Source organism: Oenanthe melanoleuca, chromosome 11 (genome assembly GCF_029582105.1).
Source record: "Oenanthe melanoleuca isolate GR-GAL-2019-014 chromosome 11, OMel1.0, whole genome shotgun sequence".
NCBI lineage: Eukaryota > Metazoa > Chordata > Aves > Passeriformes > Muscicapidae > Oenanthe > Oenanthe melanoleuca.
Window position 1 is genome coordinate 6,707,406 of NC_079345.1, and position 102,333 is coordinate 6,809,738.

Here is a 102,333-nt window from a genome sequence, read left to right on the forward strand (position 1 = left end):
CGGTGACACCCGCAGAGACAAAGAACCCTGCTTCAATCCAGCCGGAATCCACTCACACCACCAAACACCGCGGGTGTTTCACCCCGTGTGTAGAAAGACACACCGCAGAAGGTCCCATGTCCTGGAAAACGTCACCGTACATGTCACAGCCCCTTAGCTATGTCCCCACGCGTCCTGAGCACCAGCATTTGTCACCACACATGGCTCACACCTTTGGCTGTGCTTCCACTTGTGTCGTGTAGCTGAAGGATATCACCGTGTCACCACACAGCCTACAGGCACTGGGGGCTCTAGGAAGCCAGGGCTGGGATTTGGGGGGGCTGAAAAGGTGCTTGGTGACATCTCCGCTGCTTGGTGACACCACACGAGAAACAGTCCATGCAAAGCACTGCCCAAACCCCAATGTCACCGTCACCCCAATGCTCCTTCAGGGAGGTGCCTGCAGGGCCGGGGGCAGCAGTGTGACAGCAAGGGTGGGTGTGCTGACCCCAGGAAAGCTCTCTGGTGCTCCAAAACTGGCACACCGAGCCGTGTCTGTCTTGCCGTTGGGTCTAAGGGTTTGGGACAGTCCTGCAGCCGTGTCCTGCTGTGGAAAGGGACAACATCCTCGTTTCTGTCCCCAGAACAAGCAGCTGGCTCCCTGCACTCTGACAGCTTCCTAAAGCACCTGTCCAGGCTGGAAGGAGGGGATGGTGGGCAATGAGACTGGTGGATCCCAGCACCAGGAGCCTTTGGAGCGTGCTGTGAAAACCCCTCGCTGTGGTTACGAAACTCCAGTGACCTACTTTACACTCCCTGCTTTTGTTCTTAATTCCCAGATATGGCCGCTCTCCAGATTTTGCCCATCAAGGCAAATTAATTGGAGTAGATCCTAATTTGCTCTCTGCTATTCTTTGGGCAGAAGATTAAATGCTCTGCAGACATTATCTCCCTCTCTCTTCTCTAAGAGACAAACCTAAATTATTAAAAAAAAAAAAAAAAAAAAAAAAAAAAAGGAAAAAAAAAGGGATAAAGGCTAGCTGAGTCCAGCTGAGTTGATGCTTGAATTCACTTTTTGCAATCGCAGAAGGGGGCCAGGGAGGTCCTCGTGTCCCTGGGCAGCTGGAACCAGATGGTGACACTATTCGAGGTGGCTGTGTGAGTGAGACAGCACACGTGCCACAATGAAATGAGGGCCGGCCTCCCACCATGCTGCCCAATGCTTCTGCCACATGAGGTCTGAATCCTTCTGAATCCTTCATTCCTTCACCCAGGGAAATTCCTCCTGATGAAGGTGCAGCTGGGGAACGACTCGTCATCTGTGGGGATGTACTTGGGTTTCTCTAACTGGATAGACTGGCGTGGAGGCATCAGCTGAGAGGGGATGTCTCCTTGCCCTTCCATAGCCCCAGTGCCACTGTTCCAGTCTGGCATCCCCAATCAGGCCCCAGTTTCGCCACCTCCAGCTTCACTGGCACCCCAGGGGGAGCAGGAGGACTGAAAGACAAACATAGCCTGGAGGACATTGTCACAGGGCTGGCCACTATCTGAATTTGCATGGGGATTTCTGCTGAGCCAAATGTCCAACTTTCCATAAGGAAACACCAAAAGACAACCTCAATCCCCACGGATCAGAGGCAGTGGGGACAGCTGAGCCGGAGTCACCTCTGCTGTGGGGGCTGTGTTCAGTCCCCCGCCTGGCACCCCATCTGCGCTCAGCTTTGGGGCTGTTTTATTCTCCAGAGAGGCATATGGAAAGTTGGATTTCTTTTTTAAGCAGCTTTAATTGAACATCCTCCTGTTACGACCTCTGCTCAGCCTTGCTGGGACAACCTTGAGCTCTGATCTGGCATGAGGCTTGGGCTGGCTGCTGCACAGGGCAGGGATGCAGCTCAGAGGAAATCAGGAGATACAAAACTCTAGGGGAACCCATCCTTGCAGAGGGGTGAAGGTTCTCAGGAGGGAGCAGCCAGGCTGCAGGACCAGGGGAGTGGTGGCTGTCCCTGGAAGTGTTCAAGGATGGGGGTCTGGTGGAAGGTGTCCCTGCCCATGGTAAGGGATTTAGAACTGGTGACCGTTAAAGGTCCCTTCCAACACAAACCATTCCAGGACTGCGTGATTCTTCACAGACGTTCCTGCCTCAAGTGCTGAATCCTTTCCATGAGGCTGGAGGCAGGCTGTAGGTCTTGGACATCAGAGCTGGGATGGGATTTCTGAAGGGGTCAGCATGGAAGAGCAGGGGGAGGCTCCTCTCCAGGCTCCTCCCCAGGGAGAGCAGCATCTTGGAAGGGAGGAGGCAAAAAAAGAAACGACAAGGAGACAACAGCCCGTTTAGCAGGAAAACTGCTGTTAGACACTGCCCAAGCACAGCACTGCTTTATGAGCGTGTCAGAAACCTGTTACCAGTCTCCTCTTGGAGGAGGGAGAAAAAACTCCAATGGTTTTTGGCTGGAGCAGTGCTGGTGGGAGTCCAGGGCACACAGAGCCTGGCAGGATGAGGGGCTGCAGAGCTTCTCAGTGCTCAGAGCTTCACAGCTGGTGGCCCCAGCAGCAAGGTGCTTATCCTGGTCAGAAAACTTCCTGCTGTAGCTGCAGGAAAGGCTCTAGATGGAATAACGGGCATCAGGAATCTACAGGCTATGACCCCAAAGCCAAACTGGGTGCCTGACCTGGCAGGCAGTGGATCACATGGATGAGCAGACAGCTCCCTGCCTCATCCCTGGGTGTTTTGCCAGGCGGATGTTGGCTCTGTGTGGATGGCTGGTGCGAAGTTCTCTTGGCTCCAGTGGGCCTCAGAGCACCACCACAGCATAAATAATACAAGAGCTGCTCTGATTGAAGTTCTCAGAAGAAGGCCACAGTTCTGGCCCAAGGGTTTGATGTCTGTTGGCTCTTTGACATTTTTCAGCGGTGATGGACTCGGAAGTGCCTCATTCAACGTTCCCATGTGGCTGCTCAGGAAACAAAGCTGTGAGGAAGTGACTAATGGAAGATGCATCCCCTGAGGGAAACTCATCCTTGCAGAGCACTTACTCCTGTGTGAGCATCCCTGGCCAAGGTGAGGCAACCCACTGCTCTACACCATCAGCCAGGATGACAGAGATGAACATGGTGGTGGAACCAAGCTGGGATGGCCTTGAGAAACAGCCTAAAATAACAGGATCAACCTTAACAGAGACACGTGCAAGCTTTCATATGTCAGATATAGGTTAAGACACCTCTCAGGGACAGTGCAGGGAATGTGTGGCTGTGGAAACATCTCCAGAAAGAAAGAGGGGGGATTAGAGGGCTGAAAACCTACAGCAGCACCATTACCGTGTGGGAAAACAAGAACTGGGAAGTTTCCCTTGCAGAGAACTGCACAACTCACCAGATTTGTTGATTCCAGCCCAGGCAGCCCCTTCTCAACCCTCACACATTTCCATGCTTTGTCAGGAATTACACAGACAAGAAGCTGATGACAATAACGTGCATCAGCAGGTACAACTTTTACTACACTATGACTTAATAATCATTTTAAAACAGCCGAAGATCCCAGGAGCGTTGAAATAAACACGGCTATTTTTAAAAGCATGGTAGGAGTGTGAAAATAGCCCCGCTCCACCTGAGCCGCCTCGGGAATGACGTGACAGCCAGGCTGGAAAACAAGCCCGACAGCATTGCGCTCGTGTGTCCCCAAGGGAAAGGAGTGCCGTCAGCATCCCTGCAGGTGCCATCCCTCTTCCCCCGGCTTTCAGGTCATCCAGGGCCGGCAAGTAGAGTGTTTTGTTTGAGGATGAGGAAAGGATATGAGGAAGAAAGTCCACAGGCAGTTACCAAGCAAACTTTGCGGGTTTTGTGGCACTTAGTAGCTGGGGCAAAGAAAGGAGAAAGGAATGTGCCTCGTTATTCTGCTGTGCAGAATAGCAAGAGCTATCCCACAGGGACCGGGTTTTCCCTGCCAAGGAAAAGCACCAATGCTTCCGGGCAATTCTCTTGCAAAGGGAATGTTTTTCCAGAGTCCCGCAGCCCAGTGGGGAGCCCTCGGAGCTGGTCCACGGGCTGCGGGCTCCAAGGCACTGCTGGAGAGCTGTCAGAGCTGGATCTGGCTCCAAAGAGGAGGCACTGCGGCCACTCTTCCGAGGCAGGAGCATGGGGAGCAGGAACATTGCCCCTGCCCGGGGCCACCAGCCTGGCCACCGGCTCAGCCCACGGGACTGACTTGCAAAATGCAGAATATGTCAATATTACCTTAAGGCAGGATGTTCTTTGATGTAAGACCTCTGTGCACTTTCAAACCTAATCAGCAACAAAGGAGACCTAATCAGTGGAGTAGGTAGCAGCCAGCTCCCTCAGTCAAGCACATCTTGGAACTAACAAGATTTAGGGATGTAATAAACCAAGATGTTGATGTTTGCCTATGTAAACATTTCTAACTTGGCAAAACACTCCGTGTCCGTGTATCCTAGAGCTGAGCTATCTGCATTGTAACACTAAAAATCACGCCTGCTGGTCAAAAAGACCCTGTCGAGGTGAAGACCCTTCCCATGAGCGTGAGAAGTTAGCTGGAGTTCCATGATTTCTATGTAAATTATTAACCAACCTTAATAGTGGAGCTGTGCTTGAAAAATGACTAAACCTGAATTTCTCTGTGTAAATAATGGCACAGAAAGTCTGGTGAGGTGTGCTGGGTTTGTGGAATAACACCGAGCACCCGGGCTGGGGCAGCTCTGAAACAAACAATCACTTTCTCTCTGAAGTGTGTCATTATCAGCTCCGTGCACACCAAGGAACGAACCCGATTTTGTGGGTAACAGCAGGGCCAGAGTAGTGAGGGGGCCCCTGGGGTGAGGAGTTCCAGGAGCCTGAGGGCTGAGGGCTCCTGGGGCTGAGGGTCCCACGTTAAAAACTACAGTGTAATTTTGGCTTTCACATTTATGTATTAGATTTTGGACACTGGCATTGAATATTCGGATATAGTACAATGTATAATTCTATGTCGCTGTTCATTAGTATAACACAATTTATTAGTTTAAGTATGCTCCATATAATTTATAGAAATAGTGGTGTGATAAATTTATTATATCGTAGGCCTTAGAAAAACACGAAATGTTAACTGAAGGAAGGGTGGGAAACAATTATGTTGGTTCCCACATCTTCTGAATGACCTCTCCAAGAGATAACTCACAAAAGCAGAGCACCAAAGAATTGTAGAAGGATTTGTTAAGCCCTTATCGGAGGATGTAGAACAACAGGATGGAGACACAAGAAGAACAAAAACATATATCACAGGATGTCAGAAAAGTCAGAGTGTAAAGAAAACAAACCAGGAGTTCCTGAAACGTCAAAAACTCACAAGAACGTCTGAATAATGTATGAAGCACATGAACAGGTATGTACCTCAGTAATGTAACAGCATATAGATCACACTGTCCGAATATACCCGTGTGCTTTTTGGCCAAACATCAAGGGCACCTCAGTGCTGGTTTATTTTTTTGTGCTTGTTTTATCCCTTATTAAACTTAAAAAAATTTCCAAACTCCAAATCTCTTTTTATACACCCAGAGTCCTGAGGGGCCCCGGGGGATGCAGTGAGGCCCCGCAGCCCCTCACGCTCCCGGGGCTGCGGGCGGTCCCGGGGCGGATCCGGGCTCTGGGTCTGAGGGGTCCCACAGCCCTGAGGGGTCCCAGGCGGGGCTGAGGCGCCGGGGGGATGCAGTGAGGTCTCGGGGGTGCAGTGAGGCCCCGGGGAATGCAGTGAGGCGCCGGGGGCGATGTGATGAGGCCCCGGGGGATGCAGTGAGGTCTCGGGGGTGCAGTGAGGCGCCGGGGGCGATGTGATGAGCCGCCTCAGCCCCTCACGCTCCCGCAGCCACGGGCGCTCCTGGCGGCTCCGGCAGGGGGCGGTAAAGCGCCCCCGCCCTCCCCGCGCCTCGGCCCCGCCCCCCGCCCCTCCGCCAATCGCCGCGCGCGGTGTCCCCGCCCCTCGGCCGTCCCCGGCGCGCGGTGATGACGCCATGAGGCGGTGCCGCGCCGCGGCCGGAGCGGGCCGAGGTGAGTCCGGGATCGGCACCCCCGGGACCGCCCGGCCCGGCACCGGTTCCGGCTCCCCTCCCTTCCCTTCCCCTCCCTCCGGGGGCGGCGGGGGTGAGCCCGGGAGGCGCGGGCGCGGCGGGCCCCGGTGCCTCAGCCCTGCTGCTGCCCGGGGCGCTGGGCCGCGGGGACGGGCGGGCCGGGGCGGGAGCTCTGCCCGCTCCCGGAGTGTCCCCTCAGTGGGGCAGGCCCGCTGCTTCCCAGGCCTGGAGCCGAACCTGCCGCGGGACGAGCTCCCGGCACCGGCCCGGCCCTGGGTCCCCTTTCCAGTGTAGCGACAAACGGCCTGGGTTGGGATGAGTTCTGAAAACAAACAGTTTTGGGAATCCCGGCTGGTTTGGCTGATTCTGGCCAGCCCCTGGCTCCGGCACAGCTGCCTGCAGCAGCTGCAGCCCCGGGTTTCCCCTCCGAAATCCACCAGCAGCTCGCAATGGAAATGGCAGCTTATGTCAGGTTTATGTCAGGCACTGAGAGGCACGTTTGAGATGTGTTACTGAGATGGCAGGCGAGGAGCTGAATCTCCGAGAGGAAAAGCATAAATCCCATGTTCCTTCCCACCACTTCCAGCTGTAGCTCAGGCAGTTTGTCACACAGATAGTTTGCCACCCGTCAAGTATGTGATTTCCCACTGGGAGAGCTGGTAATGCTCGTAATTTATCTTAATTCCTTCCCCCACGTTCTTGGTGATTACTATACAGGAGCATGTCTTACACTAATGTGGAGTTAAGCATTTTGTTGCTGACTCTGGTGTGCAGCTCTGGGATTCTATAGCCTTCACTGGAACATTTAAGTGTACAAGGAGGAGCCACTGACATGCTGGAGTTGCTGCCAGATCTCAGTTAATGCCATTAGTGGATTTATAGATAATATTTTCAAGTGTTTGATCCTTTTGTTTGGTTTTATTTATAGGTGGAATGTTTTACACGATGTGTAAAACCTTCTCTGCATGTTGAATTGCTCTGTAATAATCTTGTTTATGGATGCTCTCATTCCATTTCTCTGTTGCCTTAAAGTGCTTTAAGATTCAATTATGCTGGAAAAACTGTCCGTGGGAGGCATTATTCAGGACTAGCCAGGGCTCTGAATTTTTTTATCATGGTGCCTTAATCTGAATGAAGCCCCAGCTCCAGGGCAGTGCTTGGTCAAAGTCAGCTAAGCTTTCTGTGAAGTTGTTTTTTATTTCTACTGCCTGCACCCTACTGCAGGCATGTCTGTGCGTGGCTGGCTTGTTTGACTTCAAGGTGCTGCCAGGAGGGAACTCTTCCCTTGAGAAGTTCTATGATGAAGTTCAGTTATAAAACTGAATCTTTACTAAAGCCTGGTTTTCTTTCCAGGTTGGATGGAGAGTCTGAACTACTTCCAGGTGTTCCTTTAAAACATTTCTTATTTCTCCACTTGCTTCTCCCTGTGGAAGACCGGCTGGGGTTCCTTTTCTGCTGTTCATGCTGAGCAGTTGCTTGGAGAGGTGGTGTGTGAGTGGACATACACGTGGTGATGGTAAGACCTAAAAGCACATTTTCAAGGCTGGTGGTTTTCTGAAGCCTCCTGTGAAGGCTCAGGCAGGTGTTGATGGACTCTGAGTGAAAAAGGGCAAATGTGAAACTGCCCAGTGACTGCCAGAATCACAGGTGGCTTCCCCATCTCCTGACCGGTCATATTGCTTTAATCAGCACATAAAGACTTGCCCAAGTGCAGCTGGTTTGGATTTGTTGGGATGCAGTGTGATAAGCAAGAGCTCCTAGTCTGGAACAGCTGGTAGGAATTCCACCCAAGACACACTTCTTACAGGCAGCTCTGTATGGAAAGCCAGAAGGACCACTTGATGCCTAAAGACGTAAAATATAGCAAAATTGAGATTGTTGAAAGATGTGAAAGCCCACCTTGATTTCTCAGGGTTTGGAGGATGAGGGATTTGCTGACTAAAAGCTGCTCTGGGCAAGTGAACATTTCCCTTTTAGCTGCAGCAATTTAATTGGTAAAATGCACCTTAAAACCAGTGTGCCTCTGGCTCCATATTCCCTGCCTCTTCTATTTCACTGATCCCCAGCAGCAAGGTAGTGAGAGGTTTAAGACAGTGTACAAATTCAGTATAAAGAAAATCTTGGGAAGTTGTGTTAAGTGAACGAGTTGCTGAGGTACTCTATGGACATTCTGATGAGCAAACTGGGAGCTATAGGGTTTGGATTGGCAACTGTCTGAGGAAGTTGAGCAGATGTAACAAAACTAAAGGAAATGCTTGACTTTTTCCTTTATTTGATTTTTACTAAGCAATTGTGTCTGGACAAAAAGACCTCCAGAAGTCTGATGCAGCCTCAACTGCTCTGTGACTGATTCAGTGCTCAGCAGGGAGCAGAAAACAAACGATCCTTAATAAAGAGAGATACTGTGTGATTTCCATGGACACTTCAGTTCTGACCATAACTGGGTGTTTGTAGGCACTGCCTTCACTCACTTGTGATGAAAGCAGCAGAGCATTGTGCATGTTCTGTAGTAGAGAGGAGTGAAAATCCCATATCCTCAGTTTGTGATAGCATGGCCCCATTTGAATTTTTACTACCTTAATTCCTCTTTATTTGTTTCTTCTCATTCTTTTTCTAAGATTCAGATGTGGGAATCGCCCCGGATGTGGTTGCTGCTGGTGCTCCCCTGGGAACATGCCTTGATAGGGAATTAACACCAGTCAGTGATGGGCTGTGGGACAAGCAAAGTGCTTCCCGAGCCCCCCAAAGATGTGCAGCTAGACCTGGTTAAAAAAGTCGAGCCTTACACAGGCCACAGCGACATCTACAAGCATTTCATCAAAGATGACTGCGGGGCTGTCATCAAAGCTGGCTCTCCCTCCCCTCCTCATCACACCAACCCCTATCCCGGGAACCCCGTGCCCGCCCAGCAGCCCGAGCCCCGCAAGAACAAAGTGGCCAAGTACCGCGCCAAGTTCGACCCGCGGGTGACGGCCAAGTACGACATCAAGGCGCTGATCGGGAGGGGCAGCTTCAGCCGCGTGGTGCGCGTGGAGCACAAGGCCACCAAGCAGCCCTACGCCATCAAGATGATCGAGACCAGGTACCGCGAGGGGCGGGAGGTGTGCGAGTCGGAGCTGAGCGTGCTGCGGCGCGTGCGCCACACCAACATCATCCAGCTGATCGAGGTGTTCGAGACGCAGGAGCGCGTCTACATGGTCATGGAGCTGGCCACCGGCGGCGAGCTCTTCGACCGCATCATCGCCAAGGGCTCCTTCACCGAGCGGGACGCCACGCGCGTGCTGCAGATGGTGCTGGACGGGGTGAGGTACCTGCACACGCTGGGCATCACCCACCGCGACTTGAAGCCGGAGAACCTGCTGTATTACCACCCGGGCACCGACTCCAAGATCATGATCACGGACTTCGGGCTGGCCAGCGCGCGGAAGAAGGGAGATGACTGCCTGATGAAAACCACCTGTGGCACCCCCGAGTACATTGCTCCCGAGATCCTGGTCAGGAAGCCCTACACGAACTCGGTGGACATGTGGGCTCTGGGGGTGATCTCGTACATTCTCCTCAGCGGCACCATGCCCTTCGAGGACGACAACCGCACCCGCCTGTACCGGCAGATCCTCAAGGGAAAGTACAGTTACTCAGGCGAGGTGAGTGTGCTGGGGGAAGCCAAGCAAGAAGCTCTACCTGGGTGTGTGTCTTTGTGATGACCAAAAGCTGGCTGTCATGTGGGTGGTAACATTTTCAGGGGTGAAAAATCTATGAGTGTGGCTTTTAAAATCCTTTCCCATTTTCTGTCTGCTCCCAGTGCAGCATAGCAAGCTCCTTTAAAAAGTGTGTGCAGAGAAAGAGGAAGCTTGCTGTAGAACAGAACTGGGATGCTTGTGGGTTTCTAACTGTGGTAAGCTGCTGTTAGAGGCTTTGCAGGTGAAACTTGCGCTGAGATGTTTGAAATGTGGCACATGTATCACTAGTCTGATTTCTCACACAAATCCAAGTGTAGTATGGAAAATAGCTTTGCTGAAAGACAGGGTTATGGCAGGCAAGGGGCACTTGCTTCTTCCATGTGGAGATGGGATTATTTTAGAAATTGATCTGCATTGCTTCCTGTGCTCGGTATGTGAGGAAATGAAGGATTGAAAGATACTTTTCATAGATAAGTATGGAAAGAAGAATCTTGGGGGAATGATTTTTAGGCATTCTGCAAATGATAGTGGGGCCTCAAGGTGCTTCTTGCTCTTCAGAAGAAACAATTTGAAGTTAAACACTTCTAAATAACATCTTCACACTTCTGATCAAAACTCAGTTGATATTAGGAATGAGTGTTGCTACTGTCATGTCCTTGCCATGCCATGCCCTTGACTATTGTGTGCAGTTCTGTGTTCTCTGGACAAAAATGCAGAGCTGAAAAGCATGTGTAAAGGCAGTGTGAAATAACCAAAGGCATGGCCTGGCTTCTGTTTGAAGAATGAGTGAACAGACTAGGGCCCTTCCTTCAAAAAAATTAACATTTGAAGGGGATTTGATCAAACTCAGTGCAGCCACAGGCAATCAGGAGAGACTGAAATGAGTGTTTTGAAGGTTCCCTAGGATAGTTTACTCTGATGTCCACTGGTCCTTGTGCCAGAATGGACTGGTTTTGAGAAATACTGTGAATTGCAATTAGGCCTCTGGAGACTTGTTAGTTGTACATGCAGAGGTAGCACATGTGCCACAGAGAAAGCATTAAAATCTCTATTTTGAAAGTGTCAGTGAACAAGCCTGAGGCATTTTACTTGTTATGCCACCACAAATTACACACTTTAGGAAGCTGTTATGGATACTGTGTGTGACATGAGTGGTTGTTTTGGAAAGCTGTGTGTGCTTTACTGCTTGAAAAGCAAATATGGGTCAGCTAGCAGCCTGTATCTGTTGCCTGGATGCTTTGTAACTGTAGAGCCAAGGAAAATGAATGCTTTAATTTACCATTGTAATTAAGTCTATGCCCCTAAATTGCATAGTGCTTGACTATGGGCAGGTATTGGCAGGAGATTCAGTAAAGAGGCTGCTCATTTTGTGAATAAATTCTATGAGAAAACAAAGTGAGCCAGAGGTTTAAAGGTGTCTGCTGTGATTCCCACAATCTTGCCAGCACTCTTTAAGCCATCTTCTGGGTTTTCGAATGCTTCTGAGTTTTTGATGTTCACAGACAATGGCTCTTCTTTTTTTTGTGTTACACTGGAAGAAGTAGGAAGATGTCAGAAATGAGGGTATTGATAAGTTTGTCAGACTAATGGGCATGGCAGGAGCTCTGAGTCCTGGTTTCTTTGGAGTAGGAGTGGGCAGAATACTCAAGTGCACTGCTGAAAGCATCTGTCTTGGATGGATGCAGGAGCAGAGGTTTCATGGGAACAACTGCTTTTCTTCTCTGTAGTCTGAAAGTTAAGGATCTGAAACAGAAGAGGAAATGTTGAAAGAAGCCTGTGAACTGGAGTGCCCAGAGCTGACAGCTTGAGCTGTGTGGCTCAGACAAGTTCCAGTGGGGAAGGAGGGAGCTGTCTTCAAGCTGCACCATGGCAGCAGCGGTGCCCTGAGTCTCAGTGCAGAGTCCTGCTTTTTTGAAAAGTCTGACCCCAAAACCTGGTCACAGAGGACAAAGCTGTATTGAAAGAGGAACAAAAGCCAAGATGCATGCTGACCTGAGAAGCAACTCCATTTTCTTGGAAAAACAAGTGATGTCAAGTCCAGCTACTGTAATTGCTTTCTGACTGGGACCATCTTACCCCAGCTCCTGTTCCTGGAGTGTGAGGTCTGTTTGAAGAGGCCATTAGCAGATCAATAGGAGAGGTCTCCCACAATAGGTTATTCAGGTACTGCTGACATCACTACTCTGATTATCTCTTGTATCTCCTTCTATACTTTTTGAACTGCTTTGAGTAATGGCTAGGATGAGGAAGGAAGGACAGCTGGCTTTGTAATTGGGTGTGCTTTTTTTCCTGAGTATCCTGAGAAAGGGTTAGGTGGGCTATTGACACTGCTTTGAATGAAGCCTGCTGCAGAATCTTTTTTTTCACTTGTTTTGTTAGAAGTTACTAAAAAGAATGTTTGGACATAATTATTTAATTTAATTTTTAATTGAAATCTTGGAGTTAAAACTGATTTCTGGGATCTCTCTGTAGCTTAGAAAGTTGACTGAGGAATAAAGCTGGAATTCCATTCTTAGTTTCCTTTGAATTTAAAAGTGCAGAATTGAAGATTGGACCATCATTATCCTGCTAGGACAGGCTTGCTCTGGTCCTGTTTCAAAGCTTCTCCTTTTGCTGAATACCAGTACTTTTATGTTGCTTTACACACCTGGGAAACTTGATGGAATAAGTGGAAGATAATGTATGCTGTGGTTAAATTGGGAGACTTAGCTAAGGTGTACGGATTGTTCTGATTTTGATACCTGATCTGGGCAGATCACTTCTGTCGTGTTCTGTTCTCCTGTTCATAGAGGTGGTATGCTCACAGTGGGTGAGGTTGGTGTGTGCTGCTGTAAGAACATGTCTTTATCAAATAACCAAAAAGCTTGTTCTAAATAATGATGCTAGTGGATGCATTCATAGGAGAGACATGCTTGATATATGAAGTTGAGCATTGCAAGTCTGTAGGAGCTCTGCAAGGGACTTAGTAGCCTGTGGAGAGATGATCTGGTTTTGTGTGGCTTAGATTTCCCAATATTTTTTGATCAAAATCCTCAGCAAAATCTCTTGAAGGAACCTTGCAGCTGTATTGTGATAGTGGCCTTCACATGGATCAGCAGTTTGCTGATAAGCACAGATGAGAAATACATGGTCAGTTCCATAGGGAAGCACAAAACCAGTGAAGATTGAAGAATCTGTGCTCTTCTTTCTAAAAGCCAGCAAGGAAAAAGTTCCCTAACCTGCACAGTCTCTAATGATTCAGAGTATTCAGAGGGTGAAAATGAGGGCTGGGGACCTTGGAAAAAAAGGAAAAAACTTGGAAGTTTTCCTGAGTTTGAAGAGCAACTGGATGGATTCATGGAAGACACATTGATGGAGAAAATGACCAAGGTCAGAGGAGAAGCCTGACTTGCAAATTGTATGTGCATTGCATTTCTACTTTCCTCTCCTTGAACATTCAGAATCTTAATCATCTTCTGCCCTAACTTGGAATTTAAAGCACCAAGTTAAATGCAGGTGTTGAGTAAGCTCTGCAGATCCTGTATGGATAGATTCAGGCTGGAAGAGTGCCCTTAGTTACAGGAAAACCAAGTTACTCTGGATGAGTAGCATGAATGGTGTTCCCATAACAACGAACTCAGTCTGTGTGAGTAAAAAGATAAACCACTTTCTCCCTGAGCAGTTTTTCCTGCCTGCAGCTGCTAGCAGAAGCAGAAAGCAGGGAGAGAGCAGGCAGTGCATTAACAAACAAACTACCTGTGCCACCTAGCAAAAAGCAAGATAAAAATAAAGCCATTCCAAGGCAGCTGATGCATCCTTATAAATGAGTCCTTACCCAAGCACGTCTACAGAGCATTTCCAAAGTACCTTGTAATTATCTTCATTGTGGGGGCTGGTTAAAAGTCTGTGGAGGATTTGTAATCCCTCAAATCCCTTGTGACACATAGTGGAGGAGACAGGTGACAGGCTTGTCAATTTTAGGATTAATTTCCTGCATTTATTCAGTGTTTTGAGAGAGAACATGGTAGAGCTTGAACCCAGACTGCTTCTGACTCAGTTGGGAGCTGGTTGCTGAATCCCCCATCCTGCCCCAGAGGGACTGATCAGTCATTGTATTATGAATTATGATGACTGTGGTTGTATTTCCTATCAAATGACAAACTTAATCTAAAACAGGCACAAGCAACAAAAAGAAGCTGTAATTATTCTCAGTAACCTGCTTCCTCTAAAAGTTGCAGATAGAAATGTATAGTGGTGACTCAACTTTCTACATGCTTGTATTTTATTGTAGAAACTGGTCTCCTATAAGAGGAAAAAAGTTACATCAGAGAAAATCTCTCTATAATCCTTATCACTTTCAGGAGAATTCAGTTAGTATAGGACAAACATTCTGAAACTTTGGATGGGTCTTCATACATAAGTTTTGCAATGCAGTAAGTTTTGCTTTGATGCTCTGGCAGTTTGGCTGGCTGCCAGTCCTGTAGTGATTTCTCTATGTTTGTACTTTTGGTCACTTAAAATGAATTACATATGTCTATGTAATTTTAAAAAACTAGGTCTTTTGTTGTTTTGATGATAGAAGTACACTTTATGAAAATATACCAGTTTAGAAAAAAATCAATTATTTCATACTGTATTAGCTTTATTTTCTATTTTATATTTAGTTTGCCCCAGAAATTTGTCCAGGTTTTTTCCTTTTTTCCTTCCAGTTCATACCCTTAATGTTACATATCATTAAGTTTTGTGTAATATGTTATGCGCTAATTAAATTGGTTGAAGGGTAGCAACTGCCCTAAAAGAGGGGAAACCCTGTGATCTTCTTGCAGTACATCTCCTGTTTAAGTTGGGCTTCTCTGAATTTGAACTGGAGTATGTCTTAGGGAAAACATTCAAAGCTAGTTTAAAATATAGCCAGAAGCAGAGAAGCACCACTGCCCTCTAATGCTCTCTTGATCCTATATATTTTTTAACACAGGAGATAAAGTCCCATATGTACAAGAGGCCAGAAAAGCTGGTAGGTGTCCCCCTTTATGGAAGATTTATCTTTGCGAAGTGTAGAGCTGTGGTTTGCTCCAAGTGGAGCTCAGTGCAGACATCTGACTGTTCTGAAGCTCTCTGGGCTCGGTGCCTGGGAGGGTCTGGATGCAGCAGCATCCCTCCCTTGTGGGGTCCCCAGAAGGCCACTCTGACACGTGGTGTGGCCTCCATGGCTGTGCCAAGATGGTCTTTAGAGCCATTAGATGCTTTTGCAGGGCAGTCATCACCTTGGCCTCTGATGTCTGTGCCAGAAGAGAGAAGAGATTTCAAAGCAGCAGGGTGGCCAATTTTCCGTTCTTTTCTCTGGAGTTTGAATGGCCCAAGCTGTTGAATATAATGTAACAAAGAAAACAGGGACGGGGCAGCTGAAGGCAAGATTTTGAAACACATTTGCAGTACTTATTGGCATGAGCATATAAGTCTCTGGGACTGTGTTTTAGCCTTCTTGGGGAGAAGAAGGAGCTTTTTACTTAGAGCAGCTGCTATTTTTTCCTGTGAGCCACATTAGATGGTAGAAGTGTTTTACAATAGTCCTGTTCTTAGAGTAAAGCAGGCATTTTTTTTCCTAAAAACTAGAGCTGGCTTTTTTCCTCCGTGTAGGGAAGAATTGTTTTTTATATAAATTGTTGAGCCCTTTGCCTGGAAAAAGTAAAAACCCATCAATTTACAGAGGAATGTGCTTTTGCATTTCACATGGCTGTGTGAAAGCAATGATTTTGAAGTAGAACAACGAGAGTGTTGGCGAGCTGCAGTCGCAGGGCTCTGCTGAAAAGGGCACTCTGCTCTCCTTTGAAGAGCTGGAGCACTTGAACAGGATGAAAGCTCCTCTCCAAACCAGGCACAGAACACTGAGGCCAGCCCAATAAATGGACTTCTCTTGGCTTCTGCTCTTTCTTTTCTTTTAATGCACCAGATCAGTGGGTGTGAGGATAGGTATGTTTGTGTAGCTCCATCTCCAAGAGCTGAAGTGTTTGTCCAGATCTCTCCCTCTGCAGGAAGGGACATCTTTGGAAACGTGATATCCTCAATTAAAACCTGGAAAATCCCCCATCCTCCTGCATGTAGCAGTGACTATGCTCCTGAAAAAACTCAGCATGCTGCATTGTTAAACACTTTATTTACAGGTAAAGAAACACTTTTCCAGTGAAAACGCTTTGAAACCGATGCATGCATTTGAAAATCAAGTCCCTCTTGCTCTGGCTGAGTCTTAAGATTCTTTTTGAAGGTTGTTTCCTCCAACAGAATTGGTGTCACAAGGACCTTTTTCAAAATCCTTTTGCCTTTTTACTGTGTACTTCAGCTTATGTTTCAACACAACAGTGAAGAGAGCCTCCAATGCTAGGACAGGGTAAGCAAGGAGAGGGGTGATCTTTCTCTGCCTACATCTGCCATTTCCATACTGCTGCAGTCTGCAGCACTCAGTGTTAACAGTTTGTATTTCACAGAATTGTGCATGTCATCAGGACAGGGTGGAAACTGTCTAAGCCTCAAAGCCTCTAGAAACAAAGAAAGCAGGGAAGGAATCTCCATGGGGAAGAGTAATGTGGGGTTTTTCCCCAATTATTTAATTCACAGCCCTTTTTCCTTTGGGCTGCTGTCCACATCAGGAGTACCTGCAGGTTCAAGGCACAATGAGTGACAGCAGCTGAGCATTTTGGTTAAGATTTTTGGGGTGAAAGACTGTATTTGGGGAAGTGGTGTACATGTAATATAAGGATGGAGGAAGGGAAGAGCCACATCTGGGGGGAAGGGATTTATAATAGTGTTGTGGTTTGACATATATTTTCATTCCTTCATCTGGGGGCCCTATAAAATCCTGTTAATGGTGGAATAGTATTTCTGCAGAATTAGGGATGTAGGGATAAAGGCACATTGGTAGGGTAGAAAAAGAATAATAAGCTGCCTCTGTACAGAATACACATCATTAACAGAAAGGATTTGAACTATCAGCTACCATTGGTGTCTTTGACTCCTCTACATTTGCCTAAAAATAGCCTAGGCCATTTCCTCTTTTACCTTTGGCTGATTGAGTCTTTGGTTTTCCAGTTGTGGCTCAGATGTTTTGTTTTTTCTGATTCCTTAGTGGAGGTGTATTTTGAGGCAAGACATGCTATTGTACACTCATTGACTAAGGACCAAGGTTCAGAGAGTGAGAATATGTGTTAAATCTGCAGTGAGAAGAGCTGTGACCTGCAGGAAACCTATCCCTAAATACAGCACTGTGCCCTCCTCCCCTCCCTTGGGAATGGTTACCCTGGGGTTGGAGACTGTGTTGAAATCCAGCTGCTCCTGGTAGTGGGCTTGAGCCAGGTGCAGCCCTTGAGCAGGGTGTGAGCACTCCTCTGGTTCTCTCACTGCTGTGGCACACATGGGAGTTTATCACAGCTTGTGGGGTGAGTGGATTGGGGTGACATCTTGCACTGCTTCAGCTGGATTTCCTGGACCTGTGGCCCCAGATGATTGTATGGAAGCACAACACCAGGACAGCATTGCAATTCTAGGGGCACAGGGAGGACTGGCTGGCACCCATAAAACATTTTTAAAGTGAGCTTTCAGAGTGGAGCTGTAAAAGTGTGGCACTCTGGAGAAAGTTACAGCATCTTCCTGACTCGGTTCTGAGCCCCAGGCTGAGGCTTTGAGGTTTTGCAGAGCTGGCACCTGCCTGTGGTTCTGGCTGCTGCCCCTGCTGCAGATTAAAAGCCACTTTTGTTTAATCAAGACTGAGCTCTATGGGGAAGGGCTGTGAACATGTACCTTGCTGCAAATCACTTTGTGGCCTGTAATTGACCCTGGCTTAGAGAGGAGCAATTGAACCTGATATATTTGGTACAATCTGGTGTTGAAAGGTGTTTCAGATTTCCTCTGACTGGAATTTGGGACTTCCCTAGCATTTGCAGTGTGCTCTTGCCCTGGGATGTGATGAAGGAGGAGTTAAGCAGTGTGCCTGGCCTGGGTAGAAAGTCAAGGTTTTAGTATCACATAGTTGAAATCTCTTTTCAGTTGCAAAAGCTGTTTTGGGGAATTTATGTTCATGTTGAGCCAGAGGGCTGAAAAGGTGCTTCCTAAACCCAGAGATTTTCTTGGCAGTCTCTTTACCTAATCCCTGAAATCCCTAAATCTGACAAGATTGCAATTGCAGAGTTGAGGCTGTAGGCAAAGGGAACTGGAGTAGTTGTTTGGAGCTGAAAGGTTCAAACTGGCAGTGGTGCATCCGTGTTCCCTGGTTTGGGGCCTGAGCTGCTCCTCCTGTCTCTGGTCTCACCACCCCCTGCTCTGCCCCCCCTGCTGCCCTCACTGAGTGATAAGGTAGAAAAAGCAGGCATGTTTTCCAATACTTTTGTTATTTCAAATGGATGTTTTTATAGATTTTCTTGAAAACTGAGCTTTTACTAATGCACCAGATTAGTGCTGATTGGTAACATGAGAGCCATTCACACAAGTCAAGGAGAGGCAGAATGTTCTGGAGGTGGCTGTTAAGAGATCCCTGCTGTTCCTGCAGGGTTCCCCAAAGTGCTGGTGTGGACCCATGCCTGGCTGTGTGTTTACAGGTCATGGACTTCATAATCATGGTACTCCCTACACATCCAGTGCTCCAGGCACTTCAAGTGATTAACCAGAGTCTGGTTACAAAAGGAAGAATTGAGCTTTCTGATAAAAGTATTTGTGTGTTTCCTACCTTTGTCTGTGTTTGAAGAGTAAATGTTTCTAAGAAACATTTTAATAGTCTGATAATTTTGAGAATTGTTATTGTGGCTCACATGTGAGAAAAATTTCTCATTACAGCTGGGATGACTTAGAAGATTTTATATACTGTTTTATCAGTGCTGATAGGAGTGCCTGGGTTGCAGTTTCTTACTCTACATTTAGCTCTTCCTATTTGTTTTCATTTGCTTTTAGCTTCACAAGCTTCAGGAATTCTTGGTGGCATTCTTCAGCTACTGTTTGTTTTGCTTGAGAGGCCGATATTGCAAAACTATGGGAAGCTTGACACTTGGCTGAGAATGTGAAATAATTTCATGGCAAAGTCCTCTTCCAAAGTTATAGGAGTTGCCATACCTCCAGTGTTTGACACTAGAGCTTGGCAAGGATGGAGAGATTGGAGAGACATTGGAGAGATCTTCAGCTATTTCATGGAAGTGTTCCATGGTCTCTGAAAACTTCCTTTTTGGAAATGAACTGTGAAGCAGGGAGAGCCTGGGGATCAAATCTTTTATTTTCCCAGATCTATCATGTTAAAAGTGGCATTTACGTACTGGTGGCTCATCAATAAAGTGGAACATGGCAGTGATGGTGATTCTCTAGAAATGGCTGAAGGTCCAGAGATATTTGGGGGTTTATTGACCAACCCAGGTGAGGGAAGTGCAGGTATGTTCATTATATTTGCAGATGGCATTGAATTGAAAGGGCTGCAAAAGGTATTGAGTTCCAGATAGCCCTATCAACTCTGAGCAATTCAGTAGCAGGTGTAGTTTGGGTTTTGTTTTTTTTTAAGAGTAAGTTAGTGCACAAAAATAGGTGAAGAACAGAAAATTAGGAGGTGTTGGCTTCTCATAAAGGGATCTGAGTGTGATATGAATCACAAACTATTATGTGAAAGCAGTATCATTCTTGTTGGAAAAGGTGAATGTACTGAGATGTATGAGCAGAAAGGCAGCATGTGGTGTGATCCTGCTGTGTGGAGTGGCTGCTGCAGATGCCAAGCTGAAGCTCTGACACTTCTGGGCAGCAGACTTCAAAAACACTGCAGGCCAAGCAGAGAGACTTGACAGAAGATCAACAAAAACAATTGTGAGTCAAAAAACCACTGTCTCCGGAAGACTAAAACATTTTTGGCTGTTTGGCCTAGGGAATGTGTTGTCATAGCAGTTTGCAAATATGTAAAAGGCTGCTTCAAAGAGGAAGAAGAATAATCTCTTTTCCAGATTATGTCAAACAAGAGCCTTAAATGGCACTTAGAAAGATTCACAGTGAACTTTTTACAACGCTGGTGTCTCCCACTCCAAAAAATGTTTACCCAGAGGATTTTCGAAGCTGTCTTGCAGAGCAAGTGAGGCAGTCATCTGTCAGGAGTGATACATCTGTAGTGGATCCTTGGGGGACCATGGGATGGATTGGATGAACTTTGGGTGTCTCTTGCAGCCCTGCCTTCACCCTGATTTCCCAAGGAAGCAAAGTTTATGGAACTGTGCTGTCTTTCAGTCTTCCAGAATTAACTATTTAAATTCTAAGTTTGGTGTCAACCCAGTTTGAGCAACATGAAGGACTCAAAATTGCTATGAATTTTATAAAGTCAGTGGCTCAGCAGGAGAGAGAACTAAAGCACATCCTTCCTGCAGGAAAGGTAATTGATTATCAATCCAAATTTACCCAAAGCTGATCAGCACATGTTTATTTCTGAAGCATTCATGGCATGCTTCACCCTGTTAAGCATGTGGGATGGAGCCTGGACAGCCTTCCATATATGTTGGAAGGAGGGATGTGCTGCTGCTCTGGAGGGGATATGACAGTGCTGGCTGGGGACAGGGAGGAGACAAGCACTTGAGTAATAGAAACCTTGGTTACAAGAGACCTTTAGAGAGCTCTAATCCCATTCAGCTTGAGACAGGAGTGTTGCCAGCACTAGGTCATGTTGTCTGTGACTTTGTCTTCCTGAGTCTTGAAGGGCTTCAGGGATGAAGATCCTCCACCTCCCCAGTGACCTTTTCCAGGGCTGCACCACCCTTCCCCTGGTATTTCCTGATACAGACCTTCCAAGGCACAGCTTCTCCCTGCTGCCCCTTGTTTGAATCTGTTGTGTGACTCTGTAATCCTTGTAACTGCTTTTAAATAAATGTAGTATGCTATTAGATTGCCCTTGGGCTTCTCTTTGTCAGGCTGAACAAGTGCAGCTCCTTTCACCTTTTCTTGAAGGCCACGTGTCAAAGACCCCTGGCTGTCTTGGCAGCTCTGACCTGGATCTTCTCCACAGTCTTTTTAAACCTGGGAATGGCCAGGCTCAACAGTAGGCAGTATGATTCCATATAGCAAACTGAAATGTTTTAATCCTCTTTTGGAAAGAGAAGTGCCCCAACAATGTAGGTAAGAGCAAGGTAGGATTTTAACAGGGAAAAAGATCACATTGGTGTAAGATTGTAGCTGCAGAATTAGGAATGTGTTATGTTAGGGATTTTTGGTTTGTCCTTTTTCCTTCTTGTGTATGTGCAGTTTGGTCCAGTGTCAATGACATACTTTGTTTTTCAGCAGGATCTCTGTCTCCATCTCTGAATAGCTGGGATGCTGAAAGAAATCTGAGAAGAACATATGGAGAAATGTGTTGGAATGGGATCTAGAACAGTTATCCTGCTTTGAATTCTGACAAAAATGTCCCACATAGTGCCAGGAAAGACAATTATAAACCAGTGATCCAGGACTGAACTATGGTAAACCTAGCAAGGCTGCTTAGAGTGTCCCCTGATGTTTTGTTTACTTTAAAATGGGTTATATCCACCTCGCCTACCCAAAACCCTGCTGAGAGAAAACCAGGAATGGCATTGAGCCACACTGGCTTAACTTGGGAAGCACTAAACCTGGGCTTTCAGGAAATGCTCAGATGAAAGGGCATTTCACCTCCTCTGAAACTATGGCAGGGTTGGATTCTGGTTAAAACTGAAAGAGTGACTATAAGGAAGAAATGAGAGTCAAGCCAGACAGTGGGGCAGCTGAGGCTTGGGCATTGCTGGTGTTTGCAGCACAGCTCCTCATCTTGGTCCTTGTGGGTCTCTTCCAGCTCAGGATGTTTTATGGTTCTGTGGTTCATCTGTGTGCTGAGGAGGTTAAAGGAGCTGTCCAGAGCAGCAGAGGAGAGCTGGTGCCAACTGGGGAGCAGGGCAGGGTTGGACTGGCAGCTAAGATGGTCTTAGGATTTACTCCCCCTTATTCATTCCCTTGTAAGAGCCCAGGGCTTGTGCACCAACAGCTTGGAGCTTGTAGGAGGGGGTTGTGTGTATGTGGGAGGTTATAAGCTTATCTGTTCATCCCTCCACCACTGCACTAATCAGCATGATGAAAGATATTCTTCCTCCCTGGGGAAGATCTTTCCTCCCTGTCAGGAACTACCATTTCTTAATTAAACTCTTACTCTGAATTTGTACGTAGAAACACGTATTGACTTCAGCTCCAGTTCACAGCCAATACTCTCTTAAAGTAATAGCTCAGAATGAGAGAACATTCAGCTCAGATTTGAGTTTTTTGAGAATAAAAGCTTTGAACATGTAAGGATACCCAGATGCTGGAAACAATCTGGGGAAGGTATTTTCCAGTTTAGTTATTGCAAATACTGCTGTGAGCTGGTGCTATAGCAATATTTCTGGAAATTTCTGACTCGTTCCATTTTCATGGCAATCCCCAGCACTGTATGCTTGGTAATCTCATCTTTTCACCTACATCCTTCCAAATACAGGTCTCTTAACCCTGAGCTTCCTTAATAGACAATTTTTCAGTCAAGGTAGTGGTTAAAATCCCGTGCACAGCTGTAACTTGCTGACACATTTTTAAGAGTCGTAAAGTGATCCAAGCTGAAATGTGGTATTACCCCATTTTAACAGCTATTCCCTAAGCATTGCACTTAGAAGAGCTGCCCCTGGCTGGAGAGAAAAGCCTTGTGTTTATTGTTTTTGTAGCTGCTGTAATTTTAGAGCATGATTCCAGCTGAATACTCAGTGCCTGTCCAGTGAAAATGGGCTGGCTATTTCCATTCGAAAAGCTGGGTTATAGAAGTTCACCGCACCAGATGGCTGCGCATACTTATAATGCTCTGGATTATTAAAGGGCTGTTGTATTTTCCTCTTTCATCCTTCCTTTATTCCTCCTCCCCACATCAACAAATTAATGCTGAATGCCTGGGAATCTGCCCTGTGCAGTCTTTAGCACATTGCATCTTTTCACTGGAAACTTCTTGTTCCAGCTCTTTTGAACCAGTTGGTTTTGATCACCTCATTGCAGTTGTTTGGGGGTTGAGTGGTGCCTGGGATGGTGCAAACCTGGTGTTATTGGAGCCCCAGCACAGCCCTGGGCTGGTTTGCCACATCATGTGTCACAATTGCTGTCCCCAGCCTGCTCTTTTGGAGTTGACACTTTCTGCTTTCTGATGTCATGTGGGAATCTCCTAAATTAGACGAAACTGCTGCATCATGCATAAATGGGTAATGCAATGAAGGGAGTTCTTGGGGACCTACTTAGAAACATCAGATTGGAAAAGACCTCTTAGGGCATCAAGTCCAATTAATTTCCTTTTCAAAACTAACAGCATGTCACTTATCTGCCACCAGAAACATCAGAATTTTAAGGTACAGTTATTCTGAAATATGACAGAAGCTGGAGAGATGTGCCCTACCTTCAGCATCACACATGTATGTTAGATTGAGTGATTTTTGAGAAAAGAAATAAGTCATTAATTAGTTTGCAGTGCAGGCTTTCACAGCAGCTCCCATGGCAGGCAGAGTAAAATTCAAGGACTCAGCTCTGGTATCCAAAATCTGCTCATTTTTGATCAGCAGATCAAAAGAAAGCTGCTCTGCCTCCAGAGCATTGGCTCCCACCCCTGCCTGGGTCCATCACGGGAGTGAGATGTGCAGCAGTCACACAGGTCAGGGCTTGGTTTCCAACACGTGTTGGGCTCACATCAGCTGCAGGGGAGAGAGGTGGGTTGGTTGTTTAAACCAGAGAACAACACATTGTTTGGTTGTTTGTTCCCCACATGCCAGCGTGGCCAGAGCCTCAATAGCTTTTCTGCTGATGTGAATAACAAGCAGGGGTGGTGAAGGGATTTAATCACACAGAGCAGAGCGCTGCACGCAATCGCCCAGCCTAAGTGACACTCAGAGGAGGATCTCTTTCTTCTCCTCCTCCTCCAGCCTCAGAGCCTGAGTCTGAACAAAACATAACGCACTTGAGAGCTCTTTAAGGCATTGTAAGGGAGGCTGCTTTCCCCTGAGTTTGTTATCTAGCAGGACTGGAGTTGCGCATGGGTAAAGTGCCCTGTGTTTTATGCAGTTTAGAAGTCCAGGAGATGCTTTTGTAGGGAATGCTGGTGTACCCTCAGAAGCAGCAGCAGCTGCATTCCTGAGGGACCAGAGCAAAGTGTCTCCACCAAGGGAGTCTCTCCCATTGTCATTGAGGCTGGAAGACAGGCTGTGGGATGGGTTTCATACTTGGTTAAAGTGCTGCTAATTCTGGACTCCGTTCCAGTCGCTCTCTTGGGTTGATGTAGCTACTTCTGCAGCCATCTGATGAGTCATGCCAAGGAATGGCTGGGCTGAAAATCCCAGCTGAAAAATTTACAGAAACTCCTCAGTTTGGCTCACTTTGTTTGCACAAACCAAGCTATCTGTGCCAGCACAATGGGGAATGCAGCATCAAATGGGAATGACAACAGAGATGTGTTCATCTCCTGTGATGTGGAGCATTGCTAATGGTGATAAGGGCACCATGTGAAGGCAGTTCCCTCTGACCAAGTGGAAAACCAGTCTGTTTGTTGGGGCAGGCTTATTCCAAATAAATCTATTTTATCTTGTGAAATGTCAAAGTAGATATCTGAAGGTTTTCTGTAGGAGAACCTTGCAGGAGCCTGTGTGCTGCTGTAGGGCTTCTCAGTCTTTTTGGTGCTTTGAGACTTCTGCTGTGCTCAGGCAGAGTCGTCCTAGGAATCAGTGTGACTGGAATACAGTATTGTTGGCCTAAGAGCAATCTTTTGCAGCTGTGATAACATGCTTTGTGCTTCATGTTATTGTAAAGACTGACTGGCAAGGGAAATCCAGGCCTTTCACTCACCTTCCTCATAAACATTGTCCTTTTTTTCCTGCAAACATGTAACTTTGGTAGGAATCAGGAAACTAATATGTATCCTTCCTTCAGCGGGTACTGTTGAGACTGAAAGCAGAGCTTGAAGTCAGATGATTGTTCCTTCTTTTATTTGCACACAACTAACCAGAAGATCTTTCTGCAGCTTTGGGCAGCTCTTCTGCTTCCCCCACTTTTTTTTTTTTTTTTTCCTTTTCAATCTCCTCTGGATTGCTTCAGTCCTGTCCTGCACTTGTGTCCCCCCAAACACACCAGTGTCAGCCTTCCTCAGCTCCTACACAACCCTTTGCTGCTGCCTTGCAGAATTAATTTGGAGGGTTATTAGGATTTTGCTAAGTTAAAACTACTGTTTTGTCAACTGATGCAAGTTTTCTGGAGAGTGGATGCATTTCTCCAGGGACTGGGGTTGCAAATTGCATTGGTAGAATGTAGCCTTATGTATCACTAAAGAAAAAGCTTCAGTGAAATGGGAAAGATGTGTGTGGTGCAGCAAATCAAACCTCCAGCTGTGTAAACAGATCAATAAACTGATTTGTGTTTGCTGACCAGAAGAAAAATCTAATTGCAGGTACTCCACATTCAACATTTGTGGTGAAACTAGAGTAATTGGAATAATGAGAAATCCAATGTGCTTTTGTTTGGAGTTTATTCTTCTTTAGGGTTCATTAAACGGGATGGGCCTCCCAAGATTTAGGCTGGTTATGTATCACAGTTCCTAGGTCCTCAGACTTCATAGATTTCTTCAAATTCCATATCATCACATTTTCCATCTTTTAATAAGACTTGAAAAGATGGAAGTGATATTATTCCTAGTGTTTAGAGGCTCATTTGACTCACCAGAATCTCATTTGATTGAAGTTTGAATGTATCTGGACAGCAAAATAGCTCCTGGGTTGCCTCAAATTCCAGGTTTCTGCAATTACTTACACCTAGAAGATAAAATAATGCTTTCCTGCATGTCCTGAAGATGTATTTCCAATTACTGCTGAGCCAGTTGTCAAATACTTTTCACTCTAGTATCTCTTGCATTTCTTTGGACTTAGGTAAAAAGAGGGTGAAGGTGCTGACATGATTGTATTTCTGTGAGGGACCATATTGAGAAAGGCAAAAGGTTTTAGGGTAAGAGGGGAAGAAATGCCCAGGAAAAGCCATGAGATTGGAGTTGTGTGGATGTGTTTTCTCCATCTGAGGGGGACAAAAGCTCTTTCAGGGTGGGTATCTTAAGTAATTTCAATTGCCAGTAACAGAAATGAAAATGGTAGTGAAGATTTCTTAAAAAGTTACTACACAGAGAGAAAATTTTCACCTGCATTTACCTTCACTTTGAGATAAAGTTGGTGAATTTAATAGATGTATCATTAACTTGGATGTCCCATTAGGATTGTTTGGAAGTGGAAAATGAGTCCTCTGTGAAGGAAGCAGAATGGGGTGAGCTGTGGCTCCTGGGAGGTGGGGAGGGAAAGAAGGAATTGGGGTTGATGGAGTGTAGCCAGGTAATGATGAGTTTGTGATTTTAGCTGAATGAATAGCTGAAAGGGAGTAATAAGAAAACTACAAAAAATGGGTCTTTAAAAGCTTTTCAAGGCAAGCTTGGAAGAATGGAGGTAAAACCTCTTGTTGCCTGGGTTTCATTTAGATCTGCCCACCAGTGAAGATAGAACCCAGAGGTCTGCAGCTGGAGATGCTGAGTGTGAAGGGAAAGTGAAGTGTTGCCTGTTGGCTTCTGGTACCACCTGGGATCAGCTGAGCTTATGCCAATGAAGATTAAATCCTGCAGGTTGATTCCCCTTGCTGTTATTTAACAAATGAAGTACCTTATCCAAAGTCTGTTGGGAGTCTGTAGGCTTGCAGTGTGATTTATATTCCCCCATGGCTGGGCAGATTCAGCTTTTTGGTTCTGTTGTTGTGAATACCATGAAGGCTGAGCTCCTCAGTGATCCATCTGCAAAACAGACTGGTGTGTTCAGCTACAATTGAACCTTTATTGTAGTTTGCCTGATTAATTTGAAAAGGATTTTTGCTATTTTATTTACCTTCTTTATAAACAAGCACTTTCATGAGTCTGTGATCAAAATTTGTCCCTGTTCTGTTCTAACAAGCACCTGTTTTTTTCTTGTCATTCATTGCCAAGGTACATTTCATCAGCTAAGAAAAAGTCATTTAAGGCAGGTTGTGACAAAGTAATTTTATTTAAATATTACATTATATTCTTTATAAAGCAGTAGACAGGGGAAGAGGAAATGACATCAAGTTGTGCCAGGGGAGATTTAGATCAGATATTAGGAAAAAGTTCTTCACTGAAGGCATGGTCAGGCACTAGAACAGGCTGTCCAGGGCAGTGGTGGAATTACCATCCCTGGAAGTGTTCAAAAGGCATGTGGATGTGGGAAATGGTTTAGTGGTGGACACAGCAGTGCTGGGTTAATGGTTGGACTCCATGATCTTCAAGGCGTTTTCCAACCTTAATGATTCTACAACAGAAAAGCTTTAATGTTTAGAAATATTTTTTTGTTAATGGATTTAATTTTTGAAATGTAGAGTGGAGTGGATTTTGACTTTGTTTCAAGCACAAGTGGTACCTGATCTGCAGGAGAAGGCTGTGCTTCCTCCCTGAGCACTATTTCCATTTCTATTCTGAATATGTTCAGGAACATTTATAGGTTTTTATTCATGTAGCAGTATTTCCTTTATATCAAGTAGTTAATATTTTCAGACTCTTCTCTTGCATAATTACTGGCAGTGATCATGTACCCCACTTCAGCTGAGTAAGCCAGACTGTTTTAGTCCTTGTAAAATAAGGGTATGCTACCCTGATCCCCCTCACAGCCAGTTCCTCAGCTGAAGCTCAAGTTCACCTTTCCTGGCCATGCACTGACAGGCTGTGGGCTGGGAGCAGTGCTGTACCTCTTACACCATCCTCCTTTTCATTAAAAAATCCTCCCAGGGATCTGTTCGCTTGCTGCTGCCTTGAGTCTTTTGAAAAGAAAATTTCTTTCTGTAGCAATGAATTAAGCCTCAAAAAAACCAGGCCATACCTTTTTTAGACCTTTTGCACAAGAAAAGGGCATTATTTCTGGTTGTACAGGCAGTGAACCCTGAATTTTAAAATAGCTGGGTGCCTGTCTTCCTCACCCAATGAAGAGAATGAGAGACACAGAATTACAGACTTTCAGTTTTTTAACTAGACATGGGTGGGTCCACTTAGTTATGTGTATGCCACCATTATTATATGGAAATCTTCATTGAAGGAATCTGCTCATGCTTTTCTTAATGCAGTTTGGGATGATCTCCACTGACTTGAAAAATTCAGTACTGGTGATTTCAGGACAGGTGAGACCCCCAAAGTACCCAGTGGTTGCAGAAACCTGCTCTTGCCTGGCTCCATTCACCACTTGGGGTTTTCTGCTGGCCATGCTGCCTCCTTCTCTCTATCCTTATTCTGTCACATTTTTCTTTCCAGCTTTGTCCACATCCACAGCCCAGCCTTCACCTCATGCTGAAGGAAATTTCTCACTTCCCACCTTAGTGCAAATACAGTATTTTGTCAGAAATGAAACAATTCAACATTTGTGGCTGTAGGTGTTTGACTCATAAGTTGTTATGGCCATTCTTGGGTGTGCTGGGAGGTTATTTATTATAGGACTAATTAATTATTTTGGGCTTGTTTCTTTAAAACTAGCATATTGTAAAACAAATTCCTTCCTCTTTCCATGGTAAACATTATTGACAATTTCTTACATCTAACATTTCTATATATTTAGAACATTTTATGGGGTTGTTTCCATCTGGGCTGAGCTGCTGTTCCAGGGCTAACCAGTAGCAACATCTAAATTTCTGTGTGAGAGTGAGACCAAGTTCCACAGCAGAAAATTCTGTCTAGTTTTGGTTCTAGGAACAATGCAGAGGTCAGTGCTTCCTCTCTAGATGTGTGCCTCAAGATGAAGAGTCAGAAGAGCCCTGTGGGTCTGGGGTTAGAATCCATCCTCTGTGAGCAATGGGGCTCCTGTTCCTGCAGGAATGGCTTTGTTGGATAGAAAGCACTTGGACAGGGAAGGGTCTCCAGTGAGATACAGTTACTTTGCTTCTAGTTGTAGGATTTTGGAAGGTGGTGTGAGAAGATGAGGTAGGAAGGAGCAGCAGCTGGAGCAGGACACAGGTCTGGGAGTGTGTGTGTGTCATGGTGCAGCAACTGGAGCGAGCTCAGATGTGTGGGTGGGTGTGTGACTGAGTGTGTGACTGCTAGAGAACATGGAGCTGGAGAAAGGGAAAGGGCCTGGAAGCTAGGGGTGTCCATGTGTGTGTGTCTCTAAGGACAAGGACAGAACTCCAGGAGGATCTGGGGCAGATGGACCAGGGAAGTCCCAGCCACTGCTGGAGAGGTGGTTGGATCTGGGGGCTGACTGACACCCTTGAGTGTGCACAAGGGTGTGTAAGTGTCTGCAGGCTTAGAGTCAGCTACCCAGTGCCTGAGCCCAGCTGCTAGAAGGATCCACTCTGCACCTGTGTACCTCCAGGTATTTTCCACTTGTTCAGCCTCTTCCCCTAATGTGAAGTAGTTGTGTCTCATTCTCCTTGGGCAGATACTGCCAGTTACAGCTTGGAAGATTTGAGGATAAAAGAGAGAAGGGAAGCAGCAGAATGCCCCAAAGCACCTTGCAGACATGGGAGGAATTCATTAATCAGCAAAGCTGTGCCAGGATGTTTCATTCCACACCTGTTTTGTGTTTCAGCCCTGGCCCAGTGTGTCCAACCTGGCCAAGGATTTCATCGACCGCCTGCTGACGGTGGACCCCAGCGACAGGATGACAGCCCTTCAGGCCCTGAAGCACCCCTGGGTGGTCAGCATGGCAGCCTCCTCCTCCATGAAGAACCTGCACCGCTCCATCTCTCAAAACCTCCTCAAGAGGGCATCCTCCCGCTGCCAGAGCACCAAGTCAGCACAGTCCACCCGCTCCAGCCGCTCCACCAAGTCCAACAAGTCGCGGCGCGTGCGGGAGCGGGAGCTGCGCGAGCTCAACCTGCGCTACCAGCAGCAGTACACGGGCTGAGCCCCTGCCCTGCCAGAGGTCTCCTCACCCCGTGAGGAACAGCCAGGTTCCTCCCTCCCTCCCCCCATCCAAGAGAAGGTGTCCCCCTCACCCTGAGCCGAGGAAAGGGAACCTTGTGGTGGCTGCCACACCCTGCGAGCTGTGCCGTAAATGGGGGAGTCCTTGTGGGCTCAGAGCCTCAAGGAATGCACGAATTAAGGAGCCACGTGGGGAGAAGAGCTCTTTCTGTAGCCCAGGAGCTTGGTTGTTCATAGTTATTTATTGATTCCAGAGCGTTTAGTTTCTCTCACTTGCGTATGGGAAAAAGAAGAAATAACTTGGTGTGTCCGTGCCTGCACGTCCGTGTGTGCACGTACACGTGTGGGGGTGTATATGTGTTTAAAAGTTATGTATACACAGATTTTGAGCTGGTTTAGTCAGACTCTGTGGTGCCTTTGCAGCAAAGCTGGAATGAGTCATGTGCAGTTAGAAGTGGGATAGCTCTGACTCACTGCTGTGCTGCCCACCAGCTCCTTGCCAAAGAGATGCCAGACAGCAGTTTTCCACCAGGGCTGGGAAGCTGCAAGGTTTCCGCCAAGGGCTGCCATCCTCCTGATGACATCAAGGGCTCACTTGCCTGATGACATCAAGGATTTACCCCTGGAATTGTCCTTTCCCTGATTGCAGCAAGACCAGTGCCTGTCATGGAGGATTGGTTGTTCTTGTGGCTCTGTTGTGTCTCTGATGTGTTACACACCTTGCACCTTTCAGAAGAAGATTGAGAAGGTTGAGCTTTTTTTGTGCTAAGGGGAAAAAAGAGTGGGGAAGTTTTGGGGATGTGCTTCCCACCCCAGAGCTGGGATGGGCTATAACCACTGTAAGCACAGAGTTACCAACCACGTCACTGCACCAGGATTTTGGTGGTTCCAGGCTGCTCCCTGCCTGCAGATTTGACAGGGCTCTCCTGCTTTGTGTGCCTGTGCTGCCCCAGCACTGCCATTCCTGCTTTGGACAGTGATGGTGGGAGCTGTTGGGGTGGCCACAAATGACTCCATAGCATCAGGGTAGGGGCTTGAGTAGGGGAAGCCCAGTCTGGGAGTGTCAGCAGTGACAATACCATTGAGACATTGTACAAAGGCTCTAGAGCTGTGAGAAGTGACTTAAGTTCACCAGGAAAAAGCTGCCTTTCAGTGTCCTTGTGCTGTGCAGGTGATGAGGTGGCCTCTTATGAAGGACACTCAGGGGAGGCGGGGGCTGCAGAGCTGAGCTTTGTGCAAGCCTGCTGAGATATCTTCCTAGCTAGTTAGAGCAGCAGAGTGGGGCTAATGGCACAGACACAGGATGGATTTGGCTTCTCATGGTAGCAGAGACAAGATCAGCAGTGAAGGAAAATGCTGGGGTTTGAAACTTTTCTTCTGAAGCCACAGGATCTGTGCTGTGCATTTGGGAAGGGATTGCTTGGCTCTGGGCTGGAGGTGCAGGCAGTCCAAGCTCAAGGGGCTGGTGAGCTTGGCCTTTTCCTAGGATTGATGCCTGTGCCACTGTGTTCCAGTGTCAGCAGAGCTGAAGTGGTCAGTCACATCTCCAGGGAGCTCTCACAGTCACTCCTAGTCAGCAAACAGCAAAGCAGCTTTAGTGAGAGAAGATTTGAGGTTTCTGTGCTAAGCCGAAGAAAAGGGGAACTTCTGGGGGTGAGCTTCCCACCCTAAAGGTGGGATGGGCTGTAAATACATGTAACCAGCCTGATGTGCCCAAGCATGTGGTGGGGAATACAGCAGAAGAAACTCAAGGAGTGAATTTGAAATCCTTTGTGTGGTTTTGCATGTTAGTTTGAAAATCTCACATCCTTTGCAGGCTGCCCTTCTCTGAGTAACCCATCCTACCATGTCACATACAGTCTTTCTTCTATCAGCATTAACAGATACTGCAGAATTCCCCAAATTTGTTTGGTTTTTTTTTTTTTCAACTCTGTGGACTGCAAACAAAAATGTTTTTGGCATCTTTTACCTCCTCACATTTTTCCCTAATTTGTTACCACGAGCTATAAACTCGATGTGATTTCTGATAAAGCAGGCAGCTTGCCACATTTTGCCTCATGAGCAGTTCAGTGTCCCTCATGGTACTGCAAACAGCTCTCCAGAAGCAGGAGCCCCTCTAAGGCCAGTATCAAGTGGACTGTGGGGGCCCTGCAGGCCAGGTGGTGGCAGGAGGCTCCCTCGGAGCACTTCTGGTTCTGAGCCATTACTTGAAGATGCTTTGGTGTGTTTGGAGCATCACTGCAGGCACTGTGATTGCTTTTACCTCCTGTCTGCTCCCATGGCTCTCCCCAGATTATCCTGCATGTCTATCCATAAAACAGGGATTTCACCTGTGTGAAGGGATCAGACTGATGAACTGAGCCAAGACCTCTAGAACTGAGACCCTTCCCCTTAACCACTAAACCATCAAAATGCACAGGCATCATGTAGGTGTCTGCCCATGCTGTTCCTTTTTCCTTCTCTTGTGGGATGAGGAATACATAAAGCTCTGGGCTAACCAGGCTTGTTTCTCCACCTTCCAAAGCAGAACAAGAATCTTCTCATCTGTGGCATTTCTTGCTTGATTGGTCTTTTCCACAGCTGTTTTTTCACCAGGAAAAGTTTGGAGCGATTGTGGTTACTTTGGGCTGGAATATGTTTTGGGAGGTGGCAGGTTGCTGTGTAGGTTCCTGATAGTGTCAGGTTTTGGAGGTGATGCTCTGTGACTGGGGGTGAATGGGCAGAAGAAAGGATCCATCACATACATGAGAGTACTGGATAGCTGCAGCTGCCTCTCTGAGCTGTCTGTGGTCCTCAGGCACTCCACTCTTGGGAATTGTGGGAGGAGGACCAAGGCCATCCCATAAAGAGCTTTGGCTTTTCCAAAAAAGAACTCTTAATTCTTTTCACACATGCAATGTTTTCTTATTAGCGTGGAAAAATCAGTGTAAACTTGGGAAAACCTTTACAGGCTTTCCTTCCATCGTTCAATTTTAGCACTCTTGGCTCACTCCCTCTTGTTTTTCGAAATCCAATATTTGTAGGAACTTTGCAGCAGGCAATAATGTGGGCAGAGGGGAGATGAGCAGAGCTGTCCAAGTCACCCTGCAGTCCTCAGTGATCTTTCACTCAGTCTGGAAAACTGTGATGGTCCAAATGCCATGTTGGAAGGTCCAGCTTAAGAAAATTCCTCAGGTGCTTTTATTCTTGCAAGTGGGACACATTTTCAGTTGGGTCTGGTGTGGAGGGGGACAGGCAAAGTGCTGGAATTCTGAGCCATAGTCCAGGTATCCTCAATCTGTCCTCTAAGAAACTCTTCACTGTGAATTACCTTGATCATCTGTCTTCATTCCACAGGAGCAGCTCAGTGCTCAGTTGTCTTAAGTCTCAGGAGTTTACACTTTTCAGGAGTGCCTTTTTTTGGGATTTTAGAAACTAAAATCTCTCTGAAAAGGTTTTTTTCTGCTCTTTTGTTTAATTTTTTTAATGTCTTTCTTTAACTCTTAATGGTGGTTCTTAATTTGGCTTGCAGAGTGTTTGTTGGAAACCTTCCTCTGGTCCTGCAAGTGCAGGGAGGACAGAGGTGTCAACTGCCTGTTCCAGACTACCACTGAAGGCAGTCTCTGCATTAGCTGGGGTGCAAATCTGAGTGCTTCTCTTCTGCCTGCTTTGGTTCATGCTGGGGAAGTGGAGTTGGAATGACACCTAGTGGCAAATTGTGGTGTGTTCTTGTCCAAGCACAGCCCTCTCCTCTGTTTCTGGGCAAGATGCTCTTTGAGGAGGGAATTGGGGTGGTTTGTCTTTTGGAACTTAGCAGTACTGTGTAAAACAATCCTTTTGTCCTGGGAATTCGGCTCTCTTGGGAGAGAGAATTACAGCTTCAAAAAATGTGGCCTTTTGGTTCCTTGACTTCTATTATTTTTGTTGAGGGTTATTGGAGAGGAATGTGAAAAAGTCTTCCAGAAATTGCATTAGGAGGTCTAAACATTCACATCCAGGTTTCTGAGTGTGCAGTGTATTTTCCTAAAACAGCAGTTACCAGTCCATGTTTGATTTACTTCTCACTCAGGCTTCTAAAATTCTTAATACATCAACCCAGTGGGGATAGAAACCGCCCTTCCTTCGATCCTGAAGAAGTCTGTGCTATTTAACACTGCAGTTGTGATAGCATCCAGATGCCTCTGCTGTGTTGTTCTTGGAAGCACACAGCTGTACGTGAAGGAAAGCTTGAGAGCCTTGTGAGGAGCTTGGGCTCAGACCTGCTGGCTTTGGTAGTGATGTGGAAACCAGCTGCAGTGTAGGGCCTGCTTCATGTGTTTGTTCTGGATCTGATAAGCCCTCACACTCTTCTTTGGAATCTGAGTACTTTCATTTTTTAGGCCAGATATTTTATGTTCTGGCAATTTACGTTTTTTCTGAGGCTCCATTTCTTAGTCCTGTTTTCTACCCGGGTGTTTGGCTGCAGTACTAAGAGAGTCAACTTTGATGCACAAACTGGAATAGGAATGATGGTTCACTTGGCTGCTGGGTAGCAGCTCTGGGTTTGGCTCTGCAGGAGCTGTGGTGAGTCCTGGGGCAAGGTAAAAGCTTCTGTATGCCTTTGAGGACCTGCAGTGCAGGCTCATCTCAGTCTTGTACCACACAGGGCAACTACTGTGTGGCTGTTACAGGCTTCTAATTAGGATGTGTGGGGACATATTATTTTAAGTAATGATACTAAAGATTTGGGGGGATTGAGGTGTGATAAATTAAAATCTCAGTTGTTTGACCTAATTTAGTTTTCTAAATTATGCAAAACAGCACCAGCAATGGAAGACACTGGCTTCTTTGGCACCAGTGTGAGCCCTAGAATTTGCAGGGAGGTTGGTTGTGTCCAGGCCTCTCACCCACTCAGCTTTCTCCTGGAAAGTGTCACAAAGTGCCTGTACCACTCAGTGCATGCACCCAGCCCCAAGTTGCCTTCACCACTCTTGGGAGGGTTTTGGTGCTTTCCTTGACCACTCAGTCTCCTCTTTCACCCTGGATCAAGCGTGCAGCACTCCAAGGCAGGTGCCTGCATGTCAGCTGTGCCTTACTGTGCAGGAAACTTGCCAAAGAAATAAATGTGAACACCGGGGATGTGCGGTGGCCAGCGGCATCTCGGTGCTCAGTGCCTGGGAGTGGCAGCAGGAGCTCTGCCTGGGGACAGCTGTCCCTTCTCCCATGTCCCCCTGCCTGGTGACACTGTAAATCCCTGGTGGTGACGGTGAGCTCTGGCTGCTGTTGCAGAGGTGGTTGCAGTGTTTGTGTGCTGGCTGTGGAGCGAGCGTGTCACAGACAGCAGCTCCTGCGCGCACGCCCAGCTGCCTGAGCTTTCCTGTTGCCTGTCCCTGCGGAAAGAACCTCCCGGGAAGCCCTTGGATCGGGACCTTCCGGCACTCGCTGTTATTTTGGGTTGCCCAGTTTCCGGTGCTGCGTTGGAACGGTCTGGAAGCGACTCCGGTCTCATCAGTTGGTCTCCTCACGGGACTGTCTTGAGAAGCGTCCCCTTCTGTGCCTTGCCTTTTGAGTCCTGGCTTTAAGGACTGTCCTGTCAGATGAGGCGGGACCATTGTAATTAGTCTGTAATGTTCAAGTTAGAGTGTACAGAATTATTTATTTGGTGTACTCAGTCTGCTAAAACATGTCCATGTATTCTGTGTATCCCATGGCTCTGCTGTCCTTACTTCTGCCTGGTGGGCTGGCTGCTGGAAGGCAAAGATTTCCAGACTGGGAATGATGGTCAGTAAGTACATGGAGAGCCAGGATGTGTTCACCCCTCTGTTAGGTTCTTAGATCACAGCAAGAGGTACCAAAGTGCCCATCAAAGGGTTTGCTGGTTTCTTTAAGGCAGCTGCCAGGCCAGGAGCTGCCCAAGGGAAACCTTGTGGGGGGCTGGGATGTCCATGGGATGCCCTGGATGAAGGAGGCACTCAGTCTGTTGCTGGAAAGTGTGCTTGGGGGGCTGAAGAGGCACTTTGAGACATTTTGTGTATTTTTCTTTGGCTGCAAGGTGGTAGACTGGGCCAGAGGAATGTTCTGGTTTGTACACAGCCACTCATCGCCTCTCCAGTTTCACTCTGAGCTTTTATGGACCAACAGGAGAACTTGTAGTATCAAGTGAGTAATGCACACCCCTTTTGAGCCACCTCCTCTCCAGGATTTTCCAGGGGCAGGGGACCCTGTCTCAGTAGTGGCTCAGAGAGCTCAGCACACAGACCCATAGTGCTGCAGTTGGTCACTGCTGTTTGAAGTTCCCTATAGCCACCAGTTCTCTCTGCCTGCATGGTCCATCCCCACATCTCTGTTCACTTACCTTTAAGGTTAGTAAGATGCTCCCTGCAGAGCAAACAACTAAATGAAACTAACTCTTGCCCGACCTAGGCTTTACTTAAGCCATTTTTTATTTATTTTAACTCAATCATATGGGCCAGACTATTTGTGTTTTCCCTCTGTGGACGTTCCATACCCCTTCCCATAGTGTGTCCCTGTGTAGTGTCACACTCTGCTTAATAGAGTGATTACAATTTGGGGGCTGTGATTCACACAGCAAAGGTGTATCACCTTCACATCACTGGTGAGGGAAACTAAATCCCATACCTCATGTTGGGACAGTCTGATCCTGCTTCTCTCCATGTTGCCTTATCACCAGCTCTATTTTGAGCTGCTGGGAACCAGATTGTAATTCACTGAACATGTGTCTTGCTATTCCCATGTCACACAAGACTTTTTTTTTTTTTTTTTCCCACCAGCCATTGTCTCAAAAACCCTGTCACCTGGCCTTGAAATTTGTTTTCAGCTTCAAATTTTCCTTTGCAATAGCCTTCAGTTTCCTGCTGTTGGGTGGCAGATCTGCAGGTGTGAAGCAGTGTGCTGTTCTCCAGCTGTCCCACCTTCCCCAGGAGCTGGAACTGCCTGTGGCACTTCTCCCTTTCAGCTCTGTGTTCCCAGCTGCTGCACAAGTCATGGCTTTAAACTGCAGGGAGGGGTCCTTTAGGTTCCTGTGCACCCCCAACACCCACATTCCACTGCAAGCTGAGCAGTCCTTTCTGAGTGCTTTCAGCAGTGCTGAGCTGCAGCTCCACAGTCCCTTCCCTGCTGGCACTCACACCTGGGCCAGTGGGAGGACCATTCTCCCAACCTTCAGCACTGCCTGAGTTGGTGCCAGGGTGTGCTTGAAGACCCTGTGAGCAGCCCTTGAGCCACAGCCAGCCCTGAGCATCCTGACAGTTTGGCAGCTCCCCCTGGGTCCCAGGGGGACACCAAGCTCCAGCTCTGGGAAGTGCTGGTGCTCAGGAGAGAAGCACAGGGTCCCCAGGCTCCTCCATGTGTCTTCCACCCTGCTCTGCATCATGAGAAGAAAGGAGCCAGAGGCAGTGCTTGACACAAGCAAATACTAGTACTTTATTAATCCCAGTGAAGGGATCACACTGGCCACAGATTTATCCCTGAGCGACGATGGCGTCGATCCAGTTACGGAACTGGCTGACGCGAGTGTACATGGCCGGAGTGTTGATGTTGCAGTTGGAGGTTCCCCAGGACACAATGCCAATGAGGGTCCAGCCATTCGAAGTCTGGTACACCAGAGGTCCACCAGAGTCACCCTGCAGAGAAGATTCCTGCTTAGTGCTCCTGGCACATGCTCCAAACTGGTCCCTGCCAGCCCAGCCACCCAGTCCCCTACGCTGTAGCTTAAATATCTGGCTCCATGAGACAAGACCCCATGTACCCTGCTCCTCCACCCTTCTGTGATGCAGTGGGAGCTCAGCAAGACCTCACATGTCCTCCTCCACCCACGCTGAGCAGCAGGAGCTTGGCTCCTTACCTGGCAGGAGGTGGCACCATTGCCACCAGCACAGATCATGGCGCTGGTGATGGCATTGCCCCAGTACTGCTTGCACTGGCTCTGGGAGATCAGGGGCACGGACACCTGCTGCAGGACTGTTGCCAAGGCTTGGGCTAGGGGAAAGAAGCACCATTAGATCACCTCATTGTGGGTCTCCTGGAGGGCACACAGGTGCCCTGGACAAGCTTCCACTGCCATACAAAGAGCCTTCCTTCTCTGTGCCAACAAACCCCTTCTTCCCCAGGATTGCCGGGTGCAGGCAGCCCTGAGAAGAGGCAGGCTTGTGCCTGTGCACAGTCATCCCTGGGTTACACACACACCCAGCCCCTGAGCACACACCTGCAGCCGTGGGCACACTGGCACACACTCACAGCTACAGCCAGCCCTCGTACAGTTACGTACAGTTGGGGTTGGTGCGTCCCCAGCCGGTGGTGACAGCCCAGGCGTTGCTGGGCAGGACCAGGTTGGCAGGGGCCAGGCAGATGGTGTTCACACGGGCTCCCAGCTGGGCGGGCGTGGACAGCCTCAGCAGGGTGATGTCGTTGTTCATGGTGTTGGGGTTCCAGCCGGGGTTGGTGATGGCCTGCAGAGGGATGCAGCCCAGCATTGGTGCCTGCCCTGAGGGAGCAGCCGCAGCACCAAGCCACAGCCCCGACCCCGGAGCGCGCCCGCCCGGCTCACCCTGGACACGGTCTTCACTTGGACGGCCTCAGAGCTGGAAGCCAGGCTGTATTCCCCGAGGACAACAACGTGGGAGAGCGGGCTGCGAGAGGTAAGAGGGAGTCAGGGGCAGTGTCCAGCCAGCACTGCAGGTGGCAGCAGCACTGGGGCAGCCACGGGTGTGAGGAACCCAAGGGAAGCCACCATGGGGACAACTGGGGAGGAAGCCCTGGGCTACTCAGGCCTTTGAGTGCCACTCAGAGATGCCCAGCACGCTCCGAGCCCCTGGCCCTGCCAGTGGCACCAGTGAGGCTGGCCAGGCATCGCTCCTTACTTGAAGTTGCAGTGGGCAGCTGTGACGACCCAGTACTGGTTGATCAAGGAGCCACCGCAGAAGTGGGATCCTGTACGGGTCTGGGGAGGGAAGAGGGAAGAGGAGCTGGGGCTGGTCAGGCTGAACACCCCCAAGCTGGGGACAGGCAGAGGTCCCCCTGGTGCCCAGCTGTGGCACCCAGCTGGTCGTGCCAGTGCTTAGGGCAGGGCCCAGGGAGCAGGATGGTGCTGTACCTGCAGGGACACCTGCCAGGGCCATGAGCCGGGCACAGCGTTCTGCCCATTGACAATCCTCTCGTTGTAGGACAGTGAGGGACTGATGGCGGGCACCCCGCAGCCTGCAGGAGAGGCACAGAGGTGACCCAAAAGCTCAGGACTCCTCTGGGTGCTGCCTGTGCTGGTGTGGGTGACTCTGTGTCACCCTCCAAGGCATCCTGCTGCACCCCGAGCACCTTCCCACACCCATGGCAGCACTTACCTGAGACGGCGCTGGCAAGGGCCAGACAGGCAACTACCCACAGGAACGCCATCCTGAAAGGAGATAGGCTGAACCCCTGGGGACCAGCAGCTTTATAGCAGCCAGAGAGCCACGTGGCTCAGCTGCTCAGGTTAAGGGTCCCTGTGGCCTTGTGTCAGCTGGGAGCAGCAGTGACGGGTACACACTGTACCACAAGTAAACAGGGACATGGGAAGGTACTGTCAGAAAACACCTGGGGACCTTGGGCTTTTGCTGCCATGAGTTGTGTTAGTTCTGACTGCAGCCTGTGGAGCTGGAGCAGGAGAGCACCACAGGGCTGTGATGGAGGGCACAGGGGGCTGGCTGTGGGCACACAGCTGGGGTAGCAGTGGGGCTGGACATGCTGGGATGAGCACCAGTGCCTGGGGTGGGAGTCATCCTGTGCTCAGACTTGTTTCAGATCCATTGGGACTAGAGGTGTTTTTCCACATGGCCATGAACTCCTGGCCTCGACCAGAGCTGGTCCCAGCTGGATGTTCCCAGGGCTCAGGGCCACTCATGTCCATGGTGCAGGTAAACAAGTCCCAGAGCCAGCAGGGGCAGGTGGGGAGGGCAGGTACCTTCCCAGGCAGGTGGGAGCTGGAGCCAGTTGGGCAAGCATACCATGAGCCCCAGGGAGGACAGTGGGCACCTCCCCAAGCTGAGGTTGAGCCCTTCTCTGAGCATCCCTCTAGCACTGCAGCCACGTGACCCAAGGCTAGGGAGCACTCAGACCCCTCTGTCCTGGACAATGGGGTATGTAGTGTCTGCATCATCCCCTGTGTCCTGGGTGATCTCCTGGGTGCAGGGAGCCAGGTCTGGGGTGATGCTGAACATGGGGATGGAGCTCTCCCTCTCTGTGCCACCCACACACCCTGATCCCTGCCCTGACCCCCCAGGGAGCAGAACCTGGACACTGGTGAGCAGGTGCAGAGCTTAGGCCTTTATTTCCAGCAGTGGTACCATGCAAGGGCAGTGGGATGTGGCCCATCCCAGGGTGGGAAGCATGGCAGAGCATGGAGGTCAGCCAGGGCACTGCAGGGGCTGGGCACAAGGGTATAGGCAGAGAGACAGACTGCTCCTGATCTTCATATGGCACCTGGAGGAGATGCCAGGGGCTGGGCAGCAGCAGAGGATGGAGGGAGAGCCAGTGCTCAGAGTGGTGCTGCCCATCACAGAGGAACCTTGGAGCAGGACAACACACCAGGCACAACCACCCTCTCCTTGCAGCTTGAGAGCCTCCAACTCCAGTCCTGCCTTGGATGCTGGCACATGAGCCAGAGCCAGGAGTCTTGCAGGTCAGCAGGAACTCAGAGCTGTCCCTTAGTGCAGGCAGGGATAGGGCTGATGGCACTGTCCAGTGTGGAGACCACCTTGTGCTCTTCTCAGCACCCATGAACCATGATGAGCTGGCTCAGCTGCTCCCCACCAGCCATGCAGGACCCAGCCTGGTGGAGCAGCAACACTCAACCTGGCTGAGCCCAGAGGAGCTCCCATGGCTGAAACCCTCCTGCCAGCCTGGTCCCACCAAGGCTCCAGTCTGCCTCAGAGTTGGAATGGTAACAGCCTCCATGGCTCAGGGGACTGTCTGGAGATTTGGGCAAACCCAAACATCCCTGCAGCCCCGTGGAGATGTGAATTGCCCCAGCTGCAGACTCCTGTCCATTCTGCAACTCTTCTTTCTCCTGCAGGCAGTGGGGCTGAGCAGCTCTCAGTCACTGTCCCAGTAGGCCAGCAAAATAGCTACAGGCTGGATTTCCCCCAGGACTGGTGCTTGCAGGGCACAATCTTCTTATGGGGCAAGACCAGAGGAGGATGGCCTTTATCCAGACTGTCCCCAACACAGGACAAGGTGCTGTGTGTAGGGGCTGCCACATGTCACCTCCATTCCACCACGCAGAGCCGCAGAGCTGCCCCCATGGCCCCCAGCCCAGGCAGGGTCAGGCACACTTGCCCTTGCGAAGGCAGAAGGGCAGCTCCTGCACAGGGACCAGGATGGTGCTGAAGATGGGCCGGTAGCCCTCGGGCAGGAGCTGGGGGTGCTGAGCCATCATTTCCAGCACCACGTGCCGCACTTCCCTGGAGACGTCCCCGCGGATGTCCAGCAAGGTGGAGACGTGCTCATCGCTGGGCAGAGAGCCAGGGGTGAGCCTGGGCACTGCTCCTGTCCTGCAAACCTCCCCCGAGCCAGGGAAGCCAAGGCCAGGGGAAAACTGGTGCTTTGCACCAGGCAAAGCAGCATTTTCTTGGAAACAATCCCCCCAAATCTTTTGAATTTGTTTTGGATATTTCCAATTTGGTGTTTCGTCACTTTTCACAGTTTGTTTGGCCACCAAATATGGATGTCCAAATGCCACAGCAGAACTGCTGTTCTCTTTACCCCTTTGCCCTTGGGACTTTTCAAGAACCCATCAAATCTGGAGCATGGGAAAAGGAAACCTCAGGGAGAAGGGAGTAAAGGCTCAAGTTTCTACCCTGCTGTGTCACCTCACAGGATGCAGCCCAAGACTGGCTCTCCTGGGCAGGTTCACACCTATCCCCTCCTGCAGGGATACCTTACCTGACATCGGGGTACTTGGTGATGAAGCCCAGCACCTCCAGGCTGAGTAGTGCTGGGTCTTTGAGGCTTATCAGCTCCCTCAAGGCAAACACAGCCTCCAGGCTCTGCTGGCTCCGGTCCAGGCCCTGGGAGGGAAAGCAGCCAGGTGTGAGACCCTGAGGAGGAGACAGCTGCCTCCTCAGTGCCCACCTGGGGAACTAAACCCCTGCAGCTGGTGCCTTCCCACTCAGCATGTCCCACCCATGGGCAGCCTGATGGTCCCCAGAGTCCCTAATGCAGCCAGTTCCTCCCACACTGGCCTCACAACCACCCAAGTGTAACAGCCCCATTCGTGGGCAGGCGGGAGCAGAGGACGAGGTGCTGCTCCCTGCCCGTGGCGCAGCCCCGCTCCCCGCCGCTCTCACCAGGCTGCAGAAGAGCTCCCGGAGCTGCGTGGCGTCCTGCAGCAGGCGGTGGCACAGCTGGCCCCGCTCCTCCCGGCTCTTGCACACCATCCTCCTCTGCAGCAGTGCCCGCAGGTACTGGTTCGCCACCAGCAGCTCGCTCTCCGCCAGCAGGAGCTGGGCAGGGGACAGCTGTTAGCGCTGGCATCGCCTGGGTGTCCGGACCCCATCCCCCAGGGAAAAAGGGCTGATACAACACCAAGCCATGGGAACAATCTCCTGGGATGCCCCCTGACCGAAGGGACAGAGAAAACAGCTGGATTTGGGGGAAGCCCTGAACATCTCCGTGTGGCAGTGCTCTCTGGGCTGCTCCAGAGAACTCTCCAGCATTCCCAGCACCCTGCACCCCAGCACGGCCCCTCTGCCCAGCCCCCCTGTCCCACAGACAAGCAGCAGAAGGAGGTACCGTGAACACGGGTTTCCTGACGCGGGAGAAGTCCTTTGCATACTTGTCAATGACTTCACACATGCTGCCGACCAGCTGGGACCCCGAGAGCCACTTTCGGGAAGGCAGCTGCAGGCAGAGGGGCTGGAGGGAGCAGAGCAGCAGTGTCTGTGCCCGGCATCATGGCAGAGCTGCCAGCTCAGGGCAGCACAACACCCACAGCTGCTGCCTGGCACCACGGCCACTTTGCCTTGCAAAGCCCCAAGCCCCTGCTGCCAGGCAAAACTCAATGTAAAAACAGCAGGCAGATGTTTTTAGATTGAGCTGTCAAAACGCAGTGTAAAAACAGCAGAGTGGTTAAGGTTAGGAAATTATGGAAACACTGGGTCCGTCCCTCTCTGACACCCTAAGAGCCTCATTTTGGGGCTTTATCTGGGTCATGATGTGCACCTGAGGTGTGGGCAGCGAGCTACTCCTCACACACTTGCATTTGGCCTGTCTTGCTGTGGTTGTATTTTTAATTTCCACTCCTCTCCACTTCCCTTGAGTAGACATAACATGTTTTCTGATTTCCTGCTCCTGCCCTGCTGTCCTTGCCTGTCTTCCTGCTTGCAGGCACACACTCCTTTCTCTGCTGGGGCCACTGCTGCCTGCAAGGTCTTCATCCTTTGGCTCTTCCTTTGTTTTCATGGCATTCAAGCCCTAAATAGTAATGTCGTTAATTATTCCAGGTTTTTGGTTCAGACTCCAGGAAAGCTAAATTTGGCTACACTAGCAGGAAACGACTTGGGCAGTTGCACATGGATTTGTATCCTCCACACAGACTTTGCTGCTCTCCAGCTGGTTTTCTGCCATGGAACAACCAGGAGAAGGAGCATGAGGATGCTGGGGGGGTTGTGGCCCCTGGTCTCTGTCCGTTAGTGATTTGGGGGCCATGAGCCATCTGCCCCAGCGATACAGGGTGGTGCTGCTGGCAACAGACATTGGGTGGTTTATCAGGGTCTGGGGGACAGGCTGGCAGAGATGTCTGCAGAGTGATAGCAGGGTACAGAGACAGGGACCCTGGGCAGGAATAAACTCAGGCCTGGGGTGTTGCAGTAGAGCTGTTCTTGCTGGGTTCAGCTTTATTGCAGCCCTGTCAGCCTCAGGTGCTGGACCAACATACCTGCAGGTCCAGGAGCAGCTCCTCCAGCAGTAGCTGGGTGGCTTTCTTCTGCATCCTGTCTAGAGCAGCCTGGAGGGATGCAGGGACTTCTCTGCAGGCAGTGTCAGGGTGCAGGGAGGAGACAGAATTGCTGGGAGAGAGAAGAGAGGGTAGCCTGGGAAGCATAGTGGGAACACTGGCCCCAGGGGGGATGGGGGTGGGTGTTGCTACAAGGGCTACCAGGGGCTGGTGCAGGTTACCTGAGAGCCAGGTTGTTGTTGAGCACAGCCAGCAGGTGGGAGATGTAGTACTTGGGAACAGCCCTGTCCTGCTGGTGCTCCTTCCCGCACTGCACCAGCGCTTCCCGCAGGCTGCAACACAGCGAGGCACTGTCACGGGCACGCAGAGCCCCAGTGTCCCACCACAGACACCTGGCCCTGGCACACTCCTGGGGACACACGGACCTCCCACTACCCTCCTAGCTCACTTGGCTCCCTTCAGATCCTGCCACCAGGTTGGAGAGTGACAGGTCATTGGGCAGGGTGGGACAGTGGGACCCGTTCTGGATCCCCTTGGGAGGGCTCAGCAGACAAGCACTTGGGGCAGCAGGGCCTGAGAGCTGATGCCCCCAAAGGCTGAGACAGCAGCCCCACGGGCAGACAGGCTGCTGAGCCTTCTGTGACCTGGATGAGCATTGGGTGCCCCACAGCAGATCTCCACCACCAGCCTGTGATGCCTGGCCATGGCCCCAGGGTCTGTGAGGGTGGACAGGGGTGTGAGTGGCTCCACTGACCGGCCCAGAAATGCCTCCAGCTCCTCCAAGGCCATATTGTAGATCTTCTGCTGCAGAGAGTTGGTGATCAAGGAAGCCACCTGGATGTTCTCATTCAGCATCTGCAGCAGTAGAAGAAAGTGGAGGTGATTCAGGGAGAGCCTGCAGGCCATGGACTCCTTTTTGGGAGGTCTCAGCATGGCATGCCCCATCTGTACCCATGTTCTTGGGGTCCCACCTGCATGACAATGGCAGGCAAGGCTGACTGGAAGAAGCCCTGATGGTCTGTCTCAGGTTCCTCTTCCTTGAACCATTCCTTGAACTCCACGTCCAGGGTCCTCTGCATCCACTCAACCACGCTAGCCTGCAGGATGGACACCCACCACAGGTAGCCCAAGAAGCCTCCCTTGAGGCCAATCACAGCACAGCAGCGAGTCCTGGGCCTCATCCCAGGCTCATGGTCTGCAGCTGCTGCCAGAGCAGATGCTTGCTCAGTGGAAGTCACTGGGTTCCCATCCCATTCACTCACCTTGACTTTCATCACATATCTCCTCTCTGTCTGATCCACAAGCTCAGAGGACATCAAGGGATCCAGAGCAGAAACATCCACTTCTGGGAGGAGGTCAGGGTGACCCATCATCTCTGGGCTGGAGGGCAGAGGTGGGGCAGGGCTGGGAAGGTCTGTTTTCCAGGAGTTCCCACCTGTCCCTCTGCCCTCCTAGTCATCATCCCCTGACAGCCAGAGACATTCTCCCAACCCATCCATGAGCTGGTGAACAACCCAGCTCCCCACAGCATCCCCTGCTTGGTTGGGGTGCTGCTGGGGTTGGTGCTGACCTGTGGTATACACGGAGCGCCCACTCCAGGAGGAGGAAGAGTCCCTGTTTGTCCAGGTCCTCCCGCAGGATCTCCTGGATGTGGCTGCTGAGGGCCTGGTGGTAGGTGGCAGTGCAGACACTGAGGATGTTGTAGTGAGCTGGGACACACTGGACCATCAGGTCCTTCACCACACGCAGCTCAGACACGATGTCCTTCTGCAGCGCTGCCAGGTGCTTGGCCAGCCCTGGCCCCTCAGCATCCATGCGGGGAGCATGGAAACGAGCTCCTGTCATGGTGTCCTGGAGGACCTGGTAGAACTTCTGCCTCCAGCCCTTTGGGCGGCCAGGGGGCAGGAAGGTGGCCTCCAAGAGCAGAGTGTCATCTATTTTCTCCTCCCGCTCGATGATCCGCACAGCAGTGACAAAGAGAACGGGGTCCTCGCGCACCAGCCGCAGGCTGCTGCCCACAATGTCCCACAGCTGCTTGGCCAGGCTCTCGTTGAGCTCCTGCAGCCCACTGAAGTAGGACAGCACAGTTGCCTGGGCACTGGAGAGCCCGCGGAGGTGCAGCTGGGAGAGGATGTCATCCCGGAGTTGCTCCACCATCATGAGCTCCACGTGGGCCTCCAAGAGGTGCTGCCCACGGAGCAGCTGCAGGATATGGGAAAAAACCTCGTGGACTGTGGGAGAGGGAGGAGAGATGCCAGCACTGAGTGTGGAAATGAAGGAGTTTGCACCAGGGACATACATGCAGGTTATCAAGGAGATGGTGAGGGGAAAGGTCTGGGGCTCTGGGAACACCACTGGATCAGGCCCTGGGAAGCAGGGATATCTCCGTTCGCCCAGCTGGCAAAGCCTGAGCGACCTGCTCAGGCTTCACCACCAGCCCTGCACGGAGCCCACAGCTGGACTGAGTTTTTGCCCAGTGCTTTCCAGCCCAAACTGAGCAGGACTGGGCCGGTGCCTTACCCGAGAAGATCTGGGGCAGCACCTGGACCACTGAGGCCAGCTGCACATGCTCCTCCATCAGCTGCCTCATCTGCTGGAGGCCCTGGAAGTGGTCTGCGCTGTCGAGCAGGGCCCACCGTGCAGCCCCCAGGTCCTGGCACACGCTCTGCACCTCCTGGGCCGCCGACCGCAGCTGCTCCAGCCCTGCACTTACTCCCTCCAGGTAGGACTGGACAGTTGACTGGGGAGCAGAAAAGGATGGAGGGGCAGTGGAGCAGCTCCAGAAGGCAGGAGGACTCCACACTGTTTGCCCCAGCCCTGCATGATCTGTGTTGCAGGCACTCTCCCAGCCCCATAAGGTGCAGGGTAAACAGTAATCAGATGTCTCATTTTTAAAGCATTACTTTGTTTCTACAAAGAAGCATGGCCCCCAAGGCATGAAGGACCTCAGTGGCCGCATAAACCCTCCTTCCAAATGGAGTGCCATCTTTTCCAGTGCAGTGGCACTAACACAGCTCCATGCCCTATCCACTCATTTAACTCTGCTCCTGGTGCCAAGAATCACCAGCAGCAAGTTGCTTTCACTGAGGCCTCCAAGATAATTCATACAGTCAGGATAAACCATCTCTAAAACTATCAGGAGAAAGTTGTGGTGCTCAGACTGATTCAGTCCTGAGATTAATAATTCTTTGGGTCATGCAGAAGAGGAGGTGGGTGAGGAGGGTGGTCTGCAGGGGGACTGGGATAGCCCTTACAAATGTGTAGAGATGGAGTTTTTCCTGTGGAGACCCACAGGCAGGGGCAGGTTGGAGCTCTGTGCCTCCTCCAGCCGCGGGGCAGGGCAGCCTTTGGGACTGGGACAGGGCAGTGATGGGGTGAGCTGAGTCCTGCATATGGAATGTGCTGAACCCTCTTGGTGTTCTATTTTGAAGGATGGTCAGAGACACAGAAGATTCCTTTTAACACTTCAGGCACTGCCTGGGGTAAGACAGAGGGTGAAGAGGGTCTTCTCCCACCCCCCAGTAATTGTACTTCACCCTCCAAGCACCAGTCAAAGGAAAAGATTTTGCCAAAAGAGGACATACGGAGGATACATGGGGCAAGAGCGGACCCTGGCTGGTATCCCTGCCTGAGGAGGGGGTGTGGCTGCAAATGTCCATGGGATGGGCAAACACACACCTTCAGCCGGGACTGGATGGAGCTGTTCCTCTGCGTCTCTCGTCTCCGGTAATGCCCGAGCCCCTCCAGTTTTTCGGAGCGGTAAAACACTCCTGAAGCCCATTTCAGAGCGGCTCCTCTCGCCAGCTTCTCAGCCTTCTCTGCTTCCGGCCACTCCTCGTCTGGGGATGAAGCCAGGGGTCAGTGAGCGCAACCAAGAGGGGCAGGAAGGGCCCCTGAGGCCAGAGGCAGGAAGCTCGCCGCCAGTGGACTTCCAAGCACACACGGACGTGGGAAGCTGGGCAGCATGGCACCAAGAGGGTCCTTCCTCATGGACGCCCCAAGTTGCCACCACCACGGGTCGGGGTTGTCACAGCGGCTATGGCAGCAAGAAGGCTGCTCTGGGGTGCTGTGACTCAACCTGCCAGCTCAGATTATCCCCAGGCTGCTCCCCCAAACACAATGCTGGGTTGTCTGAGGGGGTCTGATGCCACTTGGGAAGCTGTCAGTGAGGTTGAGACTCCCTCAGTGAGTCAGCAGGAGGGATGGGGAGAGGCAGCTCTGGCAGGAAGGAGAGCCAGGCTGAGGTGAGGACTGGAGACTCCTCGTCTTCCCAAAGCACCCACGCAGCTGTGTCCCCCTTGACATAGCGTCCAAAGCCATGCCAAAGAGCTCCTGGCCACACGGGAGGGCTGAGAACCAGCACAGTTATCACATGCCATCCCCAGTCCCCAGTGCCTGATTTCATCATTCCCCCATCCCATCCCATCCCATCCCATCCCATCCCATCCCATCCCATCCCATCCCATCCCATCCCATCCCATCCCATCCCATCCCATCCCATCCCATCCCATCCCATCCCCAGCCACTCCCTGCAGCCGCGCGGGGCTGTCACCCAGTGCCAAGCCAGGCTCCTGCTCTGCTGAGGAGCCACTGGCAACCTTGGGGACCAAGAGATTACGGAGCAGGACAGCAGCTTTGAGGATAAAATGTGCGCTGAGCAGCGCTGCCCCGGCGCAGGTATCACCATCAGAAAGCACAGCCAGGCTGCCACCCCGCAAGGACACCAGACACCAGCCCCGGCACAGGGAAAAGGTCCAGGAGGGTGGAGGGAGTGGTGAGGCAAAGGGCAGGGGAATCCCCAAAATGTGCTGCAAGCAGCAGCATCCCTTCCCTGCCCAGCTCGCCGGCTCCCGGGGCGCATCATCCCGTTACCTCTGGGGCTGGCGGCGCGCTCGTCCCCCGCAGACATGCCCATGGTGTGCAGGCTGTGCGGAGCGCGGGGCCAGGGCAGGGCTGCGGAGGAAGCCGGCTGCCGTTTCCTCAGCCGGAGCAGGAGCAGCCGCGCTCCTCAGGGCCTCATTGTGTTCCCGCAGCCGCGCTCAGGACGTCAGGAACGGGGGGCGGAGGGGAGGGGGGACACGGGAAGGCACCGCGACAGCCGGAGCTCTGCGGAGTAGAAATCACGGAATCAAAGGGTCGCTTAGAGGAAAAGTCCTCTAAAATCATCGAGTACCAGCCCTTAACTGCCAAGCCCAGCACTAAACCATGTTCCTAAGTGAAGCATCCACACGCCTTTTTAACATACCCAGGGATGGTGACTTCACCACTGCCCTGGGCAACATTTTCCAGTGCCTGACCATCCTCTTAATGAAGAAATTTCCCCTAATAGCCAATCTAACCCTCTCCTGACTCAATTTGAGGCCATTTCCTCTCGTCCTGTAGATCACACCCTGTCTCCCTCACCGGCTCGCCCTGCTCTCCGGACTCAGACCTGTCCGTGCCCGCAGTGCTGCCCTTCGCACCCACCCTGGCTGGAGGACAGCGCGGTGTCAGATCCCAGCCCATCCACAGTGCGAGCCCACTCGAGGCTGGATCCACCACGAAGGGCTGCGCTGTGTCAGCCTGATCCGCAGCCGAGAACATGGGGATGGACCACCCTCCGTGGCTGCGGGTGGACCTGGAGATGTGTCCCTGCCACACACTGCCTTCCCCGGGCACAGGCTGGAGGATTCCCCCGGCACCGGGCGTGCTGGAGCAGCAAACCGCCCCTGTCACCCGGGCGGTGAGAGCTGGGTACATGACTGAGGTTTGGCTTCGGTACCACGGGGCGGGAGTTTGACTTTGGCACGGCAGAACGGCGAGGGGATGAACGCACCCGGGGTTTACCCGGGGGACCCCCAAACCGATGGGCTGACCGAACACCGGGAGCACAGCGGAACACCACCCCGCCCCGGGAGGCGGCGGGGGGAGTCCCCGTCCCCGCCCCGGCGCCGTCCCCGCCCCGGAGGTTCCCGGGGAGCCCCGCGGCCCGGAAGCGGATGCGCGGCCCCGGAGCCGGCGGCGGCGGCGGGCAGATGGCGGAGTGCGGGGCGCAGCCCCCCGGGGGTGGCAGCGCGGCTGCGGGAGCGCCCAGCCGGCACGAGAAGAGCCTGGGGCTGCTGACCACCAAGTTCGTGTCGCTGCTGCAGGAGGCCAAGGACGGCGTGCTCGACCTCAAGCTGGTGCGGGCGCAGGCGGCGGGGGGCTCGGGCTGCGCCGCCCCGGGGGTGGGCTCGGAGGGAGCGGCCGCCGGCAGAGCGGGGCTCCGGCGGGATCGGCCCTCCGGCGGCTGGAGCGGGTTTGGGCACGGAGAACGGGGACATGGCAGCCCCCGGTGCAGCAGGTGGTTAGATCGGATTCCAGGAAAAATTTCTTCACGGCAGGAGTGGTTAGCGCTGGTGGAATGGGCTGCGGTGGAGTCCCTGGTCAAAAGGCTTGTGGATATGGCGCTTAGGGACATGGTTTAGTGGTTGGGATCGATGATCCTGAAGGGCTTTTCCAGCCGTACTGATCCTCTGTTTCTAAGTGCACGGAAAGCGGGGTCCCTAGGGGTGCGGCAGAGCTGCCGGCGGTGCACAGAGGGCTCTGCATTGGCCCCTCCTGCTCCTCCTTCCCAGCCCTTCTCCCCACCCCATCGGGTTGTCCCAGGCACTCTTCTTTCCCCAGGACTTTGCCAGACATTGCAGGTGTTTGTGTGCTTCAGCTGCAGAACCGTTTGACCGCCCTGTTCTCTTCTGTCTTCTTGCCCTGCATTTGATCACTGCACCATAATGATCCGGCCCTGCAAAGCCTCAGACATCTACAGAAACACATACCTGTAGAAACTGTCCATACGGCACTTAACCCTCCCGGCACACACCAGGAGGGGGAGTGTGGTCAGAGGCACCTGCCAGAGGTTGTCCCCAATGCCTTTAGGCAGTGGAGAAGTGCTCTGTGAATGCATCTTGCTTCTGTATTTTTAAGATCTTCACCTAGAGGAAGTAACACTGTGCCATGTACCGTACTTAATCTCTGGCCTTTCCTGTAGGGGAAGTTCCTTTGCTGTGGTTTTTATAAGCATCTCTTATGTGGGCATGTGTGAGAGACAGGCAAGTGCCAGAAAGCCCCAATAATGCAGGGCTGGAGGAGTTTCCTGGCTCCATGCCTGTGCCAAATTATTGTCTCTTTGGATTTGACAGTATCTTTCTGCTTCAAATGTCTATTAAGCAGATTCATGTTGGTCAGTGTGATTTGTATAGTTTGTGTAGTGGTGTAGGGTCTCCAGAGTCCTGGTGGCCTGCTGCTGGTGGGTGACAGGGACATGGTTCCTGTGCTGACCTGCCCTGTCTGCACTGCCACTGGTGTTGTTGGTCCTGGCTGTGCACACATTAACTCTTACTGGTGCCAGGTTGCTGTGTGGTAGTGGAAGCAGTGCCATTCCTCGAGTCCTGAAACCTGAGGGGAAAAGGGTTGTGTGAGCCAGCAGGAAAACCCCAGGGTTGCTCATGTTTACTCTCCACGTGGAATCATGTCTTTCAAACGGAGGAATCTCTTGAAAATATATTGGTTCTTTGTTAAGTGGCATCAGTTCACCTTTAGAAAAAGGTCTTGTCAATGTTGATTTCACTGAAGTGTTGCACAGACAGCTCTCAGCATTCCCCTTCCCATCTCCAGGTCTGTCCTGAGAGAGCACTGAATTTTTAGACTGCTGAACTTCTGTTTACTAGCACTGCTTTGCTACTGGAAAATGGTGATTTTTGGATCCACTGCAAGCAGGATTTCTGGAATTTGGTTTGTGTTTAGTGGGGCGGCTGTGGGGTAAGAAAAAAAGAAGAATGAGTGACTTCTCACGGTCATATGAGATCAAGAACATGTCTGGGTAACCTGAAGCGCTGGAACAGGAGAGGTATGAAATGGGTAGCAAAGTACTTGGCCAGGAGCTAATCTTACAGGCAGGAAGGAGCTAAACACGACTGAGAGTTTGGAATTAAGTGTCTTAACCTTTTTCAGGCTGCAGATACCTTGGCTGTGCGACAGAAGCGACGGATCTACGATATCACGAATGTCCTGGAAGGCATCGGGTTGATTGAGAAGAAGTCCAAGAACAGTATCCAGTGGAAGTGAGTGGCAGAGATGGTCTAAATCATTCACAGGTCCCTTCTAGTGCAGGTTTAAGTGACAGTGGGATTAAAATGCCCTGTGCAGAGGGAGGTTCCTCAGTGGTCTATGCTCTTGCCTCAGCTGGGCTGTACTGATGGCACATTGAGGAAAGCTGAAGTATGTATGGTGTTTCTGTTACAGCAAAGGTGTTATTTTGGTACAAACTAAATATTTGTACTGCCTTGGGCTAGAAAAGATGCCTGTCGTGGCACTGGAGGTGGGGAAGAGTCCTGCTAGACTGTGGGAAGTAGAAAGATGTACCAAACATTGCTGTGCTGGCAGGTGGGGATCTAGAGCAGGTACAGACATGGCTTTCCAGGCAATCTGGCATTGATGTTTGACACAGGTGGGAATAAGAGTCTAGCAGAGGTTTTGGGGTTGGTCTGAGTGTCTCCGGAAGCTGATTTAACCTATTTTTGCTTTACTCAGGGGGGTGGGTCCTGGCTGCAACACACGTGAAATAGCTCACAAACTGATTGAGCTGAAGGCAGACATTGAGGACCTGGAGCAGCGGGAACAGGAGCTGGAGCAGCAGAAGATGTGGGTTCAGCAGAGCATCAAAAATGTTACAGAAGACATGCAGAACAGTCGATATCCTTTGTGTGAACTGATGGCTCTGTCTCCATGTTGACTTGCTGGGCTGGGAAGCAGAGACATGAGGGCTTGTGGGTGCTGACCTGTTGCTGCTGGAGAAGTTGCATTGAAAGGGTCAAAAGGAGCACCTTGGTTTGAAATTAGGGTAACTGTCTGGCCTGGAAACCTGCTTTTCTCTGCATCCAGCTTCTCCTCTGGCTTTTGGCAGTAAAAAACAGAGTAATGTTTACTACAGTGAGAGAAGTGCTTCCTTCTGAGTCACAGGTGCCACTTTCTTGAGTGCAGAGCAGCTCTTGTGGTTTAACTATCTCAGGATGTCAGCTCTGACGGGCGTGGAGCTTGCAGACCTCACCTGCAGACCACTTCAGAGTGTGGCATGGAGATCCTTCTGGGAATGGTGTTCCTTCTGCTCAGGAAGGAAACACCAGGTGCCCTTTGAGTTCTCTGTCTGTGCAGGAAGCTGCAGCCTTTCTCCTTAACTTTGGGAACATTAGCATATGTGACACATGAAGATATCTGCAAGTGCTTCACAGGTGAGGAGATGGTGCTCCATTGGAAAGATGTGATGCTGCACGCCTTTCAGTCTGTCTCAGCTGCTCTTCTTTCTCTAAGAAAGAGTGGGCAGCAGACCATGGGCTGCCCAATAGCATCAAGTGAAATGTAATGTCAGTTCTGATGCTGTCCTGGATTTGTGTACCACTGAGTTGTAGCTTTCTTGTCTCCATTAGAGGGGACTGGCCATATCTTTCACTTGTGCTTAAGATAATAGAGGTGCTGCTCTTAAGGAATTCTTGCTGGGTTTCACTGAGTGGATGTATATGTGTTATGTTAGAAGCACTTAATTTTAAGGGCTTGGGTGGACAGTGTTCTAATGACAGGAAACAAAATTTATTGCGCAGTAGAAACCATGGTGTAAGCAGGGAAATAGTATTAAAGGTGGTCCCTCAGCTACATCATTTCCCTTGTCAACAAGAATGCAGAAAGGAGACAGTGGAGGACAGAAGGGAAAGCACCACTTGCTCTGCCCTTTAATTCCTAAAGTTAGGGGGGCTGCATCAAAAGTTCTTGTTCTGTCTCTGGGCAAAAGGGAAGAAAACCCACAAGAGTCTTTGTTTCTTCTGTTGCCAGTTCTAATGATAAATGTAAGACCAGATTAATGCCTGGTGGCCAGCATGCAGTGGGGAAACCTCAGGACATGAACTGCTCTTCCCAGCTGTAGTGGTGCAGAATCACAGCTCCTTTCTGCTCCAGTGGGTGCCTGACCTCTCCTGACCTGCCAACCTGCATCTGCTGGGTTGCTGCAGAGATTGAAGCTGTTTATCCTGGCTGCCTCCAGCCATGCATAATCTCACCTGTGTCTGACTCTCCTTATCTCCTCCAAGCACTTTTCTCTTGCTGCACTTCATCAGCTCCTCTGTTTGCTGTTGCTGCCTTTGTGCTTTCCTTGTTCACCAAGTTCCTGCTGGTGTAATGGCTGCATCACCACCTCCTTGGCTTTACTGTTTCTTCTGGTTGAAGCTGCACTTTTGGGGGCAGGGATTGTGTTTTCAGTTTGACAGTGCTGGGGGCCAGATCACTGGTAGCAGTCTGGAAGAGTTTACTGGAGACCAGCAGACAGCTCATTGCTTGGCTGGTTGAGTGTTTTGCATTTCATTGCACCTGGTTTTTGTAAACTGGTTTGTGTCTGAGGTCAGACCTCACCAAAACATGCAGAGATTAGATCTTGCTGAGGGTGGGTGTTAGTTCCCTCTAGAATGGAGGCTTCATCCATGGTTTTCCATTGCCTGTCCAGTTTTCCTGTATGAATATGCCTTACATGACTCTTTCTCCTCTCCTAAACACCTGAGCCTTACAGAGGTTCTTTGGTGGACCTCTTGTGTTCTTGAACTGTGATGCAGGCTGAATTTCAGCTCCTGGTTTTTCTAATTGACTGCTATTGAACTTGCTTGCTCCAAGATGTCCTGGACTCCTGTCAAATAGGGATTGATTAAAAAAGAAAGTAGTAAGAATATAAGTAAGACAGTTTTTAGTGACTGGGAAACATTATTTCCCCACCTGTTGCTGTGATGCATTTTGCACTTGCAGATTCAAAAAGGAAGTGGAAACCTACTGGGTGCTTTTTGTACAAGTATTTGGGATATATTTATCAAAGGAGATACAAACTCAGCACCTGTCTTTGAAACTAACAGGTCTTACAGCTTGAGCTGGTGTCTTTGAGCTTTATTATGCATTTTTAATGTCTTTTACATTTTTCTTAACAGGTCTTACAGCTTGAGCTGGTGTCTTTGAGCTTTATTATGCATTTTTAATGTCTTTTACATTTTTCTTAAGTGTAGATTTGTTAAACTAGTCCCATCCAATTGACAAATCCCATGTTATTTTTAATCTCTTTACCTTTTGCTGATCTGACTTTTAATTGCCTGCCTGAAATTAAGGGATGTGCTTTTCTGCTGTCCACTCTATCTCATCACTCTGGAGATCTTCTGTGTTAATTACCAAGTGAAGCTTAGTCATAATACTGGGGAATTGTGAATATTAACCACACTAAAGCTTAAATACTCAAAGTGAAAGCTGCAAGCTGCTTGATCTAAATATGTCAGATATTCACAGCTCTGGTATTTCTCTGTTCATGTTTCTCTTAACCCAGATACGGGCTGGGAGCTGTTTCCTTGTGACTGTTGAGTTATTAGGTCTTAAGGAGCTGCAGAACTTGGAAAGGAGGGATGCTGTCAGCCTGGCATCCATCTCCACAATTTGCTGGGCTCTGTGGAGGGTCCAGTACAACTAAAGCAGCTCTGGCCAGTAGAGACTGGGCAGTGTTGGTTTCAGGTGTTGGGACACCAGCCTGAGGTTGGCAGCCTGGCTTGGAGTCTGCTTCAACCCCATCTCTCTACTGGCAGTGTGGCTCTTTTGTTTCTAACTCACATCTAAAAGCTTGTGACAGCAGAATGAAAGATACTTCCCTTAGGATTCAGATGTTCTTAAGAGTGAATTTAAGCCAAATCTTGTGAAGAAAAGAGGGATTAGTCTTGATAAGGACACTGCTGAAAAACTTCAGGGTTGCAGGGAGAAACTTTGCAGGTTCTTTGTTCCCTGGGCTGTTGGTACATAAGGAACTGTATGATGTACTTGGGATATAGATGTCTTCCTTCCATGGAGGATTGCCAGGAGAAGGGAGGGGGAGTTGAGGAGGAGCTCCTCAGCTTGTGCCCAGGAGCCCTGACTGGTTCTGTTTTCACAGGAGACACCCTCCTCGTGATTCGAGCCCCATCCGGCACACGTTTGGAGGTTCCCGTCCCTGAGGTGAGTGATACATTCATGGGCAGAGTGCAGGGGCTATATGTGTGTGTCTGTGTGTGTGTGTCTGTGTACATGCATGTTTTGCCTGTGGAAAATTGATCTGCTTTTGAAAATGGTGTTTAATGTATGTCTGTGTTTTGCTTTTGATTTTTTTCAGGGCCTAAATGGACAGAAGAAATACCAGATCCACCTGAAGAGCACAAGTGGTCCCATTGATGTTCTCTTAGTAAACAAAGATACTTGGAGCTCTCCTCCTGTTGTACTCCCTGTCCCTCCCCCTGAAGACCTCATTCAGTGCCAGGCAGCTGCACCCTCAAAACCACAAGTCCCACCACTCGCCCATTTCCAGGAGGCCTCCGTCCCCAGCAGCACCCAGCCCTCCACACCAACACCCACCAGCACTCAGGACCATGGCCCTCCCACACAGAAAAATGCAGGCACAGGTGAGAGGGAGCTATAGAAGGCATAAACAGGCTGGTGGCTGGTAGAGGAGGGTATGTTCCTTGGTGCCATTTGGGCTGGCACTGCTGGATGTGCAGTGCTGAGAGCTCCTGGCAAAGGGGCATCACTGCCTTTGCTGCTGCCCTTCCCTTGGCCTTGGTTAGTGGGACTGGTTGTGCTCAGGGAGATCAGCCACTTGGCTTCAGTGGGTAGTGCCAGCCTATAGGAGCACCTGTAAGGGAGAAGCTGGTCATGCAGGTTCATTGATCAGCAGGAAATATGTCCAAGTATGGACCTGGAGGAAAGGAAGGAAAAGGAAAGCAGGAAAGCTGCTCCCTGTGCAACTGCCTGGCCAGCACTGCCAGCAAGGGCTGAGTCTGTGCAGCAACTGCCTTGGGGCTAGTGGGAGATGACATTCCTGGGTGTGTCTGTGGCTGTTCCAGAGTGTGATGTCCCGGCAGCAGAGTCCAAGGGCAGTGGTGACTTTGAGGGCCAGCCAGCGCCATTGGACACGCAGCTGCTGCAGTCCTCAGCCTCGCTGGACAGCAGCTCTGTCCTGCCCAGCACCTCTACCTCCTTTGAGCCCATCAAGCCCGACCCCACAGGAGGTGAGTATACTGCTTGTTTCATGTGATGCTCCAAAATCCTGCTGCTGGGAGTGAGGGAAAGGCTGCTGGGCCTGGAGGAAGGAGCTGAACTCCCATTCTGCCTTTGCTGTCAGCCAGGATCTGCAAAGGATGGTAGGCATTTCCCTGTGAGGCTGCCAGGAAACATGGTGACAAGGTGACTGTCTTGTCTAGTGTCCTGCTGCTTTCTGCAACATCAGTGCCAGAAAATCTGCAAGGGACACCCACATGACACACATCTCTGCTGTTACATGTAGGGTTATTCCCTTTCAATCCTTTCTGTTTTTGAGACTGCGTGAAGCTACAGAATTTTCAGCCACCACTGAGAGCACCTTTGTAACTCAGGGAGTTTTCTGTATTAGGAGATTTCTTGTCTCCCTTTTCCTCCTTTGCTCAGAACACTTTATCTGTCTTTAGTGATCTTATGTTCTTAGTGACTTTGCAGTATATATTTGGGGAGCTCCTTGATGTGTTTTAAAAAAGGAACCCTGGAGCTTTATGCCAGGAAATGGCAGGCTGGCCCAAGGAGAGAAAAGCATCCTCTAGGTAAGCCACACTGTTGGAATGTGGAAGTCCAACTTCACTGCAGAATACACTCGAGGTTAGGTTATGGTTAGAAGAAATCTTACTCAAATGCAGCTCACACAGTCTTTTTCCACTTCTGCTGCTGGTGTGTCTCAGAGAAGCATGAGCTGTCTGGAGTCATTTTGGTTGTGGAATTAGGCCTTAGATGTGCATAGATCTTACCACTGTGCTTCTCCAAAGGCATGTCCTCATCCTTCACAAGATAATCAAGGCAGTGTACTGGGTGAGGTTTACAGTCACAGCTGCTGACTGATAACATGTTCATGTCCCAGGACTCCTACAAATTTATTTTAAAGTAGTCAAGCTCAAGTGTTTTGTTGCTTGTCATTGCAGCAGAAATATCTGATCCGGAGTGTGGGAGCAGAATTTCCAGATGATTTGGGTGTGTAAGGAGCACAGTAGGTTTGTGGGTGATTCTGCTGTAAAGCATTTCAGACTCTTCACGTAATGATCCAAACCATCTGGTTTGTTGTATTTGCAGTACTGGAACTTCCCAAAGAGCTGTCAGAGATGTTTGATCCAATGAGAGGTACGTTCATTCCCTGACCACAGCTTTTTTCTGTGCCCATCTATCCACAGAAAAGGGACAATTTGTTTGATTCGCTCCCTTTTGGATTATTTTGTGGATGTGGTTTTGTAAGGTGCTTGTGGTCATTGGTGGCTGCTGGCCCTCTACTAAAGAGTAGTTAGGCACTCTTAAAATTACTGGTTTCTTTATGTATTTTTCTGTCTCCGTGTTTCCAGCAACCTCTGTTAGATCTTGCCTGCAGTGCACCAGCAAGGGCTTTCCTGTCCTGATGCTGATGCTAATCCATGTTCAGCCTTCCCGTGCTCCTCCTTCAGCTTGTCAGCCATATGGAAAAGAAAAATCCATGCTAAGTCTTGTTTCAGCTTTAGCTGCCCAAGGCTAATCCAAGCAAATAATCTGGGGAGACAGTGTTCTCTCTGAAATACTTCTCGGTGGTGGTGGAGGAGCTGGTTATTTTGGAGCTGTAGGGGAGGAAGATGCTGTTACTTGTGTTTGGAGTTCTGACTCTGCCCAAGGAATGTCTGTGGGTTGCTGCCTAATGGTGGGACAGACTCTGGGTTAATGGCAGAAGAGGTGAAGGAATTTGGTCTGACATAAACCTAAACTGGGAAACTTTTTATCAGTACATTTATTTCTCTGCACTGCTGGGTGAATACTTTGTAGCCTCATAGCCAGGCAGGGCCAAGTATACCTAAGCACTCCAGTGGTGGTCACAGGACATGTACAACAGCTGTCCCTAGTTCTGTGCTCTAGCAGATGCTTTGTGGATGTGCTGCCTTTGGGTAGAAACCTCCACAGACCCAAACACAGACGTGTGAGTTTCCAGTCTGCGTGTTCTTAGCCCTGGGCTCCGCAGTCATCCTTCCTCCTTGCCCAGCACCTCTGCTGCAGATAGTGGATGAAGTCCTGATGATGTTTAGGTACATCTGAAGACTAAGTTTGATTCACAGTGTGGGATATAAACTGCTGCAAAGTCCCAGCCGTGTAGAAGAACTTACCCAAAGTATGCTACTGTGTTGCTATGTGGACACTATTGTAAAGCAGTTGTTTGCTGTCTACGGTAAAGTGTGTGGTTTTATGGAGTATTCTTCCTGGTTTGGAGGGGGAAGATAAAAAATCCAGGAGCAAAGGACAAAACAGAGTCAACAGCTACAGAGGCAAAACTCAGGACTGGAAGAGAGCAGCACTGCAGAGCTCAAAGGAATGGTCCTTGCAGGATACTCCATGCAGCCTCTCTCATCCTTGTGTGATTCCAGTAATGTTGCCCTGGTGCTGGCAGCTACTTTAAGGCTGTGCAGTCTAAGCTACAGGAGCTGGAGTTCTCCTATAGTGTTTTGTGCTGGAATTACTTCTACTACATGGTTTTATCTCTTTTAAGCACAAGCTTCCTTTCACTGCCTGCTGCACATGCTGTGCCTTAGCCAGAGAAGGGATAACAAGGGTGGGGAACTACTCAGGGGCAGACCAGGAGAGCAGACTGTTTTGCTACCATGCTTGTCTCTTCCCCAGAATGTGTGAACTCTGAGCTGCTGGAAGAGCTGATGTCATCTGAAGGTGAGTCTCAGTCTCCTTTCATGGTATGTCCTCCCTGGGAGGAAGACCTTGCTGTGTGGCTTTACCCAGCTGGCAGCCTCATGACTGCAAACTTGCCCTCATCCTTTCTGGGCTCTGGACACAGACTCATTTCTCGCTGTTCTGCCAGCCCCTGAGAGAGGCATGGGAGCCAGGGGTCTCTTCAGTTTTGTGAGGCTGACTGAAGCGACCTCAAAGACTGTTCCTGTGGGGTGGCTATGCTGCTCAGAGGTGTTGGCAGCTCTCACCTGGGTGAGAGTGCTGAGTTTTGTAACCAACCCTGGCCTTCTCTTTCCCCAGTGTTTGCTCCCTTGCTCCGCCTCTCCCCTCCACCTGGAGACCACGACTACATCTATAACCTGGATGAGAGTGAAGGTGTCTGTGACCTCTTTGATGTGCCTGTCCTCAACCTCTGACTTCTCAGTGCGGCTGGGAGCCCTGCAAACACGGACTGTTTTGTAACTCTTTGGAAAGTGTCTATTTTTGGATTCCTTTTGTGCTAGAGCTCGAAGGCCGAGTAATTCAGAGATGCTCTCAAATGGACTCAGAACCAAGAGATGTGGACTTGCAGGCTGGGAACCTCCCCATAGTTTGCTTCTTCCTCTGATGCACGTGCAAGATGCATGTGCAGCTTTCCCCCCGCGTCTCTCCACTGGATCCTGGGCCTCACTTCAAAGGGTCTGTGTTTTGAGTGTTCCCAGTTCACCTGCACAGTTTGCCCACGTGCCTCTCTGAGCTTCCTCCAATCTGCATGCCTTGGTTTTTCCTGCACTCCCAGAGGCACTTTGTACCTCTTAGGTACCAGCTGCTACAAGGAGCCCCAATACCATGGTCAGTTCACAAGCCCAGAGGTTGTTAGCTGGATTTCTTTCTGTAAGTGGTTCGGATTGGGGTTTTTTTATTTCCAAAAAGCATTGAGAGGAAAAGAAAGGGCACCAAAGTGTCTGTTTCTTTCAGTGACTTCCGACCAAGCTAGTATGTTTTACAAAAAGCACTTTCTTTTAGCCAGCTGTGCCTCCTAGTGGGATTCAGGAGCTGAGCGCTCCTTGTAGGACCCAGGAGCACTAAGCCTTTCCCTCCTGGTGCATCAGCAGGAATGTTGGATCTGCTTTCACCAGTCTGCTGATGCACAGCCCCAGGGGCTTCAGCTCCTCGTCCAGCAGCTGTGCTGTTTCTACAGGGCTAAAGCAGAGGTGCCAGTATGGTTTTGTTTTTAATTTTTGGTTTTGCCTGACTGAAGAGGTGTTTGAAAGGATAAGACTGCTCCAGCTGGTGCCTGTAAGGTACTCCAGGAACATCACAGCCCGCTCATATTTGCAATTAGCTGGGTTTTTCCAACCATTGCACTTGAACCTGCAACTGTCTGAAAGGTGACCAAGCAGTTACAATTCAATAGTATTTTGCTGTGACAGGTTATGTAGGTGTTGTCAAAATAGTGAGCTTTTTTTTTTACCCCTTTTTCTCTCAGGATCAGGTTTTCTGTGTATTTGAATTTGCTCCCTTAGTGCCCATACCCACACTCCCAGTTCCTGATCCTGTGGCAGGTCTTTACCTACTGTGATGCTTTCTCTGCATCATTTTTCCGCAAGATTTTCTTCATTGCTTTGTAACAGAAACTCTGCTGTTGGGTTCTTTAGGATCATCAGCTAGTACCAGGCTGGGACCTTGTGCAGTTTAGTTGGAGTAAAAATGTCCTGATGGATTTATGTTGTATTTTGCAAGCTCCAACTTTGGGTTTTGGTCAGATCCTGTGAGTGTCTTTAGTTTTGCATATCTTCCTGCCACCACATGGAAGCAGCTGTCCTGCCTTTCCTGCTCTGCAAACTGCTAAACAGAGAGCCAGGCCAAGCCATGGCTGGCTGCTGCAGAGAGGGAGCTTCCAGCCATCCACTTAAACAGCTGATGTTTAATTTCTCTGCATAGCTGCTCACTGCCTGTGACCCACACAACAGCTGCAGCACCAGCACTAAGGGATGAAAAGTATGAAGAGCCTGCAGAGGTGAGAAGAGTATGTTCTTGGGACCTGTGTCCCTGGAGCAGCTCCTCAGGCCCTCTCACTCTGCGTGGGACTCCTCCACAAGGACTGTTTCTGCAGGAACAAAGCACTAGCAGCCTCTTTGGGGAAAGCACGAAGAACTCGGGAGGAGCAATGGGACGCTGTTTTGGCAGCAGGCAGCTGCTGCTGGCAAGACAGATGAGGTGTGAGACCCCTCTGGGGCGTGAACTGCCAGCTGCATGCAGCCAGTCCCTGAGCCTTCCCCCTCCACATGGAAGCTGACTGGAATCCCTCGGTCCTGCGTGTTAACAAGGCTCCATGGCTTTGGTGTAGCTCGAGCTCTTCATGTACTGCCTGGCCCTTGCCCTCCTTCCCAGTGTTCACGCCCGCCACCAGTTAGACCTCCCGAAAAGGATACCTAGAGAAAAATTTACAGTTGCAAATGAACTTTCGATTCATATATAAAGATTATTTTTATACTTTTTTTTTTTTTTTTTTTTTTTTTTGCAAGGAAAAGAAAATTGCCTGTCCTATTTGTACAGAGTGTTCTCTGACGTGAATAAACAAAAACTTTCCAGAGTTTCTCACCTTGCCGCAGCCTGTGCCTCCTCTCTGCCCTGGCCCGGGGGATGGGGCTCCCTGGAAAGCGCTGTTTCCCGGCAGGAGGCCGTGTCCTGTGCCGGAGGTGGGTCTGCCACACCCGCGTCAGCTCAGGTGAGGGGGCCGGGCCTGGCGGGGCTGGGGTGGCGGCACAGGCCGCGGAGCGGCGGCCGGGCCCTTCGTGAGGGGAGGCGGCGGCGGCGGCGCAACCCGGAACTGCCGGCGGTGCGGGAGCCATGCCGCCGCCCAAGGACGTGGTGAAGATCGCCATCCAGATGGTGGGAGCCATCCCGCAGCTCATCGAGCTGCAGCAGGTACTGCCCCGCACACCCCCGCGCCCCTCCCCGCGCCCCCCAGCCCAGCTCACGGCCGGCCTCCCTCCCGCAGACCAAGCCGCTCGCCTCAGTGCTCAAGGACGTCTGTGATGCGTGAGTACCGCGCTCGCTGCCTGCCACCGCGCCGTGACAGGTCGTGACAGCCCGTGAGCGGGGCTGTGACCCGTTCCCGGCTGTGACCCGTGCCCGTGCCGCAGGTGGAGCCTGCCCAACGCCGAGCGCTACGCGCTGCAGTACGCGGACGGGCGGCAGACCTACATCACCGAGTCGGTGAGACACCCACCCCACAGCGCCCGGCCCCGCCGCTGCAGCGCCCGCCGCCTCACCGGCTCTTTCTCCCCTTACAGAACCGCAGGGACATTAAGAACGGGAGCATTTTACGGCTGACCACCTCCCCGGTACATCCCTCTGCCCCCCTGTCTCCTACTCTGCTCCGTGCCCCTGCAGTGGGATGCTCTGAGCCCCCTGCCTCTGACTGCCTCTGGCTGTTCCTGTGCCTCAGACCCCGCACAAATCACACGGGCAGGAGATGTGTCTCTGCCTTCATTTTCCTCGGCAGGGCTTGGGGGAGTTTGAAGAGAAACGAAATCATCTTGAAATTCTTTGAATGCGGGGGCCAACTCATCAAGTGTTCTTGGTGTCATGCCAGTTTGATCTCCATCCTCAGCTCCACCTAGTCTCTGCTCTGGTGGCTCTGTTTCTTAATTCAGCTCCTTACTGGGGCTGCTCTAGCCTGAGACTCCTTCCAAAACTTGCACTTCAGTTCTTACAGCCACCTTCAAGCTTCTTACTGTCTTTCAGTGAGCCCCTTTGGCTTGATTCTTTCCTTCCTGGTAGGACCAAGAAGCAGAGCGGTTGTATATCGGGATCCAGAGCAAGAATGTGGATGTGAAGACTGACTCACTGAAGAAGCTTGCAAGCCTCTCCCAGGATGTTACCTTTGCTCAAGAGTTCATCAGCAGGAATGGCTTGAAGCAAATCTACTCTATTGTGGAAGAAGGGAATGAGTGAGTATCAGGACAGGCTTTTCCTTGCAGTCCATGACTTTTCTTCTCCCTTGCTAATACTGCGTAAGCTCCAAGCTGGGCATTGGAGTGGACTCTTTGTGTTTCTGACTTGTTGGTGCCTGCACTGTGGCTGTGTCCCTGCATGCTGGCAGCCAGGGGAAGGTCCCCACAGATATGCAGTCCTGACTCCTTGTGAATGTGCCCAGACTTGAACCTTCCATCCCTTCTCTGGCTGGGTTATCTGTAGCCTCGTGGGGTTTGCTACCAGGAAACCAGCTGTGATCATCTTGGCCTCCAGTGCTGCTCTTCATTCCTGCCACCCTGAATGATCCCTCTGCCCTGAGGTTTTAGCTGCAAGAGATCTGCAGGGAGCTTGAGAAAACCCTGTGTAACTCTTTGAGGATGGTGCAGCTCCTCTGAGCTCCTGTCACACAGAGAGTGTGGAACCAGGCAATGCAACACATGTTTCTTGGAAGTAGAGGGAGGGATATGGGGTGGTTCAACTTTCCTGAGGGCTTGTCTGTAGTGATCTTTGTACCATGGTGATGCAGCTTTCCAACAACTGAACTTCCCCTGCCTTGACTTCCTGGGGAAGTCAAGTTCCTGGGATGACTAAGTGAGAGCCTATTTTCTTACCCAGCAGTCTCTTTCCTTTCTCCTGCTCACTGCTCTCTTCTCTAGCTGTTTCTAACATGCCCACCAATGTTCAAGTGCAGACACCACCATAAGATGGGAGCAGGGTATCTGGAGCCATCCTCACTGTATTTGTTCATGTGTCCCTCCAGTACAGGGGAGATGCTGGCTCACACCCTCAAAGCCTTCACAGAGCTGATGGAGCATGATTTTGTTTCCTGGGAAAATCTTAGTACAGTCTTCATCAAGAAGGTAAGAGTTTTCTACAATGTCCACAGTGTGTGCCTGTGGGATTCCTTGTTATCCTTGTGCCTCAGGCTCAGCCTGCTATTGACAGATGGTTTTGTGTCTCACAGATAGTTAGTTATGTCACCATGAATGCAGTGGATGCATCTATCCAGCAGCTCTCCTTGTCTATCTTGGAGAATATGGTGCCTACTAGTCGCGTCTTCTTTGAGGTGGTCAGAAAAGAAGTGACATTGGACCGTCTTCTCACCCACCTGCAGGCGTAAGTGGAGAGGCCAGAGCACCATTCAACCCCAACCTCAGAGCTGGCAACTCTCACATCCTCCTGCTCTTCCTCCCACAGGACAAATGCCCAGCTGCAGCTGAAGGCGATGGCACTGCTCATTGCGCTGCTGCTGAGCGCGACCGACGCCGAGCGGCGGGTGAGGGCCACCATGGCAGGGTGGTGGCATTGCAGAGTCAGGCACCACGGTGCCTCTGTCTCTGGGGTGCTCTGCTGAGAGCCCTCAGCTGTTAGCACTTTTTGTCTCAAATGACAGAGGTATCACAGTTGGTGAGGCACAGTGATTGTGATGACCCAGCCCCTGGCACATCTGAGCTCTCAGGGTGGGCCCCCCCTGTGATGGGACCTTGGGCAGCTGGGTCCTTTGCTGTGGGGTTTGTGCTCTTTGGGATTGCAGGGCTGCAAAAAGTGTCCAGAGACGTTTAAAGTCTATATCCTCACTCTGCTTCCTCCTTTTATTTGGGGGAAAATGGTGGTGTGCTGAGCTGGAGAATGTCTCACAGCCTTGTTTTTTTCCTAGGAGATGATGGAGACCCTGAGGGAGAAGAACATCAGGCAGTTTATCCACAAGGTGAGAAGCTGGGCTTGTGCAACGGTCTGCTGTGTGCTTCAGTCTCTGTCCTTTCTCCCCAGGCCCTGTCCCCTGAGTCCCAGCCCTTGGTGACTGTGTGTGGCTGGGTTGCCTATGTACCCCATACCCCTTCTTTGAGAATGCCTGTGGGTGCTGCTCTGCTGGCACCCATGTGCCCAGGGCTGCACCCTCATCTACCTGCAGTTCAATGCACACAGATCTTACCCAACCCCAAGGGGAGTTTTCCACTTCCCAACACCCTTTTGAGCAGCAGGACCTGCTGGGATTTGGCTGTTGGGTCCTGTGCTTAGACTGGAAGCAGCAGCATGGGGGAACCTTCTGTCTCATGATCTCCTTTAGAACATTATCCACAGCTCCGAGCCACTGGGGGATGAGATGGCCCATTATCTGTACGTGCTGCAGTCTGTCAGCCTCAACCTGTGCGAGCATCGCATGAAAATGTCCATGGATCCCTACTCACAGGTCTGGGAGTACTCTCCTTGCAAGTCTGGACCTGGTCTCTTCCACCTGTGGAAGCAGTTCACATTTGGGTGAACCCAACACGTCTGGGTTTGCCCTGGGAGAACCTGCTTCTGTGGGGCTCACTAGCACCCCCTCCTCTCCAGGAACAGCGGGATCTGCTCCAGTCCCTGCGCCAAGCTGCTTTTGAGTCGGAGGGCGAGGTGCCTGCTGGCACCTTCAGCACTGAGCGCCGGCGGTCCCTGTGCGCCAAGGAATTCCGCAAGCTGGGCTTCGTGGTGCGTTCCCCCTGCATCCCTCCCGAGCCCCACACGGCCTTGCTGGCAGCTTCTCATGGCTCCCCTCAGCCTGGTGTCCCTGTGATGCTGATGGACCATGTAGCACCTCCCTTCTGCTCCCAAGGCACTCCTGGACAGCGAGTGCTGTAGAGCTGCTGGGTGTCAAAGGCAAACACCATGGGTGTGTTGGGAAGACACAGCTGCTTGAAGAACAAAGCAGCAGCTGCTAAATTGCATCCTTTGTGTCCTGCTAGAACAACAGCAACCCAGCAGAGGATCTCCGCCGTGCCCCACCAGGACTCCTTGCCCTGGACAACATGGTGTATTTCTCCAGGAACACCCCTAATGCCTACAGCAGGGTAGGTGCTGTGCTCTCCCAGGGAACTCCCTGGGGGAGAAGTGCTGGTGGACCTTCACCTTCTTTTCTTTTATTTGTGATCTGTCCTTGGCCACACCTAGGCAAGTGTCCTACTGTTGCTGTTTCAAATGGAGACAGGTCCTTCCTGTGGGTAGGAGAAGCCATTTGAGGCCAGTGCCTCTGAAGGGTCCCCATAAGTTTTAGGGGTTTGCTCACAGCTTGGTTTCCAGGCCTTGGAACTTGGGCAGTTTGGGCAAAACCAGCAGGGCATAAGCCGTGCTCCAACCTGCAGTGCCTGTGACCAGCTCCCACACTGCCACAAGGGAAAGAGGAGGATAGGGCTGGATTTTGGGAAGAGTGGGTCACTTGTGTTAGAGATGGGCTTCACCAGCTGGGGGGGACAGCTTGTCTAGGAATGCAGGAGGAGTGTGGCATGTGTGACACCCATTGTTGGGACAGCCCTCCAAGTCCATGTAACATGAGATCATGGCCCTCTTCTCCAGTTTGTCCTCGAGAACAGCAGCCGGGAAGACAAACACGAATGTCCCTTTGCTCGAAGCAGCATCCAGCTCACCCTGATCCTCTGCGAGATCCTGCACATTGGAGAGCCATGTACGTGTGCCCAAGCTTGTCCTTCTCCCTGCCCTGCTGCTTGGGGGACAAGCTGCCAGGTCTTGTCCTGGCATGGCTGACAGCGTGAGAATGGGATGTGGGGCTGGGAAATACCCAGGTTTCCCTGGACACTGAAATCCTCTCGAAAAACTGGGGAGTGTGGCTTCATCTGTCCTTCTCACCACAGGCTCGGAGACGGCTCAGGCCTTTTACCCTATGTTCTTCGGGCAGGATCATTTCTTTGAAGAGCTATTCTGCATCTGCATCCAGCTGGTGAACAAAACCTGGAAGGAGATGAGAGCAACCCAGGAGGATTTTAACAAGGTGAGGGGGGATGCTTCTTCCCTTGATGGGAATACAAATTCAGGGATTTGGGGAGTGTTACCAAACTGGAATTGACATCCCCGGCCTGGCAGGTGATGCAGGTGGTGCGGGAGCAGATCACCAGGACCCTGTCTCTCAAGCCCACATCCCTGGAGCTATTCAAGACCAGAGTGAACGCCCTGAACTACAGCGAGATCTTGAAGCTGCGGCAGACGGAGCGGCTGCACCAGGAGGAGACGTTGGCTGTGCCTGTGCTGTGAGTGGGCTGTGGGCAGGGAGTGGGGAGTGGGGACCTGAAGCAGGGACAATGCTTTAGGGCTGGGAGGTCAGCAAGGGCCTGCTGAAACGGCTGTGCTCCTCTTCTGCTGACTTTCACCCCAGGGAACTGCGGGAGAAGCTGAAGCCGGAGCTCCTGGAGCTGATCCGACAGCAGCGCCTGCTGCACCTCTGTGAGGGAACCCTCTTCCGCAAGATCAGCAGCCGCCGCAGGCAGGGTGGGTGCCAGAGCCCTGCTCCAGGGTGGGGGCCTGGCAGGGGGCAGGGCTTATTCCCGTGTCCCCTGCCACAGGGGAAGTCCCAGTTAATCTGTGGGAGTAAAATGCTTGACTCCCTGGACAGCTGATATGGGCTAAACCCATGGGCTGGAGAAATGGAGAGTGCTGATAAGGGGGCAGCTCCATTCCCCTTGGGAACGGTATGTCTGCAAGGGGAGGCTGAGAATTTCTCATGGCTCTTCTGCTGCAGACAAGCTGTGGTACTGCCGCCTGTCCCCCAACCACAAGGTGCTGCACTATGGGGATGTGGAGGAGGGGGTGCAGTCTCCCCCCATCGAGAGCCTGCCAGAGAAAAGTAGGTGATGGAGAGAAAGAGAAGGTGGGAAGGAGGGAGGGGAGCCCTCTGATAACCTCCAGGTTAAGACTGTCTTAAAGTGGGAATTACCCCTCTGCTTGGTTGCTGCATGGCTGTCCCAGTGTCTGCTAGTACTGTGTGACTGGGAACTGTGGGAATTCAGGCTGGCTTTTCAAAGGGTGCTGCAGAGTGGCTTGACCCCCCCACCCCAAGCTGTGGATGGCTATGAGTCCTCTCATTTGGGTTGTCCTGGGCTCTGGGCAAAGGGGACCTGAAGGAGGGGGAGAGGGATGTGAAGAGGGAGCTCATAGCTCTTCCACTTGCCCCAGTTCCTGTGGCAGACATGAAGATGCTGCTGGTGGGGAAGGAGTGTCCACACACAAAGGAGAAGAGCTCTGGGAAGCAGAACAAGGTCAGCACCTCTCACCCTATCCTGTCCAGCTGGGGATGGGTTTTGGGAGTGGGTGGATGATGGCAGGTTGCATGGTTTCATGGACAGAGACCACTTGGGTCTCCTGGAGTGCAGAGGAGGAGGCTGGGTGCAGCTCCTGCTCTGAACCCCACCAGGGCTGGGAGGAGTCCAGCTGAGAAGCCAGCTACCCCCTGTGCTGTCCCTGCAGGATGTCCTGGAGCTGGCCTTCTCCATTGTGCATGATGTGGAGGAATACTGCCTCAACTTCATTGCCCCCACCCGGTATGAGGTGAGCTCCAGGGGCCCACTGGGGTGGCACACAGTGCCCAAGATGCCTCTGCCAGGGGACAGCAGTGGAGAGAGAGCTGTGTGTGTCCCTGGGGGGTGGAAGCCACAGCAGGGAGAGATGGGCTCTGGCTGCCCAGGGCTGGTGCTAGAGATTCACATGCTCTGCTTCCCCAGTTCTGCCTCTGGACAGATGGGCTGAATGTTCTTCTGGGCAAGGAGATGACAAGTGAACGAACACAAACAGACCTCGATGTCCTGCTGTCCATGGAGCTCAAGCTGCGGCTCCTGGACCTGGAGAACATCAGCATTCCTGATGAACCCCCTCCCATCCCAAAGCCCCCCAGCAACTTAAACTTCTGCTATGACTTTAGCCATTCAGAGCAGTGAGTTCCTCCTTTTGCCCTGTCCCCATCCTCTATGCCCCTCAAAATCAAGCGCCTCCCTCCAGGTTCTGTCCCTCATCTCTGGCACAGAGGGACAGGCCAGGTGCTGGCTGGGGGCTTGGGTGTCCTACCCTTCCCTGCCTGTGTCCTGCCCTCCTGAAGAGCATGGGAATGATCCACCAAGCATTAGCCTCCTGTTTAAGGAGGGTGACCTGGCTGCTCTGCCCCCCTGACATGGGGAGGTGAGATGAAATACAGACAGTCAAACCCCTCTATGGTGGCACTGATTCCCCCACACTGCAGCCAGGCTTTGGGCAGAGAGGGCAAGGATGTGGACTGGAATAAAGGTACAGGTAGCCCTGGGATAGCTGGAGGAGGAGTAACACTTCAAAGGTACGAATATGCACTGCCTCACTTTCGCCATCAGTGTAGGGGATCCTTTCTGGACAACAAAGTGGTTAGAAAAAGAATGGAACACACCTTTCCATTACGTTTGTCAAGCAGCTGGCATCTTCAGGGCATGGTATGCCAGCCCTGCCAGGTCCCTCCTGCGCTGAAAGGTGTTTTTTGCTGAGCCCTCTGCACCATCCTGGAGTGGAGGTGTTTAGGGTACAAGCCCCCTTTTCCTAGCACCATTCAGCTGGGCCTGGTGTAAGAAGATGCTGGTCTGCCCATCATGCCAATTCCGGTGCCTTCCCTGCCTGGGGCGGATACTTGCACACTTCAGCCGTGCTGCTGCACTACTGCACCACAAGCTACCTCCTCCCCGGCCCCAGAGCCCCCAGCCCAGCGCCCTGCACCTCCTCGTGCCTGCAGCTTTTCCCAAGGGTGCTGTGCTGACAGTCACAGCTGGTAGGGATCCAACCGTGCCTCTGTCTCCTGTGTACTGGCACAATAAACACTTGTGAAGAACTCGGAGCCGTGTCCTTTCCAAAGGTTTGGGGAAGGGCTCAGAGTGACTGAGGGTCAAAAAGGGCCAGAGCGGGTAAGGCTGGGATGGCAGCACTGTGAGAGTTGTGCATGAAGAAGCTGGGAGGATGGCTGGCAAGATCTTGTTCCTGGTGTTGAGGTGCAGGCTCAGAGCAACGTTCCCCACAGCTAAGGCCATTTCTAGCCTAGGAAGGCTGGGAGCACTGTGGATGGTCCCAGGCACCTGCTGGGCAAAATTTATGTTCCTTTGCGTTGTTACTCGCACAGTGAAGTCCTTCCAAGTTCGCTTGCCCAGAAAGAGTGCAGTCTCCCTCATTGGAGATAGTCAAAAACCACCTTCTGGGAGCACCCTGGTTCAGCAAGGAGATTGGACCAACAGACCCTTTCCAAGCTCGCTATTCTGCGGTTCTGTGGGAGAACCCCCGGACAGGGCAGTCCCCTCCCGCCCTGGGCTCCGTTCCGCCCCGGGCTCTGTCCCGCCCGCCCCAGGTTCCGATCCGCCCCGGGCTCTGTCCCTTCCCCGGGCTCCGTTCCGCCCCGGGCTCTGTCCCGCCCGCCCCAGGTTCCGATCCGCCCCGGGCTCTGTCCCTTCCCCGGGCTCCGTTCCGCCCCGGGCTCTGTCCCGCCCGCCCCAGGTTCCGATCCGCCCCGGGCTCTGTCCCTTCCCCGGGCTCTGTCCCTCCCCCGGGCTCTGTCCCTCCCCCGAGCTCTGACCCTCCCGGGCTCCGTCCCGCCGCTTCCGTCGCGTCACGTCCGCGGGAAGCGGAGCGCGGAGCCGGCGCGGCCATGGCGGTGAGTGCGGGGCCGGGGTTGCGGGGCCCGGGGCTCCGGGGAGACGCTGACCGCCTGTCTTGGCTCCGCAGCCCAAGGGGAAGGCGGGCACCAAGGGCAAGAAGCAGATCTTCGAGGAGAACCGGGAGACGCTGCGCTTCTACCTCCGCATCATCCTGGGAGCCTCCGTGAGTGCGGGCGGCAGGGCCCGGCGGGGCGCGGGGCCGGGCGGGGCGGGAGCGGGCAGACAGGAAAGCCGTGCCGTGCTCTCTCCGCAGGCCATATACGCCGTGGTGAACCTGGTCATCTTCTCCTCCGCCGCCTCCGCCTGGACGTGGGTGAGCGCCGAGCGCCTCTGCCCCGGCTGGGGCTCGTTCATGGCCCCGGGCCCGTGGCCATCGCGGCTGACAGCGGCTTCCCTGTTGCAGGTCGCGTTCGTCTTCAGCTTGGTGGTCTACGGCACCAGCTACCGGTCCATGAACTCCATGGCAAAGCCGTCTTTCACAGACGATGGCAGCCTTGCCGACGGGGGAATTGACCTGAATATGGAGCAGGGGATGGCAGAGTGAGTGTCCACACCCGCACGAGTCCAGGTGAGCAGGACCTGCTGCCTGAGCGTGCACGCAGAGCCAGGAGAGGCTCCCGAGGAGAAGGCTGGCCTCAGCTCCCTCCTCAGCTTGCCCACTGGCATGGGCATGAGGGGAGCTGGAAGTTTGTAGCCATTTTTTCTCAGTGTCCTTAACTGTCCTTATTACCTGAACACTTGGCTTGGTGTTCCCCAGTCAAGCAGTCACCATGTGGGTGTGTCAGCCTGACACGGTCTCTGTCCATAGGGCTGAGCTGTAGAGGTAAGAGATCGCAGTTCAGCAGGAGTAGTTTACAATCATCTTTCAGTTGACAAACACTGCTGCAGCACACAGTGATAGGTATTTTCTTTTTAACCAGCACAGAAGGTAATGCTTGACAGAGCAGAAGGGCACATGCAGCCAGTTACCACCCTGGCTGCAAACTGGCCGTGTCTTGAAATGCTCTACACAATAAAAGTTCTTGCCTCTGTCTTAGCCAGTTCCTGTCACCTCCTCAACCATTTCTGTCCCCCGTGCATGTGCATTCTTTATGTCCCTCTGTAGACAGCACTGAGTCTCTGCCTTTCCAGTGCTCTTGGTGCCACTGTAACTGTCTTTTCCTTGGTGAAGGAATGCCACAGTATTACAGGAAACACAGCAGAAATTCCTACAAAGCACTGCTGAATAAAATAAGGAGACACCAGTGCTGGTACAGAAATACCTTCTAGATTTACATGTTTTCCAACAGTGAGCCTCAAACTAGTTACAGAAAACTGCCAGGTAGTTGTGGACACATCAGGCTTTGCTCTTTGTCTTCCCTGCCCTCAGCCTGTGCTGGGGATCTTCACTGTATGCTCAGTGAGGTGCTGGGGTCCTTGGCTCCTTCCTGCCATGTCTTTGGCCTGCAGTTCCAGGTTTACCTCTGTCCTTCCCTTGCTGCCAGGCTTTTGAAGAAGCACAGTGGGGCTTTGCTGCCAGCTGAGCCCTCTGTGTTGCATCAGGTGTTCTCAGGCTGTCAGGGTCATATATTGATGTATATAGTTTTATTAATGTATGTTTTGTTTTATCCTGAGGGTGCTATCAGCAGGCAGTGGGGAACAGAACCTGCTGTTTCAAACACAGGATGAGCTCTCATCTTGTGTTTGGGTTGCTGGAATGGTACCTTTTCTGGCTGCAGCAGGAGTGACTCAGATGTCTGGTATAAGACCCTCAGACAAGGGACAGGGTGGCCAGGAGGAGAGGGGGTGTGATCTGGGTTCTTTACCCCTCTTCATCCCATAGTGACTTCATTTCCCTGCTGGTCACCTGAGTATTTTGTTCCCATTTTACACTGGTTTGGCTCTTTAGAGTAGAATTGCAAAATATTTTTAATACCTTTTTAGTGAAACAATATGGGACAGTCAAAGAGGGAAAATACAGAACTTTGATGTTTGAGGTGTGCTCCTGATTGTGGGAGATGCCTCTTGGAGTTATACAAGGCACTGAGACAGAGTGCCTGATAACTTTTCTGTGTGTGTGTGTGTGTGTGTGTGTGTGTGTGTGTGTGTGATGGTGCTGTCAGGGGAAATGACTGACAGGAGGTAGCACAGGGATCTCAGTACTCTCTATGAAAAGGTGACAAGCACCCATAGCATGCTGCAGCCCTGGATACAGATGTCCTTCTTGCTACTGGCACAGAGGTTTTTGTGCCTGAGCATTTGGGGTGAGGTTTATGACACATTAAAATGAATTAATGCTTATCTGAGTCATGGGCTATGCAAAACACAGCTCTAAAAACAAAATCTTCAGAGCTGAAGTTCCCATCCTTACCCTCTACCTTTAAATTACCTCTCTGGGGATCAAGGGACCACCCTAGGCTAGCAGGTACTTCAGAAAGCAGTGGATGTTTTCAGCCTCTTAGCTGAGCATCTGCAGCTGATTAATGCTGCTCCTTTGGAGCTGTTTCTGGGACACTGTGGATTTCGTGGCATTTTTCTGAAATCGATGCTTTGTGTTGCTCTGGGGTTGAGGAGGGTCCGGCTTGGGAGAGTTGGGTTTGGTGGGAGCTCTGCCTTCACTCCTCTGTGCCCTCTGGTAATGCCAGAGGTCACTGAACCCTCAGTGTCTTTTGCTAGAGCTGCTGATTGTGGATTCTGCAGTATCTTGAGTCCATGTTGTTTATGCCGTAGCCTTTGTTTCTTGTCTCCATTCTTGGTTGTGACTCAAGGGCTTTTTACTCCAGCAGATGATGATTTAACCAGAGTGAGAGCTGGCCTTTTTTCTAAACCTTCATGGCACGCCCCAGGCTTGTGTTGAAAACCTGATACCTGTTTACCTCTCCTGGGTGTCAGATCCCCCGAGGGTGCTGGTTGAGGCGTGGGCAGCTCATTCCTCTCTGTAGCTGCTCTCAGCTCTGCCTCAGGCTGGCATGGAAGAGCTGGACTCAGATAAGCAGGAGAGGAGGAGGAGCAGTCTGTTGCTGCAGCTCAGCTTGCGGTGTGCTTGTCCTTCAGTGACCCCAAGTGAGTGTGTCAGCCTGTGGAATGGCATGGGGAAGATTCATGGCTCCCTTCAGCACAGCCAGTCGTGAGGAGTTAAACTTTATGTCATTATAGGTGTCAAATCAGCCGTGCTGGCTGCTGTTTCAGCTCTGGCGGTGAGGGTGGTTTTGTTGCTAATTTCCAACCCCCAGCAATTCCTCGGCTTTCTCAGTGTTGTTTTTTCAGAGGGAGATCATCTCTTAGATGATTCATCAGAGTGTTTTGCTGTTGTTGTTTGTTTACTGCTTTGATTCTTCTCGATAACTGTGTAGCAAAGCAGGTCTGCAGGGACAGTCCCTGAGTTGGGCAGGGTCGCTCCCCTGAGGCAGTGCAGACTGTGCTGGCAGAGCTGCCTGTTTGGCAGGGGGTGGAATGAAAGCTTAATGCTTTGCTTTTCTTCCCTCAGGCACCTCAAGGATGTGATCCTGCTGACAGCTATAGTCCAAGTGCTGAGCTGCTTCTCGCTCTACGTCTGGTACTTCTGGCTCTTGGTAAGCCCCAGCCCCTGCTGTTTTCCATCTTGCTCTGTATTGTTGCTGTCTTTCCCTGTCTTCAGGATGGAGGACATTGATTATTCATCTCATTTCAGTATCCTGTTTCAGGCCTGAACTATTTTCTGATATGTTTTTTAATCTCCTTGTCAAATCTTGTTTAAAAATGAGGCTGCACAAGGCAAAGAAGTGCTGATCCCTCTGGGTCTACCACACAAAAACTAAGCTGACCTTTGCCCTTTCATGGGACCTTCTGGTCCCATGAAAGGGCAACAAGTAACATGAGGCAGATCAAAGCTATCTTGGTACACAGAGTCTTTCTGTGTCTGTAACAGAGTTCCTTTTTGTTTGGCTTTTTCAGCCATTCAGCATGGACCAAGGCTGGGGTCTGCTGGACACTGCCTCTGGGTAGATAAAATGCTACAGGCTTTCATTCCCTTAACACACCAAACTCTTTCTGCTCCTGAAACATTTGTCATGTGTCTCACAACCTAAAAGTGCTTGTGCAGAAGGAGAAAAAAAATCTCCATTTAGTTTAAAAATCCCACATTTGCTTTGAGGATATCCCACAAAGGTACAGAAGGCAATTGTGGGAGCATGGAAAGTTATCCCAGTTCAGTCCTTGATCTCATTTCAGTCCTCACCTACAAAATCCTCTCTAGCTGGCCTGGCAGAGGGCAGCCTAGACTCAGCTGTCCCCTGGAGACCATCTGGATTGCTTTTTTCATAAATTCAAAGAAATGTGGGTGTGTTTCCAAAGGAAGGAGAGGTGGAATGTCTGGATTGTTGGATCCCTCTGGGTAATTCAGACCTGATGCTGGGATTTCTGTGTATGAAGTTTGAGTGCTGTGCACGTTCCTCAGCCATGAAATGAAATCAGGCCATTTATTTTGGATGCCTGCCACTGATTTCTGTGCACCCTGAGATGCCTGATGCAGCTGCTTTGTCTGCCTCAGGAGGAGCAGCCCTCCTGGCCCTGGCACCCCCCTGGCAGCGCTGTCCCCAGGGTGGCTGAGTTTGTGCCACGTGTGTTTCGCAGGCTCCGGGGCGCGCTCTCTACCTCCTGTGGGTGAACATCCTGGGGCCCTGGTTCACAGCTGAGTCCTCCCCTGCTGCTCAGGAGCCCAACGAGAAGAAGCAGCGCCGACAGGAACGCCGACAGATGAAGCGCTTCTAGCCCTGGCTGAGGATAGATCAACACCCTCTCCCATCTCCATGCTGTTATTTCATCAGGGATGTGACCAAAACCAATCCAAAACCACCACAGTAGCTCTGTTGCCCTCTGTCACTGCTGCCATTCTGCCAGAAAGGCTGCAAGAGACTTCCCCTGGTTGGGTCTTAGCACGGGCTGAGGCCTTTCTCCTTGGGCTGACAGGGGGGTGATGCTGGGATGTGTGTAAATACCTTTTTAAAGCAGTGCTGTATTGTGTTCAGCGTTGGGGAGTGCAATGCTGGAGAAAATAGTACATTAAAGAGCAGAGTCTTAATTCACCGTGCTGGCAGTGGGTTTGTGAAAAGTGCCAGCATGTTCTTGGAGAACTGGGCCAGAAGGGAGTAGAATCCTCCTTTCCCAAGTTTGGTTTGTGCTGCCCTGCCTGCTACAGGACACCCTGTGGAGAAACTGCAGCTGCCCTGCCAGATCAGGAGTGAGGGGCAGCTGGGGATGCTGCGAGCAGGGCTTGCAGCCAAACTTGGAGCTTTTGGGATTGAGCTTGAGCTCTTGGAGCCACAGATTGGCCTGTGCTACTGTTGCAAGAGCTCAGTGAGATGTAAGCCAAGAAGCTGTGGGGTTTGTTTTGGTTTTTTGTTTTGTTTTTTCTTAAGAGGGTTCTCCCAGGGGTGCCATGTCTGCTCCAGAGCTCATGTGTTAGGAGACCAGGAACAGCTTGGAGTAGTTTTTACTTTTGCCTGCTTTGTCTTACTGATGTCCCTGTCCAGTATGTTGTCCGTCACAGTGCATGACCCCTGATGCACCAGCTGAGACCATGCAGCTTTGCCTGTGCCAGCAAGAGGCATGGTGGGTGTTCACACTGGTGCCAGCCTGGTTTTTAATGCTATCCACAACCTTTTGCCCACGAGTCTTTTCCATTGCATCACCTTTATTACACGCTTTTTCCTAACATCAAGCCAAATCCCCACCCTGAGTCCTCAAAGCCAGGCAGGGTGGCTATAGTTGGGGTACAGAGCTGGGCAGAGGTTGCTAATGGGGGATTAAAGTCCTTCCTGCTGCTGCTGGGGAACATAAGGGAGAGGGTAGGGAGTGGAAAAGGCATCCACAGGGTGATCTGTGGCTGTAGTCCAGCCCTTATTCCCTGCCAGGCACAGCCCAGAGCCCCCAGCCCTGTCTGCTGACCCCAAGCAGGTGCCCCCACAGTGCTGAGAGCACTCCTGGAGAAATTCCTCCAAGAGAAATCCCCCTATTGCAACTCCCCCAGCACAGCCTTCTGCACTCAGGGACCAGCACATCACCCCAACTCTGCCCTGGCTCTCCCTGAACCCTCCTTGGCTCCCCAAAGCCACGTGGAGCAGCACAGCCATCCCCAAAATACACAGGGAGGATGTAGGGGACACATCAACACAACCACACGGGCCCTTGGCCGCCTACCCTACACAGCAGTACATGCACAGCGCCCGCCTCGGGCTCTGCCTCTGCTCCAGCCCAATAAATACCCAATGAACAGCACCAGTCACACCCTTGGGGTGCTGCTTCAGGGGGTGCCCCTCAGTCAGGCAGCAGCTGCTCCAGCTCCTCCTCGTTCAGGCCGTTGGTGGTGACAATGTGATCCAGCTGCTTCATGTACCGCTCCAGATCCTGCATGAAATGGGGGATGCGCGCCTTCTCCAGGACCCCAAATTCCTTCAGCCGATTCACGTCTTCATAGGAGACCTGGCAGGAAGCACGGAGATGGGGTCAGCCCCCTCCATCCCAAACCCTGGCAGGTGCCACGAGGGGCACCTGGTCCCCTTGCAGCCCCCCTGGGTCAGTCAAAACATCACTACTGCTTGTGGGAGGCAGCAGGAGAGCTGCTGGGGCTGTGGGATTTGTAATGATTTGTGGGTTTGGTCATTTTCGGTCATTGCAAGGACAGGTGACAGCAGGACTGCTGTGGCCAAGGGCCAGAAAGGCTTAACCTGCTGGGTTAAGCCTCTTCCCTGAGGTCTCCCACAGAGGATTATGGATTGTCCCGTCCTTCCTTGCATCCTACCCAGCACAGCCCTTCCCTGGTACACAGAGAGCCATAAGTGCAGGGAAAGACAAAGAACTGAAGGGCTGCCAGGCAAGGGCTGGTTTTTGGGAAGCCATGAGATTGAGGGAGCCCATGTGAGATCAAAGGAGCCTGTGTGAGCTTTGGGATGGGGTTGTGCCCCACCCTCACCCTGGCTATTACCTTTCCAAGCGCAGCCAGCAGTGGGAAGTCGATGGTCTGCCGATGGCGCAGGATGCGGAGAATCCCATCCAGGTACACCTGGTCCTTACTGAAACAGCCTGGAACAGCAGAAAAGGCCTGGGAGAGGGCTCCTGGCTTCTCACCACCCTCCACTTGCCTAAGTGTTTGCTGACCACAATAACCAGAATGAGGCACTGCCCATGAATGTGCCAGGCCTTGGGACTGCTGGGTCCCAAAGGATGAGCACTAGGGAGGCAGCTGGGTGCAGTGAGAGCCACAAACCCCACTGGGATACTGTCATACTTTTTCCCAAGTAATTTTTTAAAGGGTAAACCACTACAAGCATCCAAATGTATCCATAGGAATGCTCATTTCTCCTCTCCTTTGCCTGCTGCTTCCCCAAGAGCTTTTGTAAGTTGCTCCTATGGGACAAGGGAGAATGGTGCTGGGGATGGATGTGTGGACTGGGTGCTGTGTTGGGAGGAAAGGGTTAAAAGCAAAACACTGATCTGGAGGATTGTAAATTGCTCAAGTGACCTTGCACCTGGGTGTAACTCTTGATAAGCTTGTGAACAGCAGGCCAGTGATCCTCTGATCTTGTGTTCCTCTGTCTAGGTGTTGGTTGTTGCTCTGGGGTTCCCTCAGTTAACAAGGTAATGCAAATAAATTTACTTTTAATGTTCTAGCCATGAGTTTGTGCCTGTTCCAGCTGCCTATGCCAACGCACACTCCATGGGACTGGTGATGCTCAACCTACACACAGCAGCAGAAAATACCACAGTTTTTTCTTAAAAAAAAAAAAATATAAAATAAGTAAATAAGTAAGAACTCAGTTCACACCCCCGAGTGGTACCTGGCTGAGAGGTGTCTGTCTGGCCCCGCTTTGCCCGCACGCAGTACTCCCACCGGACACCGGCATCCTGCACGTACTGCTCCAGGTCCCGGAAGAGCGCCGAGAAGGAGAGGCGGCTGGCGCGCTCGATGGTGTAGTAGAGCAGGGCTGCCCGCCACAGGAAGGGCTGCTTGCGGAACAGGACGCTGTGCAGGCTGGCCAAGCCCTCCTCCGTGGGGTTGGCAGGCTTCAGGCTGTACTGCTTGCGGCCCTCGGAGCTGTGCCAGGGCTGGCGGGTGTTGTTGACCCCCCGGATGTAGTGCGTGCCTAGGAGAGGGCACAGGAGTGAGCTGGCACATCCCCGGCTCTGCCCCTGCCCACAGCCCCCCACTGACCTATCTCGTGGCGCAGCATCCCCTCCAGCCAGTGCTGCCGGGCTCCGGCCAGGTTGATGGCCAGCGTGGGCCGGCTGTCCTCCACCATCATCACTGCCTGCGACAGGAGGTCATCGGTGAGCTGCACCACCACCTGCAGACAAGGAGGAGGCAACGGCCATGAGCAGGGCTTGGCTCTCAGCAGAGCAGGGATGGTGGCAGATGGTCAGAAAAACCCACTGGCGGTTTGGCACTGCTGCACCATCATTGGGTTGTGCTACAGCTCCTCAAAGGAATTACAGACAGCAAGAGCCACTGGGGGTGGGGGGGATAATGAGAGGAGATGATCTCATGCAAGGATGAAGGAGTTCCTCTAATCTCTTTACAGCCACCAAAGCTGAGCAGGCACTGTGGGGGGAGCAGGCAGCTCCTGGGCAGTCTCCTCCAGCACCCCTCTGGCTCCAGCATCACCCTCCCCAGCTTCTTCCCATGGGCTCCCCACACTTCCGTGGTCACAGAGGATGGACATCCCCTGGAGACCTGCCTGGGCCCCCTTCTGCAGCCCCACTACCAATGGGATTAAACATTCAACATTCTGGCCATTAAACAACTCAGAACACCCAACCAGCACAAAACCCAGCTTTGTAATGGCTCTGCACCCCCCAAGAAACATCTCCTGAGGGACCAAGGCTCTGGCTCCATTTTCATGGAGTCCTCCACGGATTCTTTTGAGGTTTGAAGACATGGGCTCCATGCCAGCCCACCCTCACAGGAGGAACCGTGAGTGCTGGCCACGATTCACAGCAGGGATGGGCATTGCATCTGTAGGACTATTCAGTATCTTTATAAAGAAAAAAATGGTATTTTGAGAAACCTGGTTAACACAGGTGCTGGAGATAAGAGAGCTGCTCACCAGAAGTTAACATGCCAGCCAGCAGCACTTTCTGACCACCTGGCTTCAGATCTGCAGCAACTCAACTTCAGATCTGCATCACCAGAGGAGGATGGGAGCTCTTGCATCCGAGGTTTGGCAGTGGCAAACCTCAGGATAGCAATCAAAACATACCAATTAACTCTATAAATCATGTTATTTCATAACTGACACTTTTCAGGATGAAAACGTGCCTGTGTTACTACATGACAATTCTTATTAAAAAAAAAGAGAGGAGACTGAATTGGTTTCCTTTAAGTCAGATTTATTATTATTTATTATGAAAGCAAAAAGTGCAGCCTAACAGAGTCCACCACTGGGAAATAAACAGCATAAAATACTCACAGTGCAGCTGCTTACCTTGGTTAAAATACACCAGTGTGAAAACAAATCCCTCCAACGCTGAGAATTGTCAGTTCACCTCTGACTCCTTGTGCAGAACCAGCCATCCAGCAATGGAAAGGGACTCTGGGCAGTGCCAGAGACGACAGCTTCTTATGCTGCCCACTGCAGCCCTTCTTGTGCTACAAAAACCCATCCTGCTGAGCAGCACCACTTGCCTTGTTTTGGGACCCTCCAGCTTTGCAGATACAACCAGGGCTGCAACTCCAGCCAAAGAGGAACAGCACCAGCTCTCCAGGTCTGTGACATCTCTCATTTGAGCAGCATCCCCAGTACATCCTTGTGGTCCATGGTTTTGCTCAGGTTTTGTGAACACACTGATGGAGAAAGAGCTCATCCCAAGGAACCAAGGGAAGGCTTCTGCTGGTCCTCATGGCACTGGAGTATGAGTTCCTGTCTCTCCCCAGAAACCTGGCACTGCTCAGGACCTCCAACACTGAGCAAGCAGATCAGAGGTAGAGGGACACCACTGATGGGATCCCAAGAGCCACCAGCTAGCACAGTTTGGGCTGACAACACTCCACAACCCCAAGGATTGCCATGCAGCACTTACCAGCGGGGCCAGGTGTTTCTCTGCTGCAAGCTGTGAGCCCACTGAAATCCATATGGAAACCTCTGGCAGCACCATGTTTGTCCTACATCAGAAGAAAAGAAGAAGAGCTTCAGGATCTGCAGCTTGGACCCCAACAAAGCAGCTTTTGAGGGCACAAATTTAGTGACAGCATGAACACTTACCCAGGAGCGTGCTGCCTGCAGTGCTGGGTGCAGGATCCTGCCTTTGCTGATCGGTGCTGGGGACAAAGGGCAGCTGCAGAGGCTGCCACCAGCCTGGCCACGCTGCCTGCCAGGAGCCCTGGGCAGGGACACACCAGCTGCTCTACCCCCACATGAGTTTCTTCTCTTTTAAGCAAGCCACCATGATTAGTACGTATCAGAGAAGCAAAGGGCACGGCAGAACAGACAGGGCACAGATGGTGAAAGTCAGGAATCAGAGATACAGGTGCAGGGAGGGAGATACACCCCTGAAACCGCCCAGATCCCCGACAGAGTGTGAGGTTATCAGTGAAGCAGAAGTTTCAACAAGTTTTGGTCTTGTACAGGGAGAAAGTTCTACCAAGATCGCTGTATGGAGAGCAGCAGGTGCAACCCTTCTCTCTTCCCTACCTCAAACACATCTAGCAAAATTTCCACTGGATAGAAAGGAACAAATCAATGCTTTCATTGTTTTGATAAAAACACTTATCAAAAGTCCCAGATAAAACAGCCACACCGATGTGCAAACAGTGACTGAACCCTGCATTGCCTTGAATCACAGAATGTCCTGAGCTGGAAGGGACCCACAGGGTTCACTGAGTCCAACACCTAATAGCTCTGAGCACAGGGACAATTACACAGGGTTGGAAGGAAGCCAGCTGTACACCAATATGTAAGAAAGTCAATGGCTTTCTGCCCAGCCAGGGCGCAATTAATGGAGAAGAGAGTAGCTGAATTTAATCAATTAATAAACCTGAGAGATAGAGCTCAAACAGCAAGTTAAAAGTGCAGGTCTGTTAGACTGGCAGCTGCTTGGCTGGGTATTGGGACTGGTTTTGGGAACTCAAAGGCAGATGAATTACAGGGAAAAATCTGCAGAAATCTGTTCTGTCCCAGGCAAAGGCTTAGGAGGACTAAGGTGCTAAATCCACATCCCAGGAACACCCTCAGGAGGCATCAGGGCAAACCAAGGGTGTTAGAGGAGGAAAGAAATATCCTTGGGCAGGAGGGACATCAGGGGACCACCCATTCCTGCTTCTGCCTGCATGGAATGCACTGGGTACCACTGGGCAAGGCGATGCTCTGGAGAAATGATCATCAATAACCCTCTTTGGAGACAGAGGTGGAAAATCAGAGGTAGGAAATAGACTCTGGCCAAGAAGCAGTGGTGAGGAAGCCCCCACACCATCCAGCACTGCACAGTCCCTGCCCTGCAGCCAACAGCCCCAGGGAGCCCTGCAAGCCAACCCACACAAAGCCAGGTCCAGAATTCCTTCTCACACCTCGAACCCAGGAGGGTGGAAGTGTTTTGCCCACACCTTGCTGGCAGAAGGGGGAAAAAAAAGCTCAATGGCAGCTGTAGGATGCCCCAAGCTGGATGCTGCAGGGGATGCAGAGAAACCAGGTTAGATGCTGAACTTCTACCCTGGCTCCATCCCACGTGGCTACTGTTGTATTTTAACCAGGTATTTCCCAGCCTTGAAACCCAAGCCTGGGCTTTCAAAGCACCATAACCTGCATGTCCTGCAGGATGGCAGGAAATCTCTTCCCCTGGCTTTGCTTTTGGATGTGTGGGTTAAGGCAGCTGTTGGAGAAGTCTGCCCTCCCACTGCCAACAGCAAGAGACGACTTCCCAACAGTAACTGATGCCTCGTGCACACAGCAAAAGGCTCCTAGCATGGCCGTGCAGACAAGCAGCAGCTGCTCCCCCTCTCTCAAGCACAGAAGGGGGACACACATGGAAAACATCACAGGAAGTTTGTGAGGAACCAGCACCATGTCCTAAAGCCGGGGTACGGTGAAGCTGGAGGTGAAAGGACACACTGCTCAGAGCAGAAAAGTTTCCTCTTTGTAACCAAAACATTTCTCAATTGGAGTCCTTTTTATCAGAAAATCAATACTTTGCTGTGTTTTACAGGTGATTACCTCTCCTGCACAGCCTTCCTTCTGCATGTACTTTCGGATCACGGACCAGATCTGGCACTTGCTCAGCAGCCTCCCGCCCGTGGCCACCTCGAAGCTCTCATAGGTGCCGTACTTCTCCAGGACAGCACGAATGATCCTGATGGCCTGTGGCATGCAGAAAGTACAAACATAAGCACAAACACCTCCCTGCTTACAAATAAAATCCCACATGCAGCAAACCCAGTGAAGGTAACCCCTAAATGCCTCCAAACATGAATGTGGTTTTGCGTGATCTAGAAAAACCAAGAAGATTGAGCTGGCTGGAGGTGGCCACCAGGACAGACAGACATTTCACTCAATCAGCACGAGCCACAGCATATTCTTCCTGCTTTCTGCCACCCTTGCAGGCATCTCTTGCAGAAGTGGGGCAAAGCAGAAGTGAAATTGCATCGTTGCAGCGTGGTTTAAATCCATTGTTATTTTCAGTCTTTTCTGCTTTCAGTTTTCCTTGCAAACTCCAGTGCTTTCACAAAAGATCTCCAGCTTTTGAGCTTGCTTTTTACTCCCAGAATTTCTTACTCTGGGGCTGAATTCCAAGCTCAGCACTGAGGCTGTGCATCACACTCTGCAATGATGCTGCTTCAAACAGAGTCTCAGCAGCACCAGCCTGCTGTACACCCAGCAGCCTTCTAATAAATGCATCATGTGCTCCATTATTCACATTAACATTTATGGAGCATCTATAAAATATGAACATTTATTAGCACATTTCCTCCCCAAAAAGTGTGCTTCCATTGCAAACATTTTCAAGCAATTATTTTTCCAGTCATTGAAATATATATTAATATATTAATAATATATATTATATTTATATTACATTAGTACATATTCCAAAGCAGATGACTTTCAACCAATTCTGGAGTTTTTCCTGCAGTTTTATTGCATCTGAAAAACCTGCCCAGCTTCTCAGCCCAGGACCAATTTCTGTCCCTCCCTAGTCCCTAAGGTTACCCAGGATCAGGAGATGGGTGCTCACCATCAGTACTGGTGCTCCAATCACCCAACATCCCATAAGACAAGAGGAAATGGATCAAGATGTGCCAGGGGAGGTTTAGGTGAGATATTAGAAAAAAATTTATTCATGGAAAAGGCTGTCAAGAATTGAAACAGGCTGCCCAGGGCAGTGGTGGAGTCACCATCCCTGGAGGTCATTTAAAAGATGTAGATGTGGCACTTGGGGATGTGGTTTAGTGGTGGGATTGGCAGTGCTTAAGTAACAGCTGGATTTGATCTTAAAGGTCTTATCCCATCTAAACAATTCTATGATCCTAAGAGGAGCTTTAGGTCTGCATCTGGTGAGCAACCTCCTCTATCCCTGCAGAAGGTCCTGATTTTCCTTCCCTGGGCAGTTCTCACAGCTGGTTTTTATTCTCAAGTCACTGTGTCTTTCCAGGAGAAGCTGTGCACAGTTTTTCTGCTGTCAGTTTTGTTTTCTGGGGAGGGGGGGATTGGGGTTTTTGGAGCTTTTTGCTTTGTGTGCTGAACAATAAGGATCATTTTTACAGCACTGCAAGGTACCTTCAGCTGAGCACAGCAGAAAAAGGACCTTTCATCTTCCCACCTCTGCTCAGCCACTTGCTCTCTTTCCTCCCAGGGGACCCAAATCACTGAGCCAAGAGAAACCCAGCACAGCTGGTGCCCAGGAGGAAGACAACCAGAGACCTCCTCCTGACCTTCAGAGCACATCCTGGTGAGCAAAATTCCTGAGATTCCAAATTTAATATTCTGAGCATCCCCAGATCATGCACCCACTATATGCAGTGGGATAACAAATCCTCCAGCTCTGTGCTGGTGCCACTCAAATTCACATGGCAAACCAGGGATGTGATCTCCAGGGCAATGAGCCTCCACAGGAAGAATCCTCCTGGCCTTATTTAAGTTTTCTATTAAGAAAATAAAATAACCCCCCAAGCACATGCAGAGCAGCTGGAAGCAGGGAGGTGGTGTTGGTTTGTCTGCTCACATCCAAGGATGCTGACTTAGCAAAATGCCTTATTTATTTAATCTCCATGATTAATGAAGGTCTTTGAAAATAACAGCAGTTTCTAGCTAAGAATTAGCTGCCAACAAAAAAATGCTTCCCAAAATAAAAGAGACTGGAAGGAGGTTACTGCAGGGTAAGAGCAGAGGAACAGTGCCATGAATCTTGTCCCATCTGAATGTGACCGGAAAACCTGGAGAAACGCTGGCAAAAACACTCAACACTTAATGTCTCTTGCAAAAGCTTCCAGGATCCACAGTGGTTACAAACTTTAATTCCATTCATTCAAAACACTGCCCAGAGAAAAATAATCTCAATTACTCATCTTTTACTCTGCTGCAAGCCAACTGCACCAAAGGAAAAAGCAGGGGGTGAAAGAACTCTGAGCAACACTTTTTACTGCACAACTCAGGGAATAAAATACAGGAGGGAAATGCTGAAAGCTGGTGAGGTCTTTGCAGGCATTAGAGTGTCTCCCCTGCAAGAGCCTTGCTGGCACCAGTTTATCTGGGGCAGAGGTAGGACACACACTGGGAATGATAAATTGCTTGGAAAGCTGTTTACAGAAAGGACCTGAATCATCTGGATAATAATCCAGGCGATGACATGGGCAATGATGTGGGAATAAGTAAACATTGAAAAACAATACATAAATCAGTGAAGAGGTTGTTATTGGAACAAATAACTCCTGACTGGGAGGTGCAAAAAAACATTTCTGGTGTGCCAGTCTGAATTTGGGATAACAGAGGATTTTTATCTGCTCCCTTGTTTGCGTGGCAGAAAGGATGCTCTTCCTAGAAGCAGGATGCTCACGCCCAGGTGCAGACTGGTTTTGGGACATGGCCAGGCTCCCAGCTCCAAGCACAGGGTGAAGGGACAGAGCAGCTCTACTCCTGCATCCACAAAAGGCTTGTTTGTGGGCAGAGAACCCTGAAAGCACACTCCTGTCTCTTTTCTCCTGTTGAATGACCAGGAGCTGTCTTCTCAGTGCCATCCCCATGGCAGAGAGCAACTCAGAAATGTTTCAGTAGTGTATAAGCCATGGAAACAGTTAAGCAAAACAATACAGACTCATTAAGTGGATTCTACACCAATTAATATCATTACTGGCCTTGTCTGCTGATGCCTTGAGGATGCTGCTGCACTGGACAACATTTAGGTCTTCCAGAAAACAAGCCAGATAACCACCAGGTTATTCAGGCTAAGGGCCACTTCCCATGCTGTCACCCATGTGCTCCAGCTCCTTTGCTGTTATTTCTACTGCAACCAGTGCAAAAACATACCAGCAAGGTGCCCCAAATGGAGCACAGCTCCCAGCATAAGCTGGAACCAGTTTGACCATAGAAACACAGACTGGTTTGGGTAAAAATGGATATTTAAGGTCATTTAGTTCCAATCCTCCTCCATAAGCTGGGACACCTTCCACTAGACCAGGATGCTCAAAGCCCCATCCAACCTGGCAACACCCAGCACCAGCACGACCCACATCACCAGGGAATGTGTACCATCCCTGCAGGTAAGGTGAGGTTACTAAAACCTGAGGTTTAAGAAACCACAGGGTGAGTATTCTGAAGGTAGGATACAAAAGGTGTTAAGGGGAGAGGCATCTGACAGCAGCTGGGAAAGAAAGAAGGCAAGATTTCACATGGACAAAGGGGAATGGTGTGAAGTTGACTGACGGTGGTTTTAAGCCATTTTTTAGGAATAAATTCTTCCCTGTGAAGGTGGTGAGGCCCTGGCACAGGTTGCCCAGAGAAGCTGTGGCTGCCCCATCCCTAGAAATGTTCAAAGCCAGGTTAGACAGGACTTGGTGCAACCGATCTAGTGGAAATGTCACTGTCCATGGCAGGGTGTGTGGGGTAATTAGGCGGTCTTTAAAATCCCTTCTAGCCCAAACCATTCACATTTCTGTGGCCATGGGCCATCTCCTGGCCAGCCCCACCAGGATACATCCCACACCCTCGCACCAGCCCACGGGCGAGCTGCGGTCCCTCCTCCTCCCTCCAGGCCGGGCATCCCTCCCCGGCCCCCCTCACCTGAGCCACGAAGCGGTCGGAGGCGGCCCCGTACTTGTCCAGCACGGCGGCGGGCACCGGCTCCGCGTACTCGAACTGCGGGTCGTAGGCGAAGCTGGCGCGGAAGAAGCGCTCCCGCTCCGCCTCCACGTTCCGCGGCCGCAGCGCCACGAGCAGGCAGGGGCTGCGCCGCCCGCCGCCCTCCTCCCCGCGGCCCCGCGCGATGTGCGGCAGCGAGGCGGCGGCGCGCAGCCCCCCGCGCCCCGCCGCGCCCTCGCTCCGCCGCGGCCCGGCCCCGGTTTCGGAGAGGCGGCGGGTTCCCCGCGGGCAGCGCGGCGCGGGGCATGGGCAGAGCGGAGCGCCGTGACCCGGGCCGCCGGCCGCCCCCGAGCCCGCGGCCCCCGAGCCCATGGCAGCCCAGCCCGCGCCCGCGGCCTCCAGCGCGGCGGCACCGGCGCTGCGCCGGCTCCGCGCCCCGCCCCGCCGCCCCGAGCACGCGCCGCCGCCCGCCAATCAGCGCCGCGCCCGGCGGGCCGCGGCCAATGGGAGAGGAGCGCGGAGGGAGAGCCCCGCCCCGCCCCGCCCCGGCCCGCGGCGGCAGAGCCGCGCCCCGCCCCGAGCGCTGCGCTCCGCAACGGGGCCGGGGCGAGGGCAGCACCGCCATCCCCGCCAATATCGCTATCCCCGGCAGCACCGCCATCCCCGCCAATATCGCTATCCCCGGCAGCACCGCCATCCCCGCCAATATCGCCATCCCCGGCAGTATCGCCATTCCCGGCAGTATCCCCAGCCCCGGCAGTATCGCCAGCCCCGGAGGCACAGCAGGTCCCGGTTGCACAGCTTGTCCCTGCTGCATTGCTGCCTCGGTTGCATGGCCAGCCCCAGCTGTCACCGCATTTGTATTGCCACCCCTGGCTGTATCTCCTGTCTGAAGCTGCATCGCCACCCTGTTCGCATCGCCAGCCTTGGTTGCATTGTCACCCCAGCCTCAGCTGCATCGCCATCCCCCAGTTGCGTCACCAGTCCCAGTTGCATTTCCAAGGCCAGTTATAGTTTCATCCCAGTTGCTCTGCCAGCATCAGTTGCATCATGCTCCAGTAGCACCACCAACCCTGGTTATGTCACCAACCCCAACCACATTGTCACCCGCATCGTGTTGCCAGCCCTGGTCGCATCTCCAGCCCCAGCTGCATCATTGGCCTTGCGGTTTTTCCTAAAGCCCTGTCTCCTGGAGTGCCTGCAGACAGCAAGCACCTCACTCTCTGGTTATGGCTGGCTTCACCATCCAGCTCTGAAGGACAAGGCAGGCTCAGCATACAGAAGCAAAGTGTGTTTATTATTTTGTAAGTCTGCTGATTCTGAGTTGGTCTTGCCCAAGGAGCCTAGCTCGCTGCTCTGTAAGCCATACCTACTGTGCTACCCCCATGCTACTACCTCTGTGACCACCTGGTAAGTCAGAGCCTGCTCTTGTTACACATGAGTTGCTCTGTCCCAAGTGAGCAGAAGCTATGGCACCACAGGTCCACAACCTCTAAAGTGCCTAAAAATGGCTTGTTTAAAAAGGGCTGGTGTGTACACTGGAATTCACAAGTGTGGTGTTAATGAGCTGGCAGCACGGTTAATTATCCACCCGCTGGTGGGAAGTGACAAGCCTTTGAAGTAAAATTAATCACCATTCCCGAAAGAAGAACCAATCAGTGTGGAAGTGGGTGCCAGCCCATCCACCCGAGCTGTTGGCCTTGCTCACTTTCCTTCCAAACTCAGCTCCAAGTCCTTTGCTCCCCTGCACAGCAGTTTGTGCTGCCTACCATCATGGAGGGAAGCTGGCCCTCCGTCCTTTCAGTTCTTTTTAGGCTTCTTAAGGACCTTGTGTTCACGTAGGATCTTCCCCAACTTCCCAGCCTCTGGGCTGGATCTCAGCTGCCCTGGCTCCCCCTGCTCCTCTTTGCTCCCCAGCAGGATTTCGTTGATGTAACTGAGTGTCAGGTTGCTGAAGATCATGTTGAAGTGGTGGGCACCTTGCAGCTCCTGGACGAACACCTTCTGCTTTTGCTGGTCACGCCATCGCTTGCACAGCTCCAAGCTCCGTGTGCTGACACTGTCGTCCCCGTCACCATAAATTATGTCCACAGGGTCCTCATAAGGGAACCGCTCATCGTAAACATAAGTCTCTGCAGTGGGGAAGCCTGTGCCATAGAGGCAATACGTGTCCACCCCAGGAGGGGGCAAATCCTTCAACAAGTCCTTCATGTCCTCCCACATGTACCAGCCATCCTCCAGGTTGACGTCGGTGAAGAAGCGCTGGTAGTCGCGGTAGGTGTAGTTGTAGGAGGGCGTGGAGATGAAAACGTGGCTTTCGGGCCAGGCCAGCGTGGTGGGGAACATCCAGGGGCTGGTGGTGGTCATGCGCTGCTCCTCACGGAGCTTGATGTTGGACATGAGTGGGATGCCCTGCTCGTCACCTGCGGGACACACGAGGGCTCATCACAAATGGCACCACCAAACGAAACGGACATAAAACAAGAGTATTAGTTTGTAGTTTAAGTAGAAATATGTTTTAAGCAAACAGAAATATGTAAGCAAAGCAAAGCAAAGCAATATGTTAAGTAAGAGCATAAAGGATTTTAAAGTTTAGCAATAGAACCTGTTATAAAATTAGTTAGAAGCTTAAGGTGTATCAATGTAGGTTTGTGAAGTGTTAACATGATTGGTTAAAAAAATGACACATTGCAGCAAAGCTACGAAAAGCAAAGCAATTAATGATTGGTGTAAAAAGATGCTACTGAGTTTCATAGGAGTATGTAACTGGCTAAAAAACTAACATAAGGCACAGTAACTAAGAATTAGATGGCCTCTGATATTATGGTGTTAAATGTTACACCTTTAATGTCTTACTCTTCTATGAGACTGACGCCATGAGGCAATAAACCATGTTTTAAAAAGTCTCTCAGTTGCCCTATCTCTCATGTTTTTGATCTCCCAATATCTAGTTGCTCAGAGGGCCTGAATGGAGACAAACCTGGATGTGTGGTGGCACAGACCAACCCAGCCCTGAACATTCCCTGCAACCCTGGCACCTGCACACCTGCCTGCAGGGACAGGAGCGAGCAGTAGTAGGAAACAACTTGCATGTTTCCTTCAAGCCTTGGCATTTTTGGTATGTCTGGAGTCCTAAGACATTGGAATGACCTCAGATGACCTTAAAAATATCTCTGGCTCTTGTGGCAAGAGAGAAAAATATTAGCAGGTGACTTAACAGTGATGCAAGGGGCCAGATGTTAAAACCTTCAAGCACATGATTTTTAATCTCATGCATTTTTGGACTTGTGACTTGTAGATATTCTGGACTGTCAGTATTAGGCAAGTGATTGTGGCTTTCTGGGCTGCAAAGAGGCTAAACAGGAACTGGGTCCCCCACCTCTTTCACCACTGTGTCCTTTCCCTGCCCACCACCACCCTTCCATTTCTGCAGGAGGGAAAGAGGACGAAGAGGTGGCTGCACACAAAGAGTCACCCACCGGATGCCAGGATACGCAGGGGCTTGACAGAGCCTCCCCAGGGGGCACCCAGGGAAATGAACCCCCCAATGTAATGATCTTTCCAGGCTTGGGTCTGCTGCAGCAGGAAGTAGAGGACGTGCAGGTTGCCCATGCTGTGTGCAATGAGGAAGACAGGTCTCTGGTACTCGTCGTGCATCTCCTCGATCAGCGCCTTCAGGTTCTGGAAGTATTCGGGCTGCTCCTCTGTGGACAAGAGGGGAGCATGATGGCATGAGGGTCATCCTGCTTCCCTGTGTGCACAGGGGGCCTGGCCACAACCCCCAGACTTACGGGGTCCAACCCTCCAGTCGTAGGGGGCTGCCCGAACTGTCTGGTCCCTCACGTAGCCGTTGTTCACCAGGTTCTGCACCATGGTGTGCAGGTAGCCTGTGGGCAGAGGGAACAAGTGGGAATTAGCTCTGTAGTTTTCTCTTGTGAGGCTTTTTCCATTCCAGTCCTGGTTATGGTCAAAATGTTCCCTGGTAAGCCCTGTAGCTCCAGCCAGATGAAGTGACTCTGTGAATCCCATTGAGTACTGGGATCAAGGATGGGGTGCTCCCTGCCAGCACTCAGCTGAGTGTGTCCCCCAGGCTAATGTCTCTCAGTCCCAGTGCCCTGGGCTCTCTGCAGAACCAGTCCCCATTTGCAAGGAGCATATAGGATCCCCAGACACCCTGGCCTCTCCTCCTCTCACCTGCCAGCTTGCTCTGATCCAGGTATTCCACAGAATAGGTTTTGCCAAAGCCAGGAACGCGGATGTGCACCCCTGGGGCGTTGGACATCTTCCGAGAGGTTCGGTTGTACACCACCCTGTGGGGACAGGACACAATGTGGCAGAAGAGCCATGTCCCCATGGGGAACATGAGGCTGGGATGGAGATCAGTGGGTAGCAGCTTGGACCTGGTTGTTTCCAAGCCTTGTGTGGATGTGAGGTGCACTGGAGCCCAGCCAGTGTCCATTCTGCTCTCCTGGCATCCTGGGGCAAGAGGCTCTGATGGAACCAGCTGACACAGCCCCCTCACCCTGCAGCCCTGGGCAGGGTGGCAGCATCTCCAGTGGGTGCTCAGGGAGGTCTGGCTGGGCTTGAGCACATGGCAGGGACTTGGGACAGGGACAGATGTGCAGAGCAGGAGCCAGTCACTTGTATTCCCAAACAATCCCATGGTCCTCCCATTTTTTTCCATGTGTGCTAGATCATGGCCAGAGGGAAAAGAGGGGAGGGAGATCCTTGGTAGGTCATTTCCCCAGGGAACTCCCAGGGTAGGGTTGGATAGTACCTGGTGTTATCAATCCAGCAATCAACTCCCACTGGCAGGAAGGTGTTGAGGTTGAGCCAGATGGTGAAATAATCCTCTGTTTTGCGGTAACACATCCAGTTCACCACATCTGGCTTGTCCAGCTTTGCTTCTAGCTGGTTCCCAAGACACCCAGGCACTGGAGGCACCACAGAGGGAGAGCAGAGCCAGTTACAAACCCCATCCCACTGGTCCTGTAGGGCTGTCCAACCTGGTCCTTACCCCATCCCACAGGCAGCACTCCCCTGGGGTTGCCTGGGGATGGCTGGGCACCTGCTGGAGCATATGGAGAACAACCTGCTCCATGCAGGAGAGAGGATGCTTGGAGCTGAGATGCTGGGTGAGCATGAAAACAGTGCTAAAATACATCCCTGGGAACCCCTAGAGCTGCATTTCCATGGGGTGACCCCCAGAGCTGTCACCCTTGGCTCAAATGTGAGAGTCCCCAGCAGCACAAAATATCCCAGATTACTCCCCCTCCCTCCATGGGTTTCCACCCTCCTCTCCTTGCTATAGTCTGGGGGAAGAAATTGGTGCTGCTTGGGGCTGCCCACTCCTAATGCAGTCCTGACAGCTTGTCCTGGGGTAGTGATCAGTTCAGGGATGCAAAGCTCCCAGGGAGAGTTTCCTGAACTTTAAACCCTCCATACAAGCTGAATAAGGTCTCTGAAGTGGTTCAGTGCTGAGTGGAACTGAACTCTGTGGAAATTCAGTGGGAACGGTCTGTGCAGGAAACACAGCACAGCTTTAAGCAAATTCATCTGTATGCCCTTGCCTCTCTCAATGGAGGGCCACAGTCACCAGGGTGTTTGGGCTGCCTCTGGGAGTGTCAGTGTGGCTCCCAGCTGGGATGGGACAGCCATCCTGCTGCTTCCCTGAGAGATGTGCCTGTGCTGGGATTAGACACCACGGAGAGCTTTCCCAGCTGCATGCAGGAGCCAAGAGCAAGGTCCTGGTGCCAGTACTGACTGTGAAGGTGAGGACAAGAGGTGAATGACTGCAGGGGACAGTGAACCTGGTGGAATGAGAGCACGAGGTGACAAATCCCAAGGCCCCAGCAGGTCCAAGGACTTGCCTGCAACACATGGCTGGGGCTGCTGTGGATCTCCTTGCGCCATGCAAAAGGGGAAGGAGATGTAGCAGTTACCTTCCTCAATCTGCCTCACAGCTCCTTCATGCCTGTGGCATGTCCCTAGGAGTACTGAGAGGGTCTAATCCTGTCTTCAAAGCACCTGGATGGGGATCAGACAGGTGTAGGAGAGCCCTGGTAGGGAGTGGGCAGAAGGGACTTTCCTGGTCAGCAGGAGGAGCAGGATCATGATTTGCTCTGACAGCTCCTGAAGGTGCATAGCCAGCACCCCCCTGCCCCTGGCACAGAGCTCTGAGCTCTGCCTCCCCTTCCAGAGGACATTAGGTAATTATTAAGGGAGTTCTGTGAGGGCAGAGGGGTTATCAGTGGTCCCAAGGGCACTGGGGGTTTCCGGAACGCCCGGCCCAGGGGGATGGGTTACTTGCGGATGCCGAGCAGCACGAGGGGCAGCCGAGTGGCACAAGGGGCACCCGGGTCTGGCTAGGCGTGGGACATGGCCCGAGGCTGGCACCAGGGACAAAAGGAGATGCTCTGACTGTCACAGGCAATCCTGAAAAGAGGAACCTGGTGGCACTGACCCAGGTCTTCTGACCACCCCAGGACATGGAGGCCTGCACCCACTGATGCCCCTGGGAAGGGAGTCTACAGAGTCAGCCTTTGGCATTGCAGCAGTGAGGGATCTTCTGCTTTTTCTCTTCTCTTTTTTTAAGGGGAAACTCATCATGATTCAAGAAAAAGGAGGAAAACCCCAGCTTTGCTCAGCAGAGTTTTCATGGCAAAACCTGAGCTCAAGTGCCTGGTGATGGCACAGGGGCAAAGGAAGGCAGAGCCATGCAGCACAGAGGCATCAGATGGTGGTGGCTGCTTCCAGCTCCCTGAGATGATGCCCCCACATCTCCTCTAATCTCCCTGTGCCCCTTTTCCTGCTGGCATGCCCCCAGTTGGAGTTGGCATTGGGTGGGATGTGAGATGGATCCTCTTTTGCAGCAGCAGAGGATGACTTAGCCATCTCCAGGTGAGGTGGGATCACAGGATCAGTGAGGTGAGAGGTGGTGGGTCCACCCACCGCACCAATGGCAGCCTGTTTGGGAAGTGGCAGAAGAGACTGTGCTGCAACCTCTGTGCCTCTGCCAGCAGAGTTCCCCAGACCCAAACAAGCTCTAAAACACTCTGTGGGCCAGGTGTGAGATATCAGAGATCCATTCACTTTCTGGGGTGCTCAGTCTATCCCCTCAGCTCCAGAAAGCTCCACCTGGGCATGGCCAGCCCTGTGTCCCTATCCCAGTGAATGGGAGGGGACTGAGGAGCTGTGTGACACCCTCACTGGTGGCTCCAATCCAGACAGCCAGAACCATCGCAGCCAAACCCCACCGAGGCACCAGCGGCGTGGGACCCCAACTTCCCTCCAACCTTCAGCTTTGGGGGCTGCACGGCAGAGTGCCCACCCGTACCCCGCACGGTGCCCGCGCTGGCGCGACCTTACCGAGCACCACGGGCGGCGTGCTGTTTGTCGGGGGAGCTTCTGGCGTGGTGGTGGGTGGAAAGAGGACATTGAAGAGCCAGAACTGCGACGTGGGCTGCAGGAGCAGCGACAGCGTCAGCAAAGCAACCCCGGCGCCGCTGCTCCCCATGGCAGGCTCGGCCGGGATCCTCCGGACGGCTCCGAGCCAAACAGCCTTTTATAATTTTTACGCAGGTCCAGCCAAGAGGCACCCGGGCTGCAGGGGAGGGGAGAGCTGCGAGGGGCTGGCCATGAGGAGGAGGAGGGACGGGGAGGGACGAAGGACTGACCTTATGGACAAGCCTTGGCCTGTCAAAAGCAGTCCAGCGGTGCCATGGGGTTCTTAGCGCCCCGACAGCCCTGCTCAGGGGTGCTGTGCTGCATGTTGAGCAGCAGTGCCTCAGTATCCCTTTGCTGTGTTCTGGGGAGGTGGCTGCCACGTTCTTACCCGTGCATGGTTCTCTAGGAGTGACTGCCCAGGGCTGCTCACTCCCTGCCTTGGTGAATGCAGCCCCTCTCTACTCCTCCTGCCCCTGGCAGGGGATGCTGGTGCTGCCAGCGTGGCCAGGCGGACTCCAGGTATCTGGGAGAAGATGGAGGGGCTGGGATAGGAAAAGACACATCTAGGCAGCTCCTTGTGCCACGTGGCAGTGCCACATTCCCCAGTGCCATCCTGGGCACTGCCTCTGCTCTGTGCAGCATCCTCTGGAAGGATCCACACATCCTCTCTGACAGTCCCAGCTGGGGGAAGCCCCTGCAGCTTCAGCCTGCACTGGGTACTGGGGACCCTCAGGGACAAGTGATGCTCAGGCTGGAAGGGACCTTAAAGGTCATCTCATTTCAAACCCCTGCCATGGGCAGGGACACCTCTCACCAAGCCAGGATGCTCCAAGCCCCATCCAACGTGGCCTTGAACACTTCAAGGGATGGGGCAAAATAATATTTTAGTGCAGAAGGGAAGATGTCTTCTTCCCACCGGGAAGTGTTAGGTGGGACAGAGATGGTGTAGGGCGCGGGTGGGTGTGCTGGTTGACAGGTTGGGTTTCCCGTGGGGCACAGGAGCCCCTTCCTGAAGAATGGGGAGGAAGGGCAAGAGGATATGTGGGGCGGCACCTGCAGTGCCCATCCAAGCTCGGTCTGTGCAGCCCGGCTCCCCGCAGCCGCCTCCCTGCTGCTGTAACTTGGCTCCTGCGGCAGCGCCGCCGGGACTCGGATTCACCCGAGGCTGTGCAGGCACAGACAGAGCCCGGAGCCCCGAGCGGCCACAGCCGCCGCTGCTGCCCCTGTGCCCGGCGGGACCCTCCCGCCTCCCTCTGGCAGCGGCGGGGGTTTCACAGCCGCTCCGCAGCATCCTGCTCCCCTCCCGCATCCCTGCGGCACCGGCGCCTTCCAGGGCGCATCCCTGTGCATCACTGATTCCTGATCAGTGCCCAGGGAGACTCCCAGAGCCCGCGTGTTCAGTCTGGCCTGCGCCGGCAGCCTCGTTGGGGTGGCCTGGGAGTGGGAGATACCAAAGTGGGTCCCCACATTGTCCCTGCAGTGCTGCAGGAAAGCGGGGTGTCCCCTGGCTGTGACAGATGTGCACCCCGGAGCCCAAATGTGAGCCTGGATAGCTCAGCTGGGAGAGCATCAGACTTTTAATCTGAGGGTCCAGGGTTCAAGCCCCTGTTCAGGCGGTGCTTTATCCTTTAGGAACCCACGGGCAGGAGCGGCACCTCTTCCTGCCAGCACGGTCCCGCCTGGGGCAACCTCTGATGCAGGGAAGAAGTCGGGGATTGTGTTTCCAGTGCTCTCTCGCGTGCCCCCATCGACTTCAGGCTGCGTTCTTAAAGTTTGAGCTCCTGCTGGCAACTGTTTTTTCCGCGTGCTGACCACCATGAAGATACTGAAGGGACCGGAGCATCTCTCCCGGGAGGGAAGCCAGGCTCTGTTCAGAGCACACACAGGAGGCTCCAGCTGAACATCAGGAGACTCTTTTTCACTGGGAGGTTGATGAGTGGAAGTTTCCCAGTAGAGCCCTGCATCACTTTAAGGGAATACATGTGAGAGTAGAGGCTGCAGTGGCTTGTGGGGCCACCACACTGTCCCCAGACTGCCCTGTAGGTGTATAGACACTTCAGGATATTTTTGCAAAACAAAAACTCTTTTAACAGAAAATTAAGGAATTTGGGATGAAAAATATCCCCTGTCCTATGTAAAAAAATATTTATGCTTTTCAACCTGAACATACATCAGTCGCTCAAGCATAGTAAATTATTTTTCAGGTATGTTTAGTAGCTTTACATATCACACTGACTTTCTGTGGGGGGAAAAATAAAAAGAAAAGAGGAATGAGAAGTTATGTATCTCCTTGTGTCTCTGCTGCTCAGCTTGGTAAAAGTGGGGCAGGCACTGCTGCTGCTTATGGGCAACTTCTCCAGATGTATTATCTTTAGAAGGGAAAAATGTTTTTTGAGCTTTCCCTAAGTAAAAAGATCAATGTTTTTAGTAAATGAATGTTGGAGGTGTGTGAAGTCCTGCAAGTAAGTGCCTGATAAACTGAAAATCCCAAAAGTAAATATGCAATGATTTTTTTTCTTCATTACTTGCTCTGGATAAGATACAAAAGAAAATAAATCTATTTTGTGCTAGAAAAGAAATCCACTCTCTCCTTTTCCCAAGCACCAGCCCTGCAAATGCCTAAACCCACCTGCCTGAGTGCTGTAGCTTTTGCTGCTTTCAGATGCTCCCACAGGAGTGAGTTGAGACCCACTGCTTGGGTGGTGCCTTCTCCACCAGCCTGTGCCACACCTTATGTAACTTCTCTTTTGAAAGCCGCCGGCCAGAGTGAGTTCTGCGCAGCTGTCAGGAGAGGGCACCAAGTCCAAGCAAACAGGGTGACTCCATTAAAGCTCCAGAAGGGTAAAGGCAACAGTTTAAGAGGCTTCCCCAGGCTGAAGCATCTCCTGGTGCACCCAGAGATCTCCACTTGTTTCTTGGTACCCATGAGACCTCGAGTTCCCAGACCTACAGTTTGTCAGGGTCACCCTCAGGTGTGGGTGGATTTTGCCTCTGCTGTGAAAGCATCCCTGGAGGATCTGCAATCAAAGCCCTGCTCCTCTGGAGCAGGGAGTGCCAGCTGCAGGACTTTAATCTGGTTATCTTCCTCCTTCTGCAGATCCTTCATGCCCTGAGGGCCAGGAGCTGAGCAAGCTGTGCCTCCCACGTCCTCTCATTCTGCAGGGTGGCCACAGCATCTTCTGGTCCTCTTTCTGCAAAACTGTGAGGAAGTGAAACGTGGAAGTCTGGGCGAACTCTTCTAAATTCTCAAGTTTGCCTGGAAAATGGAGAAGCTGGAGTGCTTGCCCACAAGTGTCACTGCAGCCTCACTGGAGAGACCCTGCACAGTGACTACAGGTTGGGAAATCATCGTCGGTAGGAGTCTGGTCACTCTTGGACCATCTAAGTTTGTGGCCCCCTCCCGGGGGGGTATCTTTCCAAACCATCCCCTCTCAGCTGCCTCCCTCCCGGCTCTTGGCAAAAGTTGCTGTGACTCGGATTCGAACCGAGGTTGCTGCGGCCACAACGCAGAGTACTGACCACTATACGATCACAGCACAAGAGCTCCTGCCACCTGCTGGGTCCTGCCACCTGCTGGGACACGGGGAGGGGAGTCCCTGCACTGTCCCCTCCCCTGGCATGGACACCCAGCACAGCCCGGCTGGCAAATCCTGTTTAATTAAGGAGGCTACAAATGGACTTGGATGATGCTGCTCAGAGCCTTGGCAATCTGGAATGGGTCCCTAAATTGTGCAAAACACTGCCAGTGCTGGGATGGCACCCAGGAAATGAGACTGCTGCAAAGGACGGTGCTATTGAGGGCCTTATGCAGTGGGGCCATCATCCTGTAATACAGCAAAGTCAGGGTTAAAATAATTTCAGCTAAATCTAAGTGATACAAGATGTAAGGGATTAATTAACTTCCTAGCATCATGTGTGATATAACAAATTTGAGGGAATTTGGTTAAAAATACAACAAATGGCACAATGATCTCTGTGAGGAGCTGAGTGGTGCTGTGGAAAGGATACAGTCAGGGAGGTCTGGATAATCCAGAATGTCCTTGGCCCCTGTCATCCATCATCCCCAAGGTCCCACTGCCACCTCCCTGCCTGCTCGTGATTCTTCTCCATGTTTCCTCCCCAATTTTATGCCTTCAGAATTGTACTTTGGTGACTTGAGAGTTGAATTTTCTAGCCCTGGTGCAGGTGGGCTCAGTGCTGGTGGTGAAGAAAGGACTCAGTGAGGGTGAGAGCTCCCTGCTCCACATCCAAGGCAGCCCACTGCTGCCTCCTCCCCACCCCTCCATGGATACCCCACCACAGGAAACACAGTGGGGGATCCCTGGTGTCCCCATGGACCCTGAGGCCCCATGTGCCCATTTGGTCCCACACCCCACTCCATCAACCCTATGGTGAGTCCCAGAGGACCTGTGGGCATCTGTTTTGATTTTAGTTTGAAACTAGGCAGAAACACTAACTTAGTCTAGTGGTTTAGGTTTACTAATCTGAATTTTTTTTGTTGTGAGATATGATTAGGAGGAAGGTCAAATAGGCTTAACTTTAAATGGTACAAAGAGAAACTTTATTACTGAAACTATAAGAAAAAAACCTTAGAATAAAACTCTAGACCACTTTTTGTTCTCCCCCACTTATTTTCTTTCACACTGAAAATGTACAGAAAATGACTTAGTCAGTTTACCATCTCTAAAATAGTCTTTTACCAATTCACTTGGGAGAGGAGACTTCCCTCTTCTATGGAGATTTCTCCACAAGAAACAGCTTTCTCGTGGCCTTGATGTTACAATGATCCTGCTCCACACAGCAGCCCGGAACGGGAGCACAGCCGCCAAGAAGAGTTATAGACAGGATTTAACAGGAACACAGAATAGCTTCCCAACCCTGAGACAGTTCAAGACTACACAGATTTCCCATTTGAGGCCCTGGTCTTCGTGGGTGTTTTTAACTAGCTTGATCTCTGCTGGAGGAACACAGCAGGACATAAGCAAGTCAGGAAGATCACGTCAGGTTTTGTCTTCCTGACCCATGTGATGAAGGAGCTAACACTGAGCAGTGCTCTGCTTGGACTTTGAACTGAAAAATGAGGAAGGACTCACTGGCAGGAATGCCTGAGTCATTGTAAGGTGGTGCTGCCATTCCGATGGAGAGCTCTGGGACAAGTCCAGGGACAAATTCCTATCAGGATGGTGTCCAGGCCCCCAGTTAGACAAGAACAAATGTTCAGACCAGCCTATCTCAATGATATGTGGAAATAACTGAGATGAACTCTCAAAGCACCAGTGAGGACTCTCTCAGTGACAGTTAATAGAAGATCAAAGGAAGAAGGCTCACACAATACTACTTATTGTTTGTGGACACTCATTTACTAAGGGACAGGCACAACATGGTGCAGCAGCAAAGGTCCTCACAGTCAGAATCCTGAATCAGCATCTCACCAGGGTATGACCTTCCCTTCCCAGTCCAGGAAGGTACCGGTCTCCTTCTCAGAGATGGAGGACAGCACCTTCAGCATCCCTTGCACGCTGTCATCCACTGTCAGGGGCGGCTATGGGACAGAGGGAGAAACAGTTCTGTGCTCAAGGGTCTGCCTTGAAATAGATCATTGTTCTGGGCAAGAAGCATTCCCAGTCGCTCATCTCCTTCCCTCCTGTGCCTCCAGGGTATCTGCCCAGGAGCTCTCACACAGCCCAGCATGAGACCCCAGCAAATTCTGTATTCCTAAATGATGAGGTTCTCCCAGACCGTGGACAGGAGTTCTCTTACCTTAAATGACCCTCCGCCCCCCATGTCGGTTTGCACCCAGCCAGGGTGGAGAGCGATGCAGAGGATGCCGTGCTCCTTGTACGCCAGGGACTGGCACTTGCTCAGCATGTTCAGAGCAGCCTGTGGGGAGACAGGGAGGGCATGGTGGTGGGAGGGGAAAGGCAGCTGCCAGGGGACATGTGCCAACCCCACAGCTGGGGCAGGGAAAAGGCAGAGGGGGCCACTTCTTGGGGTACATGATGCTCCCTCACTACCCCAGTGCAGATGCCCAGCCTAGTTGAAACTGCATCATATCACATCCCTCTGAGGTAGGACCCAGGGCCAGGCAATTAACTGTGTTGTGATGGGTACCCAGGGACAGACAGGAGCTCAGTCACAGCATACAGAGGGGCACAGACTGATAGGGAGGTTGGAAGGCAGTGTGATCATTCAGAAGGGAAAATGCTTGGGCTCACTCCCAGCAAAATCTGGCAGTACCTTGCTGCAGCGGTAGGAGACAACTTGTCCAAACTCCCATACATACATATCCTCAATGGAGCCTGCGTAGCTGGACATATTGATGATGGCAGCCTTGCTGCAGCTCAGCCCTGAGCCTGGGCTCCCCTGGGCAGCCTTCTTCAGCAAGGGCAGAAACGCCTGCGTGGAGACAGAGGGACAGGAGCACACATGGACACAGCACAGGGCAGGGGAGAAGCTCCTTCCACAGTGGGCAACACTGACAGCAGCACTGGGGCATCCTCCCTGCTCTTCCCTGCCAGGCTCCAGTTCCTGAGCTCCAGCCCATGGCTCTATGAGCTTCTCATCAACTGAGAGCCTGCCAGGGCAATAGAACATTAACAGGAGCCCCTCCCACTGGCACTTCAACACCCTCTACAGAGTCCAACTTGAGGATATGGGAAGGGATCCTTCTGTAGCTATGCTGTAGTGCTGGGGACTCACCTGGCCCATCAGCAAGGGTCCAATGGTGTTGGTGGTGTAAACCTCACACATAGTCTCCAGTGTCTCATTATCAATCGATTTTGGCCTTGCAATTCCGGCGTTGTTGATGAGGAGGTTGAGCCCAGAGCCCCCCAGGTGCTCCCCAACCTTGGCTGCAGCTGCCTTGATGCTGGTGGGGTCGGCAACTTCTGCAGAGCCGACACAGGGGAGGTCAGAGCCTGTGTCCCCATGCAGGAGTCCCCTGTGTTCCCCCAGAGGTGGCAGTGCCCCATGGCCCCACAGGCAGCAGCCTGTTGGCACAGCTCCCTCCCAGCACGGGGCTCCCAGGGTGTGCCCAGCCTGGGCACTCGCCAGAGGAACTGGGGCAAAGGATCCCCAGCTCAGGGCACCTACCGAGCGGGATGATGATGATGTTGGGGTGCTTGGAGGCCAAATTCTGTAACTCCTGAAAGAGAGGGCACTGTATAGGCAGGGAGAGGCTGGAGGGGCTGTACAGAGACTCAGCCTTTCCCAGGAAAAGACAACATTGCTCTGGCTGCATGCCTGCTCTACCATGGACCCCGCACTGTGTTCCAGCTGCCCTGAACCAAATGGATGGGGAAGACTCTGACCAAGTAGCACAGTTCCCTCCACACATCCCATGCACAGCTGCTCCCATGTGGTCTCAGCCCAGCTGCCCTGTGGCCCAGGTGCCTGACTGAGTCTCCACACACTTGCCAGAGCCCTCCCTGTTCCAATTTCCTGCTGGCACTGAGTCCCCCAATCCCCCAGCACAGCCACTGCCTCCCAGCCCAGCCTCACCTGTGCTCTCTGTCCCTTGGGGTCCCGGCAGCCTGCAAAGATCCACTGTGGTGGTTTTGGCATCCTCAGGAAATGCTGGACGAGTCCCAGGCCGAGGCCTCGGTTGGCCCCAGTGACCAGAACGGAGCGGACACTGAGCTCTGCCATGCTGCTTGTCCTCCTCTGCTCCAGCTCTCACTGATCTGCTCCCTAATTCTTCCTTATTGCATTTTCATGACACACCCCTCCCACTCAGGGTTTACACCAACCCATGGTTCCAGGAGGAGCAACTGCTCCTGCCCTTTAAACTGCAGGACAAAGATCCTGGCTGGGAGCAAGTCCTCATTTCCAAAGGGTGAAGCCCTTGCCGATTCCAGGCCAGTTCTGCTGTCGTTCGGAAACGTGCTGCCATGAGCCAGGAGAAGATGATGTGGATGAGGATGAAAGGAGCAGCACGTGGAAGGGATGTGGGAAGCTCCATGGCTCCCATGGGCTGA

At 51.5% G+C, this 102,333-nt stretch overlaps 9 protein-coding genes and 2 non-coding genes across 13 annotated transcripts; 5 read left to right on the forward strand and 6 right to left on the reverse strand.

The window, feature by feature from the left end:
* The first annotated feature begins 5,966 nt into the window (after window positions 1-5,966).
* PSKH1 (protein serine kinase H1) lies at window positions 5,967-36,006 on the forward strand. Its single transcript, XM_056500803.1, has 4 exons — window positions 5,967-6,012; window positions 7,386-7,548; window positions 8,651-9,676; window positions 29,296-36,006. Exons 3-4 carry the CDS (start codon window positions 8,738-8,740, stop codon window positions 29,611-29,613), a joined length of 1,257 nt encoding a protein of 418 aa, XP_056356778.1. The 5' UTR covers window positions 5,967-6,012; window positions 7,386-7,548; window positions 8,651-8,737; the 3' UTR covers window positions 29,614-36,006.
* A 1,001-nt stretch (window positions 36,007-37,007) lies between these two features.
* CTRL (chymotrypsin like) lies at window positions 37,008-39,052 on the reverse strand. The gene is made up of 7 exons (XM_056500618.1): window positions 38,945-39,052; window positions 38,701-38,804; window positions 38,468-38,547; window positions 38,155-38,236; window positions 37,876-38,056; window positions 37,453-37,586; window positions 37,008-37,231 (listed from the first exon to the last, which is right to left on the reverse strand). The coding sequence occupies exons 1-7, from the start codon at window positions 38,994-38,996 to the stop codon at window positions 37,070-37,072; spliced, it is 795 nt and encodes a 264-aa protein (XP_056356593.1). The 5' UTR covers window positions 38,997-39,052; the 3' UTR covers window positions 37,008-37,069.
* Window positions 39,053-39,883: 831 nt separating this feature from the next.
* EXOC3L1 (exocyst complex component 3 like 1) lies at window positions 39,884-49,394 on the reverse strand. Its single transcript, XM_056501006.1, has 13 exons — window positions 48,406-49,394; window positions 47,212-47,372; window positions 46,054-46,273; window positions 45,104-45,764; window positions 44,796-44,913; window positions 44,505-44,630; window positions 44,288-44,388; window positions 43,755-43,865; window positions 43,516-43,645; window positions 42,372-42,494; window positions 41,927-42,082; window positions 41,523-41,647; window positions 39,884-41,089 (listed from the first exon to the last, which is right to left on the reverse strand). Exons 1-13 carry the CDS (start codon window positions 48,446-48,448, stop codon window positions 40,903-40,905), a joined length of 2,262 nt encoding a protein of 753 aa, XP_056356981.1. The 5' UTR covers window positions 48,449-49,394; the 3' UTR covers window positions 39,884-40,902.
* Window positions 49,395-49,511: 117 nt separating this feature from the next.
* Window positions 49,512-61,881, forward strand: E2F4 (E2F transcription factor 4). 2 transcript variants are annotated; one of them, XM_056500424.1, is made up of 10 exons: window positions 49,512-49,694; window positions 51,502-51,611; window positions 52,081-52,242; window positions 52,735-52,778; window positions 55,487-55,548; window positions 55,703-55,988; window positions 56,430-56,594; window positions 57,679-57,726; window positions 59,236-59,280; window positions 59,599-61,881. In XM_056500424.1, the coding sequence occupies exons 1-10, from the start codon at window positions 49,512-49,514 to the stop codon at window positions 59,712-59,714; spliced, it is 1,221 nt and encodes a 406-aa protein (XP_056356399.1). In that variant the 3' UTR covers window positions 59,715-61,881. The 2 variants fall into 2 exon arrangements, with proteins under 2 accessions (XP_056356399.1, XP_056356400.1); XM_056500425.1 differs by lacking the exon at window positions 57,679-57,726 and having other exon boundaries at window positions 49,528-49,694.
* Window positions 61,882-61,970: 89 nt separating this feature from the next.
* ELMO3 (engulfment and cell motility 3) lies at window positions 61,971-69,871 on the forward strand. Of its 2 annotated transcripts, XM_056500422.1 has the most exons (20): window positions 61,971-62,208; window positions 62,282-62,322; window positions 62,427-62,499; window positions 62,577-62,627; window positions 63,067-63,236; window positions 64,022-64,121; window positions 64,226-64,377; window positions 64,459-64,537; window positions 64,919-64,969; window positions 65,330-65,452; window positions 65,596-65,727; window positions 65,982-66,086; window positions 66,589-66,697; window positions 66,885-67,021; window positions 67,114-67,277; window positions 67,403-67,515; window positions 67,766-67,870; window positions 68,200-68,282; window positions 68,491-68,571; window positions 68,745-69,871. In XM_056500422.1, exons 1-20 carry the CDS (start codon window positions 62,131-62,133, stop codon window positions 68,955-68,957), a joined length of 2,160 nt encoding a protein of 719 aa, XP_056356397.1. In that variant the 5' UTR covers window positions 61,971-62,130; the 3' UTR covers window positions 68,958-69,871. The 2 variants fall into 2 exon arrangements, with proteins under 2 accessions (XP_056356397.1, XP_056356398.1); XM_056500423.1 differs by lacking the exons at window positions 61,971-62,208; window positions 62,282-62,322; window positions 62,427-62,499; ... (7 more) ...; window positions 65,596-65,727; window positions 65,982-66,086 and having other exon boundaries at window positions 66,613-66,697; window positions 66,929-67,021.
* Window positions 69,872-70,591: 720 nt separating this feature from the next.
* TMEM208 (transmembrane protein 208) lies at window positions 70,592-75,717 on the forward strand. Its single transcript, XM_056500427.1, has 6 exons — window positions 70,592-70,675; window positions 70,747-70,842; window positions 70,933-70,992; window positions 71,083-71,219; window positions 74,146-74,230; window positions 75,270-75,717. Exons 1-6 carry the CDS (start codon window positions 70,670-70,672, stop codon window positions 75,405-75,407), a joined length of 522 nt encoding a protein of 173 aa, XP_056356402.1. The 5' UTR covers window positions 70,592-70,669; the 3' UTR covers window positions 75,408-75,717.
* A 592-nt stretch (window positions 75,718-76,309) lies between these two features.
* Window positions 76,310-87,307, reverse strand: MATCAP1 (microtubule associated tyrosine carboxypeptidase 1). Its single transcript, XM_056500426.1, has 6 exons — window positions 86,894-87,307; window positions 82,838-82,981; window positions 78,847-78,979; window positions 78,473-78,778; window positions 77,620-77,717; window positions 76,310-77,117 (listed from the first exon to the last, which is right to left on the reverse strand). Exons 1-6 carry the CDS (start codon window positions 87,281-87,283, stop codon window positions 76,953-76,955), a joined length of 1,236 nt encoding a protein of 411 aa, XP_056356401.1. The 5' UTR covers window positions 87,284-87,307; the 3' UTR covers window positions 76,310-76,952.
* An 880-nt stretch (window positions 87,308-88,187) lies between these two features.
* Window positions 88,188-94,550, reverse strand: LCAT (lecithin-cholesterol acyltransferase). Its single transcript, XM_056501021.1, has 6 exons — window positions 94,280-94,550; window positions 91,689-91,845; window positions 91,106-91,221; window positions 90,703-90,798; window positions 90,391-90,615; window positions 88,188-89,334 (listed from the first exon to the last, which is right to left on the reverse strand). Exons 1-6 carry the CDS (start codon window positions 94,425-94,427, stop codon window positions 88,712-88,714), a joined length of 1,365 nt encoding a protein of 454 aa, XP_056356996.1. The 5' UTR covers window positions 94,428-94,550; the 3' UTR covers window positions 88,188-88,711.
* Window positions 94,551-95,900: 1,350 nt separating this feature from the next.
* Window positions 95,901-95,973, forward strand: TRNAK-UUU (transfer RNA lysine (anticodon UUU)). Its single transcript has one exon. It is a non-coding gene; the product is annotated as a tRNA-Lys (tRNA).
* Window positions 95,974-97,821: 1,848 nt separating this feature from the next.
* On the reverse strand, window positions 97,822-97,893 carry TRNAH-GUG (transfer RNA histidin (anticodon GUG)). The gene has a single exon. It is a non-coding gene; the product is annotated as a tRNA-His (tRNA).
* A 1,802-nt stretch (window positions 97,894-99,695) lies between these two features.
* Window positions 99,696-102,129, reverse strand: LOC130258006 (C-factor-like). The gene is made up of 6 exons (XM_056501022.1): window positions 101,858-102,129; window positions 101,450-101,501; window positions 101,057-101,244; window positions 100,595-100,753; window positions 100,118-100,237; window positions 99,696-99,899 (listed from the first exon to the last, which is right to left on the reverse strand). The coding sequence occupies exons 1-6, from the start codon at window positions 102,002-102,004 to the stop codon at window positions 99,786-99,788; spliced, it is 780 nt and encodes a 259-aa protein (XP_056356997.1). The 5' UTR covers window positions 102,005-102,129; the 3' UTR covers window positions 99,696-99,785.
* Window positions 102,130-102,333: the final 204 nt, after the last annotated feature.

Coding starts and splice junctions, on each gene's coding strand:
- PSKH1 (XM_056500803.1), top strand. CDS start 8,738: ATGGGCTGTGGGACAAGCAAAGTGCTTCCCGAGCCCCCCAAAGATGTG. Junction 9,677..29,295: donor AGTACAGTTACTCAGGCGAG/GTGAGTGTGCTG, acceptor TTTGTGTTTCAG/CCCTGGCCCAGTGTGTCCAA.
- CTRL (XM_056500618.1), bottom strand. CDS start 38,996: ATGGCGTTCCTGTGGGTAGTTGCCTGTCTGGCCCTTGCCAGCGCCGTC. Junction 38,548..38,700: donor CCTGGCAGGTGTCCCTGCAG/GTACAGCACCAT, acceptor TTCCCTCCCCAG/ACCCGTACAGGATCCCACTT. Junction 37,587..37,875: donor GGGACGCACCAACCCCAACT/GTACGTAACTGT, acceptor TCTTTCCCCTAG/CCCAAGCCTTGGCAACAGTC.
- EXOC3L1 (XM_056501006.1), bottom strand. CDS start 48,448: ATGGGCATGTCTGCGGGGGACGAGCGCGCCGCCAGCCCCAGAG. Junction 44,389..44,504: donor TGCCTGCCATTGTCATGCAG/GTGGGACCCCAA, acceptor CTACTGCTGCAG/ATGCTGAATGAGAACATCCA. Junction 41,090..41,522: donor ACCAAGTACCCCGATGTCAG/GTAAGGTATCCC, acceptor CTCTCTGCCCAG/CGATGAGCACGTCTCCACCT.
- E2F4 (XM_056500424.1), top strand. CDS start 49,512: ATGCGCGGCCCCGGAGCCGGCGGCGGCGGCGGGCAGATGGCGGAGTGC. Junction 52,243..52,734: donor GAAGACATGCAGAACAGTCG/ATATCCTTTGTG, acceptor AACTTTGGGAAC/ATTAGCATATGTGACACATG. Junction 55,549..55,702: donor TGGAGGTTCCCGTCCCTGAG/GTGAGTGATACA, acceptor GATTTTTTTCAG/GGCCTAAATGGACAGAAGAA.
- ELMO3 (XM_056500422.1), top strand. CDS start 62,131: ATGCCGCCGCCCAAGGACGTGGTGAAGATCGCCATCCAGATGGTGGGA. Junction 63,237..64,021: donor ATTGTGGAAGAAGGGAATGA/GTGAGTATCAGG, acceptor GTGTCCCTCCAG/TACAGGGGAGATGCTGGCTC. Junction 66,087..66,588: donor CCCCTAATGCCTACAGCAGG/GTAGGTGCTGTG, acceptor CCTCTTCTCCAG/TTTGTCCTCGAGAACAGCAG.
- TMEM208 (XM_056500427.1), top strand. Junction 70,843..70,932: donor GCATCATCCTGGGAGCCTCC/GTGAGTGCGGGC, acceptor CTCTCTCCGCAG/GCCATATACGCCGTGGTGAA. Junction 70,993..71,082: donor CCGCCTCCGCCTGGACGTGG/GTGAGCGCCGAG, acceptor TCCCTGTTGCAG/GTCGCGTTCGTCTTCAGCTT.
- MATCAP1 (XM_056500426.1), bottom strand. CDS start 87,283: ATGGGCTCGGGGGCCGCGGGCTCGGGGGCGGCCGGCGGCCCGGGTCAC. Junction 78,980..82,837: donor AGGAAGGCTGTGCAGGAGAG/GTAATCACCTGT, acceptor CCTTGTCTGCAG/GTGGTGGTGCAGCTCACCGA. Junction 78,779..78,846: donor GATGCTGCGCCACGAGATAG/GTCAGTGGGGGG, acceptor GCCCTCTCCTAG/GCACGCACTACATCCGGGGG.
- LCAT (XM_056501021.1), bottom strand. CDS start 94,427: ATGGGGAGCAGCGGCGCCGGGGTTGCTTTGCTGACGCTGTCGCTGCTC. Junction 91,846..94,279: donor CACGCCGCCCGTGGTGCTCG/GTAAGGTCGCGC, acceptor TGGTGCCTCCAG/TGCCTGGGTGTCTTGGGAAC. Junction 89,335..90,390: donor CCTGCGTATCCTGGCATCCG/GTGGGTGACTCT, acceptor TGTGTCCCGCAG/GTGACGAGCAGGGCATCCCA.
- LOC130258006 (XM_056501022.1), bottom strand. CDS start 102,004: ATGGCAGAGCTCAGTGTCCGCTCCGTTCTGGTCACTGGGGCCAACCGA. Junction 100,238..100,594: donor TCTCCTACCGCTGCAGCAAG/GTACTGCCAGAT, acceptor GTCTCCCCACAG/GCTGCTCTGAACATGCTGAG. Junction 99,900..100,117: donor GGGGCGGAGGGTCATTTAAG/GTAAGAGAACTC, acceptor TCTGTCCCATAG/CCGCCCCTGACAGTGGATGA.